At 42.2% G+C, this 129,448-nt stretch overlaps 5 protein-coding genes, 1 long non-coding RNA gene and 1 pseudogene across 11 annotated transcripts; 4 read left to right on the plus strand and 3 right to left on the minus strand.

Moving 5' to 3' along the window:
- Positions 1-7,939, plus strand: part of LOC124019693 — an 11,515-nt pseudogene extending 3,576 nt beyond the window's left edge.
- Positions 7,940-18,237: 10,298 nt separating this feature from the next.
- LOC124031261 (wiskott-Aldrich syndrome protein-like) lies at positions 18,238-34,575 on the plus strand. Of its 3 annotated transcripts, none has more exons than XM_046342322.1 (10): positions 18,238-18,375; positions 23,306-23,443; positions 31,610-31,696; positions 32,388-32,475; positions 32,691-32,805; positions 32,960-33,026; positions 33,329-33,482; positions 33,651-33,883; positions 34,114-34,204; positions 34,328-34,575. In XM_046342322.1, the coding sequence occupies exons 1-10, from the start codon at positions 18,358-18,360 to the stop codon at positions 34,378-34,380; spliced, it is 1,044 nt and encodes a 347-aa protein (XP_046198278.1). In that variant the 5' UTR covers positions 18,238-18,357; the 3' UTR covers positions 34,381-34,575. The 3 variants fall into 3 exon arrangements, with proteins under 3 accessions (XP_046198278.1, XP_046198276.1, XP_046198277.1); XM_046342320.1 differs by lacking the exon at positions 18,238-18,375 and adding an exon at positions 21,133-21,524; XM_046342321.1 differs by lacking the exon at positions 18,238-18,375 and adding an exon at positions 21,135-21,524 and having other exon boundaries at positions 32,960-33,002.
- LOC124031262 lies at positions 31,340-35,181 on the minus strand. The gene is made up of 4 exons (XR_006838100.1): positions 34,919-35,181; positions 34,266-34,374; positions 33,319-33,358; positions 31,340-32,748 (listed from the first exon to the last, which is right to left on the minus strand). It is a non-coding gene; the product is annotated as an uncharacterized LOC124031262 (long non-coding RNA).
- On the plus strand, positions 34,964-77,425 carry LOC124031260 (6-phosphofructo-2-kinase/fructose-2,6-bisphosphatase 4-like). Of its 4 annotated transcripts, none has more exons than XM_046342319.1 (15): positions 34,964-35,125; positions 41,302-41,376; positions 64,967-65,083; positions 65,380-65,476; positions 65,759-65,825; positions 68,154-68,228; positions 68,362-68,418; positions 68,852-68,973; positions 69,142-69,349; positions 69,440-69,586; positions 69,775-69,879; positions 70,956-71,085; positions 73,710-73,772; positions 76,019-76,083; positions 76,210-77,425. In XM_046342319.1, the coding sequence occupies exons 3-15, from the start codon at positions 64,972-64,974 to the stop codon at positions 76,267-76,269; spliced, it is 1,308 nt and encodes a 435-aa protein (XP_046198275.1). In that variant the 5' UTR covers positions 34,964-35,125; positions 41,302-41,376; positions 64,967-64,971; the 3' UTR covers positions 76,270-77,425. The 4 variants fall into 4 exon arrangements, with proteins under 4 accessions (XP_046198275.1, XP_046198274.1, XP_046198272.1 ...); XM_046342318.1 differs by lacking the exon at positions 41,302-41,376 and adding an exon at positions 44,345-44,508; XM_046342316.1 differs by lacking the exon at positions 41,302-41,376.
- Positions 77,426-81,871: 4,446 nt separating this feature from the next.
- arpc4 (actin related protein 2/3 complex, subunit 4) lies at positions 81,872-90,418 on the minus strand. The gene is made up of 6 exons (XM_046342323.1): positions 90,331-90,418; positions 85,062-85,180; positions 84,798-84,909; positions 82,818-82,913; positions 82,478-82,648; positions 81,872-82,400 (listed from the first exon to the last, which is right to left on the minus strand). The coding sequence occupies exons 1-6, from the start codon at positions 90,331-90,333 to the stop codon at positions 82,395-82,397; spliced, it is 507 nt and encodes a 168-aa protein (XP_046198279.1). The 5' UTR covers positions 90,334-90,418; the 3' UTR covers positions 81,872-82,394.
- Positions 90,419-94,704: 4,286 nt separating this feature from the next.
- On the minus strand, positions 94,705-113,705 carry LOC124031264 (ras-related protein rab7-like). Its single transcript, XM_046342324.1, has 6 exons — positions 113,375-113,705; positions 105,547-105,609; positions 104,779-104,905; positions 97,132-97,350; positions 96,781-96,909; positions 94,705-96,151 (listed from the first exon to the last, which is right to left on the minus strand). Exons 2-6 carry the CDS (start codon positions 105,597-105,599, stop codon positions 96,056-96,058), a joined length of 624 nt encoding a protein of 207 aa, XP_046198280.1. The 5' UTR covers positions 105,600-105,609; positions 113,375-113,705; the 3' UTR covers positions 94,705-96,055.
- Positions 113,706-116,300: 2,595 nt separating this feature from the next.
- LOC124019701 (fibroleukin-like) lies at positions 116,301-121,639 on the plus strand. Its single transcript, XM_046335113.1, has 6 exons — positions 116,301-117,238; positions 118,064-118,259; positions 118,672-118,749; positions 119,107-119,219; positions 119,775-120,037; positions 120,724-121,639. The coding sequence occupies exons 1-6, from the start codon at positions 116,969-116,971 to the stop codon at positions 121,052-121,054; spliced, it is 1,251 nt and encodes a 416-aa protein (XP_046191069.1). The 5' UTR covers positions 116,301-116,968; the 3' UTR covers positions 121,055-121,639.
- The last annotated feature ends 7,809 nt before the right edge of the window (positions 121,640-129,448 follow it).

Raw genomic sequence — 129,448 nt, forward strand, 5'->3', positions numbered from 1 at the left:
TGTACGTGTGTGTGTGTTAGAGTGAGAAAGAGCAAGAGTGAAAGAGTGAGAGAAAGAGAAGTGAGAGAGAGAGAGAGAGAGAGAGAGAGAGAGAGAGAGAGAGAGAGAGAGAGAGAGAGAGAGAGAGAGAGAGAGAGAGAGAGAGAGAGAGAGCGGTGGGACTAAGATTGGTCACAGGGCTTTTAACCTGATTGAAGCTATTATTGTGCTCTTGATCAATTCCTTCAAGTGGCTATAGACAACATGTACGCATGCACACAAAAACACACACACAGCACATACATGTTGCATAGATACACATTCACGTTCCCATCATCATATGCACCCATCATCATGCCTTGTCATAGTAAATACTGTATGTTTCTGAAACCTGCACAGTATTATCAACCCTTCTTTCTCTGTGTTTCTATCCCCACTCCTCTGTGGTTGCAGATTCTGCATGATAGTCCTAAGGCGCGGCGGGAGATGGAGCTTCATTGGAGAGTGTCGGGGGGTCCATACATTGTTCGCATCCTCAGCCTGTATGACAACATGCACCAGGGGGAAAAATGCCTGGTTATCGTCATGGAGTGGTAAGGAACACACAGACCACATAAACCAGAATGCATCTGTCTATGATGTATGTATTCTCTCTTAGCTTATCTAGCATGCCAGTCTAGACATTACTAATGACTAGGGCCAGGAGTTTTTCCTGGTCAGGTCACGTGGTCAGAAAATAACTCCTGGGCCTAATGAAAAGCTACACAAACATCAAATGATGTTCCCGCTATCCTTGATCATTGTCTTTGGGCTCTGTAGATTGGGCTCAGTAATTGCCTAGTAATTACTAAGGGACAATGCTTGCCTTGTTTAGGGGAATAGCTTTGTTGTCTTGTTAATTTTAAGAAGCTCTGATCTGTGTCTCTTATTTTACTTCATGTCTCAGTATGGAGGGAGGGGAGCTGTTCAGTCGCATTCAGGCCAAAGGGGACCAGGCTTTCACAGAGAGAGGTGAGTTATGATGGGGAACTATGTTGTGTCATTTACAGTGCTCTGTGATTTATGGTGACCCATATGCTCTATGTTAATCAGATTTATGTCATGGCTTTTAATCAGAGGCTTCAGAGATCATGAGGGACATAGGTACGGCCATTGAGTACCTCCACTACATGGACATAGCTCACAGAGATGTCAAGGTGGGACTATACTTCTAGACACACATCACTCACAGACATGTACACCCATGTATCTCTTTCATCTGACACTCACTGACAGGTGTCTTTACCACTGGTGGTTTTAGTGATGATGTACTTATTGCTTTCGTCTTTTTTACACCTCCCTCCACACGCACACAACAGCCTGAAAATCTGCTCTACACCACCAAGGAGAGCAATGGTGTTCTGAAACTGACTGACTTTGGCTTTGCCAAGGAGACCACCCTCCACAACTCCCTCCAGACACCCTGTTACACCCCTTACTAGGTTGGTGAGTGGTTGGGTCTGTTACACCAGTAGTAGTGTAGTATACTATCCAGATGTGAATGGTGTAGGCTATAACGTTTTATGGTTGACTTTTCCCCACATATTATCCCTGTCTCTGCCTGTCTGTCTGTCTGCCTGACTAGTTGTCTCTTGCTCTCTATTTGTGTCTGTCTGTCTGTCCATCAGCCCCCGAGGTGCTCGGTCCAGAGAAGTATGACAAGTCATGTGACATGTGGTCTCTGGGCATGATCATGTACATCCTGTGAGTACCTAGTGTGTCTTTGTGCTATAAGTGTGACAGTAGGTGTGTGAGAATCAAGTCACAGGCTTCTTATTCACTCTCACTCTCCCTACTGTTCCCTCCTGGGCCTCATTCCTACTCTCCCTTCTCTGCACTGCCTGGTACTCCTCTCCCTCTCTTTCAACACTCGGTTCCTCATGGTCCACGACTTGCTTTCTACCTCTCCTTCTCTCTCTCCTTGTATTTAGTATGAATGACTGTGAAAGGACTGTTAAATGACTGTGAAAGGACTGTTAAAGGACTGTTAAAGGACTGTTAAATGACTGTTAAATGACTGTTAAATGACTGTTAAAGGACTGTTAAATGACTGTTAAAGGACTGTTAAATTACTGTTAAAGGACTGTTAAATGACTGTAAAAGGACTGTTGAATGACTGTTAAATGACTGTTAAATGACTGTTAAAGGATTGTTAAATTACTGTTGAATTGCTGTTGAATGAGTGTTAAAGGACTGTTAAATGACTGTTAAAGGACTGTTAAATGACTGTTAAAGGACTGTTAAATTACTGTTGAATTGCTGTTGAATGAGTGTTAAAGAACTGTTATAGGACCATTAAAGGACCGTTTAATGACTGTTAAATGACTGTTAAAGGACTGTTAAATTGCTGTTAATTTGCTGTTGAGTGACTGTTGAATGACTGCTGAATGACTGTTGAATGAGTAAAGTGTGTGCTGTATCCCCAGGCTGTGTGGATTCCCTCCTTTCTACTCTAACACGGGCCAGGCCATCTCTCCAGGGATGAAGCAGAGGATCAGGATGGGCCAGTACAACTTCCCTAACCCTGAGTGGGCCGAAGTGTCGGAGGAAGGTCAGACTAGAGGCAATTGAATACTGTGGGTTGGGATGGTCTATACTAGAGGTAGAGGCTTCACTGCAATACAAACTATGTTCTGCTAATTACAAAATATTTTGGACGGATTCGTCTACGGTTGTGATTTGTAGGTCCTTTGACAGACATCTTGTCTAGTTTACCTGATGTTCATGTTTTATCTGTTATGCTTGTTGACCTATGACCATACCCTCTGTAGCCAAACAGCTGATCAACCAGCTGCTGAAGACAGACCCAAACGAGAGGATGACCATCGGGCAGTTCATGAACCACCCCTGGATCAATGTGAGGGTGCTGCTTACTGCATGCCTGAGAACACTGTCTGAGTGCGGTTGATAACACGAGACTAATTCACACTGTGTATGTGTATGTGTGTGTGTGTGTGTGTGTGTGTGTGTGTGTGTGTGTGTGTGTGTGTGTGTGTGTGTGTGTGTGTGTGTGTGTGTGTGTGTGTGTGTGTGTGTGTGTGTGTGTGTGTGCGTGCGTGCGTGCGTGCGTGCGTGCGTGCGTGCGTGCATACGTGTTGACATTAAAGCAGTCGATGGTGGTTCCTCCTACTCCTCTGCACACATCCCGTGTTCTGACAGAGGACAGAGAACTGTGGGACGATGTCAAGGTGAGTCTAGAGAGCTGTCAAACACTGACACTCTGTGGTATGAAAAAACACTGCATATCAATGGCCCAGTTTAATCTAACACTAACATTAAGAAGCCACTGGATGGTGTTAAACAGTAGATTTGTAAGAACCATATTGCAACTATCTACAGTGCCTGTAGAACAGTATCATACCCTTGACTTATTCCAAATGTAATTAAATGTTGTTGTGTTGCTGCCTGAATTCAAACTGGATTAAATAAATATGTTTTCTCACCCATCTACACACAATACCACATAATGACAAAGTGAAAACATGTTTTTAGGAAAATGTGCCAAATATATTGAAAATGATTTACAGAAATATCTAATTGACATACAGTGGGGCAAAAAGTATTTAGTCAGCTACCAATTGTGCAAGTTCTCCCACTTAAAAAGATGAGAGAGGCCTGTAATTTCCATCATAGGTACACTTCAACAATGACAGACAAAATAAGAAAAACAATTCCAGAAAATCACATTGTAGGATTTTTTAAATGAATTTATTTGCAAATTATGGTGGAAAATAAGTATTTGGTCACCGACAAACAAGCAAGATTTCTGGCTCTCACAGACCTGTAATTTCTTCTTTAAGAGGCTCCTCTGTCCTCCACTCGTTACCTGTATTAATGGCACCTGTTTGATCTTGTTATCAGTATAAAAGACACCTGTCCACAACCTCAAACAGTCACACTCCAAAATCCACTATGGCAAAGACCAAAGAGCTGTCAAAGGACACCAGAAACAAAATTTTAGACCTGCACCAGGCTGGGAAGACTGAATCTGCAATTGGTAAGCAGCTTGGTTTGAATAAACTGTGGGAACAATTATTAGGAAATGGAAGACATACAAGACCACTGATAATCTCTCTCGATCTGGGGCTCCACACAAGATCTCACCCCGTGGGGTCAAAATGATCACAAGAACAGTGAGCAAAAATCCCAGAACCACACGGGGAACCTAGTGAATGACCTGCAGAGAGCTGGGACCAAAGTAATAAAGCCTACCATCAGTAATACACTATGCCGCCAGGGACTCAAATCCTGCAGTGCCAGACGTGTCCCCCTGCTTAAGCCAGTACATGTCCAGGCCCGTCTGAAGTTTGCTAGAGAGCATTTGGATGATCCAGAAGAAGATTGGGAGAATGTCATATGGTCAGATGAAACCAAAATATAACATTTTGGTAAAAACTCAACTCGTTGTGTTTGGAGGACAAAGAATGCTGAGTTGCATCCAAAGAACACCATACCTACTGTGAAGCATGGGGGTGGAAACATCATGCTTTGGGGCTGTTTTTCTGCAAAGGGACCAGAACGACTGATCCGTGTAAAGGAAAGAATGAATGGGGCCATATATCGTGAGATTTTGAGTGAAAACCTCCTTCCATCAGCAAGGGCATTGAAGGTGAAACATGGCTGGGTCTTTCAGTATGACAATGATCCCAAGCACACCGCCCGGGCAACGAAGGAGTGGCTTCGTAAGAAGCATTTCAAGGTCCTGGAGTGGCCTAGCCAGTCTCCAGATCTCAACCCCATAGAAAATCTTTGGAGGGAGTTGAAAGTCCACATTGTCCAGCAACAGCCCCAAAACATCACTGCTCTAGAGGAGATCTACATGGAGGAATGGGCCAAAATACCAGCAACCGTGTGTGAAAACCTTGTGAAGACTTACAGAAAACATTTGACCTCTGTCATTGCCAACAAAGGGTATATAACAAAGTATTGAGTTAAACTTTTGTTATTGACCAAATACTTATTTTCCACCATAATTTGCAAATAAATTCATAAAAAATCCTACAATGTGATTTTCTGGATTTCTTTCCTCATTTTGTCTGTCATAGTTGAAGTGTACCTATGATGAAAATTACAGGCCTCTCTCATCTTTTTAAATGGGAGAACTTGCACAATTGGTGGCAGACTAAATACTTTTTTGCCCCACTGTAAGTATTCACACGTCTTTTCTATGATACTCCAAATTGAGCTCTGGTGCATCCAATTTCCTTTGATCACCCTTGAGATGTCTCTACAACTTGATTGGAGTCCACCTGTGGCTAATTCAATTGTCTGGACATGGTTTAGAAAGAAACCCACCTATCTATATAAGGTCCCGCAGTTGACGCTGCATGTCAGAGTAGAAACGATATCTTGAAGTCTGTGGAACTATCCGTAGATCTCAGAGATTGTGATGATGGGGAAGGCTATAAAACATTTCTAGAGTGTTGAATGTTTCTGGTTTCCACTATTGGCAAATTGAAAAAGTATGGAACTTCCCAGACTCTGCCTAGAGCTAGCTGTATGACCAAACTGAGTAACCAGGCAAGAAGGACCTTGGTAAAGGAGTTGATCAAGAACCCAATGACCACTCTGACAGAACTACAGAAGCCCTTGACTGAGATGGGAGAACCTGCCAGAAGGACATCAGTCTCTGGAGCACTTAACCAATCTGTGATTTGTGGGAGAGTAGCCAGATGGAAGCAACTCCTGAGAAAAAGGAACATGCCAGCAGGCCTAGGGCATGGTGGTGGCAGCATCATGCTGTGAGGATGCTTTTCAGTGGCAGGGACTGAGAGTAAGGTAATGATAGAGGGGACAATGAATGGAGCCAAGTACAGGCAAATCCTTGATGAGAACCTGCTTCATAATTCAAATTATCTTAGACTGGGTCGAATATTTATGTTCCAACAGAACAATGACCCCAAACATACAGCCAAAGCAACATTGGCTTCAGAACAAGAATGTGAAGGTCCTTCAATGGCCCAGCCAAAGCCCAGACTTGAATCCCATTGAAAATCTGTAGAAAGACTTGAATATTGCTGTTTGCCGCTTTCTATCTAATTTAACAGAGCGTGAGAAAATCTGCAAGGAAGAATGGGAGAAAATCCCCAAATCACGATGTGTTAAACTGAAAGACATACCCAAGACGACTTAAAGGGAAATTGCCTACTAATTGCCTACTTATTTTCCTCTACCCTTTTCATTTAGAAATGTCCCTTTAAATCTGTAATCCCTGGCAAAGGTGCTTTTCCAAAGTATTGACTCAGGGGTGTGAATACCAGTACCAGTCAAACGTTTGGACACAAAAGTTCACAGCAATTGGAACCAAAAATCTCAAATTTGGATTCATCATACCAAAGGACAGATTTCTACCGGTCTACTGTCCGTTGCTCGTGTTTCTTGGCCCAAGCAAGTCGCTTCTTCTTATTGGTGTCCTTTAGTAGTGGTTTCTTTTCAGCAATTCGACCATGAAGGCCTGATTCACTCAGTCTCCTCTGAACAGTTGTTGAGATGTTGAGATTTGTCTGTTACTTGAATTCGGAAGCATTTATTTCAGCTGCAATTTCTGAGGTTGGTAATTTTCCAGATTGACTGACCTTTAGTTCTTAACTTCTTGCGTCGAGCAATCCTGTATCCGGGAGCGTAATCATAGCCTCAAGCTCATTACCATAACGCAACGTTAACTATTCATGAAAATCACAAATGAAATTAAAGAAATATATTCACTCACAAGCTTAGCCTTTTGTTAACAACACTGTCATCTCAGATTTTCAAAATATGCTTTTCAACCATAGCTACACAAGCATTTGTGTAAGAGTATTGATAGCTAGCATAGCATTAAGCCTAGCATTCAGCAGGCAACATTTTCACAAAAACAAGAAAAGCATTCAAATAAAATCATTTACCTTTGAAGAACTTCGGATGTTTAACAATTTTTTGGTTACTACATGATTCCATATGTGTTATTTCATAGTTATAATGTTTTCACTATTATTTTACAATATAGAAAATAGTAAAAAGGAAGAAAAACCTTTGAATGAGTAGGTGTGTCTAAACTTTTTACTGTTACTGTATGTAAATTAGATATTTCTGTATTTCTTTTTCACGAAATTTGCACAAATTTCTAAAAACATATTGTTTTCTTTTCACTGTCATTATGGAGTACTGTGTGTAGATGGGTGAGCATTTTTAGACTCAGGCTGTAACACAACAAAATGTGGAATAAGTCAAAGGATATGACTACTTACTTAAGGCACTGTATCTGTATTGTCTGGATCCAGGATGAGATGACCAGTGCTCTGTCCACCATGCGTGTGGACTATGACCAGGTGAAGATCAAAGATCTAGACATGTCCAATAACCCACTGCTCAACAAGCGACGCAAGAGACCGGCTGCTGGGGGTTTGAGGGAGAGGAGTGAGGAGGGGGAGGTGGTGTGTGATTAGGAGGAGGATGCGCAACGGTTTGCAACAGCCAGTGAAAGGCTGAGGGGAAAGGAGAGCGAGGAGGGGAGGGGATGTTTTATTAAAACCTCTAGGCTACTGATCTTGTGTTTATATTACTTATTTTATTAATTCCTCACAGCTTTTTTAAAAGTCAGAATACAAACACCCCAATATTGTTAGGAGTTGGTAAAGACCTTCTTTTGAATTAACGTAATTATGTCTCCCTCAAATGCTCGACTGCTTTTTATACGACCGGTGTGTCTAATCCTGAATGCTGATTGGTTGAAAGCGCATTCCAGCAGGGGTTTATTCCACAAATTACCACCAGCTAAATCTATGACGTTAAAATGCCTATTTACTCTGTTCCATTTGACGGAGCATTCCACTGTCTCATCATCCCAGGCGAGAGAGAGAGGCAGGCAGCGTTTCTCAGCCAGTCGAAATAATGAATCAGCTGGCATCATTTTTAGGGATATATACAAAGAAATGTCAATTGAAAAAAGGTCAAATGAAAAGAAGTGCAGCTAGTTTGCAGACTTTCCAGCTAGCTTCTCTGAACAACAGTGTCCTGACGAGAGAGCACATTTTCTATGCCAGGCAAAATCATACCTCATTAGCTCATTGTTATGGATGTGTCCAAATAAATGTCACTAGAAAACAGCTTAAACAAATGCATATACTGTTATTATTCTGTCTGCATTGTTTGACATGACTGTAAATTAGCCTTAGTTCGCTAGCTAGCAAGCAAGGGATAAAAACGTTTTTCCAGCCAAAGATAGGAGTCACAAAAAGCAGAAATATGGATAAAGTTAATCACTAACCTTTGATGATCTTCATCAGATGACACTCATAGGACATCATGTTACACAATATATGTATGTTTTGTTCGATAATGTGCATATTTATATCCAACAATCTCAGTTTACATTGGCGCGTTACGTGCAGTAATGTTTTGATTCCAAAACATCCGGTGATTTTGCAGAGAGCCACATCAAATCCCAGAAATACTCATAATAAAAGATACAAGTGTTATTCACAGAATTAAAGATAGACTTCTCCTTAATGCAACCGATGTGTCAGATTTTTAAAAAACGTTATGGAAAAAGCATAATCTGAATACGGCGCTCAGAGCCCAATCCAGCCAAAGAAATATCTGCCATGTTGGAGTCAACAGAAGTTAGAAATAACATTATAAATATTCACTTACCTTTGATGATCTTCATCAGAATGCACTCCCAGGAATTCCAGTTCGACAATAAATCAAATAAAATGTATTTATATAGCCCTTCGTACATCAGCTGATATCTCAAAGTGCTGTACAGAAACCCAGCCTAAAACCCCAAACAGCAAGCAATGCAGGTGTAGAAGCACGGTGGCTAGGAAAAACTCCCTAGAAAGGCCAAAACCTAGGAAGAAACCTAGAGAGGAACCAGGCTATGAGGGGTGGCCAGTCCTCTTCTGGCTGTGCCGGGTGGAGATTATAATAGAACATGGCAAGATGTTCAAATGTTCAGAAATGTCCAGCATGGTCAAATAATAATAATCACAGTAGTTGTCGAGGGTGCAGCAAGTCAGCACCTCAGGAGTAAATGTCAGTTGGCTTTTAATAGCCGATCATTAAGAGTATCTCTACCACTCCTGCTGTCACTAGAGAGTTGAAAACAGCAGGTCTGGGACAGGTAGTACGTCCGGTGAACAAGTCAGGATTCCATAGCCGCAGGCAGAACAGTTGAAACTGGAGCAGCAGCACGGCCAGGTGGACTGGGGACAGCAAGGAGTCATCATGCCAGGTAGTCCTGAGGCATAGTCCTGGGGCTCAGGTCCTCCGAGAGAAAGAGAGAATTAGAGAGAGCATACTTAAATTCACAAATGACTGATATGCTCCATAAAGTCCATCCTTTATGTCCAAATAGCCACTTGTTGTTAGCGTGTTCAGCCCAGTAATCCATCTTCATGAGGCGCGAGCACTACGTCCAGACAAAAACTTGAAAGTTCCGATACAGGTCATAGATACATGTCAAACGATGTATGGAATCAATCTTTAGGATGTTTTTAACATAAAACTTCAATACTGTTCCAACCGGAGAATTCTATTGTCTGTAGAAAAGCACTGGAACGAGAACTAACTCTGTCGGGACCGCGCGTCACGAGCCTGAGACACTCTGCCAGACCACTGACTCATTCAGCTCTCATTCCCCCTCCTTTAAAGCAGAAGCCTGAAACAAGTTTCTAAAGGCAGTTAACATCTAGTGGAAGCCTTAGGAAGTGCAACGTGACCCCATAGACACTGTATATTCGGTAGGCCAAGCTTTGAAAAACTACAAACCTCAGATCTTCCACTTCCTGGTTGGATTTTCCTCAGGTTTTCGCCTGCCCTATGAGTTCTGTTATACTCACAGACATCATTCAAACAGTTTTACAAACTTCAGAGTGTTTTATATCCAATACTACTAATAATATGCAAATATTAGCATCTGGGACTGAGTAGGAGGCAGTTCACTCTGGGCACACTATTCATCCAAAAGTGAAAATGCTGACCCCTATCCCAAACAGGTTTTAAACCTAAAATAAGTAAAGTCATTTTGTGTGGATAACCCCACCAAAATGATTACATCAGATGCAGAAGTAAAATAAAAGTGTGCTACACATAATTTGCTCCTACCAACATGCACAGATCAGATTGAGAGGATGAGCACTACTAGGTTATTACAGATTCTTACAGGGTGATCAGCTTAAACTTCAATAATTACAACTTTAATGCTCAGTGGCGACCCATCATTCAGGGCAGGTGGGGCAGAACCTGTTTGCATGTTATTTTGGAATTCATTCATGTCACATATTTGCAAATACTGTAAAAACAAATGTATTGAGTGAATAAAGCCTCATACAAACATGGTCTCTTTCTTGCTTTCTTGAGTAAGAAAGGGGCAGCCAGCGGAAAATACAGAGCATAGGTGTTGGTAATCTTCTCTAGTTGCGCCGTGATTGGCTCAGTGTTCTGTCACTTATGGGGACACTATGTCACCATAGAATCTACAGGGAGAGCTAGGCAGTTCAAGCCCCCTTGGGTTCTGCCATAGATTTACATTAGAAGTGCCCATCCAAGAAGGCTCAATGTCATTGGCCACAGATAAAATGACATAAAATCACGTTATACAGTATCTACCGTAGCTTTGATTGGACTGAACATGTCAACATCATACTTTAAACATCTTAGCTAGCAAGCTAGACAAGCAGTCATCATCATTAATCACATCAACAATTTACTGGCAAATCCTTTTCAATCCTTGTCACATGGAATTATAAAGTATCAGTGCTCATCGGCCATTGGACATAAACATTACACAACATGTCGGAAATTGCAAATTTAACAATGAGTTGTTTGGAAGTAATTAGTGGCTAACTGCAAGCGTTGCAAAGCAATCACTATTTTGCTTCCCATGCTTGCAGCTCAGTGGAGAGGGTGTGTAATCCAAGTCTGGGTTTAAGGATTTAAAACATCTGTCTGAAAGGGTCTCTTTTCCAAGCTTAAACAGACGCAACAACACGGACCAGAACAGGTTGAATACATTTGCCATGCTAACCATCCAGCATGACATCTGTTGCATTCGGAACTGGGAAATCTCAGACTTCAGTGAGTTCAAGACAACTGGGAACTCTGAAAAAGATGAGCTCCGACTAGGGAAAATAACTCAGAATTCAGGAACTTGGGCCTCTTTCTAGAGCCCTGACCTGAAGATTGCTGATGTCATGATTTGACAATGTTTTTTTCAGAGTTCCCAGTTGTCTTGAATGCACCATAAAGCCACATAATGCCAGACTTTGATGACAAAGTTTGATGACAAAATTCGGCCACATGAAGGACCGCCGCACCATCTAAAAATAAAAATAAATAAAAAGATAGATAGACACCTTGTTTACATACGCATTCAGACCCTTTGCTATGAAACTCGAAAATTAGCTCAGATGCATCCTAATGCCATTGATCATTGAGATCACAACTTGATTGGAGTCCACCTGTGGTAAATTCAAAAGATTGGACATGATTTGGAAAGGCACACACCTGTCTATATAAGGTCCACATCTGTAGAGCTCTGAGACAGGATTGTGTCGGGCAAAGATCTGGGGATGGTTACCAAAACATTACTGCAGCATTGAAGGTCCCCAAGAACACAGAGGCCTCCATCATTTTTAAATGGAAGAAGTTTGGAACCACCAAGACTCTTCCTAGAGCTGTCCGCTGGCCAAACTGAGCAATCGGGGGAGAAGGGCCTTGGTCAGGGAGGTGACCAAGAGCCCAATGGTCACTCTAACATCAAATCAAATTGATTTATATAGCCCTTCGCACTCAAAGTGCTGTACAGAAACCCAGCCTAAAACCCCCAAACAGCAAGCAATGCAGGTGTTGAAGCACGTTGGCTAGGAAAAACTCCCTAGAAAGGCCAAAACCTAGGAAGAAACCTAGAGAGGAACCAGGCTATGAGGGGTGGCCAGTCCTCTTCTGGCTGCCGGGTGGAGATTATAACAGAACATGGCCAAGATGTTCAAATGTTCATAAATGATCAGCATGGTCAAATAATAGGTCTGGGACAGGTAGCACGTCCGGTGAACAGGTCAGGATTCCATAGCTGCAGACATAGATCCAGAGTTCCTCTGTGAAGATGGGAGAACCTTCCAGAAGGACAACCATCTCTGCAGTACTCCACCAATCAGGCCTTTATGGCAGAGTGGGCAGATGGAAGCCACTCCTCAGTAAAAGGCACATGATAGCCCTCTTGGAGTTTGTCAAAAGGCACCTAAAGACTCACAGACCATGAGAAATAAGATTCTCTGGTCTGATGAAACCAAGATTGAATTATTTAGGCCTTTCTTGAACTTCACTGTTGGTTAAGGGCTTGTAAGTCTACACTTGTATTCAGTGCATGTGACAAATAAAGATTGATTTGATTTGAATGCTAACCGTCATGTCTGGGTGAAATCTGGCACCATCCTTATATTGAAGCATGGTGGTGGAAGCATCATGCTGTGGGGATGTTTTTCAGTGGCATGGACTGGGAGACCAGTCAGGATCAAGGGAAAGATGAATGGATCAAGGTACAGAGCGATCCTTGATGAAAACCTGTTCCAGAGCACTAAGACTGGGGCGAAGGTTCACCTTCCAACAGGACAATGACCCTAAGCACACCGCCAAGACAACGCAGGAGTGGCTCCGGGACAAGTATCTGAATGTCCTTGAGTCGCCCATCCAGAGCCCGGACTTGAACCCCATCGGATATCTCTGGAGAAAACCTGAAAATAGCTGTGCAGCGACGCTTCCAATCCAACCTGACAGAGCTTGAGAGGATCTGCAGAGAAGAATGGAAGAAACTCCCCAAATACAGGTGTGCCAAGATGGTGGCGTCATACCCAAGAAGACTCGAGGCTGCCAAATGCTCTTCAATAAAGTACTGAGTAAAGGGTCTGATTACTTGTGATATTTCCGCTTTTAAGTTTATACATTTGCAAATATTTCTAAGAAGCTATTTTTGTTTTTTCATTATGGGTATTGTGTGTAGATTGATAACAACAATTGAATCAATTTTAGAATAATGCGATAACGTAACAAAATGTGGAAAAGTCAAGAGGTCTGAATAATTTCTGAATGCACCGTAATATGCCGGGGAGATATGTATACTGTAGCTAAGAAAGTAATACTTTGTGCATGTTGTGTAGTAATCTGTTAGTAGCCCATGTGCTTCACCCTAATAATTTTGTCTGACCATATGACATTCTCCCAATCTTCTTCTGGATCATCCAAATGCTCTCTAGCAAACTTCAGACGGGCCTGGACATGTACTGGCTTAAGCAGGGGGACACGTCTGGCACCGCAGGATTTGAGTCCCTGGCGGCGTAGTGTGTTACTGATGGTAGGCTCTGTTTACTTTGGTCCCAGCTCTCTGCAGGTCATTCACTAGGTCCCCCCATGTGGTTCTAGGATTTTTGCTCACCGTTCTTGTGATCAGTTTGACCCCATGGGGTGAGATCTTGCGTGGAGCCCCAGATCGAGGGAGATTATCAGTGGTCTTGTATGTCTTCCATTTCCTAATAATTGCTCCCACGGTTGATTTCTTCAAACCAAGCTGCTTACCTATTGCAGATTCAGTCTTCCCAGCCTGGTGCAGGTCTATAATTTTGTTTCTGGTGTCCTGTGACAGTTCTTTGGTCTTGGCCATAGCGGAGTTTGGAATGTGACTGTTTGAGGTTGTGGACAGGTGTCTTTTATACTGATAACAAGTTCAAACAGATGCCATTAATACATTAAGCATCCTACTGTCACACCTTGGTCATAGTATTTTGTGTTTTCTTTATATATTTGGTCAGGCCAGGGTGTGACATGGGTTATTTGTGGTGTGTTCTTTTGTCTTGGGGTTTTGTGGGGGCGTCGACGTAGTCTATGGCTGCCTGAGGCGGTTCTCAATCAGAGTCAGGTGATTCTCGTTGTCTCTGATTGGGAACCATATTTAGGCAGCCATATTCTGTGAGTGTTTTCGTGGGTGATTGTTCCTGTCTCTGTGTAGTGTTCACCAGATAGGCTGTAATAGGTTTTTCTCGTTCCGTTTGTTGTTTTGTATATTTATAGTTATTTCATGTATCGCTATTCTTCATTAAAGAACATGAGTAACCACCACGCTGCATTTTGGTCCGACTCTCCTTCAACAGACGAATGCCGTTACACTTACAATGTTATTTTCTGGATTTTTTTCCCCTCATTTTGTCTGTCATAGGTGAAATGTACCTATGATGAAAATTACAGGCCTCTCTCATCTTTTTAAGTGGGAGAACTTGCACAATTGGTGGCTGACTAAATACTTTTTTGCCCCACTGTATGCCCCCTTTATTTATCCTATGGTTCTGACATGGTGTACAGGGAGAATACTGTAAGAGCGGCCCATGTTCTGAATTCTGTCGCTGTACTTTTCAGAAGTGCTGATCAAATTGTTATATTAACTACGTCCATCATTGCTCACTCATTAACGTCTTAATGGAAATTACTGATTGCCTCTTATCCACTCATCGTTCCCTTATGCCATAGTTTGTACATCTCAATTGTTATAGGCCTATTGCTTATATAGGTTTATCTCATTAGTATCTTATTCATCAATTTAGGCAATGTTGGAATTATTTCATTGTTTTGCTTTCTTTGTGTATTATAATTTGCTCACGGGCTTTTCTTGACGAGGAGGAGATACTATATAATGTTGTTGGGCCAGTTAATATTACAATGGCTGTTTTCTGTGCGTCGGTATGGTTGTATATAAAAGTGGATCCTCATGATTGTATTTTCCTTCCTTTTAAGACCACATAGGCCTAATAAAATACTTCAAATGGTAGGCTAACCACGTCTCTCTCTCTGTGTGGTGACTTAAAGGATAGCCAAGTTAAGGCCTCAACATCTTGCTGATTTTATCTGAACTAACATTTATCTGAATTTCTGTCTGTGTCCATTTTGAAAGTGCTGAACGAATAGGCCTAACTTGTCGCGGCCCATTTGTTTGCACTGGCTTATACTTAGAGCTAAGTGATAATGATATAAGAATGAACATGAATTTCGGGACATGAATTTAATAATGTTTGTGGGTCAAAACTAATTTTGGCGTTCGTTATAATTGAAGGAGAATGTGGTTCTTATCCACATACACAAATCCACAAGGAGTCAGTAGTAACCACATTTGTTTAAGCAAGTCAGGCAGTAAATGAGGCTGTATCAACTGTTTCGCTGCCAGACAAGGCACCGCTGAAAGCCAGGTGTAGCGGTGGTTAGGATTCACTCCATGTTGCTGAAAAGAAAGCTCTGCTGTTGGTACAGCTTTAGGCAGGTCCTAACAGTTTGTGGGCACCGTTTGTCACCGTTACAGTGCAATGAATGTATTGTTTAGTGTTGTGGCTTTCCTAGCATGCATAAAAAAAAAATAAATTTGCCCACCAAGATATACAAGCTAAAATCGGCACTATATAGGCTACATTTCTGTCTAATTCTGTCAGGATTGTTCCGGTTTTTGGTCACTAGATGCCCCCATTGTGCCTTTTGACCTTTTGTTTTCCCTTGATCCCCATTATTATTTGCACCTGTGCCTCGTTTCCCCTGATTGTATTTAAACCCTTTGTTTTCCTCTGTTCTTTGCTCTGTGTTTGTATGTTAGCACCCAGCCCTAGTACTCTGAGAACTCTTGTTGATCCCGGCGGACTCTCTTGTGGAATTCTGTTTTTTGTTCTTGTTTGTTTGTTTTTTGAGCATCTTTTGAGGCTTTTTGTGCTTCCACCTTGTGGATTTACCTTTTTTGTCTTGGAGGATTACCTTTGTTCTTGTAGGATTCCTTTTGAGGTTGTGGAGTTACATGTTTTCCTGAAGAACTTACTTTTTACTTCATTAAATACACCGTCTCAAGTACTGCTGTGTCTGCCTCATCTTCTGGGTTCTGCCGACTATTCGTGGCTCAGTTGGTTAAGTGACTGTTTCTCACTCCGGAGACCCGGGTTCGTCTCCGGGTCCTGACAAATTTGTGACACTACGCAATGAGCGTAACCTACAGTAAGCCATGCCGCCACTTCTCCAGGCGCACAATATTTTCTGTGGGAGGGTTTCAGAAAAGCAAACTAAATAGTCCTATACTACTGTGACACACAAAATGTAGGCCTATATGAAATGCAGCCATATACACAACAACTGTTATTTTCCACACAAGAAAGCAAGCGATGTTGAAGAGAAGCCCCATGGAGACTGGTAGCCCATGATGCGCTCATTAAAACAGCACACACCATAACCATGATTCAGGACCATGGACAGAAGGCTACTGCCAGTCAGCACGATGAAAGGATGCCAATTTCAGTACCACCGAAGTGGACATCCAGGACAAAGGAGCAACGCACTAGGCCTCTCCTCAGAGCACAACCAATAGGCTACATTGGTTATTGTCCCTATACCCATAAAATAACGCAAAGCTGATGTAACATGGTCAGTTTGTGTTCACAGAATCCCTTCTTCAGGGTGGAGAAGGAATTTTCACACATTGCTGTAGATGCCCCTAATGGTAATCCATGTTTCAGTGCCAACATCATTGCTGACAAAGGCCCACTGTATCTTTGAAGAACACTGAGTGGGGTCCATTTGTTCTTGCTGGCTATGGTTGCAATTTCACTTTTCAAGAATGTGCGAGCCACAAACTCAGCTTCCACTGGTTCAGTTTTGGTTAGATACGACAATGGCTTGACCTTGTTCACATCCAAAAACTCTGGGCTCTTTGGATCCATGGCACACAGAGCTTCCGCCAGTTGATTATTGTCTTCCCCAAATTGTGATGACATTTCCCCCAGCACAGCATCCAAAGTGCTAAAAAATGGTTGTTTACACCCCCTCTTGTCTCCATCATCATGCTGACCCACTGTGCTTTCAACTACATACTCTTGCAGAGTTTTACTCATGAGTCTCCATCGATTGCTTGGAGCTGGTGTGCTCATGCCCTCTTGGCATGCCTCCCAAAGCGTTTTGAATTTAGCATCACATCACAGTTTTTCAATGCACTCATACATACTGCAAACAAGTTTTACACCGGTGTGCAGATCAGTTGCTTCATTCTGCAATAACTTGTTAGGTAGGTTGAGGAGCCCCAGGATTTTGTGTCATATTGATAGAATAATTTATATGTTTAAGATAATGGCTAAAGTGTTCCACTCTGAAACTGTGTGAAATGTATTAGAATTATAAGACTATAATCTAATAATGTGTGTGTAAAACAAGTTAAGACAAAAAACATTGTGTTACTATGTAGCAAGGTGAGAAATGTATAGTTGACACAACAAAGGACAATTGAACTACAGATGACCTAGTTATAACTCTGAAAACTGACAATAGGAAAGATGCCCCTTCAAAGGCCCCTCTAATATAGGGAGGAGAGGAACGGCTAGAAACTGCTAGGCTGGTAGAAAAGTGATAAACTAGGAATGTGAACTTTGGAAAAATACAGCCCACCTAAAGAGAGGTGGAGTTTCTACTGATGTGAGTTCATGTGTGTGTGTGTGTGTGTGTGCTCGTGTGTGTGTGCGTGTGGTATAAAAGGCTATGTGCATTGTATGATTTTCAGAGTACTCTCTGAATAAAGGGTGGTTCTATTGCAGACTGGGAGCTTTGTCTAATTCTTCATTAACCAGGGTCTTACAAACGTCTGGGAATTGGTCAAAGTTTTAGTGATTGTTGAGTTATGAACATTGGGATACAAATTCTCGTCACACATATTAGCATGGAACTTAAAGCTCGGCTCTGTCACTGCTTTTAATAAGTCTGTGGCCTCGAGTGTCACATCAATGCCATATGCGTGAGTAGATTCAATTTAACTGAACATCTCTGTGATGTTGTCACTTGATTTCACAATGACTGACACCATGGTGAGGTTGGCAGTCCATCTCTGATCAAGAAGTATTTTCTGTTTTCCCCCATTGTACTGTGTAGCCACCATGGGTTTCCTAAAGAAATTGTACAGGGAGCTACACACATTGAAAATGTCCTCTATTGCCTCCTCAGATGACATAGTGTGTACCACAGCCAAATGCAGACCTTAAACCAGGCACTACAAAAAGCCCACTTTCTCCCACTGAAAATGCAGCCCGAGTAAGACAAACCTGCCCTGGCTCCTCATCACCTACTGTAGGTCGTCAGCTGCTAGTTGCTGTGGTAACAGAGGTGCAGGTGCTTGTTGTGATGTTACACTCGTGCTGCTGGTGCTAGGCCATGGCTTTTCTCAGTCTTGTTGGTCAGCAGGTGGCATGGGGGATGAGCGGGTATTGCATTTGCTGCTAGGCTTCTCAACCTTGTTGGTCAGGCTATCAGGCTGCTTGGTGAGTTCGGCATCGGTTTCAACATTTGACACCACCCTGGGATTGAATGAGCTTCCTAAACAAGGTAATGAAGGCAGTGCCTCATGACATTGTATGGCTAGAGGTCCCCAATCAGAATTCCTTTTTTTATTTTAACTACTAAATATTATATTATTACATCCTCTCTCTCTCCCTCTACCCTCCTCAGATCATGAGCACCCATATAGTCTATGTCCCGGTCTGCGTTACTGGCAGGCTAGGCGGTGCTATATTGGGGAAACCAGGCATGGTAATTCATATACCATTTGTTATGTTTATGGGGAAACAAACCTGGGGGGCGGGGGACTTCAAATGTATTACATTTCAATGTATTTCTCACTGGCCTTTACACAATACCCCATAATGTCAAAGTGGAATCATGTTTTTAGAAAATAAATATGAAATGTATTGAGTCAATATGTATTCAAGCCTAAATAAATTCAGGATAAAAAATGTGCTTAACAAGTAATATAATAAGTTGCATGGACTCACTCTGTGTGCAATAATAGTGTTTAACATGATTTTTGAATGACTAGCTCATCTCTGTATGCCACACAGTTATTTGTAAGGTCCCTCAGTCGAGCAGTGAATTTCAAACACAGATTCAACCACAAAAAAAATATATGTTGTTTTCCAATGCAAAGAAGGGCACCTAATGGTAGATGGATGTTGTTTTTCCAATGCAAAGAAGGGCACCTAATGGTAGATGGATGTTGTTTTCTAATGCAAAGAAGGGCACCTAATGGTAGATGGATGTTGTTTTCCAATGCAAAGAAGGGCACCTAATGGTAGATGGATGTTGTTTTCTAATGCAAAGAAGGGCACCTAATGGTAGATGGATGTTGTTTTCTAATGCAAAGAAGGGCACCTAATGGTAGATGGATGTTGTTTTCTAATGCAAAGAAGGGCACCTAATGGTAGATGGATGTTGTTTTCTAATGCAAAGAAGGGCACCTATTGGTAGATGGATGTTGTTTTCCAATGCAAAGAAGGGCACCTAATGGTAGATGGATGTTTGGTTTGTTAAGAGCAGACATTGAATATCCCTTTGAGCATGGTGAAATTATGAATTACACTTTGGGTGATATATCAATACACCCAGTCACTACAAAGATACAAGCATCCTTCCTAACTCAGTTGCCGGAGAGGAATTTCAGGCCAATGGTGACTTTAAAACAATTACAGAGTTTAATGGCTGTGATAGGAGAAAAGGATGGATCAACAACATTGTAGTTACTGCACAATACTAACCTAATTGACAGAGTAAAAATAAGGAATCCTGTACAGAAAAATATTTCAAAACATGCATCAAGTTTGCAACAAGGTACTAAAGTAATACTGCAAAACATTTGGCAAAGCAATTCACTTTTTGTCCTGTATACAAAGTGCTGTGTTTGGGGCAAGTCCAGTACAATTACTGAGTACCACTCTCCATATTTGAAGTATAGTGCTGGCTGCATCATGTTCTAGGTATGCTTGTAATCATTAAGGACTGGGGAGTTTTTCAGGATAAAAAGAAACGTAATTTAGCGAAGCACTTGCATTATCCCAGGGAAAATCCTGGTTCGGTCTGCTTTCCACCAGACACTGGGAGATGAATTCACCTTTCAGCAGGACAATAACCTAAAACACAAGGCCAAATATGCACTGGAGTTGCTTACCAAGAAGACATTGAATGTTCCTAAGTGGCCGAGTTACAGTTTTGACTTAAATTTACTTGAAAATTACGGGAAGACCTGAAAATGGTTGTCTAGCAATGATCAATAACCAATTTGAAAGAGCTTGAAGAATTTAGAAAATAATCATATGGAAATGTTGCACAATCCCGGTGTGGAAAGCTCTTAAAGACTTGCCCAGAAAGACTCACAGCTGTAATTGCTACCAAAGGTGCTTCTACAAAGTATTGACTCAGGGGTGTGAATAGTTATGTAAATTATAAATGTATTTATATCATTTTCATTACATTTTCAAAAAAAACTAAAAACAAATGTTCACTTTGTCATTATGGAGTATTGTGTGTAGATGGGTGACAAAAATAATCCATTTTGAATTCAGACTTACATAACAAAATGTGGAATAAGTCAAGGGGTATGAATATTTTCTGAAGGCTCTGTAAATAAACAATTCCAGTTGCAAGCCAAAGGCCATAGCTTTATTGTAAAATAAATATTGCCCTCTTGCCAGATTGATGAATATAGCCATAGCGAAACAGTGCAAATGTACTGTAAGGTCATTATTTGAACCAATCGTCACCAGGGCCAGGAGTTTTTCCTGATTACAAGTTTTTTCTGGACCTGGTCAGATCTTCTCGTCAGGAAAATTGTAGCCTCTTTTCATTGTTGTTGGTCAACATGTGTTTTTAATTGGACCCCTTTAAGATTGAGATGGCAGCAGTTTGTCCTCTGTTGGCAGTAATCAGAATGATGTGAGATTGGAGGCTTTTATCTCTCTCTTTTTCCTTTACTTGTTCTGTCACCAGCACATATGAGATTCCAGCTGATACAGCCTGGTTTGAATCCAGGCTGTATCACAACCAGCCGTGATTGGGAGTTCCGTGAGGCAGCGCACAATTGGCCCAGCATTGTCCGAGTTTGGCCGGTGTAGGCCGTCATTGTAAAGAAGAATTTGTTCTTAACTGACTTTCCTGGTTAAATAAATAAAAAAACAATTTACTGGATCTATTTTAATTAAATGAATGTTTGTTTTTAAGGAAGTTTGGGTCAGCATGCATCATGTATGAAGATGTGGTCTCAGATGGAGTACAACACCTTCACTCAGTACTTCCTCATGCAAATGTGTGTATCTGTTTAAGTGACTGACGTGTGTGTCAGTGAAAAACAGTACTATGCCTGTATATTTTTATCTGACATACGCATCAGTCCCTCAAACACCATGCATACCCATACAGACATTTGCATGAGGATGTACTAAGTGAATGTACTGGACGGTAAGCGTAATCATATTTTGTGCACTGTAAATGTACTTGGACAGCTTGGATCTCTGACTGAGACTGCAGTGTGTGGTACATAGACAGAAATTGTCAGTGAATTGCTGATAAAAAAGAGAGAGATAGAATAAAGAGAGAAGGAGTGAGGGATGGCGTGCAATGGGGGGTGTGGATGTCCAGTTTTCAGCAACCTCTTGACGGTCCGTGAGAATGCTTTGCTCTTCACTCTCCTGGGAGCCAAGTGTAAGGTCAGTTTAACCCCTAGAGGCATCTTTAACATTCTTCCTTCTTTCTCTCTTTGTTCACACTTTCTGTTGCTGGTTATTCCTCCGTATTTCTCCTCATTCTCTCATGTATCTGAGCTCTTGACGGCCAGTGAGGACTCACTAATTTCCCTATTGTTCTCCACCCAACCTCACTGTTGCCACATGTACACTTCACTAAGTATTTATTTGGACAGTGAAGCTAAAACGTTTAATTTGGCACTAGACTCCAGAATTTTGGATTTGAGATGAAATGTTTTATATGAAGTAACAGTACCAAATGTCACCTTTTATTTGAGGATATTTTCTTACATATGTTTTATCGTTTAGAAATGAAAGCACTTGTATCTAGTCCCCCCCTTTGAGGGTGTCATAATTGGACAAATTCACATATAGTGTATTAAAGTCAGTCAAACTTTTATTGTTTGGTCCCATATTCCTAGCACGCAATGACTACATAAGGCTTGTGACTCTACAAACTTGTTGGATGCATTTGCAGTTGTGTTTCTTATTATGTTGTGCCCAATGGAAACTAATGGTTAATAATGTATTGTGTGATTTTGGAATCACTTTTATTGTAAATAAGAACAGAATATGTTTTTTAACACTTGTACATTATTGTGGGTGCTAACATGATTACATATAATCATGACTCATGAATAATGATGAGTGAAGAAGTTACAGAGCCATAAATATGATACCCCCCCAAAAATGCTAACCCCCATTATTGGTACTGGTGAGAGGTTAGCATGCATTTGGGTCATGATCTTTGTGCATCTTTCTCACTCATGATCCATTTTGACATTAGAGTATTTTGTGTAGAATTTTGACCAAAAAATGACAATTAAATACATTTTAATCCCACTTTGTAACACAACAAAGTGGTGGAATAATTTCTGAAGGAACTGTACACAAAGTGCATTACTTTCTCAATGTTAAAACATATATTTATTCAAATACTCTCAAAAAAAAGGTAACATTCTGAACTGTCACTTCAGAAAACATTTAATCTCAAATCGAAAAGGCTGTAGTATAGAGCCAAATTTAAAGTTTTAGCTTCATTGTCCAAATAAATACGTAGCGGATTGTATCCTTGGTTTTAAAAACTTTGCAGACAAAATATTAGGATGAAATAAGTAACAAACAATAATATATAGTATCCAGTCAGGGATGGTGATGATCTTTGAAAGTCCTGAGGTACTTTCCAGTGTATCAGTCCTAGTGAATCACATGTGAAGCCCTGCAGGTGAAAGGGCTGTGTGTGAGGGCAGAGGGGATAATTTGGTTGTGGTTGATACAAATGCCATCTATTTTGAATACCACGACCTAGTAGTAAGTTACAAGTGTAAAATGTACAATCATATAGATTGTACATCCAGGTCACCCTTGATACAAGTCAGTATTGGACTATCAAGGTCACTCTTGATACAAGTCAGTATTAGATGACTTAGAAACCGGCCACTAGGGGCAACAGTGAGCACTGCTACATTCAAGTATTTTTTGGTTAAGCATCTGATTCCAAAGGTTGTAAATTCTAATCCAGCGATAGACAATTTGTTTGCGATTTTTCATTTATGCCTATCCCAAACCTTAACCCTTACCTCAACCATTTGGAGTTAATGCCTAACCTTAAGATTTCGGAGTTAATGCCTGAACTTAACCGTCTAATTCTGTCGTGAGACTGTGAGAGCTAGTGTGTTAAATAGTGAACCTAATCTGTAACCGGTTACAAATTGTGAGTGTGTATATGTGTGTGTCCGTTTCAGGCAGTGGTCTCAGCAGTAGCCCAGGTGTATGTGTCCTTCCCTGGGCGTCAGGTGTGGAGGCATGAGGGCTCTGGGGTAGTGTGTCTGGTCGAAGACAGCTCACAACACTCCTACTTCCTGCGTGTGTACTGCGTCAAGGTCAGAGGAACCACCACCAAACGAGTCATAACACCTGCTTCACCAGATACTCAGACCTTCAGAGGAGTTACCTCTCTCTCTCTCTCTACTATTTACAGATTTTTTAAATCAGCAATCAGATTAGTATGAGACCATATAGTGTGCATAAATATCATATTTTATTTAAGTTGTCATGGCTGTTTTCATTGTGTCTCTGGTTTAAAACTAAAAGCAGGAAGTGCTTCTGACCTCTGGCAAGATGCCAGGTTGACCTGTTTATTCAGTCTCCATAGAGCAGGCCTCATTGGAATCTCTTTATGTCTCTCCGTGTGTGTGTCTCTCCGTGTGTGTGTGTGTGTGTGTGTGTGTGTGTGTGTGTGTGTGTGTGTGTGTGTGTGTGTGTGTGTGTGTGTGTGTGTGTGTGTGTGTGTGTGTGTGTGTGTGTGTGTGTGTGTGTGTGTGTGTGTGTGTGTGTGTGTGTGTGTGTGTGTGTGTGTGTGTGTGTGTGTCTTTACCAGTCACCGTGAGCGCACAGGTTCCTTAAAAAACAATATGCTTTGTGTTAAAGGGTGTGTGCATGTGTTTTTGCTTTGTATATTACTGATGACTATTAACTGCATTTTATTTAAAAACAAAAACAAAGTTTTAAATGAGAAGTAGAAATAGGTCTGAAGCCGAAAAAAAAGGAAATTCACATGAGCACCAAAATTCCTACTCCACCCATGCACTACCAAGGTTTTCCAGTACATAGCTTTGACCTACTACAGTAGCTATGTTAGTAATGTACTTCAAACTATGTGTATGCAGGTTGCTTAGAATTCAAACCTTCTTAAAAAGTCTAATTCATACTCTTAGAGGACATGCTTCCACAATAATGGGATTTGTACCGCGTACAAGGTAAAGTATTGGATTCTTCACATACCAGTATGACATTATCCGATTAAGCTACCTTTTCAAGATTTTTTTCTGAAATGAAAGCGAGCTTTGCTTTTATACTTACAAGCCATTAGGCTTGGGCTGTTTTGGCTTGTAGTAATGTGGTGCATGCCTGTATTTCCATAAACCTTTATTTTAGCAATATCTAATCATAATAAAATCATTTTTTGGTCATTAGGCACCCAACATAACAGGTGGTGGTGACTTGGACACAGTAGCTCATGTAGATAGAGCCTGTCTACATTCCTGATCTCTGTAACTGTTATCTTAACTGTGTAATATTAACATAAGCTCAGAACCACTGGTGTATCAAACATGGTCCTGTTTTATAAATTGCTGTGCTGATGAATGGACAGTCCATTACCTCTGTCAAAATAATATGTAGCTTAAAGTTATGTTTGTACTTGTATTTCTTTTTGCAATAATGACGGGGACGCAACAATAATACACATTTACAATAGGCCTATATCTCAAAAATAGTTACAGCAACATGATATATACAGTGTGAAGAAAAAGTATGTGAACCCTTTAGAATTACCTGGATTTCTGCATAAATTGGCCATAAAATGTGATCTGATCTTCATCTAAGTCACAACAATAGACAAACACAGTCTGCTTGAACTGATAACACACAAACAATTATAATTGTTGATGTCTTGATGGTTGGAAAAAGTATGTGAACCCTTGGATTTAATAACAGTTTGACCCTTCTTTGACAGCAATAACCTCAACCAAACATTTTCTTTAGTTGCGGATCAGACCTGCATAATAGTCAGGATGAATTTTGAACTATTCCTCTTTACAAAACTGTTTCAGTTCCACAATATTCTTGGGATGTATAGTGTGAATGCTCTCTTGAGGTCATGCCACAGCATCTCAATCGGGTTGAGGTCAGGACTGACTGAGCCACTCCAGAAGGCGTATTTTCTTCTGTTCAAGCCATTCCATTGTTGATTTACTTGTCTTTTGGGTTGTTGTCCTGTTTCATCAGCTAACTTCTGTTGAGCTTCAATTGGCGGACAATAGCCTTACATTCTCCTGCAAAATGTCTTGATAAACTTGGGAATTCGTTTTTCCGTCGATGATAGCAAGCTGTCCAGACCCTGAGGCAGCAAAGCAGCCCCAAACCATGATGCTCCCTCCACCTGTGATGATGTTTTGATTTTGCTGTGCTGTGCCTTTTTTCCACACACAGTGTTGTGTTTTCCTTCCAAACAACTCAACTTTAGTTTAATCTGTCCACAGAATATTTTGCCAGTAGCGCTGTGGAACATCCAGTTGCTCTTTTGCGAACTTCAGACGTACAGCAATGTTTTTGACAGCAGTGGCTTCTTTTGTGGTGTCCTCCCATGAACACCATTCTTGTTTAGTGTTTTACATATTGTAGACTCGTCAACAGAGGCTTCCAGAGATTTCTGTAAGTCTTTAGCTGACACTTTAGGATTCTTCTTAACCTCATTGAGATCTGCGCTGTGCTCTTGCAGTCCTCTTGGCAGGACGGCCACTCCTAGGGAGAGTAGCAACAGTAATGACATTTTTCCATTTATAGACAAATTTGTCTTACTGTGGACTTTCTCTTAGAGATACTTTTGTAACCCTTTCCAGCATTATCCAAGGGAACAATTCTTAATCTTAGGTCTTCTGAGATCTCTTTTATTTGAGGCTTGGTTCACATCAGGCAATCCTTTCTGTGAATAGAAAACTCACGTTTTGTAAGTGTTTTTTATGGGGCAGAGCAGCCCTAACCAAAATCTCCAATCTTGCCTCATTGATTCAACTCCAAGTTAGCTGATTCCTGACTCCAATTAGCTTTTGGAGAAGTCATTAGCCTAGGGGTTCACATACTTTTTCCAACCTACACTGAATGTTTAAATGATGTATTCAATACAGACAATAAAAATAAAATAATTTGAGTGTTATTGTCTATTGTTGTGACTTAGATGAAGATCAGATCAAATTTTATGTAACATTTATGCAGAAATCCAGGTAATTCTGAAGGGTTCACATACCATTTCTTACCAATGTATACATACACTACTGGTCAAAAGTTTTAGAACACTTACTCATTCAAGGTTTTTTCTTTATTTTTAAAGTCACCTGGAATGCATTTAAATTAACAGGTGTTTTTTCTTAAAAGTGTTTTTTTTTTCTTTCCTTCTTAATGCGTTTGAGCCAGTCAGTTGTGTTGCGACAAGGAAGGTGGGGTTGGGTGGGGGGGATATACAGAAGATAGCCCTATTTGGTAAAATACCAAATCTATATTATGGCAAGAACAGCTCAAATAAGCAAAGAAATGACAGTCCATCATTACTTAAGACATGAAGGTCAGTCAATACAGAAAATGTCAATAACTTTTAAAGTTTCAACTGCAGTCGCAAAAACCATCAAATGCTATGAGGAAACTGGCTCTCATGAGGACCACTATTAGAATAGAAGACATAGAGTTACCTCTGATGGAGAAAATACGTACATTAGAGTTACCAGCCTCAGACATTTCAGCCCAAATAAACACTGTTCAAGTAACAGACACATCTCAACATCAACTGTTCAGAGGAGACTGCGTGAATCAGGCCTTCATGGTCAAAATGCTGCAAAGAAACCACTACTAAAGGCCACCAATAATAAGAAGCGACTTGCTTGAGCCAAGAAACACAAACAATGGACAATAGACCGGTGAAAATGGATGATCTCCGCATGTGTGGTTCTCACCATGAAGCGTGGAGGAGGTGTGATGGTGTGAGGTTGCTTTGCTGGTGACACTGCCTGTGATTTATTTAGAATTTAAGGCACACTTAACCAGCATGGCTACCACATCATTCTGCAGCGATACGCCATCCCATCTGGTTTGCACTTAGAGGGACTATCATTTATTTTTCAACGGGACAATGACCCAACACACCTCCAGGCTGTGTAAGGGCTATTTGACCAAGAAGGTGAGTCATGGAGTGCTGCGTCAGATGGACTGGCCTCCACAATCACCTGACCTCAACCCAATTGAGATGGTGTGGGATGAGTTGGACCACAGAGTGAAGGAAAAACAGCCAACAAGTGCTCAGCATATGTGGGAACTCCTTCAAGACTGTTGGAAAAGCATTCCAGGTGAAGCTGGTTGAGAGAATGCCAAGAGTGTGCAAAGCTGTCATCAAGGCAAAGGGTGGCTACTTTGAAGAATCTCAAATATAAAATATATTTTGATTTGTTTAACACTTTTCCAGTTACTACATGATTCTATATGTGTTATTTCATAGTTGTGATGTCTTCACTATTATTTTACAAATAAAGAAAACCCTTGAATGAGTAGGTGTGTCCAAACTTTTGACTGGTACTGTAGCTACTGTAGTAGGTCAAAGCTGTGTGCAGGAAAACCTTGGTAGAGCATGGGTGAAATAGACATTGTTGTGCTCATGTGAATGTCCTTTATTGTTTGGCTTCAGAACAATGCCTACCTCTCACTTAAAATATAATTAATTAATTTCCATGTTTTTTTACACCAGTGCACCTTGTGCAAGGGATAATAAAAGGTCACTCTAAAATATGCAGTTTTGTCACACAACACAATGCCACAGATGTCTCAAGTTTTGAGGGAGTGTGCAATTGGCATGCTGACTGCAGGAATGTCCACCAGTGCTGTTGCCAAATAATTGAATGTTAATTTCCCTAGCATAAGCTGCCTCCAACGTTGTTTTAGAGAATTTGATAGTACGTCCAACAGGCCTCACAACTGCAGACCACGTGTAACCAAGCCAGTCCAGTACCACCACATCCAGCTTCTTCTCCTGTGGGATCGTCTGAGATCAGCCACCCAGAAAGCTGATGAAACTGTGGGTTTGCACAACCAAATAATTTCTGCACAAACAGTCAGAAACTGTCTTAGGGAATCTTATCTGCATGCTCGTCGTCCTCGCCAGGGTATTGACCTGACTGCAGTCCTGCATCGTAATCTACTACAGTGTGAAAATGCTTACCTTCGATGGCCACTGGCACGCTGGAGAAGTGTGCTCTTCACAGGTGAATCGCGGTTTCAACTTTACCGGGCAGATGGCAGACAGAGTGTACGTATGGGCAAGCGGTTCGCTGATATCAACATAGTGAACAGAGTGCCCCATGGTGCTGATATCAACATAGTGAACAGAGTGCCCCATGGTGCTGATATCAACATAGTGAACAGAGTGCCCCATGGTGCTGATATCAACATAGTGAACAGAGTGCCCCTTGGTGGCGGTGGGATTATGGTATGGGCAGGTATAAGCTATGGACAACGAACACAATTGCATTTTATCGATTTCAATTTGAATGCACAGAGATACCCCGATGAGATCCTGAGGCCCATTGTCGTGCAATTCATCCACCACCATCTCCTCATGTTCCAGCATGATAATGCACAGCCAGCCCCATGTCACACGGATTTGTACACAATTCCTGGAAGCTGAAAATTTCACTGCATACCCACCAGACATGTCACCCAGGTAGCCTAGCAGTTAAGAGTGTTGGGCCATTAACCAAAAGGTTGCTGGGTCGAATCCCTGAGTCGGCAAGGTGAAAAAATATGTCGTTCTGCCCTTGAGCAAGGTATTTAATCCCCAACAACAACCGGGTGCCAATGATGCTAATGTTGATTAATGCAGCCCCCCGCACCTCTCTGATTCAGAGGGTTTGGGTTAAATGCAGGAGACACATTAGGTTGAATGTGCTCAGTTGTACAACTGACTAGGTATCCCCTGTTATGACTTTCCCTCATGGGTGAGGATCAAAGAGAGCTCCCCCCTCTCTCCCACCAGAGAGGGAGTTGGGCCGGTTGTGTGACTTAACAACCGGCCGTAAACTCTCTCTCTTGTCTTTGCAGGATTGAGCCTGGAATGTCTGAGTGTTACAACAGAGAGAGACTTTGCAATACTTTAACATCAAAAGATTGGACGTTGAAACAATATTTATAACATAAATAATTTGGGAAATGGTTAGTGGGGCTCCAAACAATAATCATGTCAAATCAGTTGTTGTTTTATGATATCATTAAGGATGGTGTAACTAAATAACTGCATCTCTGGAGGTGTACGCATTCAAGGGATTAGGTTTACATCTAAATGTTGTACAAGTTATATGATTAAATATGAAACTATTTGTGAAAAGACAGCCATATGTTTTTAGCCTTCCAAATGAGATAATTGACGTGACCACAGACATTATGCCAACAGGACACCTCTTTTTTACAGAGTGCATAAAAGGACTGCTAACGAAATGTACATTAGACCAGTACGTTGCCAGGTTGCTACTGGCATGTAAAATGGTTTAAAACTACTAGACCAAAACATGCCGGGTTGTAGTAAAGTGATTGTAGCTGTCCTGAATAATCAACCATTGAGACCAGTACATTGCAGGGTTGCTATTGGTGTGTAAAATTGTTTAAAACTAACAGACCAGAAAGCGGTGGCTACACGTTGAAATGGTTGCAATTTAAATACAGACCAGCATGACCGACAGCTGAGCTGAATATTGCAAAATGGTAAGACCCTCTGAAATGCAACAGAGAAGAAGACTAGACTAAGACACACATCTAGATGGCCGTGCGGTATTTCTGCACCCTGTCCGGCCATCTAGATGTGTGAAAGTTAGTGTATAAACTAATGATCCATCATGTATGACATTCCTGGGAGTGTGTAAACTTACATTTTTTATTACCATAGCATTTTTGTATGTTCTCTATTGTTATGTACTTGAAAATGTATCAATTGACCAATTCGGCACATTTGGGCAAACTCCTGGCAGACTAGATACAAAATATTGTGCAGTAATGTAATTCTTCACTGGATCAGTCTGAAACATTGCACACACACTGCTGCCATTTGGTGGCAAAAATCTAATACACCTAGACTCCATTGTGAAAGTATTGCCTTTCTCTTGCATTTCAAAGATTCTGAAAAAAATAATAATAATAGAAAATGAATGATTTTTCTTTGTATTATCTTTTACCAGATCTAATGTGTTATATTCTCCTACATTCATTCACATTTCCACAAACTTCAAAGTGTTTCCTTTCAAATTGTATCAAGAATATGCATATCCTTGCTTCAGGACCTGAGCTACAGGCAGTTAGATTTGGGTATGTCATTTTAGGCGAAAATTTAAAAAAGGGCACAATCCTTACTCTAGCTTGGTCTGTGCAATGCAAATTAATGTGATTAGGAAAGCAGTTTCTCAAAGTTTGGTGGTTTTAAACTGAACGCAACTAACCTTACCTAGCTATGTTTTGTGTAAGAAAGTATGATATTGTGGCGCATGAACTGGCTATACACGTTAGCTAACATTACAGTCTTATGTTATCATAGCAGCCAAGGACGTTTGCTAGCTTATTTGTGCATATTTGTTTGTTCTCCAATTACACACAAGTGTCTAGCTAAGCCGTTTTCACATGATATAACTTCACCCTTATATGAAAACCTTACTTGAAAAAAAATATAGCTAAGTAGCTTTCCTCACTTGTTGGTTAGCGAGCATGCCAATGTTCTAATCTGACTGGTATAGCTACATAACTAATCAAAATAAAACCACATTCATTGGCAAGCGTCTTTTACTTGCCTGTTTGCTTCGCTAGCTTTCAGCTGACTGGTGTTAGCTAGCTACAGAGGCTAGCTGCTGGACTTTGTACAAGCTAGCTAGGTAACGTTAGCTAGATAGCTACGTAGCTAATCAAAATATCTGCTTGTATTTATTGATTAACCTCAGCTTGAATACCACCATATAGCTAGCTATCTACAGTAGCCTAGATGTGTTTGCATATATAATTATTATGACTGGCAGCCTGACGCAAGCAACTGTGTTGTTGCCAAGCAACCGACACAGTGTTAAAACTTTGAGTTTTGGCTAAAAAAATGGTTAGCATTGTCAGAAATGCTACAAAAAGGTAGCACAATGTTGTTTCTTCATCGACGGAAATGTACTTTGAGATAAATTATCAGTTTAATAAACATTTTGCACCTTCAAATTTAGTCAATACAATTTTTTTTCAAAGTCTAATGGTCACTTTATGGATGCTATGGTCTCGTTTTAATCTGACATCTAGAATTTGAGCTAGGTAGCTGCAGAAAATACTATGAAAACTAATTTGCTAACGACCCGTTAAAAATCCGGTATGTGGTTCTTGGTAACAGCCGGGCGGCTCATGATGAGAGTTGGGGAGTCTGTCTTGTGTACCTCCAATCAACTTTATGTACACTTAATTATCTAATCTACTCTCTTTCTCCTTTAACCTACCAGAGATCTAAGTTGCTGTGGGAACAGGAGCTGTATGTTCCTTTTCTTTACTCTGCACCCCACCCCTACTTCCACACTTTCCCTGCAAATGTAAGTGACATGCCCTGAAATCACATTTTAAGATTTAAGTTATTCCCTTATCAAACAGAACTCTATAATTATGTTTCAATCCTGATAACCAAAGCAACAAATCTGCTCATGGAACAGCTTTTAAGGGCATATTAAATTAATTAACATTCTGCTATTAAATGGGTTAGGGTTAGAGTTGAAACAGGATTAGGATTAGAGTTGAAACAGGATGTGGACATGAAGCTAGGGTTAGGGCTGAGCCTGGGGTAGACATGAAGCTAGGGTTGAGCAGGTGTGTGGATATTAAGCTAGTGATAGGGTTAGGGTTGAGGGTTATGCTAGGGTTAGGGTTATCCTAGGTTTGGGGTTAGGTTAATGTTTAGGGTTAGGGTTGAGCCTGGTATGGACACAAAGCTAGGGTTAGAGCTGAGGCTACGGTTGAGCCAGTGTGTGGATATTAAGCTAGTGATAGGGTTAGTGTTGAGACTACGGTTAGGGTTATGCTAGGGTTGGGGTTAGGTTAATGGCTAGGGTTAGGGTTGAGCCAGGGTGTGGGGCTAGGGTTAGGGTTAGGCCTACAGGGTTATGTGAGTTCATTGGTTGGTTGGTTCTGTAACATGCTCATAATAGCACTGGCTCTAAAAAGGCTTTGGCTAATAGCATAGCTCTGAAAAGGTTATTGTTCTTGTCCTTGATGTGTGTGTTTGTTTAGGACTGCCAGGCGGGCCTGAACTTTGCAGATGAGGCAGAGGCAGAGAGGTTCTGTGCAGCCGTGGAGAGACAGATCCAACAAGCCCCAGGTTTGGAGAGAAACACACACACTTCAGATTACATTTACATTATAATAAGCTCACTCAGCTTCAGGCAAGCCAGTCCTCTTCTCTTTCTTACTCTCCCTTGTCTCCTCTTCTCCCATCTCTCTGTCTCTGTATTTCACTCTATTTCTCCCATAATATTTTATATGTTGCTCTCTTTTGCTGAACCCCCCATCTTTTTCTCTCCCCCCCTCTCTCAGACAGAGCTAGTGGGCAGATGAACCATACTGGCAGTGTGGACTTCTCCTCAGGCTGTATCTGTGAACAGGAACAGAGACGATCTGAGATCAGCACTCCATCTCCATATGTGTCAGAGTGAGAAATATAGAAATATAGTAATATATGTATATATATATAGAAATATAGCTCAGACAGACTCAGACAATTCACTATAAGAGATATTTTATGATGCTGCATTAGAATGGAGTAAAAGACAAATGGCTGATTTAATCTTCTCTCTTCTCCACAGACAGGAGTCCCAGGTGAGAGTGGATCCAGAGCAAGGCCTCAGTGTGAGCACACACATGACACCACTGGTATTTTAACACATCCATAACACAACCATTATTATGTAGCTGTCGGATGAAAACCTATCTCCAATTAACAATAACAAAATTCAAAAGGTATTTTGAACACATTTCATTGGTCCTAGAGTCATGAAATGTACAGAGTACATTGATGAGAGTAATTGCTTTTAATACAAGGTTTTGATCTGACAGCGTATTATGATCATCATAGAATAATTCATAAAATTCTAATTGCACATTTATATCTGTTATATCACAGTCATCAATGCTATTGTAATGTCACATGCATCATCATCCTCACCTGTGTGCAGACTAGAGAGCTGGACCCTGCTCTGAGGAAGCTGGTCAGGATGGAGAGACAAAATGAGGAGGATGTGACGGACAGACACACATCTAAAGTAATCTGCAGCCTCATCTACAGTCTGGGGGGCGTGGAGGCTGATAGCAGGGACATGAACAACAGAGGTAGGCCCCCTGCTGGCTAAGAGGGATCATCTTTTGCATTGCCTCGATTATTAGTTGAATCAGGTGTGTTAGTGCTAAGCTAGAACAAAAGCCTGTGCACCCACCCTGTGTGTCTCCAGAGCCAAGACTGAAGAACACAGGACAGAATTGTTTTGGTGTCTCTCATAGGTTCAGCCTCTAAGACCTTACCCAACAGAGCTACAGGGACCTCCACCTCCCTGGCCCTGAGGAAGGGGCCTCTGCCTCCTCTCCCGTCCCCCCTCACACGGAGTGTCAGCTCTCGAGATGTCTCCAAGAGCCCTCTCCCACCCTGGGTCCCCCAACCTCCCTCTATGCCCGCCCCCCCTTCCCCTGCAGGGGCACTCGCTGAGAGGATTAGAAAGACCATGAGCTTCAGACCGGTGAGAGAACATGACTGGGGCATGTCAATCAAAGTCATAGACTATGTCCAATGTATGGCGATGTGAGGTTGATACAATGGTGTGTGTGTGTGTGTGTGTGTGTGTGTGTGTGTGTGTGTGTGTGTGTGTGTGTGTGTGTGTGTGTGTGTGTGTGTGTGTGTGTGTGTGTGTGTGTGTGTGTGTGTGTGTGTGTGTGTGTGTGTGTGTGTGTGTGTGTGTGCGTGTGATAGGTGGGCTCACCCTCTGCTGTAGAGTCTGACCTGGTCCTGAGTGCACTGAGGGAGATATTCCAGAAACACCAATACCTCCAGCATCATAAAGGTGGACCTACTGTATCTCTCTCTCCATATCATCTCATCCACAGTCTGTGATGTCAGCTTACCCTGGGGTCGTCTCAAGTCAGGCCTGTTCTGCAGCTCATCATGTCTGTCTTCTCCTCCGCAGATGACACCACAAGCCAGTCAGAGATGGATTCTTACAGCGGGCAGTGGCTGTAGAGATAACAGGGTGAGAGGAGAAATATCCCCCTACTTTCACAAGCATGTTTTCTCAAGCATGTTGTTATTTGAAGTCTTCACTTTTGTCTTTCATTTTGAATTAATTCACTGTTAAATAATGATGCATCATTGAAAAAAATGTTTTAGTGAAGAATACGATGCCCAATTAAGCCCTTTCTAAAAATAAAATCTGTAAAATCCTTAATCAAACTCTGACTAAACTTCCCTTGAATTGTGTGTGTGTGTGTGTGTGTGTGTGTGTGTGTGTGTGTGTGTGTGTGTGTGTGTGTGTGTGTGTGTGTGTGTGTGTGTGTGTGTGTGTGTGTGTGTGTGTGTGTGTGTGTGTGTGTGTGTGTGTGTGTGTGTGTGTGTGTGTGTGTGTGTGTGTGAGAGATATGAGTTTATGAATTATCTCAATCTTGCTGACCTCATCGCCACTCAACTCTTATTGGCACCCCTGATCTCATTGCCACACATACATTTGTATTTTAAAATATAATTAATTTATGGTAGCGTAAAACAAAACCTAGTGGATTACCTCAGTGGCTGTGCTTAAAACACAACGGTTGTAGCGCATCTGCTGCTGCGTTTGCGCGCTCTGTAATCCTCTCCACCCTCTACGCTCAGTGTCATTGAACGCCGCGGAGAGACTCACATTAAACGAAACCACGCTGGACAACTGCTCTCCTTCAAACCTGGACAATGAGAGTTTCATGCCGTCCACGAGCCACGCGAGACATGGCAGGTAGGGTACAATGCCGGTGGAGTCTTAGCACTTGTCATTTTATGCTGGATGCGATGAGGGAGTTTCAACGATGTGTGCAAGCAGCCCTATTGCGTTGCGTTTGCTAACTAGCGGAGGACGTAAACAAGCTCGTCACGTAGACTAGTTTTCCAACAACAGAGCCTTATTGCCTGCTTAAATCATAATAAAGCGATGTCAACAATTATTTTTTAGAAAGCCAGGGGCGAATATTTGTCATTAATATACTAATTTAGCGTTCGCAAAGACTGTTGTTGATAGTGCCTATGCTAGCATCGCAATGTGGTTTAGCTAGTGGAACGTTAATTGTCCATTATACATCTTTAGGGTAGCCTACATGTTGCATTTTTATCAGCAGAATAGTGACGATGCCAGCCGATGGGCTATTTGATAAAAATGCATTTATGTTGAAATGTTATTCAATGATAATGGTATGTTGGATGTTATTTGTTAGTAAATGTAGTACATTTCTTATTTGATCCACAAATAGCCTATCACGGATTGTTGTCACTCAGTCATGTCCCTGAACGGGACTGAAGCTTCATTTGCAGGACTGGAGAAGTGGGGCATATTGCATGTTTACCATAGCAGTGGTCAGCTGTAAACAAGCTGCCTGTTGTTGATGTAATATTTAGGTAGGGGGTTGCCCTTGTAAACGTCTTGTTAAATAGTTTAAAATGGGTTTTGAATGTGGTATTTTAAATCACAATCCTTGTCATAGAATGCTGTGATTTGTTATTATATTGATTGAACCACGTGCCACTGTAAACCATAATCCTCCTGTATGTCAGATGCAAGCATTTCAGTGCTGCACCTATCTGCTGTTCTATGGGATTCTAAAAGACTTGGTGAACTCAAGTCTGTCTGTGGCATGACAAACTGCTCTATCTCTGTTAATACAAATGTTTTATTGTCACATACACCGAATAGGCACCGTGAAATGTTTTGTTTTGCAGGGTCAGACATAGTAGTATGGTGCCCCTGGAGCAAATTAGGGTTAAGTGCCTTGCCCAAGGGCACATCAACAGATGATTTACCTTGGCGGCTCAGGTATTCAAAACAGCAACCTTTCAGTTACTGGTCCAACTCTCTAACTGCTAGGCTACCAGCATATACAGCTACACCTTCAGTTAAATTTACTGACACTGTTACGAGAGTCTTGTTACAAGAGTGCTAGGTCTGTTCCTTGCATATGTGGGAGTGTCAAACTATGCCAGCAGAAGATTTGGCTGATTTCTTTATGAACAATCAATGTCTTGTCCCATATAAGGGTGCATCATGAACTTGACCCTGAATATAGCCTAATTACAATTTCAGACTGGCCACATAGGCTAGGGTTTGAGTGCACAAACAGTGCTTTTTCATTGAGTGTCCGCCAAAGGAAAAACAAACATTACAATGTTTGCAATTGAATAGGTATATTTTCTTCTGCTTTTGTCAGGCTACACAGTATAACATGTAGTACTATGTCCATATTGTAACATCTGATGTGTTCTTCCATGACTCAGTCATTACGACACTACACTATTATGCAAGACCCCTGTTCTGGGATATGGAGCCTGAAGGCTTCCAATGATGACATCAGCAGCAGTAACATCATCACCACCCTCTTTCTCAGCCATCTATTTCCTGTGTTTGAGGGGTGCAAAATCCACTTGGCACTTAAATCTTGCTGGATTGATTGCTTCCATTTTACTCAGGCGACTTTTTCATACTCTTGCTTGTGCCTGTCGTTTTTCCCTGTTAATGTTACGACTGCGGGAATGTTTGTAATGACCTGTCAAACACACTCCGCAATGGATGAAATGAGCTCAATGGAATACATTGTCTTTTTATTGAATCTATAGGAACTCTAAAGCTTCTTCTGGGATTTAAAGCACCATCTCGATAATTACATCATTGGAAAGAGAAGAAAGATTTTTTTGTGGAATTGAAAAAAGTACTAATTTAATGCCTACTTAATGCCTACTGGAGAACTTATTTGTATTGCTTTTAATCTTTTTAATTAATTTATCTTATTAACACTTTGTTCTAGCTAGCTATTTGTATATGTAGCTATCAAGTAAAATACTATAAAATTCAAACTTTCGTTAAATCACACATGCAAGATAGCAAATTAAAGCTACACTCGTGTGAATCCAGCCAACATGTCATATTTTAAAAATGTTTTTCGGTGAAAGCATAAGAAGCTATTATCTGATAATAGCACTGCAGTAAACAAAGAGAGTAACATATTTCAACCCTGCAGGCGCTACTCAAAACGCAGAAATAAAATATAAAACATGCCTTACCTTTGACGAGCTTCTTTTGTTGGCACTCCAATATGTCCCATAAACATCACAAATGGTCCTTTTGTTCGATTAATTCCGTCCATATATATCCAAAATGTCAATTTATTTGGCGCGTTTGATCCAGAAAAAAACAGCTTCCAATTTGCGCAAAGTCACTACAAAATATCTCGAAAGTTTACAGGAAACTTTGCCAAAACATTTTAAAATACTTTTGTAATACAACTTTAGGTATTTTTAGACGTTAATAATCGATCAAATTGAAGACTGGTCTTATCTGTTTTCAATAGAGGACGAGAGGAAACTAACGCTACTTTTCAAGTCTTGGCCAACTCTCAACAGCGTTACCCTTTTCTAAGCTGGCCGTACTTCTTCATTGCATAAAGGAATAACCTCAACCAAATTTCAAAGACTGGTGCCATCCAGTGGAAGCGGTAGGAACTGCAAACAAGTGCCTAAGAAATATCATATCCCCATGACAGCCCATTGAACAGACAGCGACCTCAAAAATAAATCATTCTGAATGGTTAGTCCTCGGGGTTTTGCCTGCTACATAGGTTCTGTTATACTCACAGACATGATTCAAACAGTTTTAGAAACTTCAGAGTGTTTTCTATTCAAATCTACTAATAATATGCATATCTTATATTCTTGGCATGAGTAGCAGGAAGTTGAAATTGGGCACGCTGTTTATCCAAAAGTGAAAATGCTGCCCCCTATCCTAAAGAGGTTTTAAGAACAAATTGTTATTTATAATGACAGCCTTCCCCAGCCAAACTCGAACGACGCTGGGCCAATTGTGCGCCGCCCTTTGGGACTCCCAATCACGCTCGGTTGTGACACAGCCTGGAATCGAATCGGGGTCTGTAGTGACACCTCTAGCACTGAGATGCAGTGCGTAAGACTGTTGCGCCACTCGGGAGCCCAAATCTAGAGCCAAGCGTGTTGATTTTTAATCCGAGGGTATCCTGCTATTGATACTTGTTGAATTCTACAACAGAACATAACAACAACAGTAATTAATGAGGCAGTCTAGACAGCGCAGGTACTTTAAACAGAGCATGTGCTTGATGGTTGCAGCCCTATTCCACCTCTTTATGTTATTTTATTCATCTCTGCAAACACACTTGCTGTATTTAATAATATGAGCCTCATTTGCATATATTTTTTTTCGCACAAAATATTTTTAAAATAGATTTTCCTATTGTATATCTTGAGTGTATTCTTCACTATTGTCCAACTGTTGCATTTATTAAAATTGTTTTAAACTTTTTTACAATTTAGATGACAATTGCTACTTTTCTTCAGAATTGATCCAAGTCAGGCTGGACCACGTGACCTGATCATGTCACCTGACATGGTCCACGTTCATTTGCCAAACGTTGTCGAGTGTTGCAGATAGACATGCCATGAATATGTTGGAGAGGCATGTTTGTTTTACATTACATATCTGAATGCTCCAAAACGTCCTGCGCCCCCCAGGGAAAACTCCAGGGCCCAGGTCATATGGGCATAAAAAACTCCTGGCTCTACTTATGGCCCATGTCGATCCACTGAGTCTAATTTTATTCTTATTTGATGATTGTAAAGTACCCTTCACAGTGGTGCATGAGATCACAAAACGCTACAAAGAAGAACAGACACAATAAAAAGCTGAGTAGTGACTACAAGCATCAATCAGACACACAGAGGGAGGTAGCTTAGTTGCAACATTTGCCAATTCCCTATTAGTCATTTAAACATTGACATTGTTTTTAGAGGGGCCACCAAAATATTTGCACCGTCTTGGATGTAGAGCCAAAGTATCAGAATCAGAAGAATTTAAGGATTTTGGGCACTGGCCAGCCGGGCTAGTATACCAACATTTCTACTTGCCCTGGTCCAAAATCTGCTATGCAATATTCTAAAAGACAAAATTTCACCTGCATCTCGGGCTAGTTTGGCACATTTTCTACTCGCCCTGTCTGAAAAGTGCTAATTAGCCTCGGGCTAGTGTGCTAGCTGAATTTCTATCCCTGTCTCAGACACTAAATAGCCTAGCTACTGAGGTCAGAGTGACCGAGAGGCTGTTAACCTCAAAACACTCTGGGATGAGGGGGTAATGTGAGTGTGTATGTTAAAAGATTTAGGGGTCCACCTGTTTCTATGTCAGGTATATACAAAAAGGAGGTGTTTTGGAGGTGTGCTGTGGTAAGCAGAGGACTGAATTGGTAGGATCAGGCCAGTAATGTGTTCACTGTGACTGTTTGCCACAGGGAATATTCATCTCTCTGGGCTGCTGCTCTGCCAACAACGGAGCCTCCAGGTCTATAAGTGCTTGCAATCTCCCTTTCTATCCTTTTTTTTCTTCTTGACTCATCACTTGCTTCCTTACGTTTTTCTCCCTTATCCTCATTCTCTGCCTCTCTCTATCTGTGTGAAAGTTCAACCCACACTCAGAATCGCATTAAAGGCTCCAGGGAGGGATTTGTCTACTAGTGTATGTGTGTGTGTTCATTCATGTTCATGAATCCGTGTTTGTGTTTGTGTGTGTGTGTAGGTCACAGGGCTCAGCCTTTTTATCCCCATCCAGATAAGAATGCTTGGCTTCCTAAATAGCATAGCGTACATTGCATAATGAACAAAGAGTAAGAGTAGCATGCATTGAATGTATTTTATTACTAACGTGCAAAAATATGTCCTTAGGCCCATTTCATCATCGATAAAGGCTTATTTCATTTTCTCATTGATACTAGTCTAATGAAAGCAGGACCTTGAGGTAATTGTTTTGACTATTCCATGAATTGATACTAGGTCAGAGAGAGGCTGATGAAATTGGTTGTATGGGTGTGTTTTTGGTTTGTGTTAAGGCTTGCAATGCAGAGCTGTGCTCATTGGCGTAGCACAGTTTTGCAATGCCAGCAGGCAAGATTCGAGTAAGCCCCCCCCCCCCCAAAAAAAAAGATATGTTTGTTTTAGGAATTGACATTTATTTAAATTGCCATGGGGTTGAGAGGAAATGTTGCTGTTTTTAAAGCAAATTTCTTGCAATTAAACAGATTTTGCCATGGGGCATATTTAAAAATGTGCTTTTTTAAGAACTAATCTCATGCTATACACATTTTGCCATGAGGTTGAAAGAAAATGTTGCTGTTTTAAAGCAAATTTCCTATAATTCTAAACATTTTACTATGGCTTATGATGTGTTCATATGCTATCTGAGTGGGTCCATAAAGCTTGTGGATCCCCCCCGGTTCACAGTGTGCTTTCTACGCCACTGTCTGTGTTCTATTGTTAGGGCTAAGGAAAAACTCCTCGTCCTACTACAGAGTAGAACCAACCATTGCAGTGAAATGAAGACTGATTAATGCTAGTATGACCCTCCATAAATTGTCATTGCACTGCCAGCCCATTACCTCATCCCATTTTAGCTGGAGAAGAGTTGATGAGGTGAGTGGTGATTGTTGTGACAGAGTAATAAGTAAATGATATTTCAGAAAGAGCTTGACTTTAAAAGCAGAGTCTGTTCTGTCTGTGGGGTGGTTGGATCATCTCTAAAAGCTTGGATTGTGGAAAGTAACTTTACATTGGGACATGGCATCTGTGTTGATGCAGCCAACTGTGCATAATAAATACACAGCTAGTTTCCTTGATCATCACACATTCTTTTTGTAACTTGTTTCTAAAATGATGAGTATTGCTTCCTGGTTCCTGCATGTGATATGGCTCTCCTACATTATACCTTTAAGAAGGTCTCATGGCAAGTCTGTGTTGTGTTAATAGGCAAATCAGTTAAGAACAAATTCTTATTTTCAGTGATGGCCTAGGAACAGTGGGTTAACTGCCTTGTTCAGGGGCAGAACAACATTTTTTTTTTTTTTACCTTGACAGCTCGGGGATTCAATCAAGTCCAATGCTCTAACCACTAGGCTACCTGCTGCCCCGCACTAGCATTTCTTCTCCATGGTGAGTGGCTTTACTTCCCATCCTGATGTCTTCTAGAATGCAAACACATTCTGAACATTCTAATTGGTCCCAGAAACTGATGGGTTGGACCAGACCCGGTCAATATGATGATGTTATCAACTTTCGTACAATGACCCTCGTTTTTACATTAGCACGACTCTAGGATGGCAGTTTCAGACAATGTCGTCAGGCAAGCATTAACTCTGTCATATTTTCTCATCCTCCTGTAACCATGAATGCTCTCTCTCACCTAGAGAAAAAAGGAAGTTATGTAATGATGCTTCCAAATGAAAAACATAGAATGAACATGCAACAGGGCCAGGCATTGTCTGTAAGTAACGACCTCAAGTCCAGGGACTTTGTGTGTGTCAGTGAGACTAAGATGATTAGGCCTACCAGTAAGTGTGTACAGCAGGTGTCTACCTATTGGCTGATGAGATTAGTCCTGCTGACTTATTGACTAGTCTGGGATTGGGACATCTTTGACCATGCTGTCACTGTCACCCTAATATAGGCAAGGGGTGAAGAGGGTCAGTTGAGCACTCCTCAGTTTAGCATAGACTAAGATTTTCCGTGTGTGTGTGGTCGTCATAGGTTGACCAGGTCACCACCATATAGACATTCATTTTGTTAAGGGGCAGAAAACGGAGCTGATTGTGGACTACAGGAAACGGAGGGCCGAGCACGCCCCCATTCACATTGACAGGGCTGTAGCGGAGAGGGTCGAGCACGCCCCCATTCACATTGACAGGGCTGTAGCGGAGAAGGTCAAGCACGCCCCCATCCACATTGACAGGGCTGTAGCGGAGAGGGTCGAGAGCTTCAAGTTCTTTGGTGTATACATCACTAAGGAATAACATGGTCCACACACAGCAACACAGTCATGCAGGCACAACAACGCCTTCCCCCATTCAGGATGCTGTCATGCCAAATAGTGTCCCACAGCCAAATAGTGTCCCACAGCCAAATAGTGTCCCACAGCCAAATATTGTCCCACAGCCAAAAGGTCTTCCCCCCCCACACACACAATGGTATTCGAGACGCAATTAGCAAAGTCTTTTTTTATCAGGAAACCAATATGGACTATAGCCCGTCGTTTCAAATGGGAACAAATTAGTCATAGTGGGCAGAACAAGCAAGAAGGTGGGCAGAGCCAAGCACGAGCTAGCGAGATCCTATTGGCGCGTTCTAGCAAACATTTGCATATTTCTGTTAGGGAACGCCTACTCTGTGACGTGCATGTGTGCAATAACTAAATTTGCTTTTGCACTCCTTCTAAACAATGCCATTATTTTATTTTTTGGGGGAAAGGGTAAGGTCTACAAAATGTAGTCCACTCTGTTTGTAACAGATTGTAGTTTTGGGAACAGTATTGAGATCAAAAGTTTAATCGATGAGAAAATTTGAAGAATGTTGTCCAAAATCCATATCGTTCCATCTTCACCCACTGCTGTCCACTTGGCTTCCTCTTACTGCCATATTTGGTAGTGAGTGGAAACACCAAGCTGATGCTTTACATTTATACAGCCAGTGAAATATCAGTGTCATTGTTCTATCTGTCTTATTAACGTCCGTTGCTACGGATGATGCTTGTTGCTAGAACATGCCAAAATCTGCCTAGTCTACGTAATGAAAGAATAAAAATTGATAGCATTCGTTGCTATGCTGGTTGTTATGTTCTGATTGTCCTGAGGCGCATGCAGTCAAAATTCAGGGTAAAATGCGATCATTGTTATAGGTTATTTACACTATTTATGATATTTTTTATCTTTAAATATCAGATTATTTGATAAAGTACAAAACATGATCCATGCATGGTCATTGACGTTTACTTGCATGCAAAACTTGATTTAGCTAGCATGAGCATGCTGCAAGCAAGCATGGATACTGCAAATGATGGATGCAAACACTACTGTGAGGTAAGACCACTTTTACAAATCTCTTTATTTAGCTAGCTAGCTAAGCTTTGTATTGCATTATTTGTCTTTGTAATTCAGTTGATTTAAATAGCTATCTCTTATACAGAGTAGCATATGAAAAGTGCTATATCATCAGTAAAATGTGGGATAAAAGTGAACTGCTTAAATTAATCTTCTGGTCATCATGAGTGATCAGATTGTACCTGGGTCTACCATTAGAGAGGCTGGTTTCAGACTATGATCTATAAGTAGATCATTAGAAACCCTGTTGCAGTGAGGTTATTTTAGCAATAACTGTACCCATTGTATATCAATGTATGTGTGTAAATGAATTGATTTCTTGCTGAGTTACTACATTCATAATAGGTCGTTTATCCTTTGTTTTTCTTACTAGGCTGCCATGGTGCGGGCCTCTCAAACAACTTCCTCCCAGCAACAACAGAAATGCGAGCCAAGCTTTCAAACATAACATCAGGAGGCAAGAGAAACAGATATTTTACGTGTTTACATTGCACAATTTATATATTTTTTAAAATAGCATAATGTCTCAATTACGAACAGTATGTTGCCCTTGTTTTTTTTAAAAGCACCATTCCTCTGGAATCACTACTCTCACTGCAGCGAGTGAAACTTCAACCATGTCAGTCAGTCATTTTTATGTATTTATTTTACCTTTTATTTAACCAGGCAAGTCAGTTAAGGACAAATTCTTATTTTCAATGACATCCTAGGAACAGTGGGTTGTTCAGGGGCAGAATGACAGATTTGTACCTTGTCAGCTCGGGGGTTTGAACTTGCAACCTTCCAGTCACTAGTCCAACGCTCTAACCACTAGGCTACCCTGCCGATCCAACAGTGAGTGACAAACAAACGGGGAACATCTCAATAGTCCAAATTATCTCTCCCTGTCTTCTTAATCTGCACTAATGAATAATATCTGGACGATGTAAAACCTATCATCTCTTCCTTGTGTTTTTGAATCTTTCTACCTCCTGATTCTGCCTCTACCTTTTCCTCATCCTGTAACTGGTTCTCTCCTCTTCCTCCAGACGAAATCCTGCGTCTAGTGACGTCCATTTGCCAACAACCTGCCCACTCCATTCCACTCGACCCCAACCCCTCCTCCCTCCTATGTCTGACCACTGGCTGCTTTCTCTCCAACTTTGACTGCCAGTCGTACCCCTCCTCAAAAAAATGAACACTTCTCCGACAGGTATCCTTTCTTTGTTTTTTATCTTGATATACAAACTGTCAGTCGGATAGCACTGAATAAATCAGATTAAGCCGTTAACAAAACGTACAATTCATTGTGCTATATCTTGAATATTATTTAGCCCAGCTTCTAGACCGATATTTTGTATCTCGGTCATGATACATGTATCTAGTCTTGTTGCGGGCATGAATGAGATGCGCGCTCTTCGTTATTTATCTTCCCTATTGAACATACTATTCTCCGTCTTAAATTGTATTGTTTATTTAGATATTAGAGTACCTGAGAATGAATTATAAACATGGTTTGACTTGTTTGGATGAACTTTACCGGTAACTTTTTGGATTTATTGGTCTGCATGTTGAACGAGTGAGATCATTGGCGCCAACTAAACTGACTTTTTTGGATATAAAGAAGGACGTTATCGAACAAAACAACCATTCATTGTGTAGCTGGGACCGTTGGGATTTCAAACCGAGGAAGATCTTCAAAGGTAAGTGATTTATTTAATCGCTAGTTGTGATTTTTGTGACGCCTGTGCTGGTTGAAAAAGTATTTTGATGTGGGAAGCTGTCCTCAGATAATCGCATGGTATTTTTCGCCGTAAATCCTTTTTGAAATCTGACAACGCGGTTGGATTAACCTCTCTGCACACCGAACCCATTAGCGGGATGAAATTCGACAACATACGGTGATCGCTACATAAATAGTCATATTAAACACGAATGAAAATACAAGTGTCTCACATGTTTCGAAAGCCTAGAATCTTGCTAATTCAACTGCGTTGTCAGATTTAAAAAAGGATTTACTGCGAAAGAATACGATGCGATTATCTGAGGATAGAGCCCAATAAACAACTATTTCAACCAGCACAGGCGTAACAAAATCACTAACTGCAGTAAAATAAATAGTTTACCTTTGACAATCTTCTCTGTTTGCAATCCCAATGCTCATTGTTACACAATGAATGGTCTTTTGTTTGATAAAATCCATTTTATAGCCTAACACGAAACATTTTGTGAACCGCTTTTGTGAATTCCGTCTCATTCCATTTTCGACGACACATTCGATGAAAATACACACACTAAACGTGACTTTTCCAGTCATGTTTGGTTTCATTGCAATCAACTGGTTTGTTTGTTTGTAACACAACCAAACCTGATGGGTCATTTCGCGGGACGTATTTACTGAAAGAAACCGATTTGAAGACAACAAGTAATGACATCATTGTGCACCAATGATATGACCGCTGTTTCTTTGATTGACTTTTAACTCAATGACCACTGATCGTCTTGAAATCTAGCTGGGTAGATAGCCAATGAGCTGAGGTAAACGGCAATATGTCATGTTTATGTGTTGGAAGACCAACCCATTGTAGTAAACTCAAGCGTAAAGATGGTCATTCGCCATTGAAGTTTCATTCAGTGTTGTTTTTGTAAAGCGCATCTTCAGCTGTTAATATACAGTGCCTTGCGAAAGTATTCGGCCCCCTTGAACTTTGCGACCTTTTGCCACATTTCAGGCTTCAAACATAAAGATATAAAACTGTATTTTTTTTGTGAAGAATCAACAACAAGTGGGACACAATCATGAAGTGCAACAACATTTATTGGATATTTCAAACTTTTTTAACAAATCAAAAACTGAAAAATTGGGCGTGCAAAATTATTCAGCCCCTTTACTTTCAGTGCAGCAAACTCTCTCCAGAAGTTCAGTGAGGCTCTCTGAATGATCCAATGTTGACCTAAATGACTAATGATGATAAATACAATCCAGCTGTTTTGCAAGGAGGAATGGGAAAAAATGTCAGTCTCTCGATGTGCAAAACTGATAGAGACATACCCCAAGCGACTTACAGCTGTAATCGCAGCAAAAGGTGGCGCTACAAAGCATTAACTTAAGGGGGCTGAATAATTTTGCATTTTGTGTTAGAATACCATTTTGGTATTTTGTATATAGTTATTCCATTCAAAATGTATAACTTCACCAATTTGTCCCCTTGGGTACATTTGGGCTACTTGTGTGGGACATCTAGGTGACTTCATGATAAATGTCATGTATAGCACACTCATTTTGGATGTTATCATTCTGAAACTTTGCACAAGTACTGTTGCCCTCTTATGTTTTTCACTGAAATTGTCCCCATCATCCTATCTGAATGTTTGTTTTGTCTTGTTCATTTTAAAGATGATGATACAACAACAAATATGAAAGAAACGTATGGGTTTTTCATTGTATTATCTAAACCAGATCTATTGTGTTCTCCTACATTCAATTCACATTTACACAAACTTCAGAGTGTTTTCTTTCAAATGAAATCAAGAATATGCATATCCTTGGTTCTGAGCCTGTGCTACAGGCAGTTAGATTTGGGTATGTCTTCAGGCAGAAATGGAAAAAAGTAGGGGGGTAGCTGTAAGAGTTAACAAGAAGTTAAACTTTGAAATTATGTAAGACACTTGTATTTTCGTGAATGTTTTAATATTACGATTTTTGTATTTTGAATTTCGCGCTCTGCAATTTCACCGGATGTTGTCGTAGGTATCCCGCTAGTGGTTCATGCACCCTAAGAGGTTTTAAGGGTAGTGTTAGGATCTAACAATTGGATTGAATTATTTCCAGGCCACCGCTCGGTGACTCAAACAATGCATTTATTTTCAGAACCGTCCACTGACCATGGATTTACCCTTCGACATGGTAAAAGAGAAGCAAAACGGGGACAGACATAGGTCGGTAAATAAGTCACACGGTGGACTTGTACCAAAGGTTGCCTCTCGAGCTGTTCTCATTCTAGGTGTGACGCATCATTCCTTTTAGTAAACAAATGCACCTGGTTTTGTTTGGTTATTACTGCAGTGTGTTTGAAATGTGCATTTCGGTTAGAAGGGAATTTTTACACTGTGTATTATATGCATAACATTTTGAGTATTATAGCACGTAACTGTGTTTTTTCAGTGTATTTTGCCTGATAAGATGGTTAGTAAATATTAGTTGGTCAACCCGAAGATGGCGCCGGAGCATGTTACGTTGGAAATTGAATTAGGTCCCACCCTTTCAGGGGTCCTTAAAGGAATTAGTCATATTCCATCCATTCAGTCATTTTTAATGTCCTAGTCATTAATGTGTTACTACTGCCACCTAGTGGTGCTTTAGTTTAAGCCCTTTATATATTATAAGTGGTGTCATATGTCATTGTATTTTTTATGTACAGTACCAGTCAAATGTTTGGACACACCAACTCATAAGCACAAATCAGATGGCATATCGCTGCAGAATGCTGTGGTAGCCATTGCTGGTTAAGTGTGCCTTGAATGCTAAATAAATCACAGACAGTGTCACCAGCAAAGCACCATCACACCTTCTCCTCCATGCTTCACGGTGGGAACCAAATATGCGGAGGTCATCTGTTAACCTACTCTGCGTCTCACAAAGACTATTTGGACTCATTAGACCAAAGGGCAGATATCCACCGGCCTAATGTCCATTGCTTGTGTTTCTTGGCCAAAGCAAGACTCTTCTTCTTATTGGTGTCCTTTAGTAATGGTTTCCCTTGCAGCAATTTGACCATGAATGCCTGATTCACACAGTCTCCTCTGAACAGCTATGTTGAGATGTGTCTGTTACTTGAACTCTGTGAAGCATTTATTTGGGCTGGTAACTCTAATGAGGCTGGTACCTCTATTTCTGAAGCTGGTAACTCTAATGAACTTATCCTCTGCTGCAGAGGCAACTCTGGGTCTTCCTTTCCTGTGTCGGTCCTCATTTGAGCTGTTTTTGCAATAATATGGACTTGGTATTTCACCAAATAGGGCTATCTTCTGTATACCTCCCCTACCAACACAACTGATTGGCTCAAATGCATTAAGAATGAAAGAAATTCCACAAAATAATTTAAGGCACACCTTTTAATTGAAATGCATTCCAGGTGACTGCCTCATGAAGCTGGTTGAGAGAATGCCAAGAGTGCGCAAAGCTGTCATCAAGGCAAAGGATGGGTACATTGAAGAATCTCAAATATAGAATATATTTTGATTTTTATGAACACTTTTTGGTTACTACATTGATGTCTTCACTATTATTCCACAATGTAGAAAATAGTACAAATAAAGAAACTATTGAATGAGTAGTGTGTCCAAACTTTTGACTGGTACTGTATGTTATCCTGATATTAATGGCACTTTGTATTTTGCTCTCTCCTTGAGAATCCACACATTCGCTCTTCAACACCCTTAGGTATGTGTCAATGGTACACGCGGTAGCCTTCACAGTGATCATCCCATAGCTCTACATACTCTGCCTGTTGTAAATTACTTGGAGGAATAACAGTATACAAGTTAACCGTTCACTGTGCCTTGCCGTCATTGCTTTCTGACTGATGCCTGGAGGCAAACACGCTCAAACACGCTCAACCAAACCAGCAACCTAAGAATAATAGTCCTTTAGCCCTTATAGGTGAGGAACCTCAGACATTTTCCTCCAATCTGTTTTAAAAATGAGGCAAAGAAAGAGGACATGAGGAATCCCAAATCAAAACCTAGCCCTTACACCCTATGCACTTGTGTTGGTGTAAGCAATATGGGGACAATTCAACAGGGCCTGGATCTACCTGTAAACCTGTGTGTGTTTTCTTTCTGCATCCTTCTATGCCTCTCTTTCCCTTTTTTAATCTGCGCCTGTTCTTCAGGATCTAGTGGTTCTGGGACGCATACCGTATCCCTTCCCCAGACCTTGAGCCACCTGATGTCCTCCATGATCCCACTTTTCATGACATTATCTACAGCTACTGTTAATGTCATGTGGTTTGATAAAATCTGCTTAGGGACCTGTGCATGATATATCATCCTAGGCACAGTGAGATACACTACAGGGAAAGTGACCAGTAGAACCCCTTGTAGCATCCACAGCATCTCTATCCCACACATCAGAATTGAGATAAAGGATTTTAAAAATCACTTCACTTATATGTACTTGTAATTCATACTTCTGTTTTCTCAACTAAATTGTATTTTATTGTTTGTGTTGATGTTCACCTATACTCATGTATTTCAGTCTATAACTGCCATGTGGGTATATTAAATAAAATCAACAAGTTCATTACACACCTGTTCCACAATTATTATTATTATTTTTTTAATAATTCAATCTTCAATATTGCCCCCTTTTTTTCCCCCACAGGCTGTTCATTTAATTATTTGTTGTAATTCCCTTTTTGGTATTCGTGAGTTCAACATTATTCAACTGTCTGTCCTGTATTATATTCAACCACAAGTGTACTGCTGCATTACTGAGCTATGCCATGTGATGGAGGTAGGAAAAAATAATCATAATAGGACTAATGGCATACTTTAGTAAGACAAGGGAAGCTCAAAATATGCCAGTCAGAGGAGCCAGTGTATGACTTTAACTGATTTTCACATTACTGAAGTGTTAATAGCTTCATGGGAGCTCACTTTGCGATCTGAAAGGTAAATGAATATGCAGTTTACATGTTTTCTTTGATATTTCTAAAACCAAGAACATGACTTTGTTGTTGAAATGTTACGGAACACAAAGTAGTTCAAAGTAATGTTTTCATCTTAATCAATGAAATTGTCGTGGAAATAAGCTTTGTTTACATAGCAGGAATGAAAATAATGGAATTTTGGCTGTAATGAGGTCCAAAATTTGACGCATTAACTTATCAAACTGTTGATATAGCGGGGGGGGGGGGTTGGCAGGTGGACACTATTTGGTATGACATGCCCTCAGATTCTCAAAAAGTTCCACTCTCAATTGTGCAGCTGTATGTTGACTGGCTGCATCACCGCTTGGTAAGGCAACTGCTTGGCATGCGACCACAAGGTGCTACAGAGGGTAGTGCGTACAGTCCAGTACATCACTGGGGCCGAGCTCCATCCAGGACCTCTATACCAGGCGGTATCAGAGGAAGGCCCTAAAAATTGTCAGACTCCAGCCAACAAAGTCAAACTGTTCTTTCTGCTACCTGTGGTGGAATTGTTGTAATCAAACGGAGACTTAAGATTCCTTCAAAACAATCAAACTTTATTATTGAATTAGTGCAGGAATGGAGTTGGTTGGTAATCACCCCTGGAGGTGATCACTGAGAACTCAACAAGCTGGTTTGAGCCACAGCATTTTATAGCAAAGTCCATCCTCCTTCAGTCTACATATAACACACAACAGATTTATGGAATGGGTCACAAGGTTAAGATTTGTATGAAAGATCATTATAATTCACTGCAGACAGTATCTGCTTCATTGTGTTTTCATCGCAGAGACCAGTGTCTGGCCCCCCAATGCCATACTGGAGCCATGTCTCCCTAGTACCGTATAGAAGAGAAACATTAACTCATGCTCTGGAATGCACTATCCCCAAAGACATAAATCTCCTCTCAGTGTTATCTCCCAGAGGCCCACTTTCAGTTCACACAGACACAATAGAGAGTTAAAGGAACCCTCTATTTTGTTGCATAATACAACCATTTGATGCAATTAAAGTATTATAACCGGCTTGTAACTTCCACCATAATCCCCCATTTTTGAGAATTCTCTCAATTTTAAAAGAAAATTTACAAGATTTAAGAACATTATCTCATGTAGAAAATGCATACATTCTTCATAAAACAAGAAGCATAAAAGCAATAACTCATTGCATGGGTTCCTGCACGTGACTAACTGCTATAGCACTGGCTCAGCCTGCTTCCAAGAAACTTAGTGATGTCTCCCATTTCAACCTCCAACCCATTTTCTAAGCATTCTAGCAACTTGTCTGTGGAGGTCATGATACAGTCACCTGCACGAACCCATGAAGAAAAACAGAAGATGCATACAGTTTGAGATTCAAAGCTATATCTTCATAGACCGTGAAAAGCACATATATAATGCAATGCAACAATTTAATAAAAGCAGCTTTAGTTATCTATCACACTCCAATAGATCAGGATGATGGAAATAACTATTTCCTCTGGCGTCTTCTTCAAATAGCTTTACAGTTCAAAGTGGATGGCCCATGATAATGTCCCAATTTCAAAGTCTCACCTGAGCCGCCATCACCTTTACCACCCATTATGTCTTGTCCGTTTGGCAACCAGTATACCAGCAACATAAGAGAAGTTTGGAACAGATTTCTACCCATGCTCACTCCATGTGGACTCCGGTTACAATCCTCAGAGAACAGACATGAGAAAAGCAGTTGATCGCTCCGATCGGTTGCTGGCTCAGGACTCTCAATAGAAGTGGTGGGGACAGGGTTGTATTGAACGCCTTTGTCGCTCTTCTTCAGCCAGTTAGAGGGGGTTTTGAGGTACACGCACTGTTCGATCCAATTATCTCTTCCATGCATTAAGACACCGACTGAGTTCTCTCTCATGATAATCTCGAGAGGACCGATCAGAACAACAGTTCAGTTCAATTTTGATTCAGGAAATCCATTAATTACGGTCTTTGTTAGGAAGAAATGGTCTTCACACAGTTCGCAACGAGCCAGGCGGCCCAAACTGCTGCATATACCCTGACTCTGCTTGCACAGAACGCAAGAGAAGTGACAATTTCCCTAGTTAAAATAAATTCATGTTAGCAGGCAATATTAACTAAATATGTAGGTTTAAAAATATATACTTGTGTATTGATTTAAAAGAAAGGCATTGATGTTTATGGTTTGGTACACATTGGTGCAACGACGGAGCTTTTTTCGCGGATGCGCTTGTTAAATCATCACCCATTTGGTGAAGTAGGCTGTGATTCAATGATAAATTAACAGGCACCGCATCGATTATATGCAACGCAGGATAAACTAGTAATATCATCAACCATGTGTAGTTAATTTGTGATTATGTTAAGATTGATAGTTTTTTATAAGATGAGTTTAATGCAAGCTAGCAACTTACCTTCGCTCCTTGCTGCACTCACGTAACAGGTAGTCAGCCTGCCACGCAGTCTCCTCATTGAGTGCAATGTAATCGGCCATAATCGGTGTCCAAAAATGCCGATTACCGATTGTTAAGAAAACTTGAAAATCGTCCCTAATTAGTCGGCCATTCCGATTAATCGGTCGACCTCTACACGAAACTCCCATTTTCCCGGAAAAACAACATTTTGTTAGCCTTCACTATACTACACCATTTCAGCAACCCAAAAGTTTAAACTACAAACAAAACATGACAATAATGATAGGTCCACTGTACTCCTTCTGATCATTCATCGTTTGTTTTAATCTACGTCAATGTTTATGTGCTCTTAATTTAGCATATGCTACCCTTGGACACTGCAACATGTATCTCGCCACCAAGTCAACAATTCACTCCCATATTATATGACTGGTCTCTCTTTTCCATAACCATGTCAAATTATCCTGGTATCATTACTAGACCAATGTCCAACAACATTTGTGATAGCTGTTTCACCTTAGACTGTTCCTGTTACCCATCTAAATGTAATACTTTTTTTCTGTCGCAAATGTGGTACATTTCTCAGCATAAGGAATCAGTGATATTTGATCCCAGCCATTTAATAAAAAGTTGTTTGAGACGCGATCTCCTATGTCTCCCTGAACATACATACTGTAGGGGACTTCCATTAGTCCCGGAAGGAAGAATTCTACTCAAAACACTCAGATACTACAGTGTTTCATTAAGTGAAATCGACACCTAAAATAAACAATAAACAAACCCGTAACCCCTTTCCAGTAATCTAATAATTTCAACCTGTCGCCTTAACAGTAAAAATATTAATCTGATGTTTAAAATCTAGAGCCTTCAAAAAGTTGGTGCTGTCTCATCAGCGTAATAGTCAAAACTACAATGTCACCCACTCTTAGCGATGATCAAATCAAATGTTATTTGTCGCATACACCTGGTTAGCAGATGTTAATGCAAGTGTAGCGAAATGCTTGTGCTTCTAGTTCCGACAATGCAGTAATAACCAACGAGTAATTTAACCTAACAATTCCACAACTACTACCTTATACACACAAGTGTAAAGGGATGAAGAACATGTACATAAAAATATATGAATGAGTGATGGTACAGAACGGCATAGGCAAGATGCAGTAGATGGTATCGAGTACAGTATATACATATGAGATGAGTAATGTAGGGTATGTAAACATTATATTAAGTGGCATTGTTTAAAGTGGCTAGTGATACATTTTTACATGTATGGCAGCAGCCACTCAATGTTAGTGGTGGCTGTTTAACAGTCTGATGGCCTTGAGATAGAAGCTGTTTTTCAGTCTCTCGGTCCCTGCTTTGATGCACCTGTACTGACCTCGCCTTCTGGATGATAGCGGGGTGAACAGGCAGTGGCTCGGGTGGTTGTTATCCTTGATGATTTTTATGGCCTTCCTGTGACATCGGGTGGTGTGTAGGTGTCCTGGAGGGCAGGTAGTTTTCCCCCGGTGATGGGTTGTGCAGACCTCACTACCCTCTGGAGAGCCTTGCGCTTGAGGGCAGTGCAGTTGCCGTACCAGGCGGTGATACAGCCCCACAGGATGCTCTCGATTGTGTCATCTTAATGATGAGCTTGGAGGGTTCTATGGTGTTGAATGCTGAACTGTAGTCAATGAACAGCATTCTTACATAGGTATTCCTCTTGTCCAGATGGGATAGGGCAGTATGCGATATGATAGCAATTGATTTGTCTGTGGACCTGTTGGAGCGGTATGCAAACTGAAGTGGGTCTAGGGTGGCAGGTAAGGTGGAGGTGATATGGTCCTTGACAAGTCTCTCAAAGCACTTCATGATGACAGAAGTGAGTGCTATGGGGTGATTGTCATTTAGTTCAGTTATATTTGGGGCCAATGGGAGGAGGTGGGAGGCCCACAGTCCTTGGTAGCGGGCCATGTCAGTGGCACTGTATTATCCTCAAAGTGGGCAAAGAAGGTGTTTAGCTTGTCTGGAAGCAAGACATCGGTGTCCGTGACGTAGTTGGTTTTCTTTTTGTAGTCCGTAATTATCTGTAGACCCTGCCACATATGTTTTGTGTCTGGGCCGTTGAATTGCAACTCCATTTTGTCCCTATACTAACATTTAGCTTGTTTGATTGCCTTGCGGAGGGAATAACTACACTGTTTATATTCGGCCATATTCCCCGACCTCTTTCCACGGTTGAATGTGGTGGTGTGCTCTTTCAGTTGTGTGTGTATTCCGCCATCTATCCACGGTTTCTGGTTGGGGTAGGTTTTAATAGTCACAGTGGGTACAACATCTTCTGTGCACTTCCTAATAAACTCACTCACCGAGTCAGCGTATAAATCAATGTTATTGTCTGAGGCTTCCTGGAACATTTTCCAGTCCAAGTGATCAAAACAATCTTGAAGCGTGGTTTCCAATTGGTCAGACCAGCGTTGAATGGTTCTAGTCACGGCTACATCCTGTTTCAGTTTGTGCCTATAGGATGGTATAAGCAAGATTAAGTCGTGGTCGGATATACACGGCTGTGACTCGGCATTTGATTGTAAGGAATTCTAGATTGGGTGAACAAAAGGATTTGAGTTCCTATATGTTGTTATTGTTAAATCATGAGTCGTTAATCATGAGGCATACACCCCTGCCCTTCTTCTTACCAGAGAGATGACGGTGCTAAGCATGAAGAAACACGGTGGCTGTACCATCTCTGACAACATATCCCGAGTGAGCCATATTTCCATGAAACAGAGAATGTTACAATCTCTGATGTTTCTCTGGAAGGCTAATCATGCCCTAATTTCATCCACCTTGTTGTCTAGAGACTGGACATTGGCGACAAATATGCTCGGAAACGGTGAACGTGGTGCTCGCTTTCTAAGTCTGACCAGGAGGCTGCTCCGTCTGTCTCTCCTGCGAATTTAATGTTAATTTCTCTACCATAAGTCACCTCCAATGTCGTTTTGGAGAATTTGGCAGTACATCAAACCAGCCTCATAACCGAAAACCATGTGTAACCACACCAGTCCAGGCCCTCACATCTGGCTTCTTCACCTGCGGGATCGTCTGAGACCAGCCACCCAGACAGCTGTTGAAACTGAGGAGTATTTCTGACCCCTTTTGTGGGGAAAACGTTTTTGATTGGCTGGACCTGGCTCCCAAGTGCACCCCTGCCTAGTCATCTGAAATCCATAGATTTACAGTTCATATAAGGAAATCAGTCAATTGAAATAAATCAATTAGACCGTAATCTATGGATTTCACATTACATGACAGGGAATACAGATATGCATCTCTTGGTCTCAGATACCTTAAAAAAAGAGAGGCGTGGATCACAAACCAATCAGTATTTAGTGTGACCACCGTTTGCCTCATACAGGGTGACACATCACCTTTGCATAGAGTTGATCAGGCTGTTGATGGTGGCCTGTGCAATGTTGTCCCACTCTTCTTCAATGGCTGTGCGAAGTAGCTGGATATTGGCAGGAACTAGACATATATTTAATATTTATGGTAGTAGATGCGAGGCGCACCGGTTTGAGTGTGTCAAAAACTGCATCGCTGCTGGGTTTTTCAAGCTCAACAGTTTCCCATGTGTATCAAGAATGGTCCACCACCCAAAGGACATCCAGCCAACTTGACACAACTGTGGGAAGCATTGGAGTTAACATGGGCCAGCATCCTTGTGGAATGCTTTCGACACCTTGTAGAATCCATGCCCTGATTAATTAAGGCTGTTCTGAGGGCAGAAGGGGGTTGCAACTCAATATTAGGAAAGTGTTCTTAATGTTTTGTGTACACAGTGTAAATAATTAAGCAATAAAGCACGAGGAGGTGTGGTATATGGCCAATGTACCATGGCTAAGGGCTGTTCTTGTGCGCGACCCAATGCGGATTGCCTGGATACAGCCCTTAGCTGTGGTATATTGGCCATACACCACAAACCTCCGAGGTGCCTTACGCTTCGAACACTCCGACAGCGTCATTGCTTTCACTTTCTGATACCATTTCTGTCAAGCCGTCTACGCATACAGCATGGTTCATCGTTCAGAAACATACATTATGTATTTTCCATAAAGTATATGTTAAGAGTTTTTCTTGGGAAGCCAGATAAAGTACATTTTATACCAAGAGCAAACAACACCTTGCATGTGAACACACTGAATGATAAACCATGAGAATGAGAACCACGTTCTTCACGTCACTTTGTTTTGAGCCACCATTGCCGTGGGCTTTGAACGGCGCACCCAGCACACGCCCACGAGACAGCCCCATTTTCAAAACGATCACTTTTCATCCGGTACAATCTCCGCCCACCCGGATCAGCTTAATCGAATCCCCTCTTTGTAATATTTCTGTTGCCTCTTCTACAGGAATAGGCATATAGGTGGTTGAGAGAACATGAGGGCTACATCCCAATTCTCCACCCTTCTCTTAAGGTGTGCACTTGCAAACTCCTCATCATAGAAGTATGCAAGTGCACACTTCGGGAGAAGGCAGAAGAATCGGGACAACTCAGCAACAGGACAGTAACTTTGCAACAAGTCCAACTCATTTGAGTAGTTCCTATGAGGAGAAAGGGTGTTGCGCACACTGTCTGTTCAGTGTGTCACACAATGTGTCTTTGGGTTGCGCAGTCACTGCCAAATCATTACTTGCAAACATACAGTACACAGTATCTACCTCTGTGCTTGCAACCTCTGCCTCCTATCTATCCAAGTAGTAGTACCTAATATGGGATACTTACTTGTACATGTTCTACATTTGATCATTGCCAGTGGTAGAAAATACATTAAAGTACTACTTAAGTCATTTTGGGGGGTATCTGTACATTATTTATATTATGGACAACTTTTACTTCACTACATTCCTAAAGAAAAAAATGTACTTTTTACTCCATACATTTTCCCTGTCTCCCAAACGTACTTGTTACATGATGAATGCTTAGCAGGACAGGAAAATTATCCAATTCACGCACTTATCAAGAGAACACGTGGTCATCCCTACTGCCTCTGATCTGGCAGGCTCACTAAATACAAATGCATCGTTTGTCAATTATGTTTGAGTGTGCCCGTGGCTTTGCTTAATATAAGGGATTTGAAATTATTTATACTTTTACTTTTGATACTTAAATATATTTAGAACCAAATACTTTGGCTTTTACTCAAGTAGTATTTTACTGGGTGACTTTCAGTTTTACTCAAGTAACTTTCTACTAAGATAACAATACTTTTACTCAAGTATGACAATTGGGTACTTTTTCCACCAATGAGCATTGCTCAGTGAAGATGATGTCCAGTGTTGTCCACCACTACTCTCCTGTAGCCACATCTGGAACCCACGCCTTCCAAACTGAGTTCTGGATAAGCTCTGTGATCATCACCAAGGTTAAGATGAGTTTTCATTAGTGTAGTTTTTATTTAAGCTTTATTTAAATAGGCAAGTCAGTTCACAAATTCTTATTTACATTGACGGACTAGGAACAGTGGGTTAACTGCCTTGTTCAGGGGCAAAACCACAGATTTTTACCTTGTCAGCTCGGGGATTTGATGTAGCAACCTTTCAATTACTGGACCAATGCTCTAACCACTAGGATACCTGCCACCCCACTAGTTAGACTACTGGAAATGGCTTTGATCTCAGAAATAAACTCTCTGAAAGGTATTGGAAACTCATTGAATGTTATAAATTGTTCATATGCAGCAATATTACACGTTGTCAAAAACATCAAGAACAAAGTCAATATTCCTCCCATGCCAGCTAGGGTAGAACAATGACTTATTCCTTACAGATATGTCTGAATTATTCCACAAAATAGCTTTATGTGGGGAAAAATTGTGCAGGCCATTTAAAGCTTGTTGGTGAAACCTAGCCAATTTAGCAGGTATTCTTTCAGGAATACAATTACATTTCAGTAAAAATGTAAGACCTCCCAACTTATTAAACACATTGTTTGGAATGAAATGCCAAATTGATTCAGTATTGACCAAACATCTTTTCAACCAATTGGTTTTCAACTAAATCCAGCACTTCCTCAGCTAGCAATGAGGAATTGGCCCAGAAACGTCCCTCTTCCGGGGGACCGGAACTGATTGAATCGGCCCGGAATCGGGTGTCTGACTAGGCCTTGAATCGAAATGAATGACTGCCCAGAATGGGCCCAAGTACATCGGGCCGTTTCCGTCTACCGGAATTCAGCAGACTTTGCCGGCGTCTTACCAGAAGCACGATTTAGTCATTTTAAATATATATACAGATTATACCCATCCACAACAAAAAAAAACATTTAGTCTCGGAGGAAACACCTGGTGACCGTGTCAGCGTGCATGCGCCTCGCCCGCCACATGAGTTGCTACAGCACGATGGGACAAGGACATCCTGGCCGGGAAAAACCCTCCCATAACTCTGACGACTCTGGGCCAATTGTGCAACGCCTCATGGATCTCCCGGTCGCGGCCGGCACGAGTCTTGACCCAGCATCTGTAGAAACGCAACGCAGTTTGCACTGCAACTCAGTGTCTTAGACCACTGCCACTCAGGAAGTTCCATTCACAAAGATGTGAATGTATATCAATTGCATTGCACAAAGTATCAACATACTCAAATACTACACAGGACTCTTTTTAATTACATTTAATTTAATTGAAATGTTAATTGTATTTTTTTATCACAGAAACAATGAGGAAAATATGGACGAATAAATAAATAATGAAATGTTAATTAATTATATAAAGCAGCCTGTGTAGTCATCTGCCAGAATGTAGCCCCAATTGGTCCGAGCCCCAAGTAATACATTTGGGCCAGATAATTCACATGGGAAATTGCCCCGAGCTCAATCCCTGCATCCTAGCCATAAGTAATACTGCTGAAGGCGGCCAAGACTCTGGGCCACAAGACGTTGGCCGAGTGCCACTACTCTCAGACGGAATCGGCCCAGATCCACTGTGCGAGCTGGGTCCAGACCTCCTTTATTACAGAGAACTGACTTTTTTTGTTTGTGAGACTTATTTGTCCAGATGAAGTCAAGAAGGGTATTGTTGATCTCTTTACAGGTAGAAGGATTTACAAATAAAGATAATGAGGGGTACACAAAGCGAGCGTGACTATTGCCAGCAAGCAAACGCCTCACGTTATCGAAACCCTGACCAGTGTTTGATTAACAATCAAATGCAATATCTTTTCTGCCTTTCAGTTTTAATTTTGTCACGTAAAAATGCATACCTATTTAGGAAAATAAAATTCAAACATGATATCGATTGATCATTTGCATCTCCAATTGGATTTCGGCAGCTAAGCACTTCCATATAGTAAATGTTCCTGGGTGGCTCTGGGGGAATAAGTGGGTAGACAGCCCCACCTAGTGTTTTTAGGAAGTACAGTTCGTCGCAAAAGAATGACACAAGGGGGCGCTGTGATTCCTCTGCTCTGAAAGTGAGTCCCCAACTTTGGAAACTGTATGCTATATTCCATCAACCTTCCTTCTGTAGAACTTTGTGTCGATTTGGCTAATAAAACAACAACACTGTTTAAAAGCTGTTTTTATCCTTTTGCTACAATTCAAAACACAGACTGTTATATAGTTGCATAATAAACGTGTTTTAATTAACTTTATCCACCATCTTTGTGGCCAACCGGGGTGATTATGAGTTTCCCTACTCACTATAGTCATTGAAACAGTTGATTAAAAGCTGACCGAATGCTGTAAATAACCAGTGAATCTACAGTATGCTATGCATTGTGTTGTGTTGTCCCATGTGCGTTGCATGTGAACAGCAGAAGACTTGTTTAAAAAAAAAAACTCGTGTGAGTTAACGTGGAGTAGCTACATTGTTATAAAGGGAACAAAGCATTAAGAAGCATGTAAAAACAAACGTGCTGTATATATTTGCTCAAAACTCTGGAAGTATTTGTAGCATTTATAGTCTTCCTATATAAGATTACTTTTTGATATTAATGTATATAATTTAAGCCGAGGCTTGTAGGCTAAACCAGACATTGGTATTCCCTTTTCAAGTGAGCATTGGACAAGAAACTAATACACACACACATACCCACTTAGATGCTCTGTTAATTAAAGATCATTTTCATAGAAATGTTAATAAACAGAAAATAAATTACAGCGTTTTGTTTACCTTTATTGAATGGTCATAAACGTAGCCAACAAGCCTGGTCCCAGATCTATTTGTGCTCTTGCATATTCCATTGCTGTCCTTGTTATGAAAAACATGTTTGGCATGATCGCACAAACAGACTGGCACCGGGCTATAAATGACAACTCTTGAAATCTGATCATCTAAAAGTGTAGTCAGTGCTGCTTGCACGAAGCACCGTGGTGTCCGGAATTTATGAATAATTCACACCATTTTATGCGCTCAGCGTAGAGACATTACGGTAATAATAAACGTCTGATGTTCGTCAGCCGATATGACATCCATCCCCTCGCAGCTCTGTTGCGCAGACCAGCCCGCATCACTTCTGTCGCTTAGAAACGGGGCATGGTGCAGCAACCAAAATGACTTCCAACGAAGATGTCATGATGGCAACATCACCCCGCGAGCTTACTCAGAACCCGCTGAAGAAAATATGGATGCCATGTAAAAACGGGCTGCCTGAAAAGCACATTTCACAGAGAAGGGGTAAGTTGCCTTGGCAGGCTTGTGCCAACAGCGCACAATGGGCGCAACGGAGGCGTATAGCAGATACACATGATTTTAAGACATTTAAATATTTTGTTGGCCTAACGTTACCTCATGGAACTTAGATATTAATATTTGTATACACACACTGCGGCGTTGCGCAACCTGACCAGGTTCTGTGCGCTCAACATTTTCTCCAAGGGTGCAACGTTGCAGCATTTCGTCTCTAATGATTCGACTTTTAAAGATGTTTTTATTGGTGTTACAATTGTCAAACGTTGTTTATTAATACCAATTATGCAATTGCACATGGTCTACTACGGTATCGAACTGGTAAGGAAGCTCGGTGTTGAATTTGACTAGGAAGATGACAAGCATGACAATGCGCCCATTTGCCGGTCACCGCACAACCCAACCATGTCCATGTACAATACAACAAGGTTATTTTATTGTTTAACTATGGATTGTTAAACATAATTTGAGCTACTGTTCACAGTGAAGGCGACATGGAACTGACAGCACAGGAACGCCTGATTATGTATCATTATTTGTTTGTTTGGACCCCCACCTGTCCATGGCCCAGCAGCATTTAGAAGGGACTGGTAAACTATCAATATACGTTGCTGTTGTTGTTGCGCCGCAAAATAACAGCCAGCCGAACTACTAAAGTCTAACATACAGATTCACTACTGTGCCAACCGTGATTGGCCCAGTGGATTTTATGAAGAAAATGTCCTTAGAGGGTATAATTTATGGGGATGATTACGCTGCAGACTTGGTTTGTCTCCCTCGCTGTGGAATTCGGGTTTACTTTTCGCTGAGTCAACTAAGTGTTCAATCAATAGTGCTTGGGATCTGTAGTCTTTTAGGGTTGATTTGTTCCCTGTTCTTATTATAGGTTAGTGGTCCTCACCCTAAAAAAACTACACTGTCTCCCACTGAACTATTCCAGATGCTTCCTTGTGCTGAGCTCGAGACTCTTCCTCTTTCAGGTGCAGACACTGCAGATTTCAGAGGTGATTTTCTCCCCCATTGGCTTGTATATTTGGCACAGTAATGAGAAAGGAGAAAGGAGAACAAAGAACCATGCCAGGCTTTGTGTGATTTCACTAATCCAGCCCCCCAATCCTAGCCAATAGGGCCACTGGAGGGGCTTACAATGGTTAAGGAGGAGGGATAGCCAGTTAGCAGCCTGATTTCATAGTACAGTAGACTACTTCTCCCTCTGTTTTGGAGGGGGCCACATAATTACTTTTATCAAAGTAGGTTAGTAGTGGAGCAGTTGGTCAGTGTTTTATGCTGTGTAACTCTATTTGAACTTTGGTTGACTGTTTCACTTAAGCCTAACCAGGTGACCACTGAAACGTGGTTATTCTGAGATCACCAGATAGTATGCCTATCTGGTGATAGAGGAGCATCAAGTCTTTTTGCTATTTACCCTAGTTTAAAGGTGCAATATGCAGAAGTCGCTCTGCATTTTCCTGGTTGCTAAAATTCTAATGGTTCACCTAATTTCAATTTATGTGACAAAACAAGCAAGAGAATCATTGTACCATCTAAACTGGTGTGAAATATATTTTCATTAACCAAAAATATTGTATTTTCAGCTTTTTGAATCTGGTGTAAAAAAAAATGAAAGTAAAAGACACAAAAACTCAACTTAAGAATGGGGAAATAGCACACATTGAACATATCTACCTCTTAGAGTTGCTTTCAATGAGAATGACAGCTCTATAACTCACATTTCTATGTGAATTTGGTCAGGTTGCCCAAAATGTACATATTGCAGCTTTAATTACATCTGGTGTGTGTGTGTGTGTGTGTGTGTGTGTGTGTGTGTGTGTGTGTGTGTGTGTGTGTGTGTGTGTGTGTGTGTGTGTGTGTGTGTGTGTGTGTGTGTGTGTGTGTGTGTGTGTGTGTGTGTGTGTGTGTGTGTGTGTGTCACAGCTTCACAGCTTCACCAGCTCGTCCAAAGACATTGTCTGCTTGACTTGCTCTTAGATATGTGAGCGATTTTCCTAGAGTCTCTGTCAACAACACAAAAGGCTTAATCATGCCTACTGCTCCTCTCTGCTCTACTTTCTCCTCTTTCCTCATTTGGCCAATTCGTTCTTCTTTCCACCTGCTTCTCCAGACTCTGGTATCTAACAGGTCATGGCTGTTATGGAGTGGCTGATCTCAAGTCAGTCCTTAAGTGTTTGGCAGTGTTCATGACACAGCATCTCTAATGTTTTTTGGGGATTTTCACAACATGTAATCCATAGAAGGGCCCTTTTTTTGGTGGGGGGGGGGACATTTGTATCTTAAAGGGATACGTCGTGATTTTGGATACTTCAAGACTTTATCTACTTCCCCATAGTCAGATGAACTTGTGGATACCATTTATAGGCATGCTGCAAGGAGGCATGAGGACTGCAGATGTGGCCAGGGCAATAAATTGCAATGTCCGTACTGTGAGACGCCTAAGACAGCGCTACAGGGAGACAGGATGGACAGCTGATCATCCTCGCAGTGGCAGACCATGTGTAACAACACCTGCACAGGATCGGTACAGCCGAACATCACACCTGCGGGACAGGTACAGGATGGCAACAACAACTGCCCGAGTTACACCAGGAACGCACAATCCCTCCATCAGTGCTCAGACTGTCCACAATAGGCTGAGAGAGGCTGGACTGAGGGCTTTGTAGGCCTGTTGTAAGGCAGGTCCTCACCAGACATCACCGGCAACAACATTGCCTATGGGCACAAATCCACCATCGCTGGACCAGACAGGGAAAGTGCTCTTCACTGACGAAACACGGTTTTGTCTCACCAGTGGTGGTCGGATTCACGTTTATCGTCAAAGGAATTAGCGTTATACCAAGGCCTGTACTCTGGAGCCGGATCTATTTGGAGGTGGAGGGTCCGTCATGGTCTGGGTCGGTGTGTCACAGCATCATCGTACTGAGCTTGGTTGTCATTGCAGGCAATCTCAATGCTGTGCGTTACAGGGAAGACATCCTCCTCCCTCATGTGGTACCCTTCCTGCAGGCTCATCCTGACATGACCCTCCAGCATGACAATGCCACCAGCCATACTGCTGGTATGTGTGTGATTTCCTGCAAGACAGGTATGTCCTTGTTCTGCCATGGCCAGCGAACAGCCTGGATCTCAATCCCATTGAGCACGTCTGGGACCTGTTGGATCGGAGGGTGAGGGCTATGGCCATTCCCCCCAGAAATGTCTGGGAACTTGCAGGTGCCTTGGTTGAAGAGTGAGGTAACATCTCACAGCAAGAACTGGCAAATCTAGTGCAGTCAATGAGGAGACGCAGTGGGTGAATTAATGCAGTGGGTGAATTAATGCAGTGGGTGAATTAATGCAGTGGGTGAATTAATGCAGTGGGTGAATTAATGCAGTGGGTGAATTAATGCAGTGGGTGAATTAATGCAGTGGGTGGCCCCACCAGATACTGACACTTACTTTTGATTTGGCCCCCTTTTTTTTCAGGGACACATTATTCCATTTCTGTTAGTCACATGTCTGTGGAACTTGTTCAGTTATGTTTCAGTTGTTGAATCTTATTATGTTCATACAAATATTTACACGTTAATTTAGCTGAAAATAAATGCAGTTGACAGTGAGAGGACATTTGTTTTTTTGATGATTTTTTTGGTTTGTTTCATCAACAAATCACATAGTGTATACAAGTATCTGTTTGCATCTGCTTAACCTTTTCTGAAATGATACGACAAAACTACTCCATCCAGTCTACACCTTTATTAAGGTCTGAGTTGTTGATTAGATTCTGCATTAATGGATCACGGTCCCATTTGATTCAACGACAGACTTTACCATCCACTGACATTCACTGTGTCTGTGTACAATAGTCATTCAACTTTTTGTCTCGTCCTATTTTTCTGTATCTCCTCTCTCTCTCAGTATGTATGACCAACTGTCCCACCCTTATTGTGACGGTTGGCCTCCCAGCCAGAGGTAAGACCTACATCTCCAAGAAGCTGACCCGCTATCTCAACTGGATTGGTGTGCCAACCAAAGGTACCAGCTCAAGCGATCTCATTAGCTGTCTCTTTTGAGGTCTCGCACTCTCTCTCTCTCTCTCTCTCTCTCTCTCACACACACACACACACACACACACACACACACACACACACACACACACACACACACACACACACACACACACACACACACACACACACACACACACACACACACACACACACACACACACACACACACACACACACACACACACACACACACACACACACACACACACACACACACACACAGGAAATAGGGTTGACTGATAGTGTGTCTGTGTTGTTTAGAGTTCAACGTGGGTCAGTACAGGAGAGAGTGTGTGAAGATCTACAAGTCCTTTGAGTTTTTCCGTCCAGACAATGAAGAGGGGCTGAAGATCAGGAGGTGAGGCTGGATGATGGGTTTTGGAATGAGCTGAACAGGTCAAGTTAGGCCTAAACCCACCACTCTATTCACTTATATCTCATTACAGACCAAAGTTGCAGGGAATGTACTCTTTATTGGTCTTTTGAAAGAACAAATATTTGTATTTACATTCATATCTACATTTTGACCAGTTGCTTTATATTAGTGAAGTTTGAATTCAGTTCATTCTCGTAGATCTTTACCTACAGTGTCACTTTCTGGTCATCTTTTTGATTCTGTTGTGTATGTGTCCACCCATAGGCAGTGTGCACTGACAGCGCTGAATGATGTGCGCCAGTACCTGAGTGTGGAGGCGGGCCAGGTGGCGGTAAGTAGAGTAGATCCTAGTATGAATACCAGTCTGTTTAGCTATCATTTCACTTCTTGGCACGCCTTGTCCTGATAAACATAAGACACAGAGTACTTGGAGTGGAATGTTAGATAAACAGATTGGACCCAGGTTAGATCCACAGTGGCTTAAGTGTGGCTCATGATCAGTTTGTGAATGAGGATGTTGATGAAAGGGGGAAAAGGGTGCACAGTAAATGTAATTCAAATCACATTTTATTTGTCACATGCTCCGAATACAACCGGTGTAGACCTTACCGTGAAATGCTTATTTACAAGCCCTTAACCAACAATGCAGTTCAAGAAAGATTGAGATTGTGTCATCTGTTGAGGCGGTATGCGATTTGGAGTGGGTCTAGGGTTTCCGGGATAATGGTGTTGATGTGAGCCATGACCAGCCTTTCAAAGTATTTCATGGCTACTGACATGAGTGCTACGGGTTAGTAATCATTTAGGCAGGTTACTTTCACTTCCTCTAGCACAGGGACTACCGTGGTCTGCTTGAAACATGTAGGTACAGTTGAAGTAGGAAGTTTACATACACCTTAGCCAAATACATTTAAACTCAGTTTTTCACAATTCCTGACATTTAGTCAGAGTAAAAATTCCCTGTCTTAGGCCAGTTAAGATTAGCACTTTATTTTAAGAAGGTGAAATGTCAGAATAATAGTAGAGAGAATAATTTATTTCAGCTTTTATTTATTTATTTTCACATTCCCAGTGGGTCAGAAGTTTCATACACTTAATTAGTATTTGGTAGCATTGCCTTTAAATTGTTTAACTTGGGTCAAACGTTTCTGATAGCCTTCCACAAGCTTCCCACAATAAGTTGGGTGAATTTTTGGCCCATTCCTCCTGACAGAGTCAGGTTTGCAGGCCTCCTTGCTCACACACGCTTTTTCAGTTCTGCCCACCAATGTTCTATGGGATTGAGGCCAGGGCTTTGTGATGGCCACTCTAATACCTTGACTTTGTTGTCCTTCAGCCATTTTGCCACAACTTTGGAAGTATGCTTGGGGTCATTGTCCATTTGGAAGACCCATTTGCGACCAAGCTTTAACTTCCTGACTGATGTCTTGAGATGTTGCTTCATTATAGCCACATCATTTTATTTCCTCATGATGCCATCTATTTTGTGAAGTGCACCAGTCCCTCCTGCAGCAAAGCACCCCCACAACATGATGCTGCCACTCCCGTGTGTCACGGTTGGGATGCTGTTCTTCGGCTTGCAAGCCTCCCCCTTTTTAGCATTTAGCGTAGCGCATTTGCATTTCCAGATGTCTAGATGGGACGCCTGCGTGTCAGGTAGGAGCAAGAGGTTAACAAGAAATTTGTGGAGTGGTTGAAAAACGAGTTTTAATGACTCCAACCTAAGTGTATGTAAACTTCCAACTTCAACTGTATTACAGACTCGGCCACGGAAAGTTTGAAAATGTCAGTGAAGACACTTGCAAGTTGGTCCGCCCGCGCATGCTTTAAGTACATGTCCTGGTAATCCGTCTGGCCCCGTGGCTTTGTGAATGTTGACATGTTTTAAAGGTCTTGCTACCGAGAGCGTGATCACACAGATGTCCGGAACGGCTGGTACTCTCTTGCATGCTTCAGTGTTGCTTGCCTCGAAGCGAGCATGAAAGGCATTTAGCTCATCTGGTAGGCTTGCGTCACTGGGCAGCTCGCTGCTGGGTTTCCCTTTGTCGTCTGTAGTAGTTTAAGCTCTGCCACATTCGATGAAAGTCGGAACCGGTGTAGTAAGATTCAATCTTAGTCCTGTATTGACGCTTTGCCTGTTTGATGGTTCGAGGGCGTAGCGGGATTTCTTATAAGCGTCCGGATTAGTGTCCCGCTCCTTGAAAGCGGCAGTTCTAGCCTTTAGCTCGGTGCAGATGTTCCCTGTAATCTATGGCTTATGGTTGGGATATGTACTTATGGTCACTGTGGGGAAGAATTAATCGATGCACTTATTGATGAAGCCGTCGACTGAGGTGGTATACTCCTAGATGCCATTGGACGAATCCAGGAACATATTCCGGTCTGTGCTAGCAAAACAGTCCTGTAGCATCCGCTTCATCTGACCACTTCCATATTGAGTGAGTGACTGGTACGGCCTCCTTTAGTTCATGTAGGCTACTTTGCAAGAAATAACCTTGTGTACCCTTTTCCCACTATTGATCTTCAGTCTACAGTACTTGTTTGAGTTTGCACCGCAACTCATATACATGTTCATGGTTTGCTTGGTGCTCCCAGGACTCTTAACCTGGATGTAATGAGGATGTTGTGACTGACTGGAGTTTGGCCTTGATTGCCTCAGGTGTTTGATGCCACGAACACCACACGGCAGAGGAGAGGGACCATCACCAGGTTTGCAGAACAGAACGGCTTTAAGGTATGGAACCCCAGAGTCAGACATTAGTATCTGTAGTTATTGTCTGTTTGTGGGATTCACTACTTTTCTTCTAGTGTACAGTATACTTCACTGTAGTGTATTTTATACTGAATCTTCATTTTCATCCTCCCAGGTGTTCTTTGTGGAGTCTGTGTGTGAAGACCCTGATGTCATTGCGGAGAACATAGTGGTGTGTGATATCTCTGCTATCTTTCCACATTGTATGTAGGCCACTAGTTATGTAAAAGATCAGACATGATTGCGCAGGAAATTCAAGACTTCTGCTTTGATATTTTATATTCCTGTAAGACAGGCCTCCTGATTTTAATCATTTCTACCATCTTTATGTTGACATGCCCTGGCTAACTTTCAGAAATGAAGCGAGATAGCCGTTTTTCAGTTCTGACTAGAGGGAGTACAGCTACGACCGGAAGTTACTTTTCCAAAGCTGGTTAGAAGAATTTAGGCAGCAGGTTAGGATAATTAACGTGGCAGGTTGGGAGACTTGGGTTAAGGTTATGAAAAGGGTTAGGATTAGCTAAAATGCTCTCCTAGCATGCTCTTTCTCTATTTCTCTTGACTCATTTCCTCTTCCTGTTTTTATTTCCTGTCTGTCGGTGCAGCAAGTGAAGCTGGGTAGTCCTGACTACATAGACTGTAATACAGAAGAGGTCGTTGAGGATTTCATGAAGAGGATCAAGTGCTATGAGAACTCTTACCAGCCACTGGATGAGGTTCTAGACAGGTGAGTGATCACACACGCACGCACGCACACGCACACTAGTGGTTTCAGAATACTCTCTAACAATATATTGGACAGGTGAGAATACACACACATGGACAAGGTCCACAGTCATTTAACAGCCTCACACTGCTAATAAATCTGATAGTCACCCATACTCCACCCCCCCAGGGATCTGTCCTACATCAAGATAATGGATGTGGGCCGGAGGTACCTGGTGAACCAGGTCCAGGACCACATACAGAGCCGGATCGTCTACTACCTGATGAACATCCACATCACACCACGCTCCATCTACCTGTGTCGCCATGGAGAGAGTGACCACAACGTCAAGGGACGCATCGGAGGAGACTCTGGCCTGTCTGGCAGGGGCAAGGAGGTGTTTGTTTGTATGTGTCTGTCCATCTATTCATAATATAAATATATACTGCATGTAACGTCATTATTTCTCTCCCTGCCTGTTGGTCAGTTTGCAAAGTGTCTGGAGAAGTTCATCCAAGAGCAGAACATTAAGGATCTGAAGGTGTGGACCAGCCAGATGAAGAGGACCATCCAGACAGCTGAGGCTGTGGCTGTGCCCTACGAGCAGTGGAAGGCTCTCAACGAGATAGATGCTGTATGTGTGTGCAAATGTTTGTTTCTATTTTGGCTATTGGTATTATATTTTGTTTGATTTATAATCTATTAAATAATAAATACAATCTAAGATTATTCTCTGCGTCAGTCAATGTGATTGACGGTTACCATGTCTCCTAAATTTACTGTTAAACAGGCTTGTTGTTTTGTTTTCTCTCCCTCTTTCAGGGTGTGTGTGAGGAGATGATGTATGAGGAGATTCAGGGACATTTCCCTCAGGAGTTTGCACTGAGAGACCAGGACAAATACCGCTACCGCTACCCTAAAGGAGAGGTGAGTCCATCACAGCACCAATTCTCTCTCTCTCACTTTTTGTGTGTTAACTTCTTGGATATAGGGGGCGCTCTTTTAATTTATGGATAAAAAAACGTTCCATAGAAAAGATGCTCGACTCTGCATATCATTGACAGCTTTGGAAAGAAAACACTCTGACGTTTCCAAATCTGCAAAGATATTATCTGTGAGTGCCACAGAACTGATGCTACAGGCGAAACCAAGATGAAACTTCAAACAGGAAGTGAGCCAAAATTTTGAGGCGCTGTTTTCCAATGTCTCCTTATATGGCTGTGAATGCGCCCGGAATGAGCCTACACTTTCTGCCGTTTCCCCAAGGTGTCTGCAGCATTGTGACGTATTTGTAGGCATATCATTGGAAGATTGACCCTAAGAGACTACATATACCAGGTGTCCTCCGTCAAAATTGGTGCGTAATCTCCAGCTGCAAGTATTCTTCCATGTGACTCAGAGGAGAAACCAAACTTCCACGAATGATACATCATCGAATAGATATGTGAAAAACACCTTGAGGATTGATTCTAAACAACGTTTGCCATGTTTCTGTCGATATTATGGAGTTAATTTGGAAAAAAGTTTGGCGTTTTGATGACTGAATTTTCGGGTTTTTTTGGTAGCCAAACGTGATGAACAAAACGGAGCGATTTCTCCTACACAAAGAATCTTTTTGGAAAAACTGAACATTTGCTATCTAACTGAGAGTCTCCTCATTGAAAACCGAAGTTCTTCAAAGGTCAATTATTTTATTTGAATGCTTTTCTTGTTTTTGTGAAAATGTTGCCCGCAGAATGCTAGGCTTAATGCTATGCTAGCTATCAATACTCTTACACAAATGCTTGTTTTGCTATGGTTGAAAAGCATATTTTGAAAATCTGAGATGACAGTGTTGTTAACAAAAGGCTAAGCTTGAGAGCCAGCATATTTATTTCATTTCATTTGCGATTTTCATGAATAGTTACTGGTTATGGTAATGAACTTGAGGCTATAATTACGATCCCGGATCCGGGATTGCTAGTTTCAAGTGGTTATTAACAGGCCTCTGCTTGCTCCCTCAGTCCTATGAGGACCTGGTGCAGCGTCTGGAGCCAGTCATCATGGAGCTGGAAAGACAGGAGAACGTCCTGGTCATCTGTCACCAGGCTGTCATGCGCTGCCTGCTCGCTTACTTTCTGGATAAGAGCGCAGGTAGCGTATATCTCTTCAAATCCATTTTATTCATAAAGTCCTTTTTACATCAGCAGATGTCACAAAGTGCTTATACAGAAACTAAGCCTAAAACCCCAAACAGCAAGCAATGCAGGTGTAGAAGCATGGCGGCTATGAAAAACTCCTAGAAAGGCAGGAACCTAGGGGGCAGTCCTCTTCTGGTAGTGCCCAGTGGAGATTATAGGAGTACATGGCCATTAAGGCCAGATTGTTCTTCAAGATGTTCAAATGTTCATAGATGACCAGCAGGGTCAAATAATATTCAGTGGTTGTATCAGTAGAGAGAGGTTATGAGGTTGAGAGGTTGAGGATGAGGTTGAGAGGATGAGGTTGAGGATGAGAGGGGATGAGGTTGAGGATGAGAGGTTGAGAGGATGAGGTTGAGAGCGAGAGAGAGGTTGAGAGCGAGAGAGAGGTTGAGAGGATGAGGTTGAGAGCGAGAGAGAGGTTGAGAGCGAGAGAGAGGTTGAGAGCGAGAGAGAGGTTGAGAGGTTGAGAGGTTGAGGATGAGGTTGAGAGGATGAGGTTGAGAGGATGAGGTTGAGAGGATGAGGTTGAGAGGTTGAGGATGAGGTTGAGAGGATGAGGTTGAGAGGATGAGGTTGAGAGGATGAGGTTGAGAGGATGAGGTTGAGAGGATGAGGTTGAGAGGATGAGGTTGAGAGGATGAGGTTGAGAGGATGAGGTTGAGAGGATGAGGTTGAGAGGATGAGGTTGAGAGGATGAGGTTGAGAGGATGAGGTTGAGAGCGAGAGAGCGGTTGAGAGCGAGAGAGAGGTTGAGAGCGAGAGAGCGGTTGAGAGCGAGAGAGAGGTTGAGAGCGAGAGAGAGGTTGAGAGCGAGAGAGAGGTTGAGAGCGAGAGAGAGGTTGAGAGCGAGAGAGAGGTTGAGAGCGAGAGAGAGGTTGAGAGCGAGAGAGAGGTTGAGAGCGAGAGAGAGGTTGAGAGGGAGGGGTCGAGAGAGGTTGAGAGGGAGGGGTCGGGAGAGGTCGAGAGGGAGGGGTCGGGAGGGAGGGGTCGAGAGAAGTCGAGAGGGAGGGGTCGAGAGGCAGAGAGAGGTCGAGAGGGAGCGAGAGTTCGAGAGCGAGCGGGAGAGGTCGAGCAGGAGTTGTCGAGAGAAGTCGAGAGGAAGGGGTCGAGAGGGAGTTGTCGAGAGAAGTCGAGAGGGAGGGGTCGAGAGGCAGAGAGAGGTCGAGCGAGAGGGAGCGGGAGAGGTCGAGAGAAGTCGAGAGGAAGGGGTCGAGAGAAGTTGAGGGGGGTCGGGAGGGGGGTTGGGAGGGGTCGAGAGAGAGAGAGAGAGAGGTCGAGAGAGAGAGGTCGAGAGAGAGAGGTCGAGAGAGAGAGGTCGAGAGAGAGAGGTCGAGAGAGAGAGGTCGAGAGAGAGAGGTCGAGAGAGAGAGGTCGAGAGAGAGAGGTCGAGAGAGAGAGGTCGAGAGAGAGAGGTCGAGAGAGAGAGGTCGAGAGAGAGAGGTCGAGAGGTCGAGAGAGAGAGGTCTCGAGAGGTCGAGAGAGAGAGAGGTCTCGAGAGGTCGAGAGAGAGAGAGGTCTCGAGAGGTCGAGAGAGAGAGAGGTCTCGAGAGGTCGAGAGAGAGAGAGAGGTCTCGAGAGGTCGAGAGAGAGAGGTCTCGAGAGGTCGAGAGAGAGAGAGAGAGAGAGGTCTCGAGAGGTCGAGAGAGAGAGAGAGAGGTCTCGAGAGGTCGAGAGAGAGAGAGAGAGGTCGAGAGAGGTCGAGAGAGAGAGAGAGAGGTCTCGAGAGGTCGAGAGAGAGAGAGAGAGGTCTCGAGAGGTCTCGAGAGGTCGAGAGAGAGAGAGGTCGAGAGAGAGAGAGGTCGAGGGAGAGAGAGGTCGAGGGAGAGAGAGGTCGAGGGAGAGAGAGGTCGAGGGAGAGAGAGGTCGAGGGAGAGAGAGGTCGAGGGAGAGAGAGGTCGAGGGAGAGAGAGGTCGAGGGAGAGAGGTCGAGGGAGAGAGGTCGAGAGAGAGAGGTCTCGAGAGAGAGAGGTCTCGAGAGAGAGAGGTCTCGAGAGAGAGAGAGGTCTCGAGAGAGAGAGAGAGGTCTCGAGAGAGAGAGAGAGGTCTCGAGAGAGAGAGAGAGAGGTCTCGAGAGAGAGAGAGAGAGGTCTCGAGAGAGAGAGAGAGGTCTCGAGAGAGAGGTCGAGAGAGAGAGAGAGGTCTCGAGAGAGAGAGAGGAGGTCTCGAGAGAGAGAGAGGTCTCGAGAGAGAGAGAGGTCTCGAGAGAGAGGTCAAGAGAGAGAGGTCAAGAGAGAGAGAGAGAGAGGTCTAGAGAGAGATCTAGAGAGAGAGAGAGGTCTAGAGAGAGAGAGAGGTCTAGAGGGAGAGAGAGATCAGCCAGGCGTCACCAGGCCAGGTAATACGCCCCAGTGACCAGGGGGACTGGGGAAGGCCAGGGGTCAAAAGGGCAGGTAATACGCCCCAGTATTACAGCTTCATTTATACTATGAAACGAACATTTTTCAGAGTGAGTGTTCTGCATGTCCTGTTCACCTGTCATGATCAGATAAGCATTGGAATAGGATTTCATTAGCTCTAACACAACTAAATTGAATCTATTTAGGCATCGTTGTATGTTCTGTTTTTGTTCTTCAGAGGAGCTGCCTTACCTGAAGTGCCCTTTACACACTGTACTGAAGCTGACACCTGTGGCTTATGGTGAGTACACTATTGTCAATAACTGCATTAAAAGTGTATTAGTAACACAGCATAAGAGTTCAGTGACATGCTTTATTCCATGTATATTTACTCCAATGACATGTATTCATCCCTTGGATTCAGATCACCTGGATACTTTTAATCCAGTACCACTGTTTAAATGTACAGTAGTAGTGTTAGGCCAGGATTCAATCAGGTCAGCGTTAACCCGCGGTAACTGGCAATCACATAGCATGTCATTGTTTTTGTTTAGGCAATGTAGGATCTGTCAAATCCACAAACGGCTCCTGGCATTATACCTATCGCGACATTTCCATTGGATGCACATTAGTAGAAATCCCAAGTAGCCGTGTTACAAGTTCAAACACTGGAATGTGTGATGTTATCTACTCCTTCATTAGGCTGATGTAAATCCTTATTATTTAATGATATTCAATTTGAGTGTAATTGCTTCCCTTCAGAAATTGTTCAGACCCCTTGACTTTTTCCACATTTTGTTACTTTACAGCCTTATTCTAAAATGGATTAACCCCTAATGACAGAGCGAAAACAGTTTTTTTGTCATTTAGCAAATGTACTAAAAATACAAAACAGATACCTTATTTACATAAGTATTCAGACCCTTTGCTATGAGACTCTAAATTGAGCTCAGGTGCACCCTGTTTTCATTGATCATCCTTGAGATGTTTCTACAACTGGATTGGAGTCCACCTGTGGTAAATTCAATTGATTGGACATGATTTAGAAGGCACATACCTGTCTATAAGGTCCCACAGTTGACAGTGCATGTCAGAGCAAAAACCAAGCTATGAGGTCGAAAGGAATTGTCCGTAGAGCTCCGGGACAGGATTGTGTCGAGGCACAGATCTGGGGAAGGATACAAGATATTTTGGGCAGCATTGAAGGTCCCTAAGAACAGTGGCTTCCATCATTTTTAAATGAAGGAAGTTCGGAACCACCAAGACTTCCTAGAGCTGGCCACCTGGCCAAACTGAGACATCGAGGGAGAAGGGCCTTTGTCAGAGAGGTGACCAAGAACCCAATAGTCACTGGCAGAGCTCTGGAGGTCCTCTATGGAGATGGGAGGAACTTCCAGAAGGACATCCATCTCTGCAGCACTCCACCAATCAGGCCTTTATGGTTGAGTGGCCAGACGGAAGCCACTCCTCAGTAAAAGGCACATGACAGCCCACTTGGAGTTTACCAAAAGGCACCTAAAGACTCACAGACCATGAGAAACAACATTCTCTGGTCTGGAAACCAAGTTTGACCTCTTTGGCCTGAATGCCAAGCATGATACCTGGCACCATCTCTACGGTGAAGCATGGTGCTGGCAGCATCATGCTATGGGAATGTTTTTCAGCGGCAGGGACTGGGAGACTAGTCAGGATCGAGGAAAAGATGAACGGAGCCAAGTACAGAGAGATCCTTGATAAAAACCTGCTCCAGAGCGCTCAGGACCTCAGACTAGGGTGAAGGTTCACTTTCCAACAGGACAACAACCCTAAGCACACAGCCAAGACAACACAGGAGTGGCTTTGAGACAAGTCTCTGAATGTCCTTGAGTGGCCCAGCCAGAGCCCCGACTTGATCCCGATCGAACATCTCTGGAGAGACCTGGAAATAGCTGTGCAGCAATGCTCCCCATCCAACCTGACAGAGCTTGAGAGGATCTGCAGAGAATATTAGGAGAATCTCTCCAAATACAGGTCTGCCAAGCTTGTAGTGTCATACCCAAAAAGGCTCGATGCTGTAATCACTGCCAAAGGGGCTTCAAGAAAGTAATGAGTTAGGTCTGAATACTTATGTAAATGTGATATTTAAGTTTTTTTTTTTTGTAATTAAATTTGCAAAAAAATTCTAAACCTATTTTTGAATTGTCATTATGGATTGATGTCGGGGGAAAAAACAATTTAATCAGTTTTAAAAAATTAGGCTGTAGCAAAATGTGGAAAAAGTATAGCCTTCATTTTCTCATTCTTAACTTCTAAAGTGGGTGGGATGGGTGTGGCTTCCTGACAAAGAACACAAGAACAGTTGCTTACTAATTTGACATCTCCAGCGCTGTTAAACCTGCAATTGTTGGTTACTGTGGGGTCACACTGATCTAATTGGTCACTGGCCTTAGTCTATGTATTAAACAGTGTACTGCTGCTGCCCATAAAAACACATTTGTCCTTAATCTCTTCCCTTTCTATTTCTGTCTCTAACTATTGTTTTGTTTTCTTCTCTTCCTGTCCCTGTAGGCTGTAAAGTAGAGTCTGTCTTTTTGAACGTGGAAGCTGTAAACACACACAGGGACAGGCCAGAGGTAGGTACCCCAGACAAGTGCCCTCACTGGGCTTGCACTCTAAAACAGAGCGAGTAAGAGGTTCAGGGTCAATTGGACTAACCTTATCTGTGTCCTAGTGCTGACTGAGCTCTTTTCATTGTACAGAATGTAGACACTTCACGGATGTCGGAGGAAGCCCTGTTCACAGTCCCCGCCCACCAGTGATTAGGGACAGTTCCCAAGACTACAGAGTGACATCACTCACCATGGCCACTTCCTCTACTCACTCAGCAATCAATCCAAATTTCTCTTTTAATTTGTTCCTTGCAGTGGGATTGGAAAAAAACGCATCCGTATCTTTCATTGGACATATTCCTCGTTCAGGTTCACCTCATCTTTCTCTTTTCTTCTGTGCAATGAAAGTCTAGACAACTGGAATCCAGTTCAATGGTGATTTGCCCCACTATCGGGGTATGTGTGAGAGTGTGTTCATGTGAGTGTGTTTTGTATGTGTGTGAGTGTATATGATCAAGATAAGGACAATCTGATTTGAAACCTATTTTAAATACAGGACATATGGCTTTTCATCAAATTGTAGAGTTGAGCTTTTCTGAAATCGTGTCTGTCACAGGCAGCCCAATTCTGATCTTTTTCTACTAATTGGTCTTTTTACCAATCAGATGAACTCTTTTTACAATAATTTGGCAAAAGATCAGAGTTGGGCTTGCCTGTGCAAACACAGTCTAAGAACCATATGTTGACATTGTACATTTCTTGTTCTTAGTATTTTAGTGTTTGTCCACCCCATTTAAAAAATAATAATAATGTATTTGTTGAATTTCCTATTAAACTAACTATTGCATTACAAGTTTGAGGCTGTGATATGCAGACTAAAGCGGGGACACGAATTGTAGCTAGTAATTTTTATGTCTGGTATAAAATCAGGCTGTTCCTATAAAGGCAGTTTTGCGTATCTATCATTTTCAATTAACTGAATCTTCATCTAGTTAAAATCTAAAGAGATTGACAAGTTTGTTTCCATGTTGCATCAGTGATATGCTATATCTAGAATGTTTTTATCTATTGTTCAATGTCTACTAGTGAAGGATACTTTATCTAAAATGCTGCTGTAGTTCAGTAGCACAGGAATAGTTGTTGGTATCAAAACAAATCAATTGAAATGACTTCTAATGCCTGTGTAAACGCGTATATTTGTAATGATCACCATAATCAGGTGTCTGTAATGCGTTGAATGTCATTAAATCGCTCACTGGTATTATATAGTTTCAAGCATTTTCGGCATGTCTTGTTTGTCAACGTGTCAAGAATATGATTCTGTCAATGTAAATATCTACATCATCCAAATGTAATAAATATTTTGAGTTAAGTCTCTTGCTGTTGTCTTCTGCTCAAAGTATTGCACTGTTTTGTGTAGTCTTCACATTTTGCTGCCTTGGTTAAGGACCAGTAGTAAATTACATAATGTACAGTTGAAGTCGGAAGTTTACATACACCTTAGCCAAGTACATTTAAACTCAGTTTTTCACAATTCCTGACATTTAATCCTAGTAAAAATTCCCTGTTTTAGTTCAGTTAGGATCACCACTTTAATTTAAGCATGTGAAATGTCAGAATAATAGTAGAGAGAATGATTTATTTCAGCTTTTCTTTCTTTCATCGCATTCCCAGTGGGTCAGAAGTTTACAAACTCAATTAGCATTTGGTAGCATTGCCAAAAGCATTGTCATTGAATTTTGGCCCATTCCTCCTGACAGAGCTGGTGTAACTGAGTCAGGTTTGTAGGCCTCCTTGCTCACACGTTTTTTCAGTTCTGCCCACAACTTTTATATAGGGTTGAGGTCAGTGCTTTGTGATGGCCACTCCAATACCTTGACTTTGTTGTCCTTAAGCCATTTTGCAACAACTTTGGAAGTATGCTTGGGGTCATTGTCCATTTTGGAAGACCCATTTGCGACCAAGCTTTAACTTCCTTACTGATGTTGCTTCAACATATCCACATATATTTCCTGTCTCGTGCTGCCATCTATTTTGTGAAGTGCACCAGTCCCTCCTTCAGCAAAGCACCCCCACAACATGATGATGCCACCCCCGTGCTTCACGGTTGGGATGGTTTTCCTCGGCTTGCAAGCCTACCCCTTTTTCCTCCATACATAATGATGGTCATTATGGCCAAACAGTTCAATTGTTGTTTCATCAGACCAGAGGACATTTCTCCAAAAAGTATGTTTCCATGTGCAGTTGCAAACTGTAGTCTGGCTTTTTTATGACGGTTTTGGAGCAGTGGCTTCTTCCTTGCTGGGTGGCCTTTCAGGTTATGTCGATATAGGACTCACTTTTCGTACCAAAGTATGTTCATCTCTAGGAGACAGGACACGTCTCTTTCCTGAGCGATATGACGGCTGCGTGGTCCCATGGTGTTTTTCTGGCGTACTATTGCTTGTACAGATGAACTTGGTATCTTCAGGCGTTTGGAAATTGCTCCCAAGGATGGACCAGACTTGTGGAGGTCTACCATTTCTTTCTGAGGTCTTTGCTGATTTCTTTTGATTTTCCCATGATGTCAAGAAAAGAGGCACTGAGTTTGAAAGTAGGCCTTGAAATGCATCCACAGGTACACCTCCAATTGACTCAAATTATGTCAATTAGCCTATCAGAAGCTTCCAAAGCCATGACAATTTTCAGGAATTTTCCAAGTTGTTTAAAGGCACAGTCAACCTAGTGTATGTAAACTTCTGACCCACTGGAATTGTGATACAGTGAATTATAAGTGAAATAATCTGTCTGTAAACAATTGTTGGAAGAATTACTTGTGTCATGCACACATGACTGTAAGTCGCTTTGGATAAAAGCGTCTGCTAAATGGCATATATTATTATATTATTATATTACTAACCGACTTGCTAAAACTATAGTTTGTTAACAAGAAATTTATAGTGGTTGAAACAAGTTTTAATGACTCCAACCTAAGTGTATGCAAACGTCCTATTTCAACTGTATTACACAGTCAGGGAAAGGTTGAAAATGTCAGTGAAGACACTTGAAGGTTGGTCTACCGCAAGGACAATATTTTAAATGGTCAATAGCTCTGAACTTCAATGACTTAACCTCAAACCAGCTATACATTTTAGAAATTAATATAAACTCAGCAAAAAAAGAAATGTCCTGTCACTGTCTACTGCGTTTATTTTCTTAACTTAACGTGTAAATATTTGTATGAACATAAGATTCAACATCTGAGACACGTGGGGTCAAAATCAAAAGTAACAGTCAGTATCTGGTGTGGCCACCAGCTGCATTAAGTACTGCAGTGCATGCGGGCTCTTCGCTGGCCATGGCAGAACACTTGACATTTCTGTCTTGCAGGAAATCAAGCACAAAACGATTCATATGGCTGGTGGCATTGTCATGCTGGAGGGTCATGTCAGGATGAGCCTGCAGGAAGGGTACCACATGAGGGAGGAGGATGTCTTCCCTGTAACGCACCACGTTGAGATTGCCTGCAGTGACGACAAGCTCTGTCCGATGATGCTGTGACACACCACCCTAGACCATGACAGACCCTGCCGGACCCTCCACCTCCAAATCGATCCTGCTCCAGAGTACAGGCCTCGGTGTAACGCTCATTCCTCGGTGTAACGCTCCCTTTGTTATTTAATTTTAAAACAAAAATGCTTAATTGCATTTCAAAGCATGAATGTATTTTATTCTGTGTGATAGCATGATTTATACAGTAGCGTATATATTGAAATATAGGCCTAGCGTTAAGTTATGGTAAGACTAAACAGGACGCGCTCTTAGGCCTACAGCTCGATGGTAGTTATACAAGGCTATTTACTATACAAAGCCTACTAATGATAAAGACATTACTTATAAAAATATTAATTGTAATAATTACAAGGAGATCAAGAAAAAGGAGGGTATAGGTGTGAGCTGCGTGCACATTGTCTGTCACAAACAGATGCTGTTCGATTACAATATGATTTTTCTGCCTGTTTGGAACAGTGTAAACAGTAAATAAATTAGTAATACCAGTCTGTTCTAACGAGAGATAAAAAGTAAAGCCTTAATCTTTGCTATGCTTGTAATTAAAAACAGCCAAATCTGTGAAATTGCTTTATCCGACATTATGCCGTTGCATGAAGCTTGGTGCTCACGGAATCAGTAGGCTATTAAACACTCAAACAGGCAACAGAAGCAGTATGTTTTATTTCAAATCAAATTCTTTGTCACATACACATTTAGCAGATGTTATTGCGGGTGTAGTGAAATGCGTGTTTTTTTTATAGCTCTAACAGTGCAGTAATATCTAACAATTTCACAGCAATAGACAAATATAAAGCAATGGAATTAAGAATATATATTGGGCAAGCAATGTCAGAGCGGCAGAGACTTAGATACAGTAGAATAGGATAGAAAACAGTATATACATGTGAGATGAGTAATGTAACATATGTATACATTATTAAAGTGGCCAGTGATTCCAAGTCTATAGGGCAGTAGCCTCTAATGTGCAAGTGATTTAACAGTCTGATGGTCTTGAGATAAAAGCTTTTTTTCAGTCTTTCAGTCCCAGCTTTGTTGCACCTGTACTGACCTCACCTTCTGGATGATAGCGGGGTCAACAAGCGGGGTGAACAGGCAGTGGCTCAAGTGGTTGATGCCCTTGATCTTTTGGCCTTTCTGTGACATCGGGTGCGGTATGTGTCATGGAGGGCAGGTAGTTTGCCACCAGTGATGCCTGGTGCAGACTGCACCACCCTCTGGAGAGCCTTAAGGTACAGTTGCTGTACCAGGCTGTGATACAGCCCGACAGGATGCTCTCGATTGCGCATCTGTAAAAGTTTCAGGGTGACGAGCCAAATTTCTTCAGCCTCCTAAGGTTGAAGAGGCACCGTCACCACACTGTGTGAGTGGACCATTAATGTCCACTAATGTCCCTTCGATGTGGATAGGACGGTGCTCCCTCTGCGGTTTCCTGAAGTCCATAATCATCTCCTTTGTTGACGTTGAGTGAGGTTGTTTTCCGGACGCCACACTCCCGAGTGCTCTCACCACCTCCCTGTAGGCTGTCTCGTCATTGTTGGTAATCAAGCCCACTACCATACTCTCATCTGCATATTTGATGATTGAGTTAGAGGTGTGCATGGCCACGCAGTTGTTGAGAATGTTGGTAGCCTAATTATTAATTTCAGTCACACTTTATTTGGATAGTTCAGATTTTCCATGTCATACTATCAAAACTGTTGATAAGAAACTGCTTGCCAAGGTTACCTTTAGGGCTAGGTTTAGAATTATGGTTAGAGCTAGAGTTAATAAATAGTTGAACATGTTACTCTGTAGAGCATCTACAGATTGACTATCCAAATAGTGTTACCTTAATGGCCAATGGATTTACTGCTAGTAGAGATTTAAAGTTATGCGTGCATACATTTTACATAGTAGAGTGGGTTTGATTCCCAGGGTCACCCTGTCCTGGCGTTGCAAATGCCATGGTCTAACAGCCATGTAAAATAACGATCTGAATTCAAACCAAAGCCTACTAGATAGTTGAGGATATTTATAGTATTCATGATGTAGTAGCTAACAAGGTTCCATTCTCATGCATCATACAGTTGTAATATATCTACTATGGCATGTTGCGTAGAAACAAACATTGCATCTGACAGGTCCCAACAAGCTAGCTGGCATATCGTCCACAAATTTACCCAAATAGTTTGATTAATGAATGCGATGTCAAATTTCTCATCAAAGATAACAGGTCCAAGCAATACACTATTATGGTAAATAACACAGCAAAATACAAACAAACAATAAAGGGATTTATTTATCACTGCCAGCACTATTATCACAATCATTTCCATCAATGATAGGGTCTGCTCTGTGTGTATTAACACAAGAAACAGGTGTCTGCTCTGTGTGTATTAACACAAGAAACAGGTGTCGTAACAAAAACTTAGCAAAACAGTCTGAATATAATATTTATATATAAAAAAAGAAAGTTTCAATTATCAGAAATCTCCATGCATTTCCCTGTGCTCATTAATATTGATTAGGATTCTATTTTAAGGACCCGCCCTGATTTAATGCTTTGTTCTAAAGGGCAGAAATTAAACGAGGCTGTGAATATTAAGTATGTACAAACATCAATATTTCTGAGCACAGGGATACCTCAATGACGTAGGGCAACACCCCATTGGTCTGATGCATCTTTACTTTTTTCCATTGCGAATGACTGGTCACAATGTTTGCCCCTCCCAGTCCTGTGATACGGACCCCTCAGAAACCATGATGAAGGTCTTGATCAGCGTAAGGAATGTTTGGGAATTTTCTTAGAACTGCGGAAGTCAAAAACATGGATGTCAGATAAAACTTAAACTTCTAGGTGAGAAGAACGACAGACATGAAGACTTACATTTTTGAGGAACTCCTCTGCGACGATACGGGCCCTGGCGTTGACAGACAACTTCATCTCGCTGATCTCCTTGTCAATCTCCTCCATGAAGTGGATGACGAAGTCCACCAGCTTGTGCTTGTACATCTGCTCCGTGTGGAAGTTGGTGATGAGGAAACTGATGTCATAACCCTGCGGACAAATGAAGGAGAGAAAAGGGGGGGCTAATAAATCCAATTCTTACAGAAATTTTGTCTGAGTGACAAAAAAAAAAAAAAAAAGACCATTTGTGTGACCATTCGATGTGATAAGTTGTGATAAGTTTGAGATGTTGGTTGTACCACCAGTCCTCTCCTCTCACCTCCACCGGTTTCCTCCTCAGGATGAAGAAGTTCTCAGCTCTCATCATCATGAAGCGCATGAATTTATGGCAAAGGATCTTCTCAATCTCATCCGCCTGCAGTGACACACCAATCACAAAGCAGTCAGACTCAGAGCTGCTGTCCTGTGATTGGTGGGTGCTAATAGCCACCAATTGTCACCAGGTTGTAAAAAAAAAAAAACTAATCACAGTAGTAAATTTCATGTCTATGACAAACCAACACAGCCTCACAGAACAGAGAAAGAAAAAACAATGGTACAGCTGCGCTTCCATCTATGCTCTTCTGTTTGGGTGACAACACAACAAGATAGGAGTATTAAAAATATTATGAACTGGGTGGTTCGAGCCCTGAATGTTGATTGGCTGACAGCTATGGTGTATCAGACCGTATACCACGGGTATGACATTACATTTATTTTTACTACTAATTACTTTGGTAACCCATTTATAATAGCAATAAGGCACCTCAGGGGTTTGCGGTATATGGTCAACATACCTTCAGAAAGTATTCAGACCCCTTGACTTTTTCCACATTTTGTTAAGTTACAGCCTCATTCTATAATTGATTAACCCCCCCCCAAATGTACACACAACATCGCATAATGAGAAAGCAAAAACAGGTTTAGACATTTTTTCTAATAAGTATTCAGACCCTTTACTCAGTACTTTGTTGAAGCACCATTGGCAGTGATTACAGCCTTAAGTCTACAAGGGTGTGACGCTACAAGCTTGGCACACCTGTATTTGGGGAGTTTCTCCCATTTTTCTCTGCAGATCCTCTCAAGCTCTGTCAGGTTGGATGGGGAGCGTCGCTGCACAGCTATTTGTCAGGTCTCTCCTGAGATGTTTGATTAGGTTCAAGTCCGGGCTCTGGCTGGGCCACTCAGAGACTTGTCCCAAAGCCACTCCTGCATTGTCTTGGCTGAGTGCTTACGGTTGGAAGGTGAACCTTTGCCCCAGGCTGAATCCCTGAGCGTTCTGGAGCAGGTTTTCATTAAGGTTCTCTCTGTACTTTGCTCCGTTCATCTTTGCCGCGATCCTGACTAGTCTCCAAGTCCCCGTCGCTGAAAAACATCCCCACAGCATAATCCTGCTTCACCATAGGGATGGTGGTAGGTTTCCTACAGACGTAACACTTGGAACTCAGGCTAAAGAGTTCAATCTTGGTTTCATCAGACCAGAGTCTTGTTTCTCATAGTCTGTGAGTCTAAGTGCCTGATGGCAAAATTCCAAGCGGGCCTCTACGGACAACTCCTTCGATCTCATGGCTTGGTTTTTGCTCTGTGCCTTTCCAAATCATGTCCAATCAATTGAATTTACCACAGCTGACCTCCAATCAAGTTGTAGAAACATCTCAAGGATGATCAATGGGATGCACCTGAGCTCAGTTTCAAGTCTCATAGCAAAGGGTCTGAATACTTATGTAAATAAGGCATTTCTGTTTATAATACATTTCTAAACACTTAAAAAAACTGTTTTTGCTTTGTCATTATGGGGTATGGCGTTTAGATTGCTGTGTAATTGTGTTTATTTAAATAGATTTTAGATTAAGAACCGTTCTTAGCTGTGATATATTGACCATGTACCACACCTCCTCGTGAGTTATTGCTTAATTATAAATCAGGTAGTTTGGTTTAAAGCTGTGGTATATCAGACAATATACCACAGGTATGACACAAAACGTATTGTTTACTGTTGTAATTACATTAGTAACCCTTTTATAATAGCAATAAAGTACCTCAGGGGTTTGTGGTATGTGGCCTACATACCACGGCTAAGGGCACTCCGCGTTGCGTTTTGCATAAGAACAGCCCTTAGCCGTGGTATGTTGACCATCTACACCCCACCAGGCCTTATTGTTTAAATAAAGTATGAAAGTCAACAAAATCAAGCCCGTCAACTTCACCTGTAAAGGACAGGTTATTGACTATACACATTAGAATAAATAATATCCCTGACCTGCTTGACAGCGATGCTGACTCGGACTGAGTTGATGGAGCCCTCGATAAGAACCTTCTCCTTGTCATTACGACTGATGATGACTGGCTGCAGCAGCAACTCTTTACTGCTCCTGAGGGGGATAACATACACGTGCTAGGTCAAACACACTCTCCTGAGGGGGATAACATACACGTGCTAGGTCAAACACACTCTCCTGAGGGGGATAACATACACATGCAAGGTCAAACACTCTCACGCACACGAACAAACACTGACACTCACCGGACCTCCACCTCTGGCTTGTTATGTCGCTCCACCACCTGAGAGGAGAAGTTCTCCAGACAGAGGGCGGCCTGCAGCGTGGCACGCACAGCGTTGAGGTACGGGCGCAGAGTCGCTGTCTGAGGGAGAGAGGAAAGGGAGTGGAGAAAGAAACGTTAGAAGAGGGAAGCCTCTACCCCTGCTGACCAAATACCGCCTCACGCCACCTACTATCCTCAAACTATTAGCTAAATGGCCCTTATCCCGACACTTCTTTACGAGAGGAAAGTTAAAAGTACTGTCAAGCATGCAGACCTAGGATTGTAGCTAGAATTCCTGGCATAATGTTTATTCCATAGCAAAGGCTCATGGCTGGGCTTGGGCTGCAGTGCAGATTTTACACTGATTTCACTATCACAGAAACTCACCAACACATTAGTCAGTAAAAGTTTAAAAAAGGCCCATCAACCCCATTCAAAAAAAATATAAGCAAAATCATTGACTGCTGAACATTAGTGAAGTCACCATTAAGATTATATACCCTGCACCCCTCAAATGTAAAGAGGAAGTATATTGACCGCATGAGTACATACTGAAACCCCTAGAATATAGCCTAGTCACGCTGAAGCCTTTCATGGTTTGAACAATTGCACCATTACATTCGTATGTGACTTTAAAAGTACACCACTGTTTCACATAGACTATAATAGGTAAGGACAGTGGGCACACATTGGCTCAGGTCTATGGCCTTACAGCTGTAGAATGCACTGCCACTATTTGCATTTTCAGGATGAAAATATCTAGCTACTTCAATCCAGTCTGCATCAGATTTGGGCCGAGAAAATATTTCAGTGCACAAGTTTGCAACCCTATGTGTGTTGAGTATAAGGAAGGGAAATCTAGACTCTGGACCTACTTACTGCAAAGCAAAAATTATTCAGGAAAGATGCAGGTGCATAGCTAGTTCTACAATGGACTAAAGGAGTCTAATGTTACTTCTTAATAGTCCAAGGACCTTACATGTTCTGTTTAAAGGGGAATTACCTCTGGAACGTGAATCAATTCTTATATCAAAATCATTTCAAATGCAAAATACACACTTACTGTAACCGGTTTTAACATTTGCAGTCAACAGTATTTTTTCAGTGACAACATGTTTAGGGTGTCTAGCTCCCATTTATACAGGTGTTAGGAGCAGAGGTCGACCGATTATGATTTTTCAACGCCGATGCCGATAATTGGAGGACCAAAAAGAAGCCGATACTGATTAATCGGCCGATTTGTTACATGTATTTGTAATAATGACAATTACAACAATACTGAATTAACACTTATTTTAACTTAATATAATACATCAAAATCAATTTGGCCTCAAATAAAATTAAACATGTTAAATTTGGTTTAAACAATGTAAAAACAAAGTGTTGGTGAAGAAAGTAAAAGTGTGTGCCATGTAAAAGTGTGTGCCAATAAGTGCCATGTAAAAATGCTAGCATTAAAGTTCCTTGCTCAGAACATGAGAACATATGAAAGCTGGTGGTTCCTTTTAACAGGAGCTTTCAATATTCCCAGGTAAGAAGTTTTAAGTTGTAGTTATTTTAGGACAATTTCTATCTATACGATTTGTATGTCATATACCTTTGACTATTGGATGTTCTTATAGGCACTTTAGTATTGCCAGTGTAACAGTATAGCTTCCGTCCCTCTCCTCGCTCCTACCTGGGCTCGAACCAGGAACTCAATCGACAACAGCCACTCTCAAAGCAGCGTTACCCATCGCGCCACAAAATCCACGGCACTTGCAGAGCAAGGGGAACAACCACTCCAAGTCTCAGAGCGAGTGACGTTTGAAACGCTATTAGCACGCACCCCGCTAACTAGCTAGCCATTTCACATCGGTTAAACAGCTCAATGCTTGAAGCACAGCGACGAGCTGCTGGCAAAACACATGAAAGTGCTGTTTGAATGAATGCTTACGAGCCTGCTGCTGCCTACCATCACTCAGTCAGACTGCTCTATCAAATCATAGACTTAATTATAACATAACACAGAGAAATACGAGCCTTAGGTCATTAATATGGTCAAAACTATCATCTCGAAAAAAGACTATTCTTTCAGTGAAATACGGAATCGTTCCGTATTTTATCTAAACGGGTGGCATCCATAAGTCTACATATTCCTGTTACATTGCACAACCTTCAATGTTGTCATAATTACATAAAATTCTGGCAAATTAGGCGGCCCAAACTGTTGCATATATACCAACTGTGTGCAATAAACGCAAGAGAAGTGACACAATTTCACCTGGTTAATATTGCCTGCTAACCTGGATTTATTTTAGCTAAATATGCAGGTTTAAAAATATATACTTATGTGTATTGATTTTAAGAAAGGCATTGATGTTTATGCTTAGGTACAGTCATGCAACGATTGTGCTTTTTTTGCAAATGCGCTTTTGTTAAATCATCCCGTTTGGTGAAGTTGGCTGTTTTTTGATAGGGAGAAATAGTCTTCAGAGTTGGCAACGAGCCAGGTTAGCAGGCAATATTAACTAAATATGCAGGTTTAAAAATCTATACTTGTGTATTGATTTTAAGAAAGGCATTGATGTTTATGGTTAGGTACACATTGGAGCAAGACAGTCCTTTTTTGCGAATACGCACAGCATCGATTATATGCAACGCAGGACACGCAAGATAAACTAGTAACATCAACCATGTGTAGTTAACTAGTGATTATGATTGATTGTTTTTTATAAGATAAGTTTAATGCTAGCGAGCAACTTACCTTGGCTTACTGCATTCGCGTAACAGGCAGTCTCCTCGTGGAGTGCAATGTAATCAGGTGGTTAGAGCGTTGGACTAGTTAACTGTAAGGTTGCAAGATTACAGCTCGGAGAGTCAAAGGTACAAATCTGTCATTCTGCCCCTGAACAGTTAACCCACCGTTCCTAGGCAGTCATTGAAAATAAGAATGTGTTCTTAATGGACTTGCCTAGTTAAATGAAGCATAAAGGTGTAAAAATATATATATATATATATATATTCGGTGTCCAAAAATACAGATTTCCGATTGTTATGAAAACTTGAGATCGGCTCTAATTAAAAATCGGCCATTCCGATGAAATCGGGCGACCTCTAATTAGGAGACGCAGATAGCTAATTAGCACAAGTAGTCGGCTGTCTTCATATTGTTCATAAACACGCACGTCAGCTGTGTAACAGTATAACTGATTTTAGAAAATAATTTCCTGCTGATATGAATGTTTAGGTCCTTATGCTTCCAAAGTGATGGGGGTTAATGTTCAGATCTAGCCCAGAGGCCGACAGGCAGCGATATTGAGGAGTTTCCATCCAAAACGTATTGTAGGCAGCCCCCATGGACCAGTTCGTACCCGAAAACATTCTCCATTCAGGGTGCAAAGGCGCCAATTTTTCCTTAACTAGATTTAAAAGGTAAAAATAAAGGAAAATATGCCTACTTCTTTTACAAAACACCCTTTTCAACCACCATGCTGAAGTGGCTAATGTCCAGGTATGATAGTTCCAGATGTTGTGTATCGCGTTCAGCCAATCAGGTTGCAGCAGTCTGTTTACCCCTAACTGAATGAAGGGCGCAACATCAAGTAGTAGCATTAGCATGGTGGTGGAAAAGTGGTGTTTCATAAAGTACGCATATTTCCACCCCCCCCCCTCCTCGCCATTAATACATCTAGTTAAGGATGAAATTGATGCCTTTACAGCCTGGATGGAGAATGTTATTGGTACGAACCCGTCCACGGGGATACGAGTGTATTGCCAGCTGCATACAATGCGTTTGGATGGTAAGATGAAACCCTCAATACCAAATCAATATCGCCATCTGCTGGCCTTTGGGCTAGTTCAGACCAAGCATCCGGGCTCTAACCAAAACACCCCCATACAGAAGATGACTTATGTGGAATGTAATGGAACCTAGAGTCATGATCAGTGGCTAGTGCATAGTTAGCTGGGTCATTCCTACTATGCGATACACTTTTTATTATTCTAGCAGAAAAGTGACATGTTTGACTGGACAGTGCACGACAGAAAAACTCAATTGGTCAAGCTCAGGTACTTACAACATTTTTGGGTGCATTTTCCAGTTTGTTAAGTGCATAATCCTAACAGGGTGGATGTGTTAAGCCTAAATTAGCCATAGCTTTGAGTGAGCAAGATTGATCTAGCATAATTGTGAAAACTTTAACAGGACTTTATCTGCTCTATCAAACATATTTTAACATTTTCATTAAAAACATTTTTTTTAGCTTAACAGGGTGGAAATGTGTGACTATGTGTGACATACAGACTAACATGAACAAATAGATACAACCGTTTTTATATAAAGAAGTGACACTTCCTGAATGTGGTGTCATTGTAGGAAGCAGTTGTTTTCTTAAGATGGAGATTTACAACAAACTAACAGGGTGGAAAGTGATCAGGGACACACAGGAAATCTTATATAAAATAATCATGAAAAAATCATATAAAATAAGACTAACTAGGACTATAAAAGACAGATTTAAAAAAATGTTATGGTTTAATCTAGTGGAAGTTGATAAATAACACCTGGGGACATCGCAAAAACGCCTACATCCGCTGACAAAAAGTGTTTAAGATGCATAAAGTTCCCTTTCAGGATCCATTGTTTTGGTGTTAAAGGATATTTATAGCCTTTTGGAATCCACAGTTTACACCAAATTAAAACTGATATTTCCTGGGGCCCGAAATGGGGCCAGAAATTTGGACAACATTTGCGGTCTTACATACCTAGGCTAGCTGCCTTACTTGCGAGATAGCTAGCAAAATGGCAAACTACCCTCTTCTACCAGCTAGTGTTCGGTATATATTTCAATGGGGCATGGGAATATTTACTCATGGTATTCGTTTTGAATTTACAATCTTGATAGTGACATCCCTGATGCACTACTACAGATACATTTTCGGGTAACTAGCTAAATGTTTATATTTATGAATACATTTGAAAGGATACTTTAGATTACAGTATTTGGCTCTAGTTTAAATAAATAAATAAAAAATTAAACTTACCTTAGAGCTACATCACTAGCTAAAAACAGATTTCACATTTTGGGTGGGGATGCTAACAAACGTTAGCTACCAAACCAAATCTAGCGATAAACATACGCATTAACGCAGACCTCGCGTAACCCACGAATAATGTCATATTCAATATACTGCTCATCGTATGACTGATGTTGAAATAACGTCGAAATGTCTTTATTTTCATAGTAAACCACATATAATGATCTTACCATCTCTCTATATCCGCTGGGGAGGAGAAGACGGAAGTAGTACACTTGTCATGGCTCTTTCATGACCCTATGCACTAACCGGAACACACCATGTACAATACTTTATAGGGGAGCCTATATCATTTGGACAAAGATGTTTCTATACAAGTAATGGATTGTATCTAGCAGACACGAACATTGAATACATTGGGTTTATTTATTTAAAATTGTCATATTGTTAAATATGTGGTTTTCATTATTTGGTTAGATAATTTCCCAATTTACAAGGATGAGAACATGTTGATGATATCCTTTACAGTTTCAAAATGTTTATGTAAAAGTACATTCTGACCATTTTTGGGGTGTTCTCATTCTTCATATGAGAAACATCATCAATCTCGAAATTGTTAAACTGATTGAGAGTGATTTTGTCTCATTATTTATATTCATGCAAAATGTGTGTGGCTGGTGATTTCTTCCTTATAAGGTAAAGGGAGCTCTCCACTATTATGCCAATGGGGAAGGGGGAGGGGAGGGGGGGGGGTGGACGACGTACAAATGTACAAAGTGGACGACGTACAAATGTCTTATAAATCCCTCACACTTGTGAAACTTATTTTTTTATTATTAGAGGTGATGTCTCTGAATGTCTGTTAATATCTCAATGCCTTGTCACATTAATGATGTCCTGAATTATTCTGATGTGTAATATTGTTATTATTGTTGCAATAAAAAATTTAAAATAATATATATATATATATATTGTTATTGTGGAAAAGCCAAATTAGAAGCCGATGCCCTGTAACAACAAATCCAGAAAAATATGTTTTTATTCCTGTTAGTCATGTTTAGTCAATTGTTTAGTAAATTGTTTGACAAAAGTGATTTTGCAAAAGCAGCTTTTCTACGTTCAGAGATAACTCAGGGGGAGAGTTTGATAAAGTTCTCAAGCTAACTGAAGAGATGATGATTAAGCATGATATTAGTAATTGGGATGTGAGTGCATCACAGCAGCAAAAACTGCCTGTAAAATTGTCAGACAGTGTAGTCACAACTTCATTAGGCAAAACATCCAGCATCAAGAGTGACAGTGAGCTGAGGCAACTTTAGAACAATATTCTAGACAGACATACAGTTGAAGTCAGAAGTTTACATATAGTTAGGTTGGAGTCATTAAAACTTGTTTTTCAACCACTCCAAATTTCTTGTTAACTAATTCTAGTTTTTTTGCAAGTCGGTTAGGACATCTACTTTGTGCATGACACATGTCACGATCGTCTTACGAACTGGAAATATACTCAGACCATTGTGCAACGTGATTTGGGCTCCACATGTTTAATAAAGAAAACTCACGAAAACAATAACAGTCAACGAAACGTGAAGCTCAAGCAGTGCTCAACGGCAACTACACAGAAACAAGATCCCACAAAACACAGTGGGGAAACGGTTGCCAGAATATGATCCCCAATAAGAGCCAACGATAAACAGCTGCCTCTGATTGGGAACCATACCAGGCCAACATAGAAATAAATGCACTAGATCACCCACCCTAGTCACACCCCAACCGAACAACCAAAATAGAGAACAAAAAGGCTCTCTATGGTCAGGGCATGACAGTACCCCCCCCCCCCCCCCCCCCCCAAAGGTGCGGACTCCGGCTGCAAAACCTGACTCTATAGGGGAGGGTCCGGGTGGGCGTCTAGCGTCGGTGGCAGCTCAGGTGCGGGGCGAAGTACCCACTCCGCTCGTGGACTTTGCCCCCCCCCCCAGACTACGAGTCCGGGCATGGAGCCAGGTAGAATGCCATACCTGGGCCTTCGGCGCAGAGGGCCCCGGCCATGGAGCCAGGTAGAATGCCATACCTGGGCCTTCGGCGCAGAGGGCCCCGGCCATGGAGCCAGGTAGAATGCCATACCTGGGCCTTCGGCGCAGAGGGCCCCGGCCATGGAGCTGGGTTGTACGCCGCACACGGACTAGGCACCGAAGAAGGCTCCAGCCACGGATCTGAGTTGACCGCCGTGCCTGGACTGGGCACCGGAGCAGAGGAAGTCTCCTGCCATGGAGAGGGACTGGACGCCGTGCCTGGACTGGACATCGGCGCAGAGGAAGGCTCCGGCCTTGGAGCGGGACTGGATGCCGTGCCTGGACTGGACATCGGCGCAGAGGAAGGCTCCGGCCTTGGAGCGGGACTGGACGCCGTGCCTGGACATCGACGCAGAGGAAGGCTCCTGCCATGGAGCGGGACTGGACGCCGTGCCTGGACTGGGGATCGACGCAGAGGAAGGCTCCTGCCTTGGAGCTCGACTGGACTGGCTCCTGCCTTGGTGCTTAGACTGGGCATCAGCGCAGGTGAAGGCTCCGGCCATGGAGCTGGAGGTTCCGGACCGTGGACCGTCACCTGAAGCTCCGGACCGGGGAACGTCGCCTGAAGCTCCGGACCGGGGAACGTCGCCTGAAGCTCCGGACCGGGGAACGTCGCCTAAAGCTCCGGACCGGGGAACATCGCCTGGAGCTCTGGACTGGGGAGGCGCATTGGAGGCCTGATGTGTGGGGCCGGCACAGGTGGCAGCGGACTAGTGACACGCACTTCAGGGAGAGTGAGAGGAGCAGGCACAGGACGTACCGGACTGGGGATATGCACTTCAGGACGTACTGGACTGTGGAGGCGCACTGGAGACCTGCTGCGTAGAACTGGCACAAATTGTACTGGAACGGTGACACACACTTCAGGGCGCGTACATGGAGGAAACACAGGACATACCAGACTGGGGAGGCCCACTGGAGGCGAGATGCATGGTGCAGATGACACTGGACTCGTGCCACGCTCCTCAGCACGCCCGCTCTGCAGCACTCTCATCGCCACCACCTCTCTCCGGAATCTTTCGTCGAGTTCCTCCTTCGACTTCCTGACGGTCTCTGGCTCATTCCTGGGCTGTCTTTTGGGCTTACACTGTGGCCGCCAACCCCGGCGTCGTCACTGTCCTCCCTTTTCTCCCTGCGCCTGCTTCCACGGAAGGCATTTGTCTCCAGCCATAATTTCCTCCCAAGCCCTGAACTCATTCCTATAGAAAATTTGTGGGCAGAACTAAAAAAGCGTGTGCAAGCAAGGAGGCCTGCAAACCTGACTCAGTTACACCAGCTCTGTCAGGAGGAATGGGCCAAAATTCATCCAACTTGTTGTGGGATGCTTGTGGAATGCTACCCACAACGTTTGACCCAAGTTAAGCAATTTAAAGGCAATGCTACCAAATACTAATTAAATCTTTAGTTCTGTCCCTCAACAAGGCAGTTAACCCACTGTTCCTAGGCTGTCATTGATAAGAATTTGTTCTTAACTGACTTGCCTAGTTAAATAAAGGTAAATAAAACACTTTTTTATTTGATTGAAACTTATTTAACTAGGCAAGTGAGTTCAGAACAAATTCTTATTTACAATGACAGCCTACTGGGGAACAGTGGGTTAACTGCCTTGTTCAGGGGCAGAACAACAGATTTTTACCTTGTCAGCTCGAGGATTCAAACCAGCAACCGGTCCAATGCTCTAACCACTAGGCTACCTGCTGATGACATATTCTAAATAAATATATCCTATAACTCCAGTGGCATGTATTCATGGATGCCAAGGGAAGACAGGCTTTTAGGCTTACATTGACTAGCTAGCTAACTTAGCTGGTTCATTGTTGCCCATGCGAGGAAGTTAGGCTAGCAAGCATTTTAGCTAGGTAGCCTATGACAACAAAAGCTAAAAGTGTACTGTATGACAGAGCCATAGACAGTATTGCCAACATGAAAAAGAGGAGGATGGCATTGACATTCAACTAGTCTACAAGTAGGGTGGGTCCAAATGTTTTACTTGTGCATGCACACACACAGAGAAATCAGTACCATGGACAGCCACATGATATTTAGTAACATTGATTGGACTAAATCATTTTTGGTATCTTTAACTTTGTTCTCAGTGTATTAAACTATATATTGCCTTGCGGATTTGATCATATCTAAGTTGAAATGGTGCTGAAATATGCTCCTGTTGTCTTTTTAGTAAATGGTCTAAAACATTGAACTTCCTTGACCATGTTGCAGGTCATAACAGTTTGTTACATGCAATATTTGCTTTGTAGATTTCACTGGACAGATGTTGCTCTCTGGTTTTGTGATGAAACAAATGTGGGTAATTTAATCTATTGCACCACTGTGTGACTTTTCTTTTTGTCACAGCCTTATTGTATATCATGCTGGCATGTGAACAAATGGGTTATAGAGCAAACAATTACAGTAGTTTGTAATATGGATTTTTTTACTGGCTTTGCTTCCTCAGTGATTTTATCCACACACCCATACTGTTCAACTCACTCACCAGCATTTTAAAACACATTGCAGTAAAACAATCATACATTTTTTTTATATTGAATTACTTTTTATTATCATTACTTTTGAAATCCCAATACTCAACAACTGAATTGGCATAGCACTGATTATTTCCTGAAGAAGAGGAGTAATACCAGGGCAAATCCTTGGACTGTTTCTTTGTGATTGATAGAAATAACATCCAATTATTTAATCTCTCATCTTTTCCCCACTGTTCCTGTTATACCCACACTCAATAGTAGTACACAATCTGTTAAAAAGTCATATTAAGCACTTATTAACAAACTCTTGCCAACCTGAGCTACCAGCAGAAAGGAAGATACAGTATAGACAATACAGGCATAACAGTGGACAGATGTAGAGGAGCAGAGCTGTAATTCTAGTGTTGAAACACATTGTCTGACAAAGGAAAGGACATATAGAACATAGTAGTAGCAGTAGTTCTAGGACTATTAATATCTTAATAAGAACTTTCTCCATGTCTTCCATTGTGTTTGCGTTGTCAGATTTTCTCTCTTCATCGCCTACTTATGAATATTTCCCCTGCAACATAAGCTACTAAACCAACCAATGCGCACTCCCAACAAAAGGGAGCCACCTGTGTATTTTTTTTTATAGCATCAACAGGCTTCCTGGGGGTAGTAGAGAAGGATGGTGGGAGCAGTGTTGTTTTTAATGGCTTGTTCTCAGTCAAGCCCAAATAAGAGTTTAGAACAAAAAATATCAGTAAAACCACAGTGCAAAACCAAGTATAAGCTTCCGAATGGCTTAAGACTTAACATCGACAGCCAATTCGAACAAAACATTATAGTACAGCTAATTATTTGTCAACAGTAAGTTAGGCAATATAGAACTTCAAGTCAAAACAAAACAATTATGAAGAACAGAAAATACAGAGGATTAAATGTTTCAAGACAATGAGACAAAGATATCATCATCATAATCTCATGTCAAGAAGCTTCAGCCATCACTTTAGAGTTCTCCACTACACTCCTAGGACATGGCTCCATCTGGACCCCCCAATGTGAGACAGAGAGGGGACACAGTCAGACAGGGTGGGCCAGGCTGTGGGTTCACTCATGGTATGGATTCAGGAACGGGCAGGAATAGTGGAGTCTACAGGGGTGTACCAATTCTTCTCTAACGGCATTGGATTCATCAAGATGTGTATGTGTGGGAGTGAATGAATGTGTGTTAAAGGTGTATGTATACACCCATCATGTGCAGTACATGTAAATAACTGGACACTCGTTGGGATTCTGGTGGGAGGGGAATGTGACATGGGTGCATGCAGAAACCAGAGAGGCTGTCCTTTCCTTTAGAAAGAGAGAAGGGGTTTGTTCCTGAAAGCCAGACAGAAGATAGTCCATGTTGTGCCTCAGCAGCTGCAGGCCTCTGCTGAAGGCTTTGCTCGATCATTCCTGTCCAGCTTTATGGGTTCCGGGAATTCATTATACAGCTCCACCTCCGTCTCCTGATAAAAATAAAAGAGGGAGAAACAAATGAGAAATGGAGAAACTGGGATCTAAGTTTTGCTCTTCTACTTCAGTAGTCCTCTGAAAGAACAGTCAACAAAACCAAGGCCTGTCTCCCACTTGAATCTTCTCTTTATGCCAGACTGGGTTCAAATGCCTTCTGTTTCATTGTTCTGTATCTGCCTTCTGTTTCATTGTTCTGTATCTGCCTTCTGTTTCATTGTTCTGTATCTGCCTTCTGTTTCATTGTTCTGTATCTGCCTTCTGTTTCATTGTTCTGTATCTGCCTTCTGTTTCATTGTTCTGTATCTGCCTTCTGTTTCATTGTTCTGTATCTGCCTTCTGTTTCATTGTTCTGTATCTGCCTTCTGTTTCATTGTTCTTCTGTTTCATTGTTCTGTATATAATTATTGTTTGGATAACCTTATTTAACTTATGTGTTGATATTTATTGTTTAACTCTTTATGCGATGCGCAGGGAATTATTGTAATGTTTGTTTATGTGTCAATTAATCCCATAAGGAATGGGTTGCCAACTGGCGATTTGACACAAACATAAAAGGTCATTCATTCACCAAAACCCCCAATTCCCTCCTGTGAGCTGCCATGATGATCCTGGCCCAACCCACCTGTTTGAGGGCATTGCGTGCGATGGTCTGGAAGGCCTGCTCTACGTTGATGGCCTCCTTAGCACTGGTCTCAAAGTAGGGGATGTTGTCCTTACTCTGACACCATGCCTGAGCTCGCTTGGTCGTCACCTGGGTGTGTAGGGAAAGACATTCACAAACATCAGATGAGATCTATGAGGAGACTCCAATATTGGTTAAAAACACACATTAGATCGTACCCTGCTACTGAGAAACTTTGAATCATATGTATGGAAACTCCACTGCAGATGACATTAGCATTAGGACCAATGACTGTAGTACTAGAGGTGGTAACATTAGATGTGGTAACGCCTATAGTCATCTGTCACCCACCTGTCTGTTCTCCAGGTCGATCTTGTTGCCTAGCACCACAAAGGGGAAGTTCTCGGGGTCCCTGGGACTGGCCTGGATGAGGAACTCGTCCCTCCAGCTGTCTAGAGTCTTGAAGGTGTTAGGAGCAGTCACATCAAACACCAGCACACAGCAGTCTGCCCCGCGGTAGAACGCCACACCCAGGGACTGGAACCTCTCCTGCCCTGCCGTGTCCCAGATCTGACCATGTGGACAGGTAGAGGGAGCGATGGAGGAAAGAAAGGAGGGCGGGAAAACGTGACAGAAGGAAAGAGGATTAACTATTGCTGGGAAACATGTTTTCTGAACTAAGATCTTAAACTAATCACACTGTCATGTAATCAGACTTGTTTGGTTGCCACTTGAAGTTTGCATCAGTGTTACCAAAAGCGTACTTGATCCCCCATTGGTATGACAAGTTGTTTGCATTTCCTTAGTATGTAGCCTAAAGGTTAAGAGTGTTGGGCCAATAACCGAAAGGTTGCTGGTTCAAATCCCCGAGCTGACTAGGTGAAAAATATGTCAACGTGCAATTGAGCAAGGCACTTAACCCTGTAAGTCACTCTGGATAAGAAGATCTGCTAAATGACTCAAATGTAAATGTAAATCAGATAAAACAGGTGTACCCGTTTGGCACTTCTCAGCCTGAAAATGGTGTACATCTTTGTAATTACAGGACTCATTTTTAAAAAGTGACCTTGGTCTCAACATTACTCCCTGTCAAATTTAAGGGTATATATAAAAAATAAAATGAAGTGCTCCAATGATATACTGTTTATTAGGGCTGACCTCAATTTAGTCGACTGGTAGATTTTTTGGTCAATAGGCTGCTGGTTGACCAACATTTCTTTAGACCGACATTTCTTTAACGGTGCACAAGATACCTGTCTGATTCGCACCTGTCTCAGTGGACTAATCCATTGCGGAGACCACGGGGATGGCATAGTCCATCACTACATGTGATACTGAAATTGTATATGGTTATACTATACAAAAATAATGGTGCAACACTAATAAATGGAATATTATTTAGAACAAATTAACTTTCTCCCGCGTTGAATATGGTCGCTGTCCGCGGTTCTGAAAAATAATCTTCAGTATGCCATAGAACTGGTGCCTTTCCCCATGTTAATACGTGCATAATTGCAAAGTGAACCAGCATTTTGGGATTGAGAACAATGCAGCGGAGGCGGCAGCAGCATAGAAGAGGAAACAGCCCTTGCCTTAGCCTAACTGGCCCTCCTATGTTGAACATAATAAACGGCTCTCTATCCACCGGATGTGTGCCAAACTCACTAAAAGTGGCAGTAATAAAGCCTCTCTTGAAAAAGCCAAACCTTGACCCAGAAAATATAAAAAACTATCGGCCTATATCGAATCTTCCATTCCTCTCAATTTTAGAGAAGGCTGTTGCGCAGCAACTCACTGCCTTCCTGAAGACAAACAATGTATACGAAATGCTTCAGTCTGGTTTTAGACCCCATCATGGCACTGAGACGGCACATGTGAAGGTGGTAAATGACATTTTAATGGCATTGGACCGAGGCTCTGCATCTGTCATCGTGCTCCTAGACCTTAGTGCTGCTTTTGATACCATCGATCACCACATTCTTTTGGAGAGATTGGAAACCCAAATTGGTCTACACGGACATGTTCTGGCCTGGTTTAGATCTTATCTGTCGGAAAGATATCAGTTTGTCTCTGTGAATGGTGTGTCCTCTGACAAATCAACTGTAAATTGTGGTGTCCCTCAAGGTTCTGTTTTAGGACCACTATTGTTTTCAACTATATATTTTACCTCTTGGGGATATTATTCGAAAACGTAATGTTAACTTTCACTGCTATGCGGATGACACACAGCTGTACATTTCAATGAAACATGGTGAAGCCCCAAAATTGCCCTCGCTAGAAGCATGCGTTTCAGACATAAGGAAGTGGAAGGCTGCAAACTTTCTACTATTAAACTCGGACAAAACAGAGATGCTTGTTCTAGGTCCCAAGAAACAAAGAGATCTTCTGTTGAATCTGACAATTAATCTTAATGGTTGTACAGCCGTCTCAAATAAAACTGTGAAGGACCTCGGTGTTACTCTGGACCCTGATCTCTCTTTTGAAGAATATATCAAGACCATTTCAAGGACAGCTTTTTTCCATCTACGTAACATTGCAAAAATCAGAAAGTTTCTGTCCAAAAATGATGCAGAAAAATTAATTCATGCTTTTGTCACTTCTAGGTTAGACTACTGCAATGCTTTACATTCCAGCTACCCGGATAAAGCACTGAATAAACTTCAGTTAGTGCTAAATACGGCTGCTAGAATCCTGACTAGAACCAAAAAATTTGATCATATTACTCCAGTGCTAGCCTCTTTACACTGGACTCCTGTCAAAGCAAGGGCTGATTTCAAGGTTTTACTGCTAACCTACAAAGCATTACATGGGCTTGCTCCTACCTATCGCTCTGATTTGGTACCATACATACCTACACGTACGCTACGGTCACAAGACGCAGGCCTCCTAGAATTTCTTAGCAAACAGCTGGAGGCAGGGCTTTCTCCTATAGAGCTCCATTTTTATGGAACGGTCTGCCTACCCATGTCAGAGACGCAAACTCGGTCTCAACCTTTAAGTCTTTACTGGAGACTCATCTCTTCAGTGGGTCATATGATTGAGTGTAGTCTGGCCCAGGAGTGGGAAGGTGAACGGAAAGGCTCTGGAGCAACGAACCGCCCTTGCTGTCTCTGCCTGGCCGGTTCCCCTCTTTCCACTGGGATTCTCTGCCTCTAACCCTATTACAGGGGCTGAGTCACTGGCTTACTGGGGCTCTCTCATGCCATCCCTGGAGGGGGTGCATCACCTGAGTGGGTTGATTCACTGTTGTGGTCGTCCTGTCTGGGTTGGCGCCCCCTCACCCCTTGGGTTGTGCCGTGGCGGAGATCTTTGTGGGCTATACTCAGCCTTGTCTCAGGATGGTAAGTTGGTGGTTGAAGATATCCCTCTAGTGGTGTGGCGGCTGTGCTCTGGCAAAGTGGGTGGGGTTATATCCTTCTTGTTTGGCCCTGTCCGGGGGTGTCCTCGGATGGGGCCACAGTGTCTCCTGACCCCTCCTGTCTCAGCCTCCAGTATTTATGCTGCAGTAGTTTATGTGTCGGGGGGCTAGGGTCAGTTTGTTATATATGGAGTACTTCTCCTGTCCTATTCGGTGTCCTGTGTGAATCTAAGTGTGCGTTCTCTAATTCTCTCCTTATCTCTTTTTTTCTCTCTCTCGGAGGACCTGAGCCCTAGGACCATGCCCCAGGACTACCTGACATGATGACTCATGATGACTCCTTGCTGTCCCCAGTCCACCTGGCCGTGCTGCTGCTCCAGTTTCAACTGTTCTGCCTTATTATTATTCGACCATGCTGGTCATTTATGAACATTTGAACATCTTGGCCATGTTCTGTTATAATCTCCACTCGGCACAGCCAGAAGAGGACTGGCCACCCCACATAGCCTGGTTCCTCTCTAGGTTTCTTCCTAGGTTTTGGCCTTTCTAGGGAGTTTTTCCTAGCCACCGTGCTTCTACACCTGCATTGCTTGCTGTTTGGAGTTTTAGGCTGGGTTTCTGTACAGCACTTTGAGATATCAGCTGATGTACGAAGGGCTATATAAATACATTTGATTTGAACTGTCTAAGAAAAGAGGAAACCCCAATTTAATTACAGTTGAAGTCGGAAGTTTACATACACTTAGGTTGGAGTCATTAAAACTAGTTTTTTCAACCACTCCACAAATTTCTTGTTAACAAAATAGTTTTGGCAAGTCGGTTAGGACATCTACTTTGTGCATGACAAGTAATTTTTCCAACAATTGTTTACAGACAGATTATTTTACTTATAATTCACTGTATCACAATTCCAGTGGGCTAGAAGTTTACTTACACTAAGTTGACTGGGCCTTTAAACAGCTTGGAAAATTCCTGAAAATTATGTCATGGCTTTAGAAGCTTCTGATACGCTAATTGACATCATTTGAGTCAATTGGAGGTGTACCTGTGGATGTATTTCAAGGCCTACCTTCAAACTCACTGCCTCGTTCCTTGACATCATGGGAAAATCAAATGAAATCAGCCAAGACGTCAGAAAAAAATTATTGTAGACCTCCACAAGTCTGGTTCATCCTTGGGAGCAATTTCCAAACACCTGAAGGTACCACACGTTCATCTGTATAAGCAATAGTACACAAGTATAAACACCATGGGACCACCCAGCCATCATACCGCTCAGGAAGGAGACGCATTGTCTCCTAGAGATGAACATATTATGGTGCGAAAAGTGCAAATCAATCCCAGAACAACAGCAAAGGACCTTGTGAAGATGCTGGAGGAAACGGGTACAAAAGTATCTATATCCACAGTAAAACGAGTCCTATATCGACATAACCTAAAAGGCCGATCAGCAAGGAAGACTACGGTTTGCAACTGCACATGGAGACAAAGATCATACTTTTTGGAGAAATGTCCTCTGGTCTGATGAAACAAAAATTGAACTGTTTGGCCATAATGACCATCGTTATGTTTGGAGGAAAAGGGGGACGCTTGCAAGCCGAAGAACACCATCCCAACTGTGAAGCGCAGGGGTGGCATCATCATGTTGTGGGGGTGCTTTGCTTCAGAAGGGACTGGTGCACTTCACAAAATAGATGGCATCACAAGGATATATGCCATTTAGCAGACACTTGGAAGCAACATCTCAAGACATCAGTCAGGAAGTTAAAGCTTGGTCGCAAATGGGTCTTCAAATGGACAATGACCCCAAGCATACTTCCAAAGTTGTGGCAAAATGGCTTAAGGACAACAAAATCAAGGTATTGGAGTGGCCATCACAAAGCATCATTCCTATAGAACATTTGTGGGCATAACTGAAAAAGTGTGTGTGAGCAAAGGGACCTACAAACCTGACTTAGTTACACCAGCTTTGTCAGGAGGAATTGGCCAAAATTCACCCAACTTATTGTGGGAAGCTTGTGGAAGTCTTCCCCAAATGTTTGACCCAAGTTAAACTATTTAAAGGCAATGCTACCAAATACTAATTGAGTGTATGTAAACTTCTCACCCACTGGGAATGTGATGAAAGAAATAAAAGCTGAAATAAATAATTCTCTACTATTATTCTGACTTTTCACATTCTTAAAATAAAGTGGTGATCCTAACTGACCTAAGACAAGGAATTTTTACTAGGATTAAATGTCAGGAATTGTGAAAAACCGATTTTAAATGTACTTGGCTAAGGTGTATGTAAACTTCTGACTTCAACTGTATGCATTCCTCTTGTCCAGATGGAATAAGGCAGTGTGCAGTACGATGGTGATTGTATCATCTGTGGATCGATTGTTATATTGTATTGCAGGTAAAAATGACTACGACAGAGGGCTGCCTCGCTTCTAGTTCTTAAGATTTTCTTGTTGTTCAACAAGCATTTTGCTACACTTCTACACTCTTTAAATGCAAGAGAAAGGCCATAATATCTTATTCCAGCCCAGACGCAATGTAGATGTTGGCCACTAGATGGCAGCAGTGTATGTGCAAAGTTTTAGACTTATCCAATGAACCATTGCATATCTGTTCAGAATGTGCCTAATTTGTTTAATAAAACATTTTCAAGTTCATAATTGTGCACTCTCCTCAAACAATAGCATGCTATTCTTTCACTGTAATAGCTACTGTAAATTTGACAGTGCAGTTTGAGAAACAAGAATTTAAGCTTTCTGCCCATATCAGATATGTCTATGTCCTGGGAACTTTTTTTGTTACTTAGCCTACATTAGCTCAACCGTCCGCAGGGGAGACACCGATCCTGTGTAGGTTTACTAGCCTTTCAAAGCACTTCATGACACAAGTGAATGGTAAGGGGCGGTAGTCATTTAGTTCAGTTACCTTTGATTTATTGGGTACAGGAACAATGGTGGACATGTTGAAGCAAGTGGGGACAGCAGACTGAGATAGGGAGAGATTGAATATGTCCGTAAACACTCCAGCCAACTGGTCTGCGCACGCTCTAAGGATGCCGCCTGGGCTGGCTGCCTTGCAAAGGTTAATACACTTAAATGTCTTACTGTCGTCAGCCATGGAGAACGAGAGCTGACCGTCCTTGGGAGCGGACCATGTCAGCGACACTGTGTTATTCTCAAAGCTGGCGAAGGCTATCTTGTCCGGGAGCATTACATTGGTGTCTGCGAAGTGGCTGGTGTTCCCCTTCATAATCTGTGATTATCTTGAGTCTGTCACATACGCCTCGTGTCTGAGCTGTTGAATTGGGAATCCACTTTCTTTCTGTACTGACGTTTTGCCCGTTTGCCTTACGGAACCTTGCCGTACTTAAATGTGGTGGTTCGCACTTTCAATTATCACGAATGCTGCCATCTACACAGGGTTTTTGGTTTGGATAGGTTTTAAATCGCCACAATGGGAACAACATCCCCTATACACTTCCTGATGAACTCAGTCACTGTATCAATATATACATCAATGTTATTCTCAGAGGCAACCTGTAACATGTCCCAGTCCACGTGATCAAAACAGCCTTGAAGCATGGATTCCGATTGGTCAAACCAGCCGTGAATAGACCTTAGCATGGGTACTTCCTGTTTGAGTTTCTGCCTATAGGAAGGGAGGAGCAAAATGGAGTCGTGCTCTGATTTGCCAAAGGGAGGGCGGAGGAGGACCTTGTAGCCATCCCAGAAGGGAGAGTAACAATGGTTAAGAGTTTTTGAAGCACAAAAGTACTGCAGGCGATGTGTTGATATAACTTCGGTAGCGTTTTCCTCAGATTTGCTTTACTGAAATACCCAGCTTTAATAAATGCGGCTTCAGGATATGCAGTTTACACAAGGTCCAGTGTAGTTCCTTGAGAGCTGTCGTGGTATCGAAATGAAGATATACACACGGCTGTGAAGAAAATTCTGTATGGAGGTAATACGGTCGACATTTGATTGTGACGTATTCCAGGCCGGGTGAACAAAATAACTTAAGTTCCTGTACGTTACCACAATCACACCATGAGTAGTTAATCATGAAACATACACCTTCACCTTTCTCGTTCCTGGAGTACTATATTCCTATCTGCTGATGTATTGAAAACCCAGCTGGCTGTATGGACGGGGACAGTATATCCAGAGAGAGCCATGATTCTGTGAAACAGAGTATGTTATAGTCCCTGATGTCTCTCTGGAAGTAGATTCTTTATTTTCTCCACAGACTGAACATTCGTGACTAGTATACTCGGAAGCGGTGGATAGTGTGCACACCTCCTGAGTCGGACTAAAAGTCCACTCCGAATACCTCTTCTACGCCGGCGGCGTCTTGGAGCTGCCTCTGGGATAAGTTCAAATGCCTTGGATGGTACGAACAAAAGATACAATTCAGGAATGCTGGTGAGTTACCGCCTCTCTGATATCAAAAAGTTATTTCCCGGTGTATGTAATAATGCAAAGAAAGTTTTGGGCTAATAACGTGAGAAAGAACATTATAAAAACAAAATACTGCAAAGTTGCTTCGGAGCCTGAAACAAGGCGGCCATGTCTATCGGCGCCATCTTTATTATTGGATATTGTGGCTGTGATGATGGTGCTGTAGCCACGTCTCTGTACCTGCATTGTGACGAGCCGATCGTCCACCATCACCTCCTTGGTCAGGAAGTCAGCTCCTATTGTGGCTTTGTACTGGTTACTGAACTTCCTATTCACATACTGGTTCATCAGGGAGGTCTTCCCAACTCTGAGAAGGAGAGAGATATGAAGGGAAAGAGAGGTGGACAACAAGCAGGGGAAAGAAAGGTGTTAAAGATAATTATTCATCTATTTACATTGCTGCATTATTCCATCTATCCATTCAGTCCTAACGGTGAAAGAGGAACCATGGCCAATGGCTCATGAGCCAAACTCAATGAGGAGCAGAGAGAGATCAGACACCATTAAAACCCCATTAGAGGTGCTCTGATGCAATACTGTGGACACTCATCCTTTAAACCCCCTATGCTCCTTTGAGACCCCTCTTTCAAAGTCACTGAGCGATCTAATTCTAGCCATGTTAGCCAAAATAATGGGCAACTGGGCATTTGTATACATGACCGTAAGCATGACGGGATGTTTTAATTGCTTAATTAACTCAGGAACCACACCTTTATCGAAGCACCTGCTTTCAATATACTTTGTACCCCTCACTTACTCTAGTGTTTTCTTTATTTTGGCAGTTATCTGTAAATGTGTGGCACAACCAAACAGCAGTCTGACTGTACAGGAAGACTGTAGTAGACTGAAGTTTCTAATGAATCTGGAATACCCAAACAGCAGTCTTATCAAAGTGGAAAACAAAACACTGGTCAAACAGGAAGAGAACACAAATACTCGGTGACCAACCCAGAATCCCCAAGGATGATGACTTTCAGGAGCACTTTCTTCCTGGACGTCATTCTGTCGTGTCTGAGGAGAGACCACACACAAAATCAGGGTTGAGTCTCAATCTTTCCTTCCTCCTGAAGTGTGCACTCGTTCACTACTCCCTAAACATTTAAAAGCATTGTATTGATGTAGGCCAAGAGGGAGGTTCCATTTAACAGTCATTTCCTTTCAAATCCATACATTGGGAGAAAGTTGATTATTTGGATGCAACCCAGGACTTGGACTATGCACGCACACACACGAGATGATTTAGTAAGGCCCGCCATGATGTATTAGTTTAAAAATTATATATATTTTTTGTATAATTAGTTTCTTCCAAATGACTAAAACCAAATTGAAACTGTGTAGACATTATAATGTATCTTCAATGTGTCCAACTCACTAACAATCATCAAAACTAAAGCTAGACAGTAAGGGAGCATCCAAAATTCCAGAAACGATGGATAGCGGATCATTATTTGCACATTTTGACAGCGAGGAAATAACACATTTTCAGCGTGGCCCTACCGGGGTCCAGACCATGGTGAAGACCAAACGGGCCCCCGGGGGAAATTAGTTTGACACCCCTGCCCTATCTAAACACAAAAATATGCACACACCTGGAAAAAAGTAGTTCTTACAAGTATATTTACCTGATTTCTCTAGACATTTTATATTTTTCAAATAGTTTCAAACTGATCGCTGGGGTTGAAATCCATAGCTCCGCACCATGAGCGTCAGAAAATGCTATAATGTGTGTGATTTAGCACTGTGTGTACTGTAGATTGAGTGCTATTCCACTGGGCATCAGACTTAAACTCTTCATTCCAGTCATGTGTTCCCTAATCACACACACACACACACACACACACACACACACACACACACACACACACACACACACACACAGACACAGTCTGAGGACTAGATCGTGTTTCAAATCATAGGCGAGAGAACGACAACCATAAAACTTTACTCTTTCCCAATCACTTCCAGGGTGGCCGTTCCCAAACTCCAGTTTTAATAAGTGATTAGGCTTCAATACTAATGGCAAACATCCTAACTTTGAGGGCACATTCTCTCAATGGAGAAATCTAGGTGAGATCTCTCACCAAGGCACACACACCTGGTGCAGTGTCATAGGAAAGAGCCTAGCACAGTCCTATCTGGCACTGACTGAGATAAAGGATAATAGAAAAGCCCCCCAATGTTATACTGAAACAATGACGAGAGTGGACCCATTCAAATCCATCTTGTGTTTATCATGGGAAACAACAATGTAACAGCCAGGCCAACAGTCAGATTAATGAGTACAACAGCCTTTGTCCGGCCTATTACCATCAAGATATACACCATCAGGATGTCAAATCTCGATCTTCAACCAGAGATTGTTTTTTATCCAATACTGTAAAACTATTTGGTGGAATGTGATTTGTGGCTAACCGAACGGGCAAGTGAAATTGTCTTGACAACATTAATTTGCTTTGACTCCAGTGTTCCATTTGTACATGTGCATTGGCAGGGCACAACAAAAATGAAAACAAGTCAAACATCACACCGTTCTTTCCCCTAAATTCTCTTTCCCCTCTGTGTCTCATTCACTCACGTGTGCCGAGTACGCACACAAGCTTCCGTTCGGCCAACAGAAATAAATGCCTATAAAAACATATTTAACTAATGGGATACAGGAGCAACATTCCTTGCCAAAAAAACAAACAGTTTCATCACAAATTCAAAATGGGCTGGTTGACTGAAGTAGAAAATGTGTTCCTGCAACAAGCTGCGATTTTTGAATAATTGCATTCCGTCTATTTTCCTCTTAAGCTACTTTGCAAACTGCTAGTGCCATCTAGAATTGGTTAGCCTAGGCAAATAGTCCCCCTAAACATAGACTGGTTCCACACTAAAAATATGCAAAAACATTAGTTTGCTAAAGACAGAGCATATTTTCATCAGAATCATTAAGCCTGGGCCTACTCACCAAGCAGATGTCCTGGCCATAATTCATCCCCATGCAGTGTTCAATGTGGAATCGTTCATCCATTTGGAAAATTCCAAAGAACAGGCAGAAAAATAAATCTAATATCTGTATATTGAAAAGACAAATTTAGGTTTGTATCACTGAAAAAAAAAATGTCTTTCAACTCGCTAAATTGAGAACCGTTTTAAATGATCACAGAGAATAACTGTTCCAGGCATGAGATAAGCATCACTTTGCACTGGAAACTTTTTTTATTAGGAAAAATATTCTGGTCAATTTAATTCTGCTATATTACATCATATGTTTTTACTATAAAATAGCTGTGACTTGACTGTGACAAGGGCTCAGGAAAAAAATAAATTAACAAAACAAGGCTATGCCACAGCACAGCCACAGTCCACTACAAACAAGCGCCACTGCTGAGGTTGCTGCCTTTTTGAAGATAGTGTTCCACGATATACACTACCGGTCAAAAGTTTGAGAACACCTACTCTTTCAAGGATTTTTCTCTATTTTTACAATTTTCTACATTGTAGAAACTATAAAATAACACATATGGAATCATGTAGTAACCAAAAAAGTGTGAAACAAATCAAAATATATTTAATATTTGAGATTCTTCAAAAAGCCACCCTTTGCTTTGATGACAGCTTTGCACTCTTGGTATTCTCTCAACCAGCTTCACCTGGAATGCTTTTACAACAGTCTTGAAGGAGTTCCCACATATGCTGAGGACTTGTTGGCTGCTTTTCCTTCACTCTGCGGTCCAACTCATCCCAAACCATCTCAATTGGCTTGAGGTCAGGTGATTGTGGAGGCCAGCTTATCTGATGCAGCACTCCATCACTCTCATTCTTGGTCAAATAGCCCTTACACGGCCTGGAGGTGTGTTGGGTCATTGTCCTGTTGAAAAACAGATGATATGGGATGGTGTGTCGCTGCAGAATGCTGTGGTAGCCATGCTGGTTAAGTGTGCCTTGAATTCTAAATAAATAAGTGTCACCAGCAAAGTACCCCCACACTATCACACCTCCTCCTCCCTGCTTCCTGGTGGGAACCACACATGCGGAGCTCATCCGTTCACCTACTCTGCATCTCACAATTTACCAGATTGACTGACCTTCATGTCTTAAAGTAATGATGGACTGTCATTTCTTGCTTATTTGAGCTTTTCTTGCCATATTATAAACTTTGTCTTTTACCAAATAGGGCAATCTTCTGTATACCCGCCTAATTTGTCACAACACAACTGATTGGCTCAAACACATTACAAAGGAAAGACATTTCACAAAATAACTTAAGACACACCTGTTCATTAAAATGCATTCCAGGTGACTACATCATAAAGCTGGTTGAGAGAATGCTAAGATGTAGAAAATATTAAAAATAAAGAAAAACCTGGAAATGAGTAGGTGTCCAAACTTTTGATTGGTACTGTATATGTATACTACCGTTCAAAAGTTTGGGGTCACTTAGAAATGTCCTTGTTTTCGAAAGAAAAGCAATTTTTTTGTCCATTAAAATATCAAATTGATCGGAAAGAGGATGTAGACATTCTTAATGTTGTAAATGACTATTGTAGCTAGAAACGGCAGATTTTTTATGGAATATCTACATAGGATTACAGAGGCCCATTATCAGCAACCATCACTCCTGTGTTCCAATGGCATGTTGTATTAGCTGATCCAAGTTTATAATTTTAAAAGGCTAATTGATCATTAGAAAGCCCTTTTGGAAATATGTTAGCACAGCTGAAAACTGTTCTGATTAAAGAAGCAATACAACTGGCCTTCTTTAGACTAGTTGAGTATCTGTAGCATCAGCATTTGTGGGTTCGATTACAGGCTCAAAATGGCCAGAAACAAAATACCTTTCTTCTGAAACTCATCAGTCTATCCATGTTCTGAGAAATTAAGGCTATTCCATGCGAGAAATTGCCAAGAAACTGAAGATCTCATACAGCGCTGTGTGCTACTTCCTTCACAGAACAGCGCAAACCAGCTCTAACCAGAATAGAAAGAGGAGTGGGAGGCCCCGGTGCACAACTGAGCAAGAGAACAAGTACATTAGAGTGCCTAATTTGCAAAACAGATGCATCACAAGTGCTCAACTGGCAGCTTTATTAAATAGTACCCGCAAAATACCAGCCTCAACAGTGAAGAGGCGACTCCGAGATGCTGGCCTCCTAAACGGTATACACCGGTATAATGCCAAGCCTACCATCCATCCACAGCCCTCACTCCACTCACCCTTAATTAAGTGAAACACAGGGATGTCCCATCTGGCCAAAGCCTGACACTTCTCTCCATTTTCAGAGCTGATAATTGTAAAAAAAGGTTCCAAAATAACAACACTTACACAACCCCCTGGACAGTGGTCACTGTCTTTGTCTTTCTCTCTCTCTCTCTGTGTTGTCTCAGCTGTGGCTCTGTGGGGTCAGAGCCTAGAAACAGGGTAAGTGACCCTTCGTGTCCAGGCCCTGTGATCCACTCGTAGTCTCGGTCTGTGAACAAGCCATAGCCATTAACAAGCCATGTGTTTCTATTGATAAACTACTAACTAGGCCTCTGGATCTGTACTCAAAATACAACCCATAGGCGACCGCCAGCAGACATCCAACTACAGACAACTGCTCCACCTGTGAGACTTTTAAAGATTGTTTAGCCATACTCATAAATCCAACATTAATATGATAATGACAAATGGTGGCTATATTTACAAACAGTCTTAACTTACATCACTGCACAGACATCAGAGTTGGCCAAACACTCTAGTTCTCCTCTGAGTACAAGAACCCCTTCAGTGCTCCTGCTCTGCTCTCCATTAACTAGTGAAGTGTGGTGAGGTAGGGGCCATTTTTGAATACTTTGATGAAAATCCTCGCTTTCTGGCTTCTTTGAAGAACTCATTGGCTATCCAACACTTATGACCTGTGTTTCCCGAAGGAAACAAGCAATAAAGAGCAAACTTTTAAATCATTCGAACAGGGCCAGTGTATTGACTCTGGAGCGTGGAGAACAGCCCTTCAGGATGGCCCACTGGGCATGCCAACACCATAGTCTCGTACATGACTACCAGAGAAGACTACTGACCATTGACCTCCAACTCAGAGAGGCTAGGGATCAGGTAGCCTGGAGTTCCAGTATGTATAGAGGTTCTCCATAACGTGAAGAATGGATTCCTAAAATACTGGGTTGATCGTCTGACTGTCATCACTAGACTTGGCAGTGAATCACGGTTATATTTCACATTTCATGGTCATTAATATAGTATGCATATAGTATATATGTATATAGTATGCATTGTTCTCTTGTGGGAGTAGCATGACATCATGCATAACATGATGACTCCAGCAAATCCCAAACAGTGTTATTTGGTTATGGTCTGATGCCCTCTGTCCATGATGTTGGATTCTAAACACTGCACAGGGAGGGAGAGGTAGAGAGACAGCTGGGACCAGTCACTTCAATGATTTGTATGCATATACAGTGGGGCAAAAAAGTATTTAGTCAGCCACCAATTGTGCAAGTTCTCCCACTTAAAAAAAAGATGAGGGGCCTGGAATTTTCATCATAGGTACACTTCAACTATGACAGACAAAATGAGAAAAAAAATCCAGAAAATCACATTGCTTTCAACTCCCTCCAAAGATTTTCTATGGGGTTGAGATCTGGAGACTGGCTAGGCCACTCCAGGACCTTGAAATGCTTCTTATGAAGCCACTCCTTCGATGCCCGGATGGTGTGTTTGGGATCATTGTCATGCTGAAAGACCCAGCCACGTTTCATCTTCAATGCCCTTGATGATGGAAGGAGGTTTTCACTCAAAATCTCACGATACATGGCCCCATTCATTCTTTCCTTTACACGGATCAGTCATCCTGGTCCCTTCGCAGAAAAACAGCCCCAGAGCATGATGTTTCCACCCCCATGCTTCACAGTAGGTATGGTGTTCTTTGGATGCAACTCAGCATTCTTTGTCCTCCAAACACGACGAGTTGAGTTTTTACCAAAAACTTATATTTTGGTTTCATCTGACCATATGACATTCTCCCAATCTTCTTCTGGATCATCCAAATGCTCTCTAGCAAACTTCAGACGGGCCTGGACATGTACTGGCTTAAGCAGGGGGACACGTCTGGCACTGCAGGATTTGAGTCCCTGGTGGCGTAGTGTGTTACTGATGGTAGGCTTTGTTACTTTGGTCCCAGCTCTCTGCAGGTCATTCACTAGGTCCCCCCGTGTGGTTCTGGGATTTTTGCTCACCGTTCTTGTGATCATTTGGACCCCATGGAGTGAGATCTGGAGCCCCAGATCGAGGAAGATTATCATTGGTCTTGTATGTCTTCCATTTCCTAATAATTGCTCCCACAGTTGATTTCTTCAAACCAAGCTGCTTACCTATTGCAGATTCAGTCTTCCAAGCCTGGTGCAGGTCTACAATTTTGTTTCTGGTGTCCTTTGACAGCTCTTTGGTCTTGGCCATAGTAGAGTTTGGAGTGTGACTGTGAGGTTGTGGGCAGGTGTCTTTTATACTGATAACAAGTTCAAACAGGTGCCATTAATACAGGTAACGAGTGGAGGACAGATGAACCTCTTAAAGAAGAAGTTACAGGTCTGTGAGAGCCAGAAATCTTGCTTGTTTGTAGGTGACCAAATACTTATTTTCCACCATAATTTGCAAATAAATTCATTAAAAATCCTTCAATGTGATTTTCTGGATTTTTTCCCCTCATTTTGTCTGTCATAATTGAAGTGTACCTATAATGAAAATTACAGGCCTCTCATCTTTTTAAGTGGGAGAACTTGCACAATTGGTGGCTGACTAAATACTTTTTTGCCCCACTGTACACCCAGATACAGAGGCACATTCAGACACAAACAAAGTCTAAATATAGGCTAGATGTGTTGTGCATAAATAACCCTGATGAGATTAACTAATTTCCAAACATGTCACATACTTAACACCCTCAATGCTACCAGGTTGACAGCTGCACCTGAGTCCCTGTTAGTGTGACTCCCGCAGCTGGAGATACTGTGAGTGTGACACAGTGATGCTCTAACGAGGGGAAAGGTCATCTCTATGCTGACAAAATGTCTAGCTGGAAAGCACAGTATCATGTCTATGTTGTAGTGGAACTATAACCAACACTGTAACTGAATATAACCAACATACAAATGAATAGTTGTCATAATATAAACTAGTATAATTGTTAAATTTTACAGTAGGATTCCTATAAATACAAGTTAGTTGTTACTGTAACAACCCCAGTCCTCGTCTAATCTGCAACCCATGACACTGCGTTATAGATGTCAGATCACATGGGAGAAAGATTTCCACAAGCTCAGGACCGACAAGACGTTTGTTTTACAATCGACTCACTGGGATCCTACGTGTGACATATCTAACAAACAATGCATGAATCAATCTTCTGTACAAAGATATATGTAATGTAATGTTCCATAAAATGTTGTTTTGAAACATGGAAGCTTAGCTATTTGGAATGTCCTGAACCTTCAATTTGCGGCGTCGTTGTTGTTCAAACTACATTTCAAGTGGTTATTAATGGACAACAGAAAATATTTTCGGTCATGTCCACATTAGAACGCAATGTTCACTCCGTCGGAGCTGACAGGACAGGAGGCCCACGGCTACACCGTCCCCGACCTATTGCTCAATTCGACTGCAAGAGGCCGCCCCACTGTGACGGTCGCCCATTTCTTGTATTCCCCCGGTAACGTTAGACCATGAACAAAAGCTTTCCCTATGAAATAATGTTATATTATGTCGCAGTCATTAGCTAGTTAATTACATCTCAGAGCTTACCTTCAACTTCCAACACACCAGACCGCTGTATCGACTCAGGTGAGCCTCTTGTTGAAATTGAATAACTGTCACGAGCAAAATAGATAGCTAGTTAATGCGTTAGCTAGATTACCCAGTTAAAATGTTAATGTATCAAGTTGGTTTCTGCAGCTTGAGATGCTTATCTCTCTTTGATATTCAGATTCCCCGATTAGTATTTTCAGATTCCCTTCAGATTAGTGTAAATACGTATATTTAGCTATATAATTTTTGTTCAGATTTTGTTGTCTTGTCTTTTGCCCTGGTTTCTTTTCGCGACTGATTTTTTCTCTCTCACTTCCTCCAAAACAACTAGTCTTGCGTCACCGCGCTGTAACGTAATCACGCACAAACAGGATACACCACGCCCACTTACTGCACCAGAGATGGATCTATAGTAAGTTTGTAAAATCCTTGTTTTTTTATTGTACAAATTAATCTATTCTTAAAGTTCTCCAAATTGCAATAGCACATTTGCCCTGATATAACATGCCAGGCTAAAGAACACCATGAGCAGTAGGAGAGAAGCAGACAGCACCTCAACATGTTTTTATGGAAGATACATTTTGTTTTGTAAAAAAGACAGCATACATGGCATGACTGTCTATGTTCCATAAAACAATGGCGTATTATGTTACCCAAAGCAGACTGTCTCGAAACATACCACACATTTGCAGTCTATAGTCCATAGCATAATATCTCCCCTAGCCTAATATCTGGAAGAGTATTTTGTTTTTTATGTTTTTTATGTTTTAGTTTATGTAGCCTAATATCTGGAAGTGTATTTTGTTTTTTATGTAAGGCTGAAAATGTAATTTCGGATCGCTATTGGTTATTATCACATTTCTGTGATGAAGACAGCAAATATGAGCACCACTAGAGGACAGTCTTCGTTAATTTCTGGCAGAAGCTCTGAATACTGGTGAAGAGGGCGTTCTTGTGCAGGCCAAAAATCATCTCCAGTAGTGATTTTTGGGGGGGGCCTATTGAGAGAACTGATCTACTCATAATTACTATCTTGCCTGAGCATTATATTCACCACAGATGTTGAGGAGCTACTCTCTGTTGTATCTACTGTCTGCAGCTGAATGATTTGTATAATGAATCTCATAAGTCAAATATACAATTATATTCAATCAAGGCTCCATAATAGAACTCTGTGATTCTAACTCAAGGTTCTGTTCTGTGTCTTGTTTTTGATCTAGAATGCAGCTGCTCAGCCCTGTACTTCATCGCCAAAGTGCTGTTGTGTCCAATCTTACCCGGATATTTTCTGAGATTCTGAACTCCCTGAAGACATTCAGTCCTCCATGCTTGTCTGTGCATTCAAAGAAGGGACACTGGGACAGGGATGATGGACTGCTCTCCATTCCTGACTGACTGAACTCGTACTGTCTGACAGTGAAAGGGAAAATGCCAAAGGGAATGTCTGGAAGTGTCTTTGCCCCTTGGCTGTGGGCAGACTGTGTGTCCGTGGGTGTGTATTCTGTTGATGCGTCCATTTGGCACATCCTAATGAGCAGTGGTGGAAGAAGTAACCAATTGCCATACTTGAGTAAAAGTATAGATACCTTAATAGAAAGTTACTCAAGTAAAAGTGGAAGTTTTTCCTTGAAGTACTTCTTGAGTAAATGTCTAAAAGTATTTGGTTCTAAGTATCAAAAGTAAATGTATAAATAATTACAAATCACTTATATTTTAAGCAAAGCAGACGACACCATTTTCTTGTTTGTAAAAAGTACGTACAGCCAGGGGCACACTCCAAAACTCAGACATATTTTACAAAAGATGCATTTGTGTTTAGTGAGTCTGCCAGGTCAGAGGCAGTAGGGATGACCAGGGATGTTCTCTTGATAAGTGTGTGAGTTGGACAATTTTCCTGTCCTGTTAAGCATTCAAAATGTAATGAGCACTTTTGGGTGTCAGGGAAAATGTAAGGAGTAAAAAGTACATGATTTTCTTTAGGAATGTAGTGAAGTAAAATTAAAAGTTGCCCAAAATATAAATAGTAAAGTAAAGAACAGATACTCCCAAAAACGACTTAAGTAGTACTTTAAAGTATTTTTTACTTTAGTACTTTACACCACTGCTAATGAGTCGGGATGGCCCTAGTGTTAATGGACGAATTCCTGACTGCTCTACACTACTGAGTGCCTAGTCTTTACTACCTGGTAGGAACTCAGTTGGTAAACACGTCCAGCAATAAACTAAAGGTATGGGGGGAGGATATACAAGAGAGAGTAGTGCAAGAAAAGATTTGGCCTCTTAGAGGAAAAGCGTCTCAAATATACACATACACATTTTTCACACAGACACACGTTAACAGAGGAGAGTTAAAGGCAGGCACTGACTGTCAGAGGGAAAGAGAGAGGGGAAGAGAGAGCGAGAGAGAGAGAGGGGAAGAGAGAGCGAGAGAGAGCGAGAGAGAGAGAGAGAGAGAGAGAGAGAGAGAGAGAGAGCGAGAGAGAGAGAGAGAGAGAGAGAGAGAGAGAGAGAGAGAGAGAGAGAGAGAGCGAGAGAGCGAGAGAGAGAGAGAGAGAGAGAGAGAGAGAGAGAGAGAGAGAGAGAGAGAGAGAGAGAGAGAGAGAGAGAAAGAAAGAGAAAAAGAGAGAGGGAGGTAGGTAGGAGGGGGAGGAACATGTGACTTGAGCATGTGTGTGAGATAAGAGACAAATGGAGAGGCGAGTAAAAATCCAGTCTACTGAAAATGTCTGTTCATTTGAGATGGGATGCAACTCTACAACAAGCTCCTCGAACACTCCTCTGGTTTCTGTGTCCATAAACTGTGGGAGAGAGGGAGAGTGAGAGAGGGAGAGGGAGAGAGGGAGAGTGAGAGTCAGAGAGAGAGAGGGAGAGAGAAAGAGAGAGAGAGAGAGAGAGAGAGAGAGAGAGAGAGAGAGAGAGAGAGAGAGAGAGAGAGAGAGAGAGAGAGAGAGAGGGGATTGGTCAAGGAGATGGATGGATTGTGTGTGACCATGTGTCTGTGCGTGTGTGTGTGTGTGTGTGTGTGAGAATCAGGAGGTGTGTGCGTTAGTGCGTGCCAGACAGCAAAGAGAGGCGCAGTTATCTAGGATTTTGAGCCAAAAGAACCTCACTAACAGAAAGAGAGTGAGAAAGAGAAACAGAGGGAGAGAGAAAAAATAGGAAGAGAAGTTGAGAGGATGAAATAGGTATATAGATAGAAACAAAGATAGAAAGAGACATACACAGAGATCGGGATTACAGTAAGATTAGAGTAAAAAAAGAGATAGACATGGAGAGACAGAAAAAGATGAAGTTCACACAGAAATAGAAGAAGGTTATATGGGCAGAGAGTGGAGGGACACCATCCAAGGCTTCAAACAAAGCATCAAGCCGACAGACTCAGGAGTGGAGTAGAAACCCATCAAGTACAACAAAAAAGAAAAAAAGGACAAGTGGCACCCAAGAGGTGTGGGCACCCAAATCCAAGAGGCTGGCAAGGAGGAACTGCTTTAAGGTGAAAACCGGTGTCGGGAGGCACAGTAAACGACGAAACTCAGAGGTGTCTGAGAGACTGAATTCTGCCAGCTTTTCAAATTATTTTAGGAGTTTCCCATGATTCTACTGGGCTCAATCGGTGTGGTCCCACTACTGCTGTCCCTGTGTGTGGGGGCCGTGTTGTCCCCCCCAGACGCACCCCCAGTCTGTCCCCACACCCCTTGCAGGGACAGTTTGGTGGCCGCTCCGCCTGCGAGGATAGGGTCAGGGGGGTGTGAGGGGAGCCCTGGGACAGCGGGCTGCAGGGTGGTGGTTTCCCCCCTGGCTGCCTCCGACCCCCCTCTGAGGGAGGAACACAGACAAGAAGTCCGACAGGTCCAGCCCGAGGTGAGTGACATCACCAGGTCAATCTGAGGTCATTTCCTGTGCTTTTCCCAGTAGAATGAGTGAGGTATTGATATAACTAACTCAGGTATTGTACACACCAAACAATGAGTATTCTGAGCTGGGTGGCACAGAGGAAGGCCTGGACAATGTTTTCTCGGTAGTGGCGATTAGATAATGCTGGTGCAGAGTCTCTGAGTCTGACACACCATGTCCCTCTGGTTTGTGTGGCATGGGTGTAAAGTTTAGGCCGCTGAAACAGTGACTATGGACATAACGTCACTCAGCCAATTGAAATGGAATTGAGCCCAACTCTGTAGCATAGTGGCATAGACACCCACTGGGTACACATTGGTTGAATCAACGTTTCCACGTAATTTAAATGAAATTATGTTGAACCAACGTGAAATAGATGTTGAATTGACGTCTGTGCCCAGTGGGTAGTATCTGGTGTCGTAAGCATTAGTGTCAGTGGTATAGTATGTGGAGAGTGGGCAACAGGTCCCTACTCTGGGGATTAGGGGCACTCTTCACTTGGCACCACTTGACAGATGCTTTCCAGAGATAACAATCAAAGTGGGAGTAAAATTAGGCTTGGGTTTATAAATGTCCTCATCATATGGCTTTGCTGAGCTCATGCAATGACAGGTGTTCCACTGACATGGCTAGGAGGGATGTAAGCGTGACTGAGTGATTGAGTCTGTGGCAGTCATCTACTTTGCATGCCTTAGTGTCGGTTTGTGTTTGTGTGATGTGACTGTAAATGCTGGTACATGCATGTGTGTGTGTGTCATGTCATGACTGTAATGCTGTGTGTGGTCTCTGCAGGCAGGGGATATGTCGGAGCGTCTGTTCCAGTTGCAGCGATGTATGCATTCCTTCCAGGAGCCGGGGGCCCCCAGGGGCCAGGCAGGCCAGGGAGAGGACACGCTGGGGGCCATTCTGGCTCTGATGGCTGCAGTGCTGACAGAGTGTGACCTTCACTGTCACAGCCAGGCCCTCAGGGCTATGGCCAGACGACTGGGTGAGGAGCATGACGAACACACACACATACACACACACACACAGATGCACACATTGTTACTACCTATCTTCTCTCTTTCTGTGTATCCTCCTGTTCATTCTCTTGATCCCTCTCCACACAATGACGGTGTCTCTCCTATCTCTTAAGAGGGCCACACACACTCACAGTTAACAAAGTCATAGTGAGGCCTGGTCTGTGTCGGTCAGAGGTGAGTGCACAGGAATGCAAGGCTCTGTGTGGGATGAGTAAGGCAGATAGATAGTTCACTGGTATCTCACAACCCAGTACACAACTCTTTAACCTTCACAAAACCACCATATAACTTCTACAACAGATCAGAAGATAACTGCTATATGTAACTACAGTGGGATGGGTCCTCAATCTCACACCTCTTCTTGTTTTATGTGTTTAGAGGGGGCAGCGGTTGGGAGAGAGGGAGAGAAGGACTTGCTACTACTATTGAGAAGCATCACGCAACACCCTCCAACAGGTGAGAGCAGTGTGTGTGTGTGTGTGTGTGTGTGTGTGTGTGTGTGTGTGTGTGTGTGTGTGTGTGTGTGTGTGTGTGTGTGTGTGTGTGTGTGTGTGTGTGTGTGTGTGTGTGTGTGTGTGTGTGTGTGTGTGTGTGTTTACTTGAGTGCATGTGTGCGCATGTGCGTACAAAATATACAGATATAAGAGCGCAAGTGTGTGTGTGTGTGTGTGTGTGTGTGTGTGTGTGTGTGTGTGTGTGTGTGTGTGTGTGTGTGTGTGTGTGTGTGTGTGTGTGTGTGTGTGTGTGTGTGTGTGTGTGTGTGTGTGTGTGTGTGTGTGTGTGTGTGTGTGTGTGTGTGTGTGTGTGTTGCAGTTGCCCCCTCAGTGAGGCTGCATCCTCAGGACTGTGCTGAGATCTATCGTTTGGGGATCCGAGAGAACGGAATCTACACCATCCAGCCTGACCCACACAGACCTGCAGTCGAGGTACCACATAATACTTACACACACAAAATGCAAACAACCTGTTTGCTGTATGTGTGTTATGCACCATCTGTAGAGCTTGGAGGGGAACATGCAGTGAGAAAAAACAGACAAGGAGGGAGCTGATGTTACAGATTACAGTAGTACAGTAGCCTTGTTTGTGCAAGCCAGAACGGCTCACAGGAGCAGGAGCCCATCTCCTGTTTCTGTAGCATAAGGCAGCTTGATGTACAAGTACATCCTCTGGACAGGATGCTAGTCTATCACAGGGCCTTACCCCAAATATATCTCCTTACTGCTGAGTGCTAAGCAGAGATGCACCGTGTTCCATTTTTACAATCTTTGGTATGACTCAGCTGGGGATGGAACTCCCAACCTTCCAATCTCATGGCGGACACTCAAACCACAAGGCCACTGATTACAGAAAAATGTCTCAATGCGTTACATACTGTATCTCAATAATCACCCCGCATATTCTCTCTACTATTGGCAATGTTCAGGGAAACGTCATCATTATTGTGTCGGATGTCCAAGAGTTGTTACATTTGCCCTCCCCAGGCAGAGTGTGACATGGAGACGGCAGGCGGAGGGTGGACGATGTTCCAGCGTCGGAGAGATGGCTCGGTGGACTTCAATCGGACGTGGCAGGAGTATCGCGAGGGTTTTGGTTCCCCACAGGGAGAACACTGGCTGGGGAACGCAGCGCTGCATGCTCTCACCAACACTGGTCAACACCTACTGCGTATTCAACTGGAGGACTGGCACAAGCAGAAACGCCAAGCCACCTACAACACCTTTAGAGTGGCAACAGAGACACAGAAGTAATGGAAACACACAGATGGATAGGAAGACAAAGATGTACAGTGTATATAATACACAAATTAAAGAAATTGTTTGCCTCAAAATCAAAGATGAGCAAATATATATATATATATATATATATATATATATATATATATATTTTTTTTTTTTACAAAAGTGGGATAATGTCAAGATCAGTTCAGGTCCCACGGCATCTGAATGTGAGGATAGGCACAGCCTGAAATTAGACAGTGCCTATCTGTTTAATGCATGTATCTGGATCTACACAACTGATGGAGTATGACGTGGACTCATCTCCACATAAGACCTCTTTGGAAGTCAGTAAACATCTGACAAACTTTGATTTGGAGTGAACATATCTCTTTAACATATAATAAACTAATACACTCATGGTGTTATGCTGTGTTCATAACCAAGTGGGAATGTGGCAATTTCCAGGTGTGAAGTAATAAATATGAGTTGGATGCATTTGTAACTGCCGAAAATACTGTTAGTGAGGTAATTTCCTTAGTAGGTGACATCAGAGGTCAGTATGTGGGAGAAGACAGAGATCAGGGATGATAGACGAGTGTCCCACTAGTAATTACCAATTGGAGGGGCGTTCAAGTGTATTTTCCTAGTCGTATGTAAATACCACCTCACTTGGTTATGAACGCTGAGTAAATGTTGTCTCTCCTTCTCCCAGGTACCGTCTGACAGCACGGGAGTACTCTGGTGACGCGGGAAATGCCCTGAGCTACAGCAAACGCTACAACCACGACGGCCGAGCGTTCAGCACCAACGACCGTGATCATGACCGCTACACCTCGGGGAACTGTGCTCAGTACTACGGTGCGGGCTGGTGGTTCGATGCCTGCCTGGCGGCTAACCTGAATGGACGGTACTACCGCGGGCGCTACAGCGGGCTGACCAACGGCATTTACTGGGGCACCTGGTACATCCTGACAGACAGCCGCAGTGGAGAGCGCTACTCCTTTAAGAGTGTGGAGATGAAGACACGCCCACGCAACTTCTAATGATGAATGACTTGGGAGCAGATTGAAATGGGACAGTTAATGTGAAGTAGCAATCTATAAAATGTAGGCCTACTACATACTCTGAGTCAGGTTTTGTATATATAAATCTAGCCTGGTCCCAGATCTGTTTGTGATGTGCTCCAGCCAGAGAAACCCTCATCGGGTTGCAGAGTATGTGAAGGTTATTGTTAACCAGCTGATGACTGGATGTTTGATTCACTGGATGATGTTGGGATAGTGAGCCACTAAATCACTTCTTCCAGGTGTAAATATAGTGCTAAATGGAAAAGTGTTTAGATGTCTCTGTCCTGATTTATAATTCAAGTATGTATCGAAGAAGTTGAATTACACCATTAACCAGCAGAATATGTGATCATAAAGGCTCATGGGTTCCTCACCCCTGCTTCATTTTTATTATCCATCATTTGCCATGTACTTTGCCACCCGCATCTTTTTTTGTTGTGATACCTAAACGGCAGTAAAGTTTTCATACAGTATGTTATGCAAATCTTTCCACAAATTTGAAATGTAGAAATGTACATTGACAATCATGGCTTTAGTATAGAGAAATGATTATTGAAATAAATTTCTATAACATTTGTAACCATTGACTTGAGTTATTGCGTCTCTGAATATGGTTTACCAGTATTGTTTTGGGTAAATAAGATATGTCAACATATAAAACACAAAAGATGAACAGATTCTGCCTGAAAATCCGTTTGAAATTAATGTAAGAAAGGTACTTGACATCCAGGTGTCCTGTTAGGTCCACACGTATCACATTCTACACAGGTTTAATTCAATCACCCAAACAAGCATATTCATTTCAGCCATCTGATAATCTCTTAAGGTGTCCATATTAGGAATGCCTCAGTCTCAGCAGGAGTTGTCAATAGATCCAAACCAGGGAGAATTAGCTGACCAGGAACCTAAGTAAAGACCCCTCACCCTAAGCCTGCATCATGTAGCAAATTACATTTTACAGAGTATGTGACAGTACCTGTCAGTTGAGTACAGTACTTTAGCAAAGCACGTCTTCATTTTTCAGGTCTGTAGTTTCACAAAAAATTCTAAGTTACACTATAAAACTTAGAGTTTCATGGTGGCTGCTTCTCCTGTTCCCTCCCCCCTGGATATAGGCTCAGCTGGTGCCAGGTTCATGCAGAGGGGGGTCAGTTATCAGTTGGGTGATACTCAGACCCCTCAAAGCCATGGCCCGATAACATGCCAACGTGCTAATGTACAACAGAGGGGCATCCGACAGCCAACTCAGCGCTCTCTACCCCTAGGTCTCCAGGCCCCTGTGTTCTGACTCCAGCTGTGGGATTGCTCAGCCAAACCCTAACTGTCTTTTCGTTTGAAATGGTGCTATGACAGTCAACAGAGAAGAGCTCAGTTTTGGTAAAGGGCCTACCCTTCTCCTACCACAAATAACCTGTAACAGCTTTCACACTGTCCTATACCAAATTCCCACACAATGATGGCATTAGGAGCTCACACACTTTCTGACACACAGAGAGAGAAAGACACACACACATACTCAAATATTCACACACACACACACACACACACACACACACACACACACACACACACACACACACACACACACACACACACACACACACACACACACACACACACACACACACACACACACACACACACACACACACACACACACACACACACACACACTGACCCCCGGCTGGCCTTTGGAGTTGGCGTCAGACGGGCGGCTCCCTCTGGCTGTGGTTTACAGAGCTTTTTTGGGAGTTTAGAGTGTGTGTGTGAGCAGTGTGTGTGTGTGTGTGGGGGGGTGCGGGGATGTGAGTGTGTGTATGGGGGATGGTGAGGCTATGTGGGGGTGGTGGGTGAGGGGGTGTGTTAACTGCTTTGCCCGTTTTAGCAGTGTTCGCGACGAGCTGCCAGTCTGAGTGGCTAATAATAACAACGAGGTGGGTTAGACGGACGGACATACAGCAGGTAGGCAGGCTCTCAACTAGCCACAGTATTTCACACACACTACCTATACACACAAACCAACAAGCACAAACACATACTGCCTGCAGCAAAGGAAACACAAACACTGTCATCAGCATAGCAGACACTATATGCGGTGCAGTTCTTAAATACGCAAACTTGACCACACAGTACTTCTGCATAAACACTACTTCCAGAAAAGCACACACACATTCATGCTCATGCACGCACATACAAACATGCACGCGCATGCACACACACGAATGGGAGGTGCATGATGTGCTTGGCTTAATAAAGACAAGCCTTTATTAGAGATGAAAAGGCTTCAAGCTGGCTTCTCCCCTCACAGACATGGTTTGATCATACCGCCTCAGTTATCATTATCTCTCTCTCTATCTATATATCTCTCACACACACATACCCACACACACACTCCTGTGATGTCTCTTTTGCCATGTCATTAATTGACAGTTCTGGCTTTAATGTAACTTGATGTGGGATAAGAGACAATCTGCCCCCTTGTGTTTGGAGAGAACTGTTGATCACTGATACCTGGGTTGAGTTAGAAATAGCAAAACCAAACCAGGCATATTGTTCTCTATGAGGTTCATTAGCTATTAGTACTGACAAACTCAGACCTGAAAATATTTAGTTAGGATCAAAACCTGACAAGTTCACTGCCACTGATACAATCAACATTACATGACGTCAACGGAAATGTGATATAATATGTGATATAATGGAGTTACAGTAATATTCAAGGGCAATGTTTTGTGGGCCTGCAAGAATCGCTGAACTGAGTTGAACATGTGGAAATTGAGAGGACTATCTCAGAACATATGAACATATGACAATGGGATATTGGATCACTACACACAATTAAGATCCCTACATTGATGATTAAAAACCCCTTGTCACTCAGTAACTCCTCAGACCTGTAAGCATCTCTCTCCCCTTCTCCTCGCCTCCCATCAGTGTTGTTTTTTTTGTGACCAATTTATTTATTTATGCATTGTTTTCATTGAGGGGGCTTACAGGTTGAATATACAAATTCATATAGTTTCATATTTAGTTCATGTCATATCTCCACCCCCAACCTCCCATCCCATCCCCTCAAACGAATCCAACCAACATGTTGTCCTCAATGAGGGGCAGTCGTTTACGAGATGCCAAGGTCATATTTTTCCATATTCTGTTCCAGTTAAATGGTTGTTCAGATTCACTTACATTTGTGGTCCATACTTTGTTAATGGCTAGCTGAGAATATGAGCTTTCCAAAAGTTGTTTATATATTATAGAAATGAGTACTTTCGGTAGCCCAGATCATTTGTTTATGAGTCCCATCATTGGATGGGTTGGTAGTTGGGTTTCCAAAGGGACTCCATAGACCAGCATAGCTGACCTAAGTTGTAAATATAGAAAAAAGAGTTGTCGTCGCGTTTGTATCTTTCAAATCTTGTGAATGTTCTCAAAAATGACTCTCCGTGATATTGGCAAGGGTATGGATTCCACATTCTGACCATTTGGGGGATGCAAGGCATTACTGAGTGATATATATACACGTTTACAAACATTTCTAAAAACCTGTTTTTGCTTTGTTATTATGGGGTATTGTGTGTAGATTGATGAGGGGGGAAAAATCATTTAATACATTTTAGAATAATTCTGTAATGTAACAAAATGTTGAAAAAGTCAAGGGGTCTGAATACTTTCGGAATGCACTGTACCTGGTAAAATAATGGTTAATAAACAACTCTAAGAGGTGCCCTATAAAATATGTGATTTTTCCCAAATTATGTTTCATATTTTCCTAAATTATGTTTTCTTGTTTATATATTTTCTCAATAGCCAGAAGGGGGCGACATGGTAAACATTGAACAGAAATTCAACCATAAACATTCATTTGGACAACAGATATTCTGCCGGTTAAAACAAACTGGAATGTTTGTCCATCTACTGAGGTTGAGTTTCATTGATTTGAGCGCTCTGTTAAAGTTTCTGGCAATGGCTTTACCTAAATAGGAAATATATCTACTACCAAAGATTTAAACGAAACTATTGGGATTCTATAAGTAGAGACTTTTCCTCCATTGAGGGTTTTGAGCGACAGTAGGGCTAATTTGAGATTAATCTGAATTTATCCTATGATCTTCAAAGCATTTTGGAGAAATTGAGATACATTGCCTAGAAAAAGCCAAATAATGTCAATGTATAGTGAGATGAAAGGATCAGTATATTTAAGGGAAATGTGTGTTATTTCCTTTGATTGACAAATTGCCTGGGCCAGGGGTTCCATGAATAATAAAAATAGTAAAGGAGAAATCGGATCGCAGTCTGCTGCTTCTAATGATTCTGAACAGAGCAGAGCAGATATTGCCTGTTATAACTGTGGATGAGGGATTGGCATATAGTATTTTAATCATATTAATGGAATTGGAGCCAATTTCCCATATTCAGTCTTGTTGACATGGGAGGAACCGAGGGCCCAGGGCTGTGTCACCACAGTATCCTGGCACGGTGTCTGGAGTGGGATGATAGCGGGGGTGCTGGAGGGCGAGAGGGGCACCTGTGGGCTGAGCTGCCCAAAGGCCGGAAGCCCAGCCTGGGCAGCGGTTAGCCAGCAACATCCCCCCTGAGAACCGCCATATGTCGCTGGGGGAAGTGGCACATGTGACCCGCGCCGTTTCAACAGCTCTGGAGCACAGAGTACAAAGTGTTACGAACAACAACCTGCCTCACCTCACTTCGACACTGGTACTAGATAGACATTGGGCTACAGTGACCATGAGAGTCAGCAGACAGGCGCTCTCACAACCCACTCTCTTCTGGTTCTGTGCCAACATTACCATGGTAACCTCAACGCACTATTGGTGATGTTCAAGAGCAATATATGATCAAGAGGGACTCAGTGTTACTCTTTTTCTGATGTTCTTGTATTAGATAGAACCTTTTGGGTACATGTGATATAAGCCTACATTCAGTTGGCCTGTTTAGTTGTGTAAAGTCCAATACATACTGAAATACTGTCAAATAGAGCGAATGTTATACAAAGACACCCAACACAATGAAACTCATCCTGACCCAAACAGGCCCAATGAATGCTTGGGCCTAGATTTGAAGCATGATTGTATATCCAGCTGTATTCTGACACACCCACCAGGTCTGAACACACTAACCCCCCCAAGAGCAGATCTCAACACCAGATGGCAGTGTTGCTTGGGGATGAAGCTTGAAGTCAAGAGAAGGTTCTGGAAAAAATAATCTCTTTCTGATTTGTACCAAAAAATTAATCTGGGAAAAACTAGCCAAAAGGCCTAAAAGGTTCATGCGAATACATAGAGACACGGTGCCGCTACGTGCAGAGGCACAATGTGTAAGAGAGGTCTCCGTCACCAGACAATAGAAATGGTGTTTTGTAGGAAAATAAACAGTAAGGGAACATACAGTGCACACACAAAACGGCAGTGTGTATAAGAAACACATTGTGGCGGAGCAGAGTGGAGGGCGACAGGGGACATGATCAGTGCCTTTCTATTGGAATAAGAGGCTGTTCCCACCACACTGGGTCGTGACGTCGTGAGAACTCTGTCCTTATGGTTCTCTGGCTGTATCATAGCCACAGTGGACGATCAGCTAAATATGATACCATCCTATAGCTATTGTACAGAGATTTGAAGAGTATTTGGGGAAAGTACATTCCAAACCTTTTAGTGCTGGGAATGACACACCCAATAATCGTGTGACCCTCTAAATAATCTGTATGTCAGAATGCAGTTCAACCACGACACACCAGTGGGTCCTAATGCGATCTTTAGGAACTGTTGAAAGTATGTAAATTCATGAATATTGAATAGCCATGAGAAAGTCATATAAAAATAGCTGAGGTTGGCATTCCCACATCCAATCCTGTAGATATAGAGTTTAGACCATCTTGCCTATGCCGTTCTGTACCATCAATCATTCATATATCTTTATGTACATATTCTGTATAAGGTAGTAGTTGTGGAATTGTTAGGTTAGATTACTCGTTGGTTATTACTGCATTGTTGGAACTAGAAGCACAAGCATTTTGCTACACTCACATTAACATCTGCTAACCATGTGTATGTGACAAATACATTTGATTTGATTTGAAGCTTCTGCTGACATGAGTCATGCTAAACCTCATCTCAACACTTGGGGCACTAGACCCTGGCCTAAGGGTCATGAGGAGCGCATAGAGTGAGGGGATGATAATAGAGAGTGGTGACGTGATTCAGAGTCCCTGGGCCTCAAACCCTTATTGTCCTAAGCTGAGAAATGAAGCCTTGGCTCTCAGCTACAGAGGCAGAAGAGGAGTTGTGAACAGAAGAGGAGATTAGAAAAGGGGATACAGAGGAAAGCGAAAAGAGAGCTCAGTATGTGAAAAGCAGCAGTTTCTCTTTTTCCCTTTTAAGATCTTTACTGTGTAAAGATCCTTATGAAGGGATGCAATGCACTCTGGGCCGCAAGCAAGATGAGGTGAGTGAATTTTGGGAGGGAGGTGTGTTGTGTGTCGGGGGGAGGGGTGGGGGTGTTAGTAAGGTGGTAGGGGGTTAAGAGTCCGTTAGGGGTGCCCCTCCCTGACCACCAGCCCACTGAGAGGGGACGGATGTGTCTGCTAATAATACCGGGCCTGCGGAAAACCAGAGCAAGGCAGCATTCCGTTAGAAACCGGATCCCACCAGAACAAGTGTATCCTGATGTGGTGAGTAGAGAGGGTAGGGGAGGGAGGGAAGGAGAGGACAGGGGCGCCATATGGCTGGCATCACTCTCCTTCTTTCTCTGTTTCTATCGCTCTCTCTGCATCCACAGAGGTTGCAAATGGGTGGAGTGAAAGAGGGGAGAGGTGTGGTGGAAGTAGAGGAGTTTTTTTTGCGGGAATGGGGGTTGTTTTGTTGTGTAATTGGTCGGTAACATCGAGTAAAACCTTCTCAAATCAAATGTGTGCATTGTATCTCCAACCACAAACTCCACAACAGGCCTTCATTTATGAGTGCTTCGTCTGGTGAGCTTGAACCAAATCCATGAACAGAGTTGTTCTCACACACTGGAAATGACTGCTACCCAAATTAATGATGACACATACACAGACATACACACACGCCACAGGAGGTTGGTGGCTACTTAATTTGGGAGGACAGGCTCGTGGTAATGGCTGGAGCGGAATAGGTGGAATAGTATCAAACACATGGTTTCCATGTGTTTGATGCCATTCCATTCGCTTCATACCAGCCATTATTATGAGCCGTCCTCCCCTCAGCAGCCTCCACTGACACACACATACTGTACATGAAGACAAGACTAGATGTCGTAAATGTTGTGAGCACTGATAGGGTGAAAGGAAAGAGTTTACTAGAATGTGCTGCTTTTCTCGCTAATAATCCAGTGCTCAACTGTCGCCTGTCACCTTTACAAGAGAGAGAGGAGGAAAGTGAGAAAAGGAGAGGGTAGGATGAGGATGAGGCTAAATCTAATCCTTATATCAAAGTGATGTTTTCCCTTAATACAACTGCTTAGCCTGCCCTGAAAGACACAAACACACACACATAGGGACTGTTGGCAATGGCACTCACTGCTAAATGGAAGGCACAGAAAATACACTCAAATGAAAAAGAGTAAATAAAAACACCACCCTTTTACACACATTTTAAACATGATTAACATGGGGGTGGTAAAGATGATCAACCATTAACAAATGTAATCACATACACAACATTCTAGTATCAAAACATTGCACTTTACTCACCACACACACAGATAGATTTGGTGTATCTGACCCCCTAGACCCAGCCAGGTCACCTGTGATACAAGTCAATATTTGTCATCCATCCATGTCTGAGGATGTCAGAAGATGATGGAGAAACCAGCCACTAAAGGCAACAGTGAGCTGTTGCAGTGCTTTTGACTGCTGTGCGACACGGGACCCTGTCTGCCTCTGATTCCTAAGGTTGCAAGTTCAAATCCAGAGCTAGAAAGTTGCTTTGCAGATTTTTGTTTTAAGTCTATCCCAAACCTTAACCATTACCTTAACCACTGGGGTTAATGCCTAACCTTAAGACTTCGTTGTTAATGCCTGAACTTGACCTTAAACACTTTGATATGTGATGTTCGCAACAACTACGAAATTTGAGGTTTGAGAAACATGGATAAACTTCTAATTCTGACGTGAGACTGTAAGAGCTAGTTGCCTACATCACCACTAGGGGTCAGGAGTAGCTCAGAGGAATCAGAATAAGAGACAGGTAGATGGATTATGGAATGGATTGCACCGGCAAAGCATGACCTTTTTCAATAATCATCCACAGACCAATCAACACCACCTTCTTCAGTGACAGTAGCCCCCAGACCACTCCCCTTGTCTTTCCCCACCAGCATGTATGTGCAGGTGTG

Source organism: Oncorhynchus gorbuscha, linkage group LG03, assembly GCF_021184085.1.
Source record: "Oncorhynchus gorbuscha isolate QuinsamMale2020 ecotype Even-year linkage group LG03, OgorEven_v1.0, whole genome shotgun sequence".
Taxonomy (NCBI): domain Eukaryota; kingdom Metazoa; phylum Chordata; class Actinopteri; order Salmoniformes; family Salmonidae; genus Oncorhynchus; species Oncorhynchus gorbuscha.

Excerpts from the sequence above, each read along its gene's own strand:
- LOC124031261 (XM_046342320.1), top strand. The coding sequence starts at position 21,426 with ATGGCGTGCAATGGGGGGTGTGGATGTCCAGTTTTCAGCAACCTCTTG. Across the intron at positions 23,444-31,609 it reads TGCGTGTGTACTGCGTCAAG|AGATCTAAGTTGCTGTGGGA; the intron begins GTCAGAGGAACC and ends TTAACCTACCAG. Across the intron at positions 33,027-33,328 it reads GCACACACATGACACCACTG|ACTAGAGAGCTGGACCCTGC; the intron begins GTATTTTAACAC and ends ACCTGTGTGCAG.
- LOC124031260 (XM_046342315.1), top strand. The coding sequence starts at position 60,919 with ATGACTTCCAACGAAGATGTCATGATGGCAACATCACCCCGCGAGCTT. Across the intron at positions 61,043-64,966 it reads GCACATTTCACAGAGAAGGG|TATGTATGACCAACTGTCCC; the intron begins GTAAGTTGCCTT and ends TCTCTCTCTCAG. Across the intron at positions 68,974-69,141 it reads CTGGATGAGGTTCTAGACAG|GGATCTGTCCTACATCAAGA; the intron begins GTGAGTGATCAC and ends CCACCCCCCCAG.
- arpc4 (XM_046342323.1), bottom strand. Across the intron at positions 84,910-85,061 it reads AAGCCAGAGGTGGAGGTCCG|GAGCAGTAAAGAGTTGCTGC; the intron begins GTGAGTGTCAGT and ends TATCCCCCTCAG. Across the intron at positions 82,649-82,817 it reads TGAGGAGGAAACCGGTGGAG|GGTTATGACATCAGTTTCCT; the intron begins GTGAGAGGAGAG and ends ATTTGTCCGCAG.
- LOC124031264 (XM_046342324.1), bottom strand. The coding sequence starts at position 105,599 with ATGACGTCCAGGAAGAAAGTGCTCCTGAAAGTCATCATCCTTGGGGAT. Across the intron at positions 97,351-104,778 it reads ATCGGCTCGTCACAATGCAG|ATCTGGGACACGGCAGGGCA; the intron begins GTACAGAGACGT and ends CCACATGGTCAG. Across the intron at positions 96,152-96,780 it reads CACGCAATGCCCTCAAACAG|GAGACGGAGGTGGAGCTGTA; the intron begins GTGGGTTGGGCC and ends TATTTTTATCAG.
- LOC124019701 (XM_046335113.1), top strand. The coding sequence starts at position 116,969 with ATGATTCTACTGGGCTCAATCGGTGTGGTCCCACTACTGCTGTCCCTG. Across the intron at positions 118,260-118,671 it reads GGCTATGGCCAGACGACTGG|AGGGGGCAGCGGTTGGGAGA; the intron begins GTGAGGAGCATG and ends TTATGTGTTTAG. Across the intron at positions 120,038-120,723 it reads GTGGCAACAGAGACACAGAA|GTACCGTCTGACAGCACGGG; the intron begins GTAATGGAAACA and ends TCCTTCTCCCAG.